General features: G+C 35.4%; 2 protein-coding genes and 1 long non-coding RNA gene across 6 annotated transcripts; 1 reads left to right on the forward strand and 2 right to left on the reverse strand.

Moving 5' to 3' along the window:
• The first annotated feature begins 31,368 nt into the window (after positions 1-31,368).
• Positions 31,369-35,905, forward strand: LOC121467559 (uncharacterized protein K02A2.6-like). The gene is made up of 5 exons (XM_041709176.1): positions 31,369-31,449; positions 33,916-34,389; positions 34,486-35,135; positions 35,412-35,818; positions 35,865-35,905. Exons 1-5 carry the CDS (start codon positions 31,369-31,371, stop codon positions 35,903-35,905), a joined length of 1,653 nt encoding a protein of 550 aa, XP_041565110.1.
• Positions 35,906-43,162: 7,257 nt separating this feature from the next.
• LOC121466744 lies at positions 43,163-44,532 on the reverse strand. 3 transcript variants are annotated; one of them, XR_001774047.2, is made up of 3 exons: positions 44,252-44,517; positions 43,978-44,200; positions 43,163-43,330 (listed from the first exon to the last, which is right to left on the reverse strand). It is a non-coding gene; the product is annotated as an uncharacterized LOC121466744 (long non-coding RNA). The 3 variants fall into 3 exon arrangements; XR_001774048.2 differs by having other exon boundaries at positions 43,978-44,177; positions 44,252-44,516; XR_005977639.1 differs by having other exon boundaries at positions 43,978-44,532.
• An 8,795-nt stretch (positions 44,533-53,327) lies between these two features.
• On the reverse strand, positions 53,328-117,245 carry LOC108137602. 2 transcript variants are annotated; one of them, XM_041709268.1, is made up of 11 exons: positions 116,589-117,245; positions 110,581-111,071; positions 80,168-80,296; positions 79,797-80,086; positions 66,045-66,261; positions 61,903-62,052; positions 58,518-58,661; positions 55,659-55,961; positions 55,100-55,368; positions 54,777-55,035; positions 53,328-54,719 (listed from the first exon to the last, which is right to left on the reverse strand). In XM_041709268.1, the coding sequence occupies exons 2-11, from the start codon at positions 110,708-110,710 to the stop codon at positions 54,361-54,363; spliced, it is 2,250 nt and encodes a 749-aa protein (XP_041565202.1). In that variant the 5' UTR covers positions 110,711-111,071; positions 116,589-117,245; the 3' UTR covers positions 53,328-54,360. The 2 variants fall into 2 exon arrangements, with proteins under 2 accessions (XP_041565202.1, XP_017114847.1); XM_017259358.2 differs by lacking the exons at positions 110,581-111,071; positions 116,589-117,245 and adding an exon at positions 89,223-89,850.
• Between the last annotated feature and the right edge of the window lie 26,934 nt (positions 117,246-144,179).

Here is a 144,179-nt window from a genome sequence, read left to right on the forward strand (position 1 = left end):
ATTTAACCATTACTAAATTTCGAAGAACGGAACAAAAAATTAAAAAAACAGCAAAGTTATAATTTTTTTCATTTATTTTTCCGATTGTTCCTATGGGAGCTATATGCTATAGTCGTCCGATTTTGATGAAATTTAAACCGTAAATCGGAAATATTAACCCATTACTAAATGTCGAAGAACTAAACAAAAAATTTAAAAACAGCAAAGTTATCATTTTTTTTAATTTATTTTTCCGATTTTTCCTATGGGAGCTATATGCTATAGGCGTCCGATCCGGCTCATTCCGACTTATGTACTACCTGCAATAAAAAGACAACTTTAAAATTTCATGCAGATAGCTTTAAAGCTGAGAGACTAGTTTGCGTAGAAACTGACGGACAGACGGACGGACAGACGGACAGACGGACATGGCTACATCGACTCGCCTAGTAATGCTGATCAAGAATATATATACTTTATAGGGTCGGAGATGTCTCCTTCACTGCGTTGCAAACTTCTGACTGAAATTATAATACCCTCTGCAAGGGTATAAATATTCAAAGCAGTAAATTTAATTATTCCTCGGACAGATCATCTTACTGGGACACAAAAATCAGATCAGACTTATTCAGAAATATCCAAATCTATTTGCCGAACCAAATGAAAAACTGACTTACACAACAAACGTGAAAGCTGAGATACGCACAAATACCGACACACCAGTCTACTCGAAATTTTATCAATATCCAATGGCACTCAAAGATGAAATTGACCGACAAATAAAAGAACTATTAGAAGCCAACATAATACGACCCTCTAGATCACCAGTGTGAATTGTACCAAAAAAATTAGATGCCTCCAATGTTAAGAAATATAGAATGGTAATAGATTACAGAAAATTAAACAGTGTGACAATAGCAGACAGATATCCAATACCAGACATAAATTCAGTTCTTGCACAACTGGGAAATAATAAAATGTTTTCTGTGTTAGATCTCAAAAGTGGGTTCCATCAAATTCTTTTAAAAAAAAGCGATATAGAAAAAACAGCATTCTCGGTGAATAACGGAAAATTTGAGTTCACAAGACTTCCATTTGGGTTGAAAAACGCACCATCTATTTTTCAGCGTGCCCTAGACGACATTCTTAGGGAACACATAGGGAAAATCTGTTATATCTATATCGATGACATAATTGTCTTTAGTCCAGACGCATTCCAAAAATTTAGATACAATATTTGAAACCCTAAATAATGCTAACATAAAATGCCAATTGGACAAATGCGAGTTTTTCAAAAGTAAAGTCGAATTTTTAGGATTTGTAATTTCAGACAAGGGAATAGAAACCAATCCAACAAAGGTACAGGCCATCGCTAACTACCCCATTCCCAAAAACGTTAAGGAATTAAGATCTTTCCTTGGATTATCAGGGTATTACAGACGATTTATTATGGGCTACGCTGCACTAGCAAAACAACTTACCACATTACTTAGGGGCGAGGATGGGAAAATTTCGAAGAAAGCTTCATCGAAGAAATCTATTCACTTCAATAGTGAAGCCATTCAGGCCTTCAATAAATTAAAAAGCACCTTAATCTCAGAAGACGTAATATTACAGTATCCAAATTTTAACGAGGAATTTGTGTTGACAACAGCTCTATGTCGCTCTTTGCGAATTCGCCCCGTCTTCGCCAACCTTCGTAATGCGGCTCTAAGTACTTATATATATATTAAAAAAGCCAGTAGTAAAAAATGATTTCGATCGTTCGCACGTAGTTCTCTTTTCGTTTCGTTTACACAATTAAGTTCACTCCATTAAGCTTTTTTTTGTTTTTTTTAAAAAAAATATTCTAAGTATTCATATTTCATTCATATTTTATTTATTTGATTTGGTTAAACTCAACGCAATTTATCAGAGAATATATAGTTGTATATAATAGGATAATACATATATTTTTTCAGTCAAAAGCGTTTAGACAGCGTACACCAATTTAATATAGTAATATATTATTTGTAGTTGTCGGGTAAATTGCTTTGAATTTAACTCAATAGAATAAGTAAAGCTTTACATTTATTTAAAGAAGAATATAGCAATTGATTTAAAAATTTAAAAAACAGTTACCTTTGAAATAATAAAATTTTTACTATCGTCTGTACAAAAGGCAGAGTAATCTGGTAAGCCTGCTTTAATTCACTTGCCCGTTTTTGGGTGGATACTTTGCACACTGTTTTAAGCTCCGACAGACTAATCCATGGATAAGGCATACGTGACAATATATAGGCTGAGACTTTAACTGCAGGTGCATAATGCAGAAAGGAAAATGTAAATACATTTTTACCGGGTTTATGGATTGTGAATCATATATCAGTTATACTTTTTTGAGTTAATTCTTTATTCTGATCGGTCAATTGATGTTCAAGATAACAGGTATACTCAAGTGTCGGTGTAATCCCATGAATGTAAAAGTTTAAATAGCCTGGGGCAGATAGCTAATTTATTACGCAATTTAAACAATTCATGAGCTAAGTGTTCCGCGGTATAACTAAGAATACGAATATCCGAGGTTTGATAACATTTTTATTTATATATTTATATTACGATTGCAACCCCCAAGCTTTGTCATTATTTTACAGAAGTTAACAAGCTTGCACAGATATCTCCCGATATCGGGAAACCACAAAATCCCAACCCTCACTTCTTCGCTATGAACATGGCGGAAAGATGGGACGTTTCTGGCACCAATCACTTGTTTCCCAACTGCGTCAACAAGCACCGACGACAGGACAAGCGATACAAACAACTGCCGCCAACGCAAGCATTCCCCAATGCGCGAACAACTATACCGGGTCGAAAATTCGCTCCAGCAAAGAAACTAATTTTCGTATCGTACAGTTAAAATACATTAAAAATCTCTTCAAATTAATAACTTTACCTTTCTAGAGGAAGGATCATCAGGAACGCTGATCGAGGAAAAATGCCGGGCGCCGAGGGCAAATCCTCGAACGGTAAAATCGTGGATTTTGGACCAGGACCAGGAGGCAAGGAGATGCCGATAACTAGTGGTAAACAGAGGCTTATATAAGCAGGCCGAGCGCAGGAAGCTGGAGCAGCCGTCTTTTATCAGTCAACAACTACCAATCATTAAGTGAACCAGTAATCAGTGAAGCACCGTGAAGAATCTAGTGGAGCCGAGCGGGGTCTGCAAGGAGCAAGATCGTAACGTCGAGACTTAGAGTTTGAAGTCTCCGAATTGAGACACAGGTAGCTGAAGTTCTTAATTAAGGCACGATAAGTCAAGACGCTTTGACACAACTTCTGTCACGATTTCAGCTTGGCGTAATGCCCGGTGTGACAGGCAGAGTTGTACAAAAAGAGTCCTTCGACAAGGAACCGTGGGCTCGGTAGTGAAGTTGTCTAGAACTAGCTGCCTGGATAGGCATAGCAAAGTCCGTCATGCGACTGATCGTCCTGCGAGAGTTGTACAGGTCCTGGTGCGACTATGCGTTGAGAGCACAGCAGATCACCGCTAGAGTCCCAGGATTGCAGCTGACCGAATATCGAGAGCCAAAGGCACTGCTGCGCCTGGCCTGCAGGAGAAAGCAAGGATCAGAGCCAGGATATGAGAACTGCAAGTCTACAAGTCCACGGCAAAAAGACTAGGGTGGAAGCATTCGTCTAGAACCTAGCGTTTGTCTTAGGGACTACGTTGGCGGCTTCCTGCGTACTCCTGACCCGTCAGGTAAGAACTAAGCAGGCGTTGGGTCCACCGGCCGGGACAGAGCAAGGGACAAGAGGCTTCGGCTGCGAAAGGCCACCATATACTGGGAACCGTGACGCATCCCAAAGTCCTGATAGCCACCGAGCCAACGGCAATAGAACGAACCACGAGCACCCCGAGTGGAACCAGTATCAGCGGAATCAACCCAGAGTAAGATGATCAACGCAGGAACCACCTGGTGTATCATCGTGGGAAGAGAAAGCCGGCGAAGAATTTACCCACTTGTCACTATCACCCCCAGGTCGCGGGTCCAATCTGCAAATACAAATCCCTATTGCAGACCCGAACTATCTGTGCGTTCTTTCTGATCAACTGGGCGGTCACGTTTGCATAAATTTGGTGGGACGAACACATACATCTTCTGAGCTAGACGCACGAAATTCGTAGCGAGCGGAAACTTACACAATCAGTTCGTTACAAGACCTAACGCAGATGAACACGTCAACATCCATCACTGAAGATGCTAGTAAGCCGACGCTGCCTTACAAAAGAACGTTGGGCAAACCTTTACCCAAGCCATAATGAACTCGACAGGCAAATTATAGGATGGCAGATTTGAAATTAGACTGATGTGGAAAAGCGAGAACGCAGCTCTACAAAAGCTGTCTGAGCGAGAAAAATCCCAGCTTTATGGAAAGTTCAGAGACTTGTTATTCTACCGAAGCCTGGGAAGCCTCAAGATGTTCCCTTGTCATATAGGCCAAAATGCCTTTTTGATGGCACCGGCAAGGTCCTCGAGTACATCGTCAGTTTGGTACTGGAGAAGGCCATAGGCGGTATATTTGAGTCCCAGTTCGGTTTAAAACTTTAAAAGCGAAACCAATTGGCTGATCGTAAGCAATTTCGCCGCGCTCATAACGGACATACTGATTAGCGTGAAACGGCTACGGAGAACATCAGAAGTGTAGGTTGAGCAATGTTCGCGGCCGTACCGCAGTTCAAGGACTTGTCCTGCTTTACCCCCCAAACCACCTTTGTACATTCCCCAAAACTCAAGTCGTGCAGAATTTCCACTATGTCAACGACCTCATGAAAAGCGAGAACGACGATAGGATAAGGTGGTAAAAATAGCCACGCCGTTGGAAAGTTCTATATTCGCAACTGGATATCGAACTCAAGGACTGTGTTTAGCGAACTCGTCGCTTATCTTCAAATTCTCCTTCTGAAAGTGACATATGGACAGAAAACGATGCATCCCCAAAGCGAGAACTCCTCCAAAACTTCATCGTCACATTCCATAAAGCTACCGCAAGTGGCTCAACTTCCCATTACTAATTTCGCCGCTTTTCAACGCCCATTTACCTTAGAATCACTTTCTATAAGCCAATTTCCTTGACCGTCGGCAGAAGAAGGGAGAATCAATAGTAATATTCACGTCCTCACAGTTAGAGCAGTGCATCTGGACCTCGTCCTGCGTTATTTGTATCCGCAAATTCTACAGCCGTCGCGGGACTTTTAGAGAAAAATATTCACGGACAACGGCACTAACTTCAAAGCGAATGAGAAGGTTAGCTTTAACGATGTGCACGGGTCGATCGACACAATTAAATGGAGCATGGGAGCGCCTCATAGGATCAATAAAAAGTATCTTGTCTGCCATTTTCCCAACGATGAATTCACTAGCGAGAGACTAAAAAGCGCGGTTTGAGAAATCGAATGTATTATAAACTCGCCAAAGACAACGAAGCTATCAAACCAAACCATTAACCAGCAAGCGGATATATGTCCATCTTCAACAAATATCGCTGCGATGTATGTGGCAATCGACCTAGCTATTCGGCCACCATTTCTGAAAACGCTGGGTCAGGAAGTATGTTCCCGACATAGCTTGCCGAGGAAAATTGTACGCCAAATAGCGTCGTCCTTATAGCGTACGAGAACTTAACACAGAACACATGTTCGAAAGGAATTTTACCGTTTAGCATAAGCTTTAAGCGCACCTTTTGGATACGCAAGCACTCGCTTCGCCATCGCTTAGTTTGTTACGATTATTTTAAAGCGGGCCACTTATTTCATATATCACGGCCGTATGTCACGCCATACAGCCAGCAGTAATAATTTAATAAATTAATTTATATGTTATCAAGAGACGGGACGTGCTACATAAAAGTCATGAACAGGCTGGAGATGGCCTCAAAAAAAATATTTCCGAGCTTGTAAGGTTTATATATTCATGTTTCCCTCCATCCGTTTCACGCAAACCAGTCTCTTAGTTTTAAAGATATCTGCGTGAAGCTTTCCCAAAAGTTGCCTTTATATTGCAAGTAATAAATAGCAAGTCGCAACGGCCAACTGTATCATGTAGCTCCCATAGGAACAATCGGAATAAATGAAAAAAATGATATATTTGCTGTTTTTTAATTTTTTTTTTAGTTCTTCGACATATAGCAATGGTTAAATATTTCAGAATTATAGTTTTAATTTTATCAAAATCGGACGACTATATCATATAGCTCCCATAGGAACAATCAGAAAAAAAATAGAAAAAAAATTATTACTTTGCTGTTTTTCAGTTTTTCTATTAGTTCTTCGACACATAGTAACTATTTCAGAATTACGTTTTAAATTTCATCAAAATCGGAGGACTATATCATATAGCTCACATAGAAATAATAAAAATATATATAAAACAACTATCTAATATTTGAGCTGCAAATCATCATAGCTTTAATGTTTTTAAACATATACGAAAGTAAATCATAATTTTAATGTTTAAAAAATGTTTAATTCTTGCAATAGCTGCAAGGGTATATGAACTTCGGCTTGCCAAAGTTTGCTTTCTTTCTTGTTTATTATTAAACGTTTTAAAATTGTATGGATTCTGTAATCAGAATTACGGATTAAATTTCATCAAAATCGGATGACTATAGCATATAGCTCCCATAGGAACAATCGGAAAAATAAATGAAAAAAAAAATTATAACTTTGCTGTTTTTTAATTTTTTGTTTAGTTCTTCGACATTTAGTAATGGTTAAATATTTCCGTATAACGGTTTAAATTTCATCAAAATCGGACGACTTAGTATATAGCTCCCATTGTAACAACCGGAAAAATAAATAAAAAAAAATATTATATTATTGCGGTTTTTTAATTTTTTTTTAGTTCTTCGACATATAGCAATGGTTAAATATTTCAGAATTATAGTTTTAATTTTATCAAAATCGGACGACTATAGCATATAGCTCCCATAGAAATAATAAAAATAAGTCGCAGTTCTCAGAAGTATTTGAAATTGATGAACGCTAAAGTTATTTGGCGCTCAGATTTTGTTGTCGCTTAGTAAAGGCAGTTGGTTTCTGGAAAGACATTGGTTCCTGGTAAATCATGGATTCTAGGAATTCCTGCTCTACTCGTATCGCGACGTTGATGAACATCTTTAATGGGCGTCCAAATCCAGGAGAGAATTTACCCGAATACGGAAGTCGCCTGGTGACGTCGCTCATGTCCAAATTCAAATCAATTGAATTGGAAGAGCTCATCGTATCCATCGTTTTGACGCATCTTTCAAACTTGGATGCTCGCCTTTAAAGTCAATGTTTACGGGCGCTGTTAAAACCCGCAACGATCTGCAGAAACAATTAAAGGCGTATGCGTATTTAAAACGCAACGAATCCTTTGGAAACGAAGTCGAAAGGAAGAAAATGAAGCTGCCATCTCTAGTGAAGTGTCATCACTGTGGGCGTCTTGGCCATAAGATGGCGGATTGTCAAAAAAGGCGAAGGGACGAGAGACTCCGGACCACCTCAACTCCAGGACAACAACAACGCGCAGTCAACAACAGGACCTGCTTCAAATGTGGGGAGTTTGGGCACTATGCTTAGGAATGCCCACGTAATCGACACAATCTCAAGGAAGTCGAGAGTTACAAAAGAGTGAACTTGGTGGCCATAGAACCAAAGGGAATTTTGAAACAATTTGTTGAGTCTATTCCATTTTGTTTTGGTTCAGGCGCTGAAAGTTCTCTTGGAAAGCGTCAGTCTAGCACAGTGGTTTTAAGGGGCATCGGAAACGAACCGGTGTGGAGCACAGTACAGATAATTTGTAATATTAATATAAAAGAACATTTTCTTAAAATATTGTTTTACGTTATTATGGATACTTTTATGAATTTTGATTTTCTTATTGGAAGAGATATTTTAAGTCAAGGCTTCAGAATCGTAATTGAAGCAAACAAATTTGTTATTTATAAGCCGAAAATGGTACAAGCGTTGTCGTATGAATCAAATCTGGAAAACCGTTTTAATTTTGATAGAGATTTAAGTGATGGGAGCTATGTGATATAGTCGTCCGATTTTGATGAAATTTAAATCGTAATTCTGAAATAATTACCCAATACTATATGTCGAAGAACTAAGATATAATTTTTGTTCATTTTTTTCCGATTGTTCCTATGGGAGCTATATGCTATAGTCGTCCGATCCGACTTATATACTATCGGCAATAGAAAGACAACTTTTGGGAAAGTTTCATGCAGATAGCCTTAAAACTGAGGGACTAGTTTGCGTAGAAACGGACGGACAGACGGACATGGCTAGATCGACTCGCCTAGTGATGCTGATCAAGAATATATATACTTTATAGGGTCGGAGATGTCTCACTCACTGCGTTGCAAACTTCTTACTGAAATTATAATACCCTCTGCAAGGGTATAAACATTCCAAATCATTTATAGTGGGCATTCCACACACACGAGTAACAACAGGGCTGCTCAGCATACGGTCCATTGATCCACATAAGACTGTTCAGCGTCGCCCATATAGACTTAGTGAAGAAGACAATGATAATGTTAGGGAAATGATTAACGAATTATTGTCCGCAAATGTTATACGCCCTAGTAGTTTCCCTTTTGCTAGTCCGATGATGCTGGTCAAGAAGAAGAACGGTTCAGATCGTCTATGCGTAGACTACAGGGAATTAAACACAAATACGGTGGCAGATAAATACCCGTTACCACTTATAGCAGACCAAATTGCCCGTATGAGGGGAGTTGGTTTCTTTTCTTGCTAATACATGGCTAGTGGCTTCTATCGAATTCCAGTTCACCCGGACTCGGCCGAACGTACCGCATTTGTAACGCCCAAGGGGTAGTATGAATTTCTCGCCATGCCATTTGGGTTAAAAAACGCTACATCGGTGTTTCAACGTGCAATAATTAATGCTTTGGGACCATAAGCCATTACTATGTTATTGGTTATATTGACGACGTTTTGATAGTTGCAGAAACGAAAGATCCGGCAATGGAAAGATTAGATGAAGTCCTTAAAATTCTAATAGAAGCCGGTTTCTCATTTAATATAAAAAAGTGTACTTTCCTCACACAGAAAATAAATTATCTAGGGTATGAAGTTAGTGCGGGAGAAATATGACCAAATGGTCGCAAAATAAAAGCCCTTGTGGAACTACCTCCTCCTCAGACGGTACCTCATTTAAGACAGTTCATAGGATTGGCTTCCTACTTCCGGCAGTTTGTGCCAAAATTTTCAGAGTTAATAAAACCATTATTTTTACCAACTTCTCAAAAATGCAAGGAACTTACATGGAAAAATGAACATGAACAACTAAGACAGTAAATAATAGAAATTTTGACAAGTTCTCCAGTATTGACCATCTTCGATCCCAAACACCCTGTCGAGTTGCATACAGATGCAAGTATGGTTGGTTATGGTGCCATTTTAATGCACCGAATAGATAAAAAGCCGTATGTAATCGATTATTTTAGTAAATGCACAACTCCAGTCGAGTCCAAATACCATTCATACGAGTTAGAAATTCTTGCAGTGGTGAACGCCGTTAAACATTTCAGGCATTATTTGCAGGGTCTCGAGTTTGTGATTTTAACGGATTGCGATTCATTAAGGGCAAGTCGTTCCAAGACCACATTGAGGGAACACCGGTGGTGGGGCTACTTGCAGGCTTTTCAGTTTCGCATTGAATATAGGAAAGGGGAGAGAATGGCTCATGCTGATTTTCTGTCTCGGAATCGTCTACCCGTCCAAAAAGAAAAGTTTGCAGCTGGTTCCTGGAAAGACATTGGTTCCTGGTAAATCATGGATTCTAGGAATTCCTGCTGTCTCTCAATTTAAATTGATGGATAAAGATAAATACACACATATACTTCTTCCGTATAGGACTGGCGCGGCCCGTAAAACTTTTTATTTCGAAGTCGTCACCCGTTTACGTGACCCATTTGGATATAGTGACTCGCTGGGTATAAACATTGCCCATTAATTGGGCCTCTAAAATAATTTTTCAATTTTGGGATGCAATATTTTGAGCAGATTATAACTAATACGTGTTAATTTCTTCCGTAAAGGGATATTTTGTGTCTCAACCGAACCAGCAAACGCCAAATAAGTGCTTGAACAATTCCAGACGCTCGCAGCACACCTCGCTTATCTATGAAAATAATGAGACTTACAATTGGTCTGACAACAGGCAAATGCTCCTTCTTTTCAAAAAAATCGACATAACTCAAGTCGTGGCAAGGAAATAGTTTTTACTGGGGAAACTAGTGTTTTTGCAGAAAGGGCATCTTAAGGCATCTGTACTCGGATATGTATAGCTGCGCGCTGTGACGGAGCGTAGAACCCGTGGATCATACTATCGCTTTAGGGCATGTTTGTAACCATCGCGAAATTCGGATTATATTGATTTCCGGAAAGCTTAGCAAGAAAGACTTACACTTCTTGGTTAGGTCGACTGGCACCTCGTCATTCCAGGCCAATTATCTTAGGCACAACTCCTGCATAAATAATTTTGCATGGACGACGAACTTAGCAAGCTAACCTGCTGGATTGAAAAGTTTCGCGATTAGGGAGAGTAAGTACTCACGCTTTGTGTAAGAGAAATTGATGCTGGGGTCGAAAGCAGTTGAATAAAAATAGTCGCACGTGGTCTTCCAACAAATGCCCAAAGCTTTGGCAGTGCTAGCCTCCTCGATTTCCAGAACGGGTGTTTTTGAACAACTACTGCAGGATTCGAAGTGTATAAAAAGGCGCACAGCTAATGCACAGTCTTTAGCTCATAATCGTTAAAATAACCGATCTGGATGCATGCCTCCTAACAGAATCGACGGAAAATGTCGACATCAACTGGTGCACTTTTTGAGAAATGGGAAAGAACATAGGCGGTTTTTTTTATTGAAATGCGAGGACGATGTAAATGTAAATGACTTGCACAAAAGCAGTTTCCAGGAAAACTCCTTGCACGTTGCTGATAAAGAACGAGTTTACGATGGGATCGGTAAGGTTACTGGTGTTAGCCGAACGCGAAATATAAACTGCTTGTGCTGATTCGTTGCGTTGTAGAAGCGTATGATTCACCCGGAAACTATTCTGATTTAGAGCGGGCGTGAACTCAGCAACAGCAGGGTTAATGGTAGTTATCCGTAGGCGGATTAGGAGCAGCTCGGGAAGCTCATCGCGGTGAAGAAACGTGTGATTTCGTCCCCTTCACTTGTAACAATTGTGTGTATGTAATTAGCTCTTTCTTTCACTGATAGGGTGACTCTTTTTGAAATAACACTTCGAGAGAAAGTACTCCCAAAGAGAGAGAGAGAAAGTCTAGGCAATTTGTTCGAGCACAGGAAAGCAAGCAAACAATCCCAGTTTTCGGTGGCTATATTTGGGTCTTTTAAAGCAATAAAAAAACAAGAAAGAAAGCAAACTTCGGCAAGCCGAAGTTCATATACCCTTGCAGCTATTGCATGAATTAAATACTTTTGAAAATATTTAAATTATGATTTACTTGAGTATATGCTGAAAAACATTGAAACTATGATGATTTGCAGCTCAATTATAAGATAGTTATTTTATATATTTTTATTATTTCTATGGGAGCTATATGATATAGACGTCCGATTTTGATAAAATTTAAACCATAATTCTGAAATAATTAAACATTGCTATATGTCGAAGAACTAAACAAAAAATTAAAAAACAGAAAAGTTATAATTTTTTTTCATTTATTTTTCCGATTGTTCCTATGGGAGCTATATGCTATAGTCGTCCGATTTTGCTGAAAATTAAAACATAATTCTGAAATACTTAACCATTACTATATCTCGAAGAACTAAACAAAAAATTAAAAAACAGCAAAATTATAATTTTTTTCATTTATTTTTCCGATTGTTCCTATGGGAGCTATATGCTATAGTCGTCCGATTTTGATGAAATTTAAACCGTAAATCGGAAATATTTAACCATTACTAAATGTCGAAGAACTAAACAAAAAATTAAAAAACAGCAAAGTTATAATTTTTTTTCATTTATTTTTCCGATTGTTCCTATGGGAGCTATATGCTATAGTCGTCCGATCCGGCTCGTTCCGACTTATATACTACCTGCAATAGAAAGACAACTTCTGGGAAAGTTTCATGCAGATAGCTTTAAAACTGAGAGACTAGTTTGCATATAAACGGACGGACAGACGGACAGACGGACAGACGGACAGACGGACATGGCTAGATCGACTCGCCTAGTGATGCTGATCAAGAATATATATACTTTATAGGGTCGGAGATGTCTCCTTCACTGCGTTGCAAACATCTGACTGAAATTATAATACCCTCTGCAAGGGTATAACAACCTTAGAGAGTGCATTGGAGCTCTTTCAGTGCGACGCCTGGTACTGAACCTACCACAGATAGATTAAACAGAAAGCTTGCTGTTTACTAGCAGTCTGTGTATTTGCCTGAAATCGCGATTACGTTTGAGCCTTCTTTATCTGTTCACACAGTTGTGCCGAAAATTTCTCATAGACCCCATACCAGTAATCATATGTTGACTATACCAAAGGGGCTAGCATATCTCTTATTCGCGTTGCACTCTTTTCCACAAAGCCCTGACTTGGTCATGACGAGCTTGGAATTTATACACGGATGGCTCAGCTATGCTAGGAATATTGTTTCTTGTTTTAAACTGACTCATCCGGTCAGTTACAGCAATAAATTTTGCCAATTCAGACCCGGCAGCGCTGTTTCCCATTCTAGCGGTCTACCAACTGGCTCTAGAACTTGTAAGTATGAGAGTGAGGTCCCCTCTTATACTCGGCAGTAGGTGGATTCAACGAAATACTCGGGTTGGTCTTAGTAGTGGGTGTGCTCTTTAAAACAGATGAATTTGGGAGTATAATATTGGAATAAAAAGTATTTTCCAAAGCTCTTCTGGAAGAAGAAAAGAGTACAGTAAAGGGATATGTAAATCACAGAGCACATAGCTAAGCTTTCAACGTCACTTCAAAATTTAAAAAAGTCTTGTCCCTATGAACTTACTCGGAAGTCTAGGTTTTTAGACGAGTTTAATCGTTTTACGGCGAAGAAACATCGACAATTTCTATTTTTAAATTTTAAAATAAAAGAAAATTTATTTATACAAGTCCGAACAAGAAACGTGAAAAGGCGACATGAATGCGAGGAATAACAGCAATATTAAACTGTATAGGAGCGCTTCCTGTGCAGCGCATACCTATGAGCATATGAGTAAGTGGTGGCGGCTTGTACTCAGTAATCAGTAATAATCAAAATTTGCAGTACCTGCAAGAAACATTGATTTAGTGTTAAGATGTTTCTGGGTATTATATACGTTTTGCAGGTTGAAAAATGTATATGCTGTTACCAGCAGCTTAAGCTAAACTGTGAAACTTAATATTGCTTTAAGTCGATACACAAAGTCGTGGAACGTCAAACGCGGAAAACTCGTTGTTTGCATAATTAGGCTGAAGATATAACTCCTGGTCGAGGTAAATACGTTCATTTTGCCCAGGCCGAAGGAAATTTATAAACTCATTTTGCTTACAATTTGAAGTAAATATTTAATTTATAATTTACGGAGGACATTAAAGGCGTTTGAGCAAGGCGCGTGTGCAACTTTCAGGTAAATAGAAGCAATGTTTTGTCGAGGGTTGCGCTTGTGGGCAAGTGTCAAACCGGATGTTGACGACTACATTTAAATTATTAACGTGCCTTCTCGTTTGTTATTCGCTTTACTTTTATGACCATGGTGCGTACCGCGAGCTTCCACCAACCTCTTATTCGTTTGGGTACTTTTCTTGCTTAATTTTGACGGGACCGCATTACTAAAATATTTATTTGTCTCAAAAAAAAACTTAGATTTTTATAAATTTTTGTTTGATGAACAAATGGTAATACAAAATATAATTTTTGAAGTCCCATAAGCCATTTGTACTTTTCCAGGATTATTGCGGATATCGATAGCTTATTCGGCTTAACCGGCAGATTGTTTGAAGTTAAAAGTAACAAAATTATTTTGGGTTTAAAGGCGTGTATTTATTAAGAGTTAATTTGTGTTGAACTTCAAGTTTAGCATTTAATTCAAACTTTGTCGAGCTCTAGCATCTTTCAGTCAGGATTTTGCAACGCAGTGAAGGAGACATTTTCGGCCCTATAAAGTATATATATTCTTGATCAGCATCACTAGGCGAGTCGATCTAGCCATGTCCGTCTGTCCGTCCGTCTGTTCGTCCGTCTGTACATCCGTCTGTCCGTCCGTTTCTACGCAAACTAGTCTCTCAGTTATAAAGCTATCTGCGTGAAACTTTCCCAAAAGTTGTCTTTTTATTGCAGGTAGTTATTCAACATATAGTAAAAAAAAATTTTTTTAAATGTAACTTTTCTGTTGTAATTTTTTTTAATAATTCGTTTTGACTTATTTATAATTTGACAGTTTATAATTACGCTTTTTATTTTATTAAAATCGGAAAATGATGTCATATAGCTGCCATAGGAACTATCGAATAATTGAGCTGCAAATCATCATAGCTCCAATGTTTTTAGACATACACGCAAGTAAATCATAATTTTAATGTTTTAAACAATATTAAATTTTTGCAATAGCTGCAGGGGTATATAAACTTCGGCTTTCCGAAGTTTGCTTCCTTTTTTGTTTTTCATGTATTTGTTGTTGGTTTTCGGTCTAAGTGCGTACACATTTTGCGATTTTTTATGCATTTTGTTCTTTTTTCTTGGCTAAGTGTGTACACACCAAATATATGTCAATCGTATAATTAACCATGAATAATTGTTACTTTACTGTGTACTATATTTAAAAGTATTTTTTTGTTGCCTTTCTGGCTTGTTTAATAGTAACGTTACTATTTAAATAGTAAAAACATATATTTTATTAATCTCTTCGTATTTTTTTGTTATTTCTCCATGCAAAATGTATAGAAATTATTCTACTTAAATTTTTTCAGAATATTTTTATTTTTCTTTTCTTTCTTTGTCTGTTATTGCAATACCTACTTTTTTTATTTGTGTGTAATAGTAACAGAATTAGTAATAATTACAAATTTATTTTTCTCTTATATTTTGTTGTTACCAGCTGTTAATTTTATCTTGTTAGCTCGTGGGTCAGAGGGCAAGTCCTTAGCTCGAATATCGCCCACGGCGACATTAAAAAAGTTAGTATTTTTTTAGATCTGAGTTAACAAAAGTTACTTATAATCAGCAATTTACCGCCTTTCGTTCCATTGACACCTCCATTTCAACAGAGTTATTAAATTTAGGGCGAGAACAGTGTTCGACTCACAAACTTTTGAAATGCTTTGTCGCTGCTAATCTGTGTACAATTTTTTTATCAATATATTATACAATTTTTGGCGGTCCCACTACTTAATAGTAATGCAACTATTTTTTTTTGTGAAAAAATTACCATTTCATGGGAAATTAACCATTTTCCCAGGTTGGAAAGGTTTTAACTATTAAGTTGAATTTTTTACATAGTTTTGTTTTGTGTGTAAGAGTGCCTGGTGAAACGTAATCCAGTTTGTTGCATGTTTTGATGATTGCAGTGTAAAGTGGCCTTCATTTGGGGCTCACAAGGCGAGATCCCAAGTGTGTATGCTTGGCATTATAATCTCCTGCTGCCATGAAGCGATTTCCAAGTGAATTGTAGAAATTAAAGCATTCAGAGACTAAAAAGCGAGGTGGGTAATAGACAATGGCAATGGCAAGATTGCATTGTTAATTTATCGATGTCGATTGCAAATAATTTTGTGTAAGCTCCAACGTGGGCTTCGCCATCTGGATGATAGGTTCCGTTGATTTTACATAAGGTTTTGCATATTGGTTTTCATGAATGACAAATAGTCCATCATACTTTGTTGCAATAATAGTTTCGATATTGCTCTTTGGCTGTTTCAAGGCCTGCTGGATGTATTCAATTCTCGGTCCTACGTGAGTGGTTCCTGTTCTTAGAACACATAGAAGATGCCGTTGGTGGTGATTGAAGGGACACCCGAGGATCTGGCTGCTCGGTCGAAGAAACCTTTCCACCACAGTTACCACACTTTTTCAAAAGAGAATTTTCGTTGTTGACAGAACAAGGTTTGGAGTGGTAGCAGCCTTCACAAGCTACACAGACTGACCTTAGAGTGTAGTAAGACCTGGTGTGGTCTGGTGTGAATGGGCATTGCATTGGCCCCTTCCGATCCCACGATTTACAAGGTACTTTAAAGTTCTGCTGTCTTTCTGCAGTTCGACTTAGAAAAGTGGTCGTGGCTTTTTATTTCTGTTTGTTAGGTTATCACCTTTTTGGCAACGCTAACCTTTGTGATGCCCAAATAAAATAAAGCCCCACAAATTTATTTTTAAGTTTTATCTTTAAGCTTGTTCTATATGGCACCAAGGTCTTATTTAGAAATTTTAAATGTTTATGTTTATAATTAGTTGGTTGGGCAGGCAGACCGATTTATCTGTGCACTTGGACGTTGTCGTCGATACTGTTTTTCGGCCACCTATCGGCCAAAATTGATGACGCATGTAAGCGAGCAGCGCTCGCTGACCAGAATGCAAAATTTTCCAATGCAAGTCCAGTATATCAGCACATGTAACTGGATGCTCGCGTAAGACAGGATGCTACTCATTGTAATCCAAGAACGAGCCTCAGGAAAGCTCTCATCCAAATCTAACCTCTCTCTTCAGACTTGTTGCATTAAGATCTTGGCCTTACACCCTCGTACCCCCGAGCTATTGTGGAAAGCACCAGTCGCTTACATGGCTTTGGACAGACCTGTATGAGAGAAAAGAAAAAAGAAAGACATCCGCTAAAGTCGCTACCATCGTCAAACTTCAAGAATGTTTCCTCTTCCGAGTCAGGAATTTGATCAAGGACATTAAGCTCGTTTCCTGAGCTTAACGCCACCTCACGCAAGCAAGTTTGTTGTTTGAGACATGATTTCCAGGACTTTCTGTGTTGAATGGCCTCCTGTGATCAGATCGTCAACGTAGAAGTCCCGCAAAGCGATTTTAGAACGGGTTGGAAATGTGCTCTCCACATGACTCGCCAATTGATGCATCGAACGAATAAAAATACTGCGGGCTAAGATAGCTATCGGGTTCAGCCACCCGAGCACAGCGATACATCTTGCAGATGTCCCCAGTCAATGCAACAGGAAGAGTACGAAACTATTACTCGCAATTTAGTCGTGGTGCTGTCTTCCTTGAAAACGCAGTGGTGGGGCAGAAAATATTTGCAAAGACTCAAGGAGTCTCTGGGCACGACGGACATGTGATCCAAATTCAAATATTCACGAATGAATGCCTAATATTGGACATTGACTTCTGACTTGCACTTTAGGTTGTTCTCCAAATTGAAAAACCGACCATAAGCTTGATTGTACGATGTACCTAGTAATTCTAGAGTGTTCTTTGCAGGCATTTGTTAGGAATATTCACCAGAGTCTAAACGACGAATGTGGGTCTTGAAATAAGCCTCACACTCCACACGACGGACTAGTTCATCCATATTTTCTGCAATAGGGGTAGCCCAGCAGTTAACTTAATCTGCCCTACAGATAATAACTCAAAAAACTTGCTTGCTCCAATAAGAAGATCTATTCGCTGAGATCTATAGAATTCAGGATCGGCTAACTGAATATTAGGGAGAATTTTCCAACCATCGGGCTTAACGGTTAAACTGGGTTGATTGTCAGTAATCAGTAATCACTTAATGCAAACGGAGACTCCTTCAGAAACAAATCGAGCATCTCCAAGATTTAATGCAATTGCAACTGGTGAGCTAGTCGGGAAGTCACAGTGTGGTCTTGAGATTCCAAGTATAGCAGCGCACGGCATGGGATCCAAGCACCTGCTCGACTTTTAACGCTTATGACTGCAGTTGCAGAATCGATATTCTGATCCAGCAAAGAGGAAGAAGGCTTGAAACAATTGCAATTGGCGTACTTTGATCTGCAGCGGGAGCTCGCAGAAGCTTGGATTTGCATTTTAAAGATATATCCACTTCGTTGGCAACGCCGACCAAAATGCGCCTTCTAAGGTCGGGAAGAGTCTTCACAGGCAAACAAGATTCAGGCCAACCGTGCTGATTCTTCAGAAAAAATTTTGGGCCTCTGAACTAAAGGGAAGAATCCAGAAGCTCGCTCGGGGAAGCACCTCTTGATAAAATTTTGGCTGGATTGCATAGCGCCAATTCAAGCCAATGGATAGCTCTTGAAATAAAGATATTCGATTATCAATAAAAGCTTGAAAACTTGAATGTTCATCGCTTATCTATGATAAAGCTACAGCAGAATTTGACCAATAAGCAGCGCACAACTTTTGGGGAACCTTGAGAGTCTTGTTTTGCAGCGGAAGCTCGCTGGAGCTTGGACCTGCAAGTTCGACAGCAGCTTGACTTACAATTGCGCATTTGATGCCCCATTCTTTAGTCAAATAAGACAGAGCGCTAATTCCTTTAGCTCTTTTACCTCGTGAAGAGGTGTTTTGTTTTAAATAATTTAAATAAATATATACAAGGTGAGTTCCAAAGTATACAGGACTTCTTTAATCTAGCGCCAACTAGTGGCGCCATCTATATGTCAATTGGTGCGTTAGAATCTGCTATCATTTATCGACTTACAGTAAAAACTTCATGACATTTCATCTATTATTGCGTTTTAAGTGAGCTTCGAACAAAGAGCCAACATTAAATTTTGTTCTAAATTTGGTAAAACTTTTACCGCACAAATTGACTGAACTCCAAAAATTGCTCAGAGTTCAACTTTTGAAGGACATCATTTAAGAGGCAAAACAAAATTCGAACTTCCTTTACAAGATTGTGAGTGGTGAAGAAACGTGGTGTTTTCAATATGATCCCCAAACGAAACGCCAGAGTGCTAAAGGCACCGGACGAGCCGAAACCCAAAAAAATCGCGCCTGGAGAAGTCAAAAGTGATTTTGATTTCAATGCTAATTTGTTTCTATGATTCCAAGGGTATTGTCCAATGCGGTATTCTACCTTATAGTTTTAAAGCGTTTGGTGCGCCGTATTCGACGTGTTCGGGCCGAATATCGCGAAGATGGAAGTTGGCGTTTGTTGCAAGATAATGCGCCGTCTCACGATCGTCCAAACATCACATTTTAACCATCAACCTTTCCCCGTATTCACCTGATATGGCACCGTGTGACTTTTACCTTTTCGAAAAAATGCGTTTGCCGATGAAAGGAAAGCGTTATGCAGACGTAGAGACCATTCAAAAGGCTTGAACCGGCATACTGGCGGCCATATCGGGCAACGAGCTAAAACACTCGTTCGACATGCTTTTGGACCGTGAAGAATGCTGTATTAAAAAAAACTGTTTGTTCTGTCTTTTTTCTAAAAGTCCTGTTTACTTTGAAACTCACCTTGTATATATATAATAAATAAAACTAAACGCAATGGCAAGGAAGGATATCGAAGACCTTAAACACCAACTAGATACTTGCATGAAAAGAATTAAACAAACGTAACGATATTCAAAAAATTTTTCCGCGAGAAGTTGGAAGAGAGTGCCGTTCTAACAAAGTCGTTGCTTATTTTAATTTTGAATAAGGCAGGCAAAATAATATCGAGAAATCCGCTCCCCCGGCAAATCGCCCCCCTCAATGCCGCTTCGCGCTTCCAAAGTTTAGCGGAAAACACTCCGAATTTAAAAAATTTTATAAGCCTTTTTCAAACTTTCGTTAATGAAGAGGACACTTTAAACGATATTGAAAAATTCAATCATTAAATTTTGTGTTTAACTGGAGGCGCTTTAGCTTCTCAAGCTAAATCTAAAAAACCCGGCTCATAATGCTTGATTTACCTCGCGACCTTCTGTATCCTCAGAGCTTGATATTTAAGAACGCCACCCTTCTGGGGTTGACGCATTTCGGTGACTAATTACGGACTAAAGATCGTAATTTGGATCCTTTGGATTTGGCATCCTCTCCAGGAACATAACATTGACATTCTACTTATTTTGATGACACATTTTACCAGGCGTTCTTTTTTTACGTATTTATGGATATGCTGTATACTCCACAAAACACCCTAATGATCGGCAACGTGGTGGTGCTGCCATTATCGTTAAGTCCTTCTTCGACTATTACCTGAGCGCCACATTATTAGAGCCTCATTTGAAAACAGTTGCCATAAATTTGGTCACTGGGTTTGGCAGAATTTCTTTCGGTGCTGTCTACTGTCCTCCTGGTCACCATCATTCTTGGTCAGCTCATGAATATCTGCGCCTATTTGGCTCTGTGGGTTATTGCTTCCTTATTGGAGGGGATTGGAATGCCCAAACAGTTTCTGGATATGCAGGCGTTCGTGCACTCGGGGAAACATTTTATTGTCGGTTGTTTCTAACTCAAGTATGCAGATTCTGGTTAACGGCCGACCTACGCATTTTCCATATTTCGCTTTTGATATATCTCTGCGTGGCTGCCTATACGGTCGTTACCAAAGCCAGGCTTCTACCTCGTGGTTCGAATATAAGAAGTTAAGGTGCCCGAATTTCTGCCCTGACTCAGGAGCATCCCTCTCTTACTACCGTGGACGTTGATTCCTTTGCTGAGTTCTTAGTTGACCAGATCCACCAAGCTGCTCCTCCTGCTAGAAGTGTTCCTATTCCTCCACCATCTTGGTATGCTTCGAAGCCAGAAATTGCTGCCTTGGCCAAAAAAGGTCATCCGCATCTGATAGCGCTGTAATGCCACTTATGGGAGACTCAGACTTAAATAGGACCCTTGGCGTGGTTTGGTTACCGGTTAAGGATTACTTTTAATTTCGATTGGCTGACTCTTTCCTGCATCTTCGCGCAACAAAGCGAAATATTTTTTCGGTGACTGCTCGACATTCGGATCCACTTGGCCTCTTGTGTACTTTGGACTTTAGCTCGCCTTGAGCTGTGTGCAGCTCACCTTTTAGCAGATCTTTACAAACGTGTCAGGCCATTGTCCTATTGAGAATGTTTTCCCGTGGACAAACTCCGAGATCACGCGACACTGGATCAAAACCTATCCTTCGTCGTTGTCGGTTTTTGCTTCGAACCGGAGATCGCAGAGATTCAGGAGTGGTCGGAAAGAGCAATTTATCCCGAGGATGTGACGTGGAGGAACTTACAACGTCCATTGGGTTCGTTTGGCCTTCGTTCTTGCTTGTTAATAAACATTTCGAACTGCCGGCTGATGTAATGTCGATGGAGCTACGTAAATCGGCAATAGCTCCCGTAGTTAGCCCAGAGCCGAATTATTTGCTTCAGAAAATAGAGCACCTGAAGCTTCTTAGAGTGTTCGTGTGGGTTTTTCGTTTTATTCAAAGGTGCAGAAAAATGTCGAAGCCCTTTGAAAAAAGTATTTTGCCAAGAGAACTGGATAATCTGGATCGCTTTTGAGAAAATTGTTGAAGCTATCCAATTTCACGAATTCAGGGACTACAAAGGTATAATTCGGAAAAATAAACCGGTAGCAACGAGTATTCAACAGTTAAACCCATTTCTTCAGAAAAATAAATTAGATTGGGGTTAATTATAGAGTGCTCCTATTCCATTCGAAGTCAAATTCCCGTTGATGCTGTCCAAAAACTTACAGTTCGTCAGATTCTATGTGTCATACCTGCACGTTACGAATTGTCACTCTGGCCCACGAGCTCTTGTTAGTCGTCGAAGCATTCTCATCAAGAAATGGTTTTGAGTTCGCGTTCATACCGCCCAGAAAACCGCACTTCGGCAGACTTTAGAAGGCAGGTGTGAAGTCCCCAAAGCACCTGTTCTTTTTTTTAATTTCGGTAATTTGTCAATATATATCGGATACTCTTCGGCAACCGTCTTCAGGACAACTATAAAATAATAACAACGATTTTTATATTCTTAACAAACAGAAAACAATTTACATTTGACATACATTTAATTTACAAGTCTGCGTCCGGTGACGTGGAGTTGTTAACTAATTTTTCTTTTCCTAGTAAGTGTCTATATAAATGAGCGCAATTCTCAGTGTCCGTTTTGTAGTTCATCCGTATGTGTTCTTATGATACGTAGCATTTCTATGGTGAATCGTTTGGCATAGTATTGTTCTTGTGATAAGATACTCGCCTCTTCGAAGTTCGGAGAGTGATTATTCTTGGTACAGAGGGACATGAGTGCTGTTTTTTGCGCATTCGTATGGTGTCTAGCTTTGAAGTCCGATATATGCTGTGCAAGTCTAGTTATACCCTTGCAGAGTGTATTATAATTTCAGTCAGAAGTTTGCAACGCAGTGAAGGAGACATCTCTGACCCTATAAAAAATATATATTCTTGATCAGGATCACTAGCAGAGTCGATCTAGCCATGTCCGTCTGTCCGTCCGCTTCTATGCAAACTAGTCTCTCAGCTTTAAAGCTATCTGCATGAATCTTTCCCAAAAGTTGTATTTCTATTGCAGGTAGTATATAAGTCGGAACGAGCCGGATCGGACGACTATAGCATATAGCTCCCATAGGAACAATCGAAAAAAAAATTAAAAAATTATAACTGCCGTTTTTTAATTTTTTTTTTATTTCTTCGACATATAGTAAATATTTGATTTAAATATTTCAGAATTACGGTTTGAATTTCATCAAAATCGGACGACTATATTATATAGCTCCCATAGAAATAATAAAAATATATAAAATAACTATTTAATAATTGAGCTGCAAATCATCATAGCTTCAATGATTTTAAACGTATACGCAAGTAAATCTTAATTTTAATGTTTTCAAAAATGTTTAATTCTTGCAATAGCTCGGCTTGCCGAAGTTTGCTTCCTTTCTTGTTTTTAATTTCGATTTCATTGTTCCTATATATATCACGTTGCATATTTCGTTGTTGTTGCCGTTAGACGGTATTTTATATATAAGTATCACGTCTTTTTTGTCAATTTCATTTATCTTAGATTTTGTTCTGTTGTATATAGATTTTAATGTGTGGTCCGATTTATGTGCGATACTTATGTTTTCTTTGTCGTAGCATTCCGATTTCGCTTCACGTTCGGATAATGCCGGGACATTGACATTGACATATATTTTTTGTTTTTATTGCTTTCAACGCTGTTTTGTTTTGTTGTTTTGTGTTCCGATAATAATGTTTTTATTATGTGATTTGGGAAATCATTATCTGTTAACATTGATTTTATCTCCTAAGTCGTCTCTTCGTGGTAATCCGTGTTTGAAATTTTGAGCATTCTCTTTATACAGCTTCTAACTGTATTTATTATCATTTGTTGTGGGTGTTTGGAGTTAAAATTGATGATTCGGCGGACGCAATTGGTTTCTTGTGCCATTTTAATTTTAATCTGTTTCCACGTCTAATTATTACTGAGTCCAAATAAGCTAATTGATCGTTTTCTTCTAGTTCCATTGTAAATGTTATATTATTGGCGAAAGAGTTGAGCATGTTCAGTGTAGTTTTAATGTCATCTTGAATGATTGCGAACAGGTCATCTGCGTATTTTGTCAGTAATCTTGGAGGTCGTCTTAGTTTTTCTAACGTGTTGTCCAGGAAAGTTTCCATTACAATATCCCATTGGCATTCCTTTTAATTGTATGTAAAAATTGTTTTCCAATTTGAAATATCTGTTTTCTTGAATACAAAATTTTATTATGTCCATAAATATTGTTTGCGGTATTTTACTGTGTTTCTGTATTATTGTCCATTTGCTTTTAATTATATCCAGGGCTAGATCTGTCGGTTTACTCGGAAATAATGAAATTACGTCAAATGAAATTAATCTTTAATCATCGCCAATATATATGTTGTTGTGCAGATTGGTCGTGGAGATTTTCCTTTTTTCGTGGTGGTAATGCTGTGGTGGTTGGCAACTTATTTCTTTCGATCCTTGAGATAAGTTCCATTTTTATCTTTGTTCATAGATAGCGTTTTGTTACCTTTGTCTGATTCACCATAGAAATGCTACATATCATAAAAACGGACACTGACAATTGCGCTCATTTATATAGACATTTACGAGGAAAAAAAATGTATGTCAAATGTAAATTGTTTTCTGTTTGTTAAGAATATAAAAATCGTTCTTAGTATATTACAGTTGTCCTGAAGACGGTTGCCGAAGAGCATCCGATATATATTGACAAATAACCAAACTTAAAAAGTTGTGTTTTTTTTCAACATCCTGACCTCGAGCCGGTTAACAATTAATACATTTTTGAAAACATTAAAATTATGATTTACTTTCGTATATGTCTAAAAACATTGAAGTTTATAACGGTTTAAATTTTATCAACATCGGACGCCTATAGCATATAGCTCCCATAGGAACAATCATAAAAATAAAAAAAAAAAATTATAACTTTGGTGTTTCTTAATTTTTTTTTTTAGTTCTTCGAGATATAGTAATGGTTAAATATTTCAGAATTTTAATTTAAATTTCATCAAAATCGGACGACTATAGCATATAGCTCCCATAGGAACAATCATAAAAATAAATAAAAAAAATTATAACTTTGGTGTTTCTTAATTTTTTTTAGTTCTTCGAGATATAGTAATGGTGTAATATTTCAGAATTACGGTTTAAATTTCATCAAAATCGGAGGACTATATTATATAGCTCCCATAGGAACAATCGGAAAAAAAAATAAAAAAAAATTATATCTTTGCTGTTTTAAATTTTTCTATTAGTTCTTCGACATATAGTAATGGTTAAATATTTCAGATTTACGGTTTAAATTTCATCAAAATCGGACGACTATATTATATATCAATAAAAATATTAAAAACTAAATTTTTGAAAACGTACCTGTTCTATTTTGTAATTTTTTTAAAAATTCTTTTTGACTGATCAATAATTTGACAGTTCAAAATTACGCTTTTAATTCTATTAAAGTCGGAAAACGTTGTCGTATAGCTGTCATAGGAACTATCGGATAATTGAGCTGCAAATCATCATAGCTTCAATGCTTTTAAACATATACTCAAGTAAATCATAATTTTAATGTTTTCAATGCACTGGAGTCTGTACACGTCGCAGCAGCCAAAGCCCCTACACCGCAAGGGAGGGATGGGCACACACACCAACACAAAACTAACCTTGAAATCGAACAGCTTGTTTTGGAGAAACGACGTTTGAGGCGTGCTTGGCAAACCAGCAGATCGCCATCCTCAAAACATAGTCTTAAGGAAGCTGGTCGCAGACTTACCAGGGCTCTAAGGCACGAAGAAGAATAGCACAACGCCAGTACATTGAGAAACTTTCACCCACCAGCACCAAGCATCCCCTGTGGAGGGCCCACCCAAATCTAAGTGCGCCGGCTGAAACAGTAATTCCCTTCTTCAGGCAGCTGGGCCAGAAGCGACAAAGACAGAGCCTGTACATTTGCTTTACACCTTCGAAATGTTTTTCAGCCAAACCCTGCAAATAATTCATCCACACTACCGTCGCCGTCAATTCGAGGTGGAACTGAGACGGCGCCAATTCTGTTCCAAAAAAACGAAGTTGCAAAAGTCATCAGCGAGCAATTAAAAACAAAAAAGGACCCAGGCGGTGATCTAATAACTCCTAAGATGCTAATTGAACTCCCAAACTGTGCAGTTGAGGTAATTTGTAAACTATTTAACGGGATTACACGACTTGGCTACTTCCCAAAAAAATGGAAAAAGTCGGTAATCAAAAAGCTTTCGAAAAAGCCATGGAACAATAGAGCAAGTTAACAGATTAACAACAGAAATACGAACTGCATTCGAGTCTCGGGAATACTGCAGTGCGGTATTCCTTGACGTTGCGCAGGCTTTCGACCGAGTCTGGCTCGATGGCCTTATGCATAAAATCAGAACGTTACTACCGGAAAACACTCACAGGATACTTGAATCGTACCTTTACGACAGAGCCTTCGCCGTGAGATGCAACACTACAATATCCGACGATTACACGATAGAGGCTGGAGTTCCTCAAGGTAGCGCCCTTGGTCCAACTCTATTTCTCCTTTACACCGCAGATATTCCCACGAACGAGCGACTAACTACTTCTACATTCGCAGACGATACCGCGATCTTAAGTCGGTCCAAATTCCCAATTCAGGCAACAGCACAACTAGCTGATCATCTCGTGGTAGTGGAGAGGTGGTTATCAGACTGGCGTATAAAAATAAATGCGCAAAAGTGTAAACACATAACGTTTACTCTTAACAGACAAACGTGTCCCCCGCTAACTCTGAATAACACGCCACTTCCACAAGCTGACGATGTAACGTACCTTGGCGTCCACCTTGACAGAAGACTTACATGGCGGAGACATATCGAAGCTAAGAAAATTCATCTAAAACTAAAATCCAATAACCTCCATTGGCTCATAAACGCTCGCTCCCCCTTCTGCCCTACAATTCAACGCTTAAGCCAGTCTGGATTTACGGCTCCCAATTGTGGGGAAACGCGAGCAGCAGTAACATCGACATTATCCAGCGAGCACAATCAAAAATCCTGAGAACTATCACTGGGGCACCTTGGTATGTTCGGAAGGACAACATCCACAGAGATCTTGGCATTCCACCCGTAAAAGATGAAATTTCAAAACAAAAGGCGTCCTACCACACCAAGCTAACTTCTCATCCAAACCAGCTCGCCAGGGGCCTAGCCAGGGTTTCCAACCGGACCCGATTGCAACGAAATGACCTTCCAGCTCAGCAATAGTTATTAGAGCCCTTACATCCCGCGTCAGTCCACTTAACTGTCAGATATAGCTTTTTAATTTAAGATTTTATATACTTATTGTTAGTCTCATTTCAGAGAAGATTCAATAAATAAAATGCATATGTAATAAAAAAAAAAAAAAATATATTTAATTCTTGCTCCCATAGAAATATATAAAATAACTATATAATAATTGAGCTGCAAATCATCATAGCTTCAATGTTTTTAGACATATACGCAAGTAAATCATAATTTTAATGTTTTTAAAAATATTTAACTTTTGAATTAGCTGCAAGGGTATATGAACTTCGGATTGCCGAAGTTTGCTTTCTTTCTTGTTTATGTAGACACTGATCATGTTAAAAGAAATCAGGAGACTTTCATTTGCCTAATGCAAACTTAAAGCAAGGAAGCAAGTAACAAATGCCATAATAATTTCATGCAAAGACTTCTTATGTTATTTGGGAACCTCCCAGCTGGTTTCAGCGTGTTCTCTCAGTCCAATGCTCGCTGCAAGGGAAATTTGCTATCGAGACCGATTTGTGTCTGCCCTGAGTTAAGAAAAAGTTCAGATTGTTCAAATAAGTTCTATGCTAATTTAAGTAACATATAAATAAGAAACCGTGTCTCTGACTTTTCCGTTTGCTTTTCCAAGAAAGCTGACACATATAGTAGTATAATATAGTAGCAATCGTTAATAAAGGATTAAACAAAATGTAGGGAAGTCCTGCTTAACTTCTAGAGTCTTTGTTCAAAAGCACAGAATCTCAGGCCTCTCAAATTTCAGCTGCAACTTCAACAGTATCTTTCCAGTAGATGCTGACCACCGATGGCGGATAACCCCGTGGTTAAGCCATTATTAGAATGGCTGACATTTTACCACCTTGAAAAAATGTTAGCTCAGATGAAATTGGCTTAAAATAAACAATTCCTGTTTCAGCACTAAATTGTTGAAACACAGAAAATAGTCTTAATTAACATACCAATATCGGTAACCCTAAAAGTGCTACATATTTCTTTTGATCAGTAAAAATATAAAACAAAAATAAAAATGTGCGAAAAATATTAAAGAGGAGTAAATGCTCCCATAGGAACAATCGGAAAAATAAATGAAAAAAATTATAACTTTGCTGTTTTTTAATTTTTTGTTTAGTTCTCCGACATTTAGTAATGTTTAATTATTTCAGAATTATGGTTTAAATTTTATCAAAATCGTACGTCTATATCATATAGCTCCCATAGAAATAATAAAAATATATAAAATAACTGTCAAATAATTGAGCTGCAAATCATCATAGCTTCAATGATTTTAAACGTATACGCAAGTAAATCTTAATTTTAATGTTTTCAAAAATGTTTAATTCTTGCAATAGCTCGGCTTGCCGAAGTTTGCTTCCTTTCTTGTTTTTAATTTCGATTTCATTGTTCCTATATATATCACGTTGCATATTTCGTTGTTGTTGCCGTTAGACGGTATTTTATATATAAGTATCACGTCTTTTTTGTCAATTTCATTTATCTTAGATTTTGTTCTGTTGTATATAGATTTTAATGTGTGGTCCGATTTATGTGCGATACTTATGTTTTCTTTGTCGTAGCATTCCGATTTCGCTTCACGTTCGGAAATTCCGGGACATTGACATTGACATATATTTTTTGTTTTTATTGCTTTCAACGCTGTTTTGTTTTGTTGTTTTGTGTTCCGATAATAATGTTTTTATTATGTGATTTGGGAAATCATTATCTGTTAACATTGATTTTATCTCCTAAGTCGTCTCTTCGTGGTAATCCGTGTTTGAAATTTTGAGCATTCTCTTTATACAGCTTCTAACTGTATTTATTATCATTTGTTGTGGGTGTTTGGAGTTAAAATTGATGATTCGGCGGACGCAATTGGTTTCTTGTGCCATTTTAATTTTAATCTGTTTCCACGTCTAATTATTACTGAGTCCAAATAAGCTAATTGATCGTTTTCTTCTAGTTCCATTGTAAATGTTATATTATTGGCGAAAGAGTTGAGCATGTTCAGTGTAGTTTTAATGTCATCTTGAATGATTGCGAACAGGTCATCTGCGTATTTTGTCAGTAATCTTGGAGGTCGTCTTAGTTTTTCTAACGTGTTGTCCAGGAAAGTTTCCATTACAATATCCCATTGGCATTCCTTTTAATTGTATGTAAAAATTGTTTTCCAATTTGAAATATCTGTTTTCTTGAATACAAAATTTTATTATGTCCATAAATATTGTTTGCGGTATTTTACTGTGTTTCTGTATTATTGTCCATTTGCTTTTAATTATATCCAGGGCTAGATCTGTCGGTTTACTCGGAAATAATGAAATTACGTCAAATGAAATTAATCTTTAATCATCGCCAATATATATGTTGTTGTGCAGATTGGTCGTGGAGATTTTCCTTTTTTCGTGGTGGTAATGCTGTGGTGGTTGGCAACTTATTTCTTTCGATCCTTGAGATAAGTTCCATTTTTATCTTTGTTCATAGATACCGTTTTGTTACCTTTGTCTGATTCACCATAGAAATGCTACATATCATAAAAACGGACACTGACAATTGCGCTCATTTATATAGACATTTACGAGGAAAAAAAATGTATGTCAAATGTAAATTGTTTTTTTTGTTTGTTAAGAATATAAAAATCGTTCTTAGTATATTACAGTTGTCCTGAAGACGGTTGCCGAAGAGCATCCGATGTATATTGACAAATAACCAAAATTAAAAAGTTGTTTTTTTTCAACATCCTGACCTCGAGCCGGTTAACAATTAATACATTTTTGAAAACATTAAAATTATGATTTACTTTCGTATATGTCTAAAAACATTGAAGTTTATAACGGTTTAAATTTTATCAACATCGGACGTCTATATCATATAGCTCCCATAGAAATAATAAAAATATATAAAATAACTGTCAAATAATTGAGCTGCAAATCATCATAGTTTCAATGTTTTTAAACATATTCGCAAGTAAATCATAATTTTAATGTTTTCAAAAATGTTTACATCTTGCAATAGCTGCAAGGGTATATGAACTTCGGTTTGCCGAAGTTTGCTTTCTTTCTTGTTTTTAAATAAAAAATAATTTATATATCCTTGCAGCTATTAAAAATATTAAACATCTAAATTTGTATCTTTTAAATTTATTTTTTGATCGTTCCTATGGTAGCTATAAAATATCGTTTTCCGATTTTAATAAAACTAAAAGCGTAATTCTGAACTAACAAATTATAAATTAGTCAAAAAAAAATTCTACAAAAAAATTACAAAATAAAAAAATTAAATTGTTATTTAAGTTTTTTTAAAATATTTTTATTGATATAGTCGTCCGATTTTGATGAAATTGAAATATTTAACCAATACTATATGTCGAAAAACAAAAAAAAATTAAAAAACAGCAAAGTTATAATTTTTATCATTTATTCTCCCATTGTTCCTATGGGAGCTATATGCTATAGTCGCCCGATTTTGATGAAATTTAAACCGTAATTCTGAAATATTTAACCATAACTATATATTGAAGAACGAAACAAAAAATTAAAAACAGCAAACAGCTATAGTCGACCGATCCGGCTCGTTCCGACTTATTACTACCTGCAATAGAAAGACAACTTTTGGGAAAGTTTCATGCAGATAGCTTTAAAACTGAGAGACTAGTTTGCGTAGAAACGGACGGACAGGCGGATTTGGCTAGATCGAATCTCCTAGTGATGCTGATCAAGAATATATATACTTTATAGGGTCGGAGATGTCTCCTTCACTGCGTTGCAAACTTCTGACTGAAATTATAATATCCTCTGCAAGGGTATAAAAATCGGCACCTATGTCATATAGCTCTCATAAAAACAATCGAAATATAAAAAAAATATATATAATAAAAAAATTAAATTTACAATTTTTTAAATTTTTTAAAAAAGTGTTTTTGACTAAGTAATAAATTAATATTTCAGAATTACGCTTTTATTTTATTCAAATCGGAAAACGGTATCATATAGCTGCCAAAGGAACTATCGAAAAATTAATCTGAAAATCATTATTGCTTCAATGTTTTAAAACATATAAGCATATAGATCGAAATTCAAATGTTTTAAAGAGTATTTAATTTTTGCAATAGCTGCAAGGGTATAGGAACTTGCTTCCTTTGCTTCCTTGTTTTAATTAAAAAACTAACTTTTAAGTACAGCGAGAAAGTGAGTCCAGCAGAGTCCATTTTAAAAACTTTTTGATATTTGTAAAGTATTTAATTCTTGTTCAAATGTATATTGTTAGAATCGCCCCTTTTAGCCACTTTTTCTGGAATTTAGTTTTTAAGACATAACCTCAAGTTTTGCAACTTGGATAGCTGTAAAAATTACATACTGCAAACTTTTTAAATTGGAGCATATGGGCCTGGCTTGGTAAAATTCTGTACTCTATAAGCCTATTTTCAATTTTAGTGAAAAAACGCGTCGAAAGAAACCCAACTTTCTTGCTTCGTTCAAAAGATATTTCAAAAATACTTTTAAACCATCTCCAGAAGACTGGATAGAAAAATAAAATTGATGTTTGGTGCCGCATGATTTGACGCAAAAAAACCTTCTGGACCGAATCAACGCCTTCGATATGCTGCTGAAACGGAACGAACTCGACACATTCTTGACTGGCGACGAAAAATGGATCACGTACGATAATTTCAAACAATATCAATGTCGGTGAATCGGTCCCAATCGGTGGACAAACCGCGATTGAAGGCCATGAAGGTTTTTGCTGTGTTTGTGGTGGGACTGGTAGAGAATCACCCACTATGAGCTGCTCCCATATGGCCAGACCCTTCAATAACCGCTTGAAGCAGGCGATCGACCAGAAGCGTCCAGAATTGGCCAACAGGAAGGCTGTAGTTTTCCACCAGGTCAACGCCAGACAACACACTTCGTTAATGACTGTCAGAAGCTACGGGAGCATCCACCATATAGCTTGCACATATCGCCAAGTGATAACCTCCTATTACTACCATTGCGAACGCCCTTGGTGGTGTAAAATTGAACTCAAAGAAGGCTTGTGAAAAGTGTCTTTCCGAGTTCTTCGCAAACAAGGAGTTGGGCTTTTGCATGGGGGGTATTGGAAGGAAAAAAACATTTTCACTTACTATTTTTAAAATATTAGTTACATTTTAAAAATGAAGTGTAAAACTTAAATCTGAATTAATATTATATGCAGCCAGATACTACGCAAAAAAGTGAGCAAGATATATCCAAATATCTCAAAATCTAGAAAGCTATGTGTTATGTATAAGCAAAATGTATTCTCGTTACATCGCACATTCAAAACTAATATGTATTCCTTCGTTCTATAAGCACACACATGTATACACACACACGTTACTTTTGTTCATTCTCTCGCTGATCTCTGAATAAAGTCAGTCTGTACCAAGCACTCACCGAGAACGCTCCTAACCAAACACAACATTATTGGCGACGAGGATAAAAAGCACAATCTCAGCCACAAAAATTATCGTTTTTGTGTAAAATCGTAAAGGAATTCAACATTCTTGTGTAAACCGTGTTATCAGCCGCAAAAACACATCGTTTTTGTGTAATACAGTGTCGCGTAGTCGTTGATTTTCATCAAGATGCCGGCAGATCAGAACATAATCCAGACAATGCTTGCTCAACAGCAAGAATTTACAGCAGCTCTTATTGAACAACAACGAACATGGATGCAAGCAATCCTAGAAAAAAACGCTTCTCCAGTTGCTAGTGATTCAAGCCACGCGGGTGAATTACAATCAAAATTGGGAGTCATATCTGGAACAATTATCGCAGCACTTCAACGCATATTCGGTTAGTGCAGAACAAAAACAAAAGGCATATTTCCTTTCATGGTGTGGTGTTAACATATTCGAACTATTAAAAAATCTTTTCGGGAGTAACAATTTGAACACGTATACATACAAGCAGCTCACAGACAAGCTAACGGAGCATTTCACTACAAAACGCCATATTGTAGCAGCTCGCTACGAGTTTTTCAAACGAGAGATGAAGCATTCACAAACACATAGAGAGTGGGTAGCCGACTTGCGCGGGATCGCTCGTGAATGCCAATTTGTGTGCAACGCAAACGGTTGTTTATCAAATTATGTAGATGAGATGATACGAGATCAGATCATAGTACATACTCCGTATGATGCAGTCCGGGCATCTGCTCTTCAAAAGACACAGCCAACTCTTGAAGATGTTCTCATAGTTGCAGAAACCTATGAGACAACAACAAAAACCGTTGCAACGCTAAAAGAGAACGTATACAAACAGGATCCAATCAATGCGATCCACACATACACAAAAAAGCCAGCAATCAGTGGAAACGATGCAAGATCGTTTAAAGGTGATCTTAAATCTTGCTCTGGTTGTGGTCAAACTCACCAGAGAGAACAATGTAAGTTCAGAACCGCCGTATGTCACAAGTGCGGTAGGAAAGGTCATATAGCAGTCGTTTGTATGTCAAAGTATGTCAAGTCAAATGTCAAATGGCCGAGTCAAGTAAATAACCGGGAAGTAAAGTCCAATAAGAACGAAGCAAACGAAGTCGAAGTGATCGAAGCAGTTTACAGTGTCACAGGTCAAGTAAAATGTCAACAAAACAGAAAAGTTATTGACCTCGAAATATTAAAACAAGTTATCTCATTTCAAATGGATTCCGGAGCAACAGCATCCGTGATAAACTCCAATACATACGCCTTGCTGCAGAAGCCGAAATTGCATAAGTGTTCCCGAGTTTTACATGCGTTTGGACATACTCCAATACCAATACTAGGGGAGCTGCACACTTTCGCAAAGTGCGGAGAGAAAGAGAAACAAGTGGTCATAATCGTGGCAAATATAGAAAGTTCTACTAATCTCTTCGGCATGGATTTATTTAACGTTTTCGGATTTGATATTATGCAAGTATCAAACATTTTTGAGGTACATAATGACAAAGTAAGTGACCTCTGCAACAAGTACAGCGAAGTGTTTGAACCAGCCATGGGTGTCATTAAAGACTTCAAAGCCAGCGTATTTTTAAAATCTTCAGCGACACCAAAGTTTTATAAATGCCGCCAAATTCCGTTCGCGCAAATGGACAAATTTAAAGCCGAAGCAGACAGACTCACTCAAGCCGGAATTTGGAAACCAATAAAATTCAGCAATTGGGCATCCCCAATCGTGCTCGCTCCTAAGCCAGGTGGCGATATTCGTATTTGTGGCGATTTTAAACAGGCAGTCAACGCACAAATCGACGTCGAACAGTATCCGTTACCAACAAAAGAAGCTCTATTTCACATCATTCGTCATGGTAAGCAGTTCAGCAAGATAGACCTCAAGGATGCCTATCTCCAGATGGAATTAGATGAGGCTTCGAAGGAAATCATGGTGGTAAACACTCCACTGGGCCTTTTTCAATATCAGCGTCTTCCTTACGGGATTGCAAGCGCACCAGCTATCTTCCAAAGATACCTCGAGCAACTTCTAAAAGGAATAGAAGGTTGTGGCAACTATTTAGATGACATCATCATCTCAGCACCTACAAGCGAGGAACATCTGAACCGAATCGACCGAGTTCTCCGCACTCTTCAAGAGAACGGCATCAGATGCAAACGGCAAAAATGCTTCTTTTTCAAGGACGAAATAGAATACTTAGGGCGAAGAATCAGCGCAAACGGCATTCTCCCAGACAGCTCAGGCTTGGAGGCTGTAAAACTGTTGTGTCCGCCTTCTAACTTACAACAATTGGAAGCATTCATGGGTAAAGTGAATTATTATTGTAATTTTATTCCGAACTATTCGCAGTTGGCTGCTCCATTGAATCAACTTCGCAGAAAAGACGTAGCGTTCTTTTTTGGTCCACAACAGCAGCAGGCTTTTACAGCGCTTAAGTCCCACATCATTAACGCAACGCAGCTAGCTCACTTCGATGAAAAATTACCGCTAGTGCTCGCTACAGATGCCTCATCCTTTGGCATCGGGGTAGTCCTTTCGCATCTTCAGCCAGATGGCGGAGAGAGACCCATTGTTTTCGCATCTAAAACGCTCGACAAGCACCAGGTTAAATACAGCCAAATCGAAAAGGAAGGACTTTCCATAATATTTGGAGTAAAGCGTTTTCATCAATACCTTTATGGCAGAAAGTTTATCTTAATCACAGACCACAAGCCGCTTGTTACCATTTTTAATCCAGGCAAGCATCTCCCGTTGATGACGTCAAACAGGCTACAACGTTGGGCTATTATTCTCATGGCCTACAACTTCGATATCCAGTATCGATCCACATCTGCTCATGGTAATGCAGATGCTCTTTCACGCCTCCCAGTGGGTACAGATCCAGACTTCGACAAAGAAGAGGAAGCTTGCCACAATGTAGTCGAAGTATCACCACCGATAAATTCCGAGCAAATTCGCAACCACATGGACAAAGACAAAGTTCTCAAACAGGTCCTGCAGTACGTATCTATAGGATGGCCAGAAAAACTCCAGCCAGGCAACGAAGCCCTATTGCCTTACTTTAACCGGAAGTTTGCTCTTACAATTAACAAACAATTGCTTTGCCTACACACAGACGCAAATCGTATTATAATTCCAGCCAGTCTACGTGCCCATATCCTTAAACTCTTACATGAAGGCCATTGGGGCATTATTCGAATGAAGCAGTTGGCAAGACAACATGTTTGGTGGCCTACCATAGACGATGACATCAAAAGCCTTGCTCAGTCTTGTAGCATCTGCAAGTGCAACAATCCTGCACCACCAAGAGAGTACCAAAGTTGGCCAGCAGCAACAACAGCATGGGAGCGAATTCATATCGACTTCGCCGGTCCAATCTTTGACGCTATGTGGCTCATATGCGTGGACGCGTACTCGCAGTTCCCATTTGTCATCCAAATGTCGTCTACAACAACCGCCAACACGATCGCTGCACTTTCTTCGATTTTCGCCATCGAAGGATACCCGAAAACCATGGTTAGCGACAACGGTCCTCAGCTTACAGCTGACGCCTTCGAAGAATTCTGCAAACTGCACGGTATAAAGCATATTACCACAGCACCGTTTCATCCAGCATCCAACGGATTAGCAGAGCGATTTGTACAGACATTTAAATTCGCAGTCAAGAAGAACCTCAAAGACGGTATACCACTTAGGGAAGCTGTAACAAAATATCTTTCTTCTTACAGGTTCACTCCAAACGCCCAAGGTAAAACTCCTGCCGAGTTAATCCACGGTCGACCAGTCCGTACCGTGCTTAGTCAACTTTTCGAGCAGCCTGTCGAGAATAAACGGACAACCACCAAGTACATCTCTAATCAAATGGTATACGCTCGAAACTATTCAAGGGGAGAAAAGTGGATTGAAGGCATTATCGACCGTCCAGTTGGAAAAATGCTGTTCATTGTTCGCACGTCAAATGGTTACATCAAGCGCCATTTCAACCAGCTAAAACCGAAGTTGTCAGCAAACCACTCAATCAAGAGACCTCCAGAGTTTTGGTGGATTCCTGAACTGCCAAAGCCATCCTGCAATCAAGAAATACAGCAACAAGATCGACCGCTAACTCCGCCAGTTGTTCAGCAATCTGATCCTGTTCCTGTTTCTCGTCCTCCTGAACGCGCAGCAGAGCCTACCCAGCAGCCGAGGCAGAACCAATCTACACGACGTCTTTCAGGCATACCAGTACGCCAAAGCAGCCGTGTTCGCCAGGAAGTCGATCGTTTTAAGCCAAAGGACTTCAGAAAAACTAAGCATATAAATAGTTCTTAATTAAAGGAGGAGATGTGTTATGTATAAGCAAAATGTATTCTCGTTACATCGCACATCCAAAACTAATATGTATTCCTTCGTTCTATAAGCACACACATGTATACACACACACGTTACTTTTGTTCATTCTCTCGCTGATCTCTGAATAAAGTCAGTCTGTACCAAGCACTCACCGAGAACGCTCCTAACCAAACACAACACTATGAACATAGGATATATTCGTCGAGATCCCCGACTGTTAGCTTACAAATATTAAACAAAATATTTCCCAAAAACAATCAGAGCATCCCGACCTCCCGCTAACAGTTCGTTCGTTCTGGCTCTTTACTTCATCTAACTAATGAGCATAGGATAGTAGTTTACCTGCAGAGCAACGGCTGAGCGTCGATAAAGTAATTTGACTTTTTTTCTATTCCCAATATCGTCTTTCCAATGTCCTGGGCGACATTGGAGAAAACAACTTGTTATCAGTGCTTCGAAACCAGGAATACCATAAAATCTAGAGCTAAAACACACGTTTAGTCTACATATAAACCAAAAAAATTATTGGAAAATAAGGATTACTATTAGTTTTAAAGCTTAATAAGCCACATCGTTTGCTTTCAAACAAAAAAGCTGTTGTTTTTAATTTTCATAAGATAAGTACTTACTTAGTTTTATTTTAATTAAATAAATATGAGCGACGATGAAAACAATAAAAGTTATTCCAAACTGTGGAAAAACAAATCAAAGAAAGATTAAATTAACTCATCGTTCAATAAGTATTCCACATTTTCTCGGCAAAATTCCGTTTTAGTCTCAACATAGTCTTCTTTTAGGACGATACAATCAAACCAACGCTTTTTCAGTTTTGCCGATTACTTCCTTATTTGATTCAAATTTCTTACCACGGAGCAAATTTTTGAGTTCTGCGAAGAGCCAGTAATTGCTGGCGGCACCCATTTCCGTCTGCTGATATCTTCAGAATGTCAGCGATCTCATTCACTTTTACTTTACTGTTGTTCATAATGATTTTTCTAAGTTATCTGCTGTTTTTACGGTTTGCTTTTATTGGTGTCCGAGTAATATTTTTCAATCAACTCCTGGCATTGAACAGTATTTTTTTCATCAAAATGCAATGATAAATCAATACACGAAATTTTTTCGGATTAATTTTTTTGAAAACCGCAAAAATAGCATCACTTGCAGCACTGTCACTTGTAAACTACTGGTTGGATTGTCATGATATTTGGACATTATGCCTGAAAATGTAGTCTCTTTCGAATGGATATATGGATTTACAGAAAGTGCCATGCTAATGGGAGACTTATTGAACGAAAACTGTAGCAATTTTAAAAGATATCGGAATGCTAGACTAAAAAACTGGTTTAGGATATGTTTAACAATTATAGAAAGAAAGCGCTATGACCGAAAAAAGATGGAAAAAGAAGAACTCGAAGAATTCCAAAAACTTCAGAAAACTGAAATTGTGCCTTAACGCGATAGATGGCCTGATAATTTCACCTTCCATTGCTAAGGGAATCACTATGAGCTCTTTTACTGGACATTTATGAAAAACAACATGCTTTAAATAGAAATTGGTAAGGTGGTCTACTTCAAAATCTTTGAATAGCCTTGATCCACTCATTCTGACGTTATGCCTGCTGAGTTCGGTGTCTGATCGAGTCCTGGTTCGATAAACTGTAATTTTGGTTTAATGCATCGACGTGTTTCATGCTAGTGCCTGGGCGATGTTCGATTGTATACTCAAAATGTTTCAAGAACATTGCCCAACGCATTAGAATTAAAGATATTGATTTCTTTCCCTAGCAAGTAAATTTTGCACTCCTTAAGAGCCTGAACTATAGCGAGTACTTAATAAGAATAAATCCGGGTTCAGTGTCAGTTACCTTGCAGCTCATTTACTCCATTGGGTGAAACTCTTGATCGAGTGAGACTTTTTGGAGGAGAACAGCTTCATATTCAAAACATGCTTGCGTCGCAGCACTCTTTTGGCCAAATAGTTTCACTACAAGAGAACTGGGTAAGAATACTTTTATCAGGTTGAACTATGCTAATTCTTTTTCGCCGATCTTAATGGGAGTGTTCTTTTTGAGAAGGTTGGACAATGGTCTGGCAATGATATCAAAATCCTTCACAGACCTTCGAAAGTAAAATATAAGCCCGACATTTCGTAGTACTTCTTTTTTGTCCTTGGAAACTGGGAAACGCTAGACTGCGCACAATCAAAATATACACTTCGACAGTTAAATATTTTGTTTCATTTTAGTTAAGTTAAGTTAAGTTTTTCCAAACAACTTTAACAATTATAGAACTGATCGCGTTTCTCGTAGGGGAGGTGGGGTGCTAATTGCTGTTAACTCCTGTCTTACATCGGAGAAAATTCAGATTGATTATCCCAATGAAATAGAATATGTTTGTGTAAAAGTTTCCTTATCTATTTTTGTAACCTGTTCTTATATCCCCCTGGGTCAGGCATTTTAATTTATGAACGTCATTTGTCTGCTGTTAAATCTGTTCTGTCTCTACTTTCTGACAGGGACTATTTGATTGTTTTGAAAGATTTTGATCTCCCAGATATATCTTAGTCATCTCCTACTGAATCACTTGTTTGCACGCCTTTGTCGGATCATGACTTTGTTGGTGGACTTTTAGACCTATCACTACAACAAATTAGCTTCATCCGTAACTCTTTAAATAGGCAACTATCTCGGGTATTTGTTTTCGATCCGTCTGAGGTCGTTGTATCTAGAATTGACTCTCTAGTTTTCCCACAATGGAATCGACAATTTCCCTGCTTTTCCCTGATACCTATTACCATTTAGTTTTTCAAAACAAAACGAATGGAAAGTGAATGCCTCCAAGACATAACACACCTCTGTGGCTTACACAAGGGCTTAAAATACTTAAAAACACTTGCAAAAAGTACATTATTTTTCGAAATATGTGTTTGCCCAATCGGATTTTAATGTTCTTAACAGTCAATGCTATTCCATGTATTTAAACCAGTGTAAAACCGAAGCAATTTTATAACTTTGCGAAAAAACTGCGTCTTGCCTTCATTTGTACGATTAAACTCAGGTGAGGTGTGTACTGACCCTGAAATTGATGAATTATTTGCAAAGATCTTCCAAACTATCTAAAAGGGTGTCCCTTATATGACAAAAAAAATTTTATTTTTTCGAATTTTGTAATGCATACCCCCTGTATCTTTTATAAATGTAAAGCCTTACTCAAATATGGAATTTGATCTTTCTAGCATGATTGCAACCCGTGCCGACCGAGCTTCAAATTTGATCAAAAAATGTTTTTTGTCCTATTATTCTAGTCTTCTATAAAATTATTCAAAATGAAATTAATGAAGTGAATAAAATGCAAAATGAATTTATTGTAATAGTTATATTTATTTAAACACATAAAATAATAACAATCAGGCAGGGTAACTTCTATTTAGTGTGGTTTTTTTACAGTCCGGATATAAATGTCTATGTTCGTTGACACAGCGCAACAGGTATTGAGGTATTGATTTTGTTCTTCTTCCGCCGTGATAAGTCCTTTAAAATCTTGCATTAATTTGACAGCCCTCTCAGCAGAGTCATTTAGAACTTTTAACCGACTTATCCTACTTTTAGCTTTCAGAAAAGCAGCGTTATCATCCCAAGAAGATATATCTTCTTGAAGAAAACTGTCGTCAATCTGCAGTCAAGTTAAAAATTGTTTGCTCTTCCCCGATACAAAATCATCCAGCGTTTTATCAGAAACAAAAAACGGGTTAATTAATTGTTATTGTTATTGTTATATTCATATATAAAAAACAGACACAAAAAATAATTTTAGCTTACCAAAAAACGTTTGGGACATTTCTTCCTTTGATGGAAAATAGCGTTTGCCAACATCTGACCTCTTGTCCCTGTTTATTTTCTTGTTTGTATCTTCTCCCAGAAGCACTACGCAAAGTTCAACTTATTCACGATAATCGTCCCTTATAAAAGATTTTTCCAGTTCTGCTTTATATAACATTATCAAAGATGTAATATTTGTCTCAGCAACATATTCTGAATATTTGAATCGATGTTTTTCCAATTGCCTCTGAACTTCTTAAAGAGCGGATCATCTGCGCTGTTAGTACTGTGCTTTATCTTGGTTTCGAAGACTGTTTTTAAGACCAACTCATAAACATGATGACGACAAGCGAACAATAACAATTCTCTTTTTAAAGTGTGTTCTAAAAGAGCGCAAGCTCCATTGCAACGGCCAGTATTCGAAGATGTGGTGTCGCAGCACATATTATTAAGATCCCAGTCACAAAGGGCGGTTGAGATGGCTTTTGCTTGATGTTTACCAGAAGAACTCTCCAGTCTTGGTACTGCAAGAATCTGTTCTTTGTCGTCAAATGAAACTATAATTGGCAAGCGTTCTTCTTTTGAAACTCGCACATTCAGCCCTGGTAATAGTTTTCCATCCCAATGGAGTGTGACTACATCAGGAACATTGTTCTGAAAATCAGTTTTTATTGCTTCTGCCCTAGATTTTCTCATCTGAGTATAAATTCGCTGAATCGAGGATTTATAAATTGGGAAATCATCACTGCTCAGACCAAGCGCTTCTTCTAATGCTTAACTGACAACGGTCTAAAGCTGCGACAAGTTTAGGTGTTATCAGTTTCTTTCTACCTCTTTTCGAACTTGTTTTAAAACCGAGAACCACTGGCAAGTTGATTTCAGAATACGGAATCTTTTCCCCGTCCGAATCTTCGGAATGTTCCAAGTTTTGTGTAGTAGAAGTAGATGCAAAAGCCAATAATTCTATTTGTCTTAATTTTCTTTCCTCATCGTCTAATCGTCTATGTCTAACTCTTTTTTCTTTCTCAGTCAATTTTTTGTCTACACCAGCTAAATATCCTGGTCGACCTGGTTCTCTTTGTTTATTCAAAAATAGTTTGTCTTCCTCTATTTTTATTACTTTCAAGGCATCAGCATGCACAATATCAAATAAGTTATCAAGGCTTATTTTAAAATTCTTTTCTCGGTCCTTGAAAGTGGTTAGAGTTTTTTTTACAATTTTTTGCAGCTCTCTCCAAGCATGGTATAAATCAATAAGTTTCTTCTCGCAGTTAGGCAATGCCCCTGTGGGAATTCTCGCTTTTTCCCAAAATATTAAACCCTCCCTAGTCACAAGATTTGCACTTCCACTGAGAGTTAGCTTGACTTGCCGAATATTATAAAATAAAACGGAGAGAACCTGGCGATTTGATGGTAACTTTGCACCCTTGATTTGATGACTACGTAGCCCGATAAGAAAAATATTTTCTTTATCACTACGTAATGACACTGAAATCTTTACTCAACAAACAATAGTGCACCAATAACACAAAAACTTACGAATGAAATAACGAATGAAGCGTAGTCGATAGTCGCAACGCTGTAGCCGCACCAACTTGTGCGGATAATCTTAAATTGCAAGTCTGCACGGGTTCTCTTGCATGCAACGGGCTAATATTTATTCCTAGAACATATTGAGTTATTAAGAAAGCTTTAAGAAGGTATGCGTAAAAATATATCAAACATGAACAAGAAAGAAAGCAAACTTCGGCAAACCGAAGTTCATATACCCTTGCAGCTATTGCAAGATGTAAACATTTTTGAAAACATTAAAATTATGATTTACTTGCGTATATGTTTAAAAATATTGAAACTATGATGATTTGCAGCTCAATTATTTGATAGTTATTTTATATATTTTTATTATTTCTATGGGAGCTATATGATATAGACGTCCGATTTTGATAAAATTTAAACCATAATTCTGAAATAATTAAGCATTGCCATATGTCGAAGAACTAAACAAAAAATTAAAAAACAGAAAAGTTATATTTTTTTTTCATTTATTTTTCCGATTGTTCCCATGGGAGCTATATGCTATAGTCGTCCGATTCGGAAATATTTTACCATTACTAAATGTCGAAGAACTTAACAAAAAATTAAAAAACAGCAAAGTGATAATTTTTTTCATTTATTTTTCGGATTGTTCCTATGGGAGCTATATGCTATAGTCGTCCGATTTTGATTAAATTTAAACCGTAAATAAATATTTTACCATTACTAAATGTCGAACAAAAAATTAAATAACAGCAAAGTTATAATTTTTTTTCATTTATTTTTCCGATTGTTCCTATGGGAGCTATATGCTATAGTCGTCCGATCCGGCTCGTTCCGACTTATATACTACCTGCAATAGAAATAGAATTTAAACAGGTCATAGTATTTTTTCCGCGGTAATAACAGAAAGTTCTCTTCTAAAGGATTTGGAGACCACAAATTCCACAGCTTCCTGGGTGCGTGCTTAAGTTTTATGCCTCAACTATTTGTCATCCGATTCTTAAACTTAAACTTAAAGTTGGATGTTGAAAATTATAGAGATATTTCTAAATTGTCTGCAATACGTAAAGCATTTGAACGCATTATTACTTCTCATTTGCAACATTAGTGTTTCTCGCTTATATCACCTTATCAACATGATTATGTTAAGCGATCCTACTTGAACTGACATCTATTATAGTTAAAGGATTTATTTACAGTGTTGAGACAGGTACCATTTTTTTTTACCTAGGTAAGGTAAAAGGTAGTTGCAAATATTTGTACCTAGGTAAGGTAAAAGGTATGCAATTTCTTCTGTACCTAGGTAAAGGTAAAAGGTAAAAAATACAACTTAAAAATTTTTTAAATTTGAAATTTTTATTATCAGTTTCTTTTTCTGAGATACAAAGATATAAACATAAGTCACATTGGTTTCTTTTTTTGAGATCACCGGAAATTTTCACTTCTATTTTTGAATTTTTCGCTTTCAAAGCTTCATACGAAGAATAACTGTTCGGGTGAACCCTCTGAAAAAAAGTTTCATAATGTTTTAATGTCTTCATTATACTTCTTTAATTTAAACATTATTATGTGCTTAGTCATACATATATTTATAAAAATGTGGTTTAATAAAAAAAATAGTTTTACATTTTTTGGTGGAAAATAAAAAATAAAAATAAAGAATGACCACCCCATCAATGTCCATAAAATTATGACCATATGTATGTATTTATGTATCCGTCAATTTCTTATTAAAATGCACTTTTAGATTATTTAAACTTATGGAAAATAATTTTCGCGCGAAAAAATGCATGTGCATAGATATGCACATTTACATTTAAACATACACTCCAATAAGCACATATTCATACATATATGATGCATACATAAATATGTGCTTGTTCACATACTCAAATAATTCGAAGGTGCATTAAAAAAAATTGCGGGAATCGTGCTGCTTCATGCTATGATTGTTTAAATGTTTTAATGAAATAGGCACAATCTATACATAAATACATACATATGGTCATATTCACATTGATGACTGCACCACATAAATGTATGAATAAGCACATATGTATATACATATGTTTAAAAGCACATGTGCATGTCTACGCACATGCATTTTTTCGCGCGAAAATTAATTTATCAATTCACTTCACAGTTCACTTACCTTCAGATGTTTATGCAAGTTGCCGGTTGACTTTTCATCAAATTTGATAGTTTTGTTCACACACAGTTTGCACTTCCCGTCCGGTAAAAAGTAAGTAGCATTTAAAATTAATGGTAGCTCCTTTTTTTCTGCGTCTTCTTTGCTCATTTTAAGATTTGTTGTGACGTTTTCTAGGAACCAATGTCATCGACAAAAGTGCACTGTTTAGGTAGCAACGGCATTGCTAATTTAGTATTATACCAAATTCCAACGAAAAATATTTTTGCATTCTTACCATAAAGACCTCTGTGAGTAAGTGGTGGAACTATCATATTTCTAAGTTTTCGATTGCATTGCTGTGAAGCAGGGCTATTTCTAATATGCACAATATTTACATACACGTATGGAAGTACCTAAATACCTTACATAGCTAAAACTTAAGGTAAACGAAAATTCGTACCTAGGTAAGGTAAAAGGTAGCCAAATATTTTTTTACCTAGGTAAGGTAAAAGATACCGAAAAAAATTACCTAGGTACATACCTAGGTACAAGTACCTAGATACACCCCAACACTGTTTATTTATTAATTTAAAATATATGATTTCAGGTTTTCGAATAATCAATCAGCTCGGGTTTCAAGTTATTTGAATGGAAGAACTCAGAGGGTTATTTTTAATAACGCAGTTTCAAATATGATTAACGTAACGTCTGGGGTGCCTCAGGTTAGTCATTTGGGTCCATTGCTATTTACTTTCTTCATCAATGATCCTCCTTCTGTCATAACACATTCTCGAGTATTAATGTATGCTGATGATGTTAAACTTTGTTTGTCCTATAATGATTTGGAATCGGGTTTCGGTTTACAGTCGGATATTGATTTTTTTCAGAGATAGTGTCAATCTAACCTCTTAAATCTGAATTGGCTTCATTTATAAGCTACTCTTTATAATATGCCACAGGACCGTATATATTCGGTCAACGATTTAGGAGTGCTTCTTGACCCAAAATTTAGATATCAAGTACACATTGATCGTATTGAGTCGGTAGAAAAAAAAAATTTTTTTTCGCCCTTCGTGGTTTGAACTGGGATCAAAAAGCAAGGTTGGCTTCTTACTCTAGTAGATAAAAATTGCTTAATTTACCTACTGTTGTAATTCGTAGAACCATGCTTGGAACTATTTTTATGCACAATCGTGTCAAAGGTGATATTGACTTCATAGAATTAGTGATCTTGCCAGATCCAAAGTCAATTTGGTACTGAATTGAATTTCACAACGAGACGCTATAGCTGCGGCGTTGCCAATTCAAGAAAAGGGAATACATGGTGTATAAGCCACTTTTTCCAGAAGCCTTGCTACATATGATAGTTTCAACGATTTGACAGTATCCCAATCGGCCAATCGCTGTTTATTTTGCTGCACCTACCACGTAATGAAAAGAAGAAAGTTTCTGTGGTCAGATCCGGAACGAACTCCAAATGTATGGCCGAGGTGACCAAGCAAACAACAAGGCATAAGTATCTTGCTTATCCGCGGCTTGCATACCTTGGCATCTTTTAGGAGAATTGGTCCTGCATAATCCCAGCCAGTGTTAACAAATGAAAGTGTTTAAGTTATACGCACGCTTGGTAAATCCGCCATTTGATGATGTGAGGTGTGATGACGTTGTCGAAAGCAAGCCAAACAATTATGTATAATTTTCCTTTTTAGATTACGTGCTCCAAATATCCAGAATTTTTTCCGAGCAATAACGAAGGGTCAGGAAACGCCAGGGTTTATGTTTACTTGATGCTCGTGCTCAAGTATTAGCTTTGAAATGTGATGAGCTTTTGGTAGCAAAACTGAACCCGAGTCAGTAGAAGGGGCCGTTCGATAATGTGATGGGGGGTTTTCGGTAAAGAACGGCCAAGGCAGGGAGGGCAAATGTGGTTGCGTTAGAACACCCGAGGAACATTAGGAATTCCACGAGTAAAAATAACTATCCCTCTTCGTGCTGGCGCGGATTCACATGATTTTTCCTACCCCATACCACTTGTCGCTGCACGTGAAATTCGAAAAAATTTTAGAATTTACTGGCTCGTGACGAAGGAAAAGATCACCACCCCAAGTAGCCGACAAGGAGCAGCTGGACCTTCGCGCGTGTGTCCTTATCGTCATGCAACAACATCCTAGCCACGTACTCGTTACAACTAATGCAACTGAAACCATTCTGGGCTTTTCGCCATGCATTGCTGACTTGGCTACAGGCGCAAGCTCCCGTTTACTCAGCTCTAGTTCTTTGCAGCGGGGATCTTGAAACTTGAAGAATTCCTTAAGAGTAGGTGAGTCCGTGTCCTTACTGCGCTCTATCCACCTGCGCCGAATAGATGATCCAGCAGTCCGGTCACGTTTGATTCACTGCATCCAGCCTGCGAACAATTTGCTCCGTCAGACACCATCAATTTTAGTGGTAGGTGGCAAGCTCATAATTTGCTACAAAAATGAATTAACAATGTGCCGACGACGATCGTACCTTTCCTTGAGATGATCTTAGGCAGTGCTATAAGCCGTATCAGTAATTGCCAGGTGTCGCACTAAGTTGGCAACCTCTTCTACAATAAGAGTTTTCAAGTGATGAAACTTCTGAGTGTTGGACAGATGCGGCTTGTTATGAAGTGTGCTCTCATATATATCTTAAAAGGATGGCCTCTCTGTGTAGTTGCAAGAGAACCGCTTGATTTGAATTTTGGGCAAGTCGCTCTGTGCTGCCAGACCTGATACCGAATGTGATTTCGCCGGGATTACGTCAGCACCGTCTTGCAACTGCATGTTTGATACTTCTTGAATTGTTGCTAGCCTCTTGAGTAGTTGGTTTTGTTGCAGCAAGTTTACGATGACGTCACTGATTGAATGAAGCACGTTGCTTCCACTTACTTTTCTCCATGAGTAGTGCGTTTGCACTAAGAAATTTGGTTTCGTAGGTCGCGTTGTCGATCTCTGGATCAACATTACCTTCCACATTCTCTCGCCTGCAGCAGTTCCATACGTGTAGTGTACTCTGATTGCGCAGTTTGCGCAGATTTCGTTTGTTTAACCCATGCCAGTGTGCGTGTGATGTTGGCCTTGAGCCTGACACGGCTTTTCAACAGTGCTTTTAATTGATCCATTGCAACCAATTATCCGGAACGATGGACCAACAATATGATCAGGAATAATACAAGCGGGGTTGAGTGGACTGTACGTTTTCTATTATTGCCAGTTGCGAAGCCTATTTGGTACTGAATTGATTAGCTGGAAGCGTTCAGAAAAGAATTGTAAGCCGCTTAGCTTTTAATGTGCCTTTTAAACCAACCCGCAGCCACCATATATATTAAAATTTGCATTTCAATCCCTGTCTTAAAAACTACATTCCTAACATATTTGCACCGTACTTAGTTTTAGTTTTTTTTATAAATGGGTCCATATTATGTTATTTGTGTTTTCCTGGAACTCGAACTCGAAAGCTGAAGCGTGTCTTAGAATATAACCGAGCATTAGAATATTACTTGAGCAACTGTCAGTTTCTTAAGAGTAAGGTTATGTTTTTGGGCTACATTGTCCAGAGAGGGACTATAAAACCATCCGAAGCTAATATACAAACAGTAAAAAACTTCTCGAATGCACAAGACTGGAAATGTGTTCAGTGGTTCCTTGGAGTAACCTCCTATTTCAGACGGCTTTTTGCAGATAACGCCTTAAAGACTTAACCTCCTTCTGACTTGCTACGTAGGGATTCCTCTTTTCGATTCGTCGACGAACAAATGGCAACTAAAAGGTAGCTTTAATATCTTCACTGGTGTTACGCTTATGCAATCCAAAAGCGCAAACGGAGATACACACAGATGCTTCTATGCACGATCCTAGCGATCAAAAATTGTATCCTACTCAGTACTTAAGCCGGACGACGAAGCCAGCTGAAGAGATGTATCATTCTAGGAGCTTGAGGTGTTGGCTATAGTCGAAGCGCTTAAAAAAATGACGTGTTTATTTACTTGGAATAAAGTTAACAAGGAAGAAAGCAAACTTCAGCAAGCAGAAGTTCATATACCCTTGCAGCGATTGCAAGAATTTAACATTTTTGAAAATATTAAAATTATGATTTACTTGCGTATATGTTTAAAAACATTGAAGCTATGATGATTAGCAGCTCAATTATTTGATAGTTATTTTATATATTTTTATTATTTCTATGGGAGCTATATGATATAGACGTCCGATTTTGATAAAATCTAAGCCATAATTCTGAAAAATTAAAAAACAGAAAGGTTAGAATTTTTTTTCATTTATTTTTCCGATTGTTCCTATGGGAGCTATATGCTATAGTCGTCCGATTTTGATGAAATTTAAAACGTAAATCGGAAATATTTAACGATTACTAAATGTCGAAGGCCTAGACAAAAAATTAAAAAACAGCAAAGTTATAATTTTTTTCATTTATTTTTCCGATTATTCCTATGGGAGCTATATGCTATAGTCGTCCGATTTTGATGAAATTTAAACCGTAAATCGGAAATATTTAACTATTACTAAACGTCGAAAAACTAACAAAAAAAATTAAAAAACAGCAAAGTTATAATTTTTTTTCATTTATTTTTCCGATTGTTCCTATGGGAGCTATATGCTATAATCGTCCTATCCGGCTTGTTCCGACTTATATACTACCTGCAATAGAAATACAACTTTTGGGAAAGTTTCATGCAGATAGCTTTAAAACTGAGAGACTAGTTTGCATATAAACGGACGGACAGACTGACAGACGGACGGACAGACGGACATGGCTAGATCGACTCTACTAGTGATGCTGATCAAGAATATATATACTTTATAGGGTCGGAGATGTCTCTTTCACTGCGTTGCAAACTTCTGACTAAAATTATAATACCCTCTGCAAGGATATAAAAATCATTACTGATTACAATGCTTTTGCTTTAACGATGAAAAAGGTCGGCTAAATCATTGTTTCTCCAAGACTATGACTGTCATCAAACAAGATGAGGCATGTACATAGATGGCTTAAGTCGAGTTTCATGTCTTATGCTGAAAGACACACAGCACCATAAATTGCTGGGAGCACAGTCTCAAAAATCATGGTTTTGAGCAGTGATGGCAGCGCTGAAAAACAGCAAACACGATGATTTTTATGTCAAACACGGCATGTTGTACAAGGATCCCGTCAAGGAATTGATCGTGGTGCCAACTCTGATGGAGGATGGAATTTTTAGAATGGCCCATTAGCAGGGGCATTTCTAGGTAGGAAGGACTCGAGAGGCAGTTGAGAGGACGTTTTACAAACCCAACTTATCGAAAAAAGTAATAGGAGTGGTAAATAGTTGTCTTAAATGTATTATATCTAAAGGCAAGACAGGCAAATATAAAGGTTTTTATACACCCATAAACAAAGATGCTAAATCTTTGGAAACATATCATATTGACCACGTTGGACCAATAGAGCAGACCAGCAAGAACTACAATTACATTCTCGAGGTAGTCGATGGGTTTAATAAATTCTAAGCTGTTGACAGGCGTTGAAATGAAACTTAACAAAATTTCCAATTTGAACATGTCTTAGAAGATGCCGCTATCGAGGAATTGGACCAAGAAAGAGATACCGTGCGTACAAAAGCACAGTAGAACATTGCTTAAGTTCAGCAAGAGAATCGTAAGACCTTCTGCAAAAGACGTTAGAAGGAATTAAACTATAAAGTGAACGAGTTAGTAACTATAATAGTCAGGACGCCAGCTCATGACGTTGCGATATGACGTTGCGAAAGTTGGCTACCAAAAAGGACTAAAAACATGAAAAAATTGAATCCTTAATCTTAACCACCAACAATTCTAAACCTTAAAATTTCTTGATTTTCGTTAGAACTATTTCATTACGCTAACGTTACTTATAACTTTCAGCAATCAATCTAAATATCGATACTACTAAACCGAATCGAGCCAGCTCTAGTACTCGCTTTTGCTCCCTGATCGTCAAGGCAGAGAGTTAATGTTTTATTTTTGCACTCACAATTAATGTCATTAAACTTAATTGTCGAGTTTTAATTGGACCAATCACCGAAAATATGTTTTGAAAGGAAGTAGACAATAAAATGGATATTTTATAACAAAAAAGTCTAAACCAATTTTTGTGTGATTTAGAGCTCAAGAAGCAGATTTTGTGTGCGCATGAACTCCTGCAGCGTTTATTGCATTGCTACCATTGTGGTTGTTATAGCTACCACCATTGATTCTCATCCACTAGACGAGCGGGCAGTAATTTCTGGTTTGGTCTGTAGCTGCATTATTCCTGCATCGGCTTGGTGAGTTGTCGACTTAGAGGCTGGGGCAGGTGACCCGTTGGTTTAACTTAACGCCTGAGCAATATAAACTCTAGTGGTCGTGGATGATGGTATATAATGAATGTTTTGTAGGGTGACTGGGTTTCGAGCTGCCGTTATTTGTTGTCTAAGGCGAGTTTTTAACTCTTTATAGACAGGGCAGCCTCTATAGCTGGCAGAATGGTCTTCCTTATTTACAGGGCAGGCCTCAGTTGTGTGTGCATAGCCACAGGCAAAGCAGACTACGCGCAAAGTGCAATAGGTTTTCGTGTGTCCTTATAACTGGCAATTCGTGCATTAGACGTGTCCATTCTGTCAAGGGTGATTCTGCGGTTCAGTAATATTATAAGCTTGAAGATTGGGTGAACTTAATTTTTTAAAGCAAACTTTCAGGCGTCAATTCTACCTTGAACATCGGATGGCGAATTTTATTTATGTTTATTAAGCTTACTCTTTTTATTTAGTCCATCTATTATCTCGCCGATAGGGACTGTTGACTCGACTCTTTTGATAACTACTGGTACTTTTAAGTATGTAGGTTTAATAATTGATTATTTCGGTGTCGAGATTCTTGGTCAATAATTGATAACCTTGTTCGTCACTTACTTTTATTAGAATTTACTTTGCATAGTATTTATTTACCAAAATTTTATTTGTTTTTTTTTACAAATTCAATTCATTACCATAAAAGTTATTGATAAAAAACCTGAAACTTTAACAAACTGTTTTAAAATCTGAAACAAGTTCCAATTCAACTCAATTAATTTTTTTAACAAATTATTTTTCGAATAAATAATTTATTGATTTAAAACGAACCGTAAAAATTGTACAATACTTACATTTAAATTAAGTCATATGACAACTTAAGTCGTTTATAATTTACTCAAAATGTAAACTTATTATACACATTTCTTTTCCAACTCAAATAGTTTATAAACGATTGCTCAATGTCTTGCCATACCCATAAAAAACTCAATTGGTTTAATTTTGTGCCAGCATGATTTTTTTATGATTTAATTGGTTAATTTTTTATTTACTCGAACGTTTTATTACATGAATATCAGTTATAAATTATGAATTAGCCTAACTCTTAAGAATGACCTAAAATAATATTTATATACATAGGATTAATTGTGTTTTATTGGTATCCAAAGATCCGGTCAACTAAAATTTCATTTACATATCTGAAACACCGCCATTGACATTACAACAGGTTGCAGATAACTGTTAATGTATTTATGGGTTTGGTATTACTCGAATATTTTGAATACTACATTACATATGTACAATTTGTATAACCGAATGTTACTATCCAAAGGTTGGAGGTTTTAAGTTCACATAAAATACACATTTAAGGGCTAATAAGGAAGGCACTTGACAGTTAAAATGAATATATATCAAGCCGAATCACGACTAGATCAACAAAGAAAAAATTTATAAAATAAAAAATTTCAAATTGAATACTCTTTTTGGGAAAACGCTATTACCTTTTACAACTTGTTTTTATTAGAATCTTAGTACTCCTAACACGACTTTTAAAGAAAACTAACATGGCATAGATACTGCATCAAACCAGAAAGAACGCAATAGTCGAGTTCCCCGACCATTAAATACCGGTGCCCATGAAAGAAATTTCAAAATGAATATTTCCCCACAAAACAAAATCGAACTGCATAGCCAACATTAGAAGCTAAGAGGGTGCCGCATCCCCACCCCCTCCCACAGTTATTTCGTTCTGTATCTATACATAAGCGATCACCACGACCCTACCTTATTGGCATAAGGTTATGTGTTTTCCTGGCAAAGCAGTGGTCGAGCAGAGGACTTAAGACGTCGACTTTGAACATTTTTCTGTTTACCAATTGATTTGACAGAAACACACAGACAGCCCAATACCCAAGGTCTAACATGTCTCAGAGTGGGAAGACAGACTTTTGAAGTCCCGTTTTGAAATAAACTTGCGCTGCGTAAGAATTACTTGAATCTGCATGTCAAATCTTAAAATCTCTAGGTCTTATAGTTTCTAAGATCTGGAAGTTTATACGGACAGACAGACGTACAGACATCAGACGGGCAGACAGACGGAAATGGCTAGATCGACTCGGCTGTTAATCTTGATCAAGATGTTATATATACTTTATTGGGTCGGAAACGCTTCCGAATACACTCCTCCCTTTTACTCAACGAATAACGCTAGTCTACACATGTGGTGTTACACCTTACGTATAGTAAAGTACCCACTTAAACATTCCCACCACGGGTTCGTAACAGTTTGGACATGCGGTTGAGTTTAAAGTAAAACAAAAAAAAAGCAAACTTCGGCAAGCCGAAGTGCATATACCCTTGCAGCTATTGCAAAAATTAAACATTTTTGAAAACATTAAAATTATGGTTTACGTGCGTATACGTTTAAAAACATTGAAGCTATAATGTTCCTATGGCAAATTATATAGTTTTCGATTAAAAAAAAATTAAATGCGTAATTCTAAACTGTTAAATTATTAATAAGTCAAAAAAAATGTTTGAAAAAATATACAAAATAGAGAAGTTAAATTTTTTTTAAATTTATTTTTTTTTTTAATTCTTAAATGGTATAGTCGTCCGATGTTAAAAAAATGTATATTGTAATTAAAAAATATTTAACCATTACTCTCGAAGAACTAAAAAAAAATTAAAAAACAGCAAAGTTATAATTTTTTTTTTATTTTTTTGCGATTGTTCCTATGGGAGCTATATGATATAGTCGTCCGATTTTGATGAAATTAAAAACCGTAATTCTGAAATATTTAACCATTACTATATGTCGAAGAACTAAAAAAAAATTAAAAAACAGCAAAGTTAACATTTTTTTTTTTTTTTTTCTGATTGTTCCTATGGGAACTAGATGCTATAGTCGTCCGATCCGGCTCGTTCCGACTTATATACTACCTGCAATAGACAGACGGACATGGCTAGATCGACTCTCCTAGTGATGCTGATCATGAATATATATACTTTATAGGTTTGGAAATGTCTCCTTCATTGCGTTGCAAACATCTGACTGAAATTATAATAACCTCTGCAAGGGTATAAAAATTATAATGTATGAGCACCAAAATTTTTAATACTTAAGCAAGAACACAAGCATTAAGTTTTCTAATTATTTTTCTAAGAACAATGCATATTTTACTTCAAAGAAAGTACTACAAAAGTCAAAAGACGACAATTTTAATTCTTACGAAGTATCGATATCGCATTAGTATTTTTATACTTAATTTACACTCTTATAAACATTAAATTATTTTAATAGACTTATTCCTTGCCGAATTTTGGAAAACAAAAACAATTACTTATCCTTTTTTCTAATACTGATGTGTATTGGGCGGAAAATGTGAAATGTGAAATGTGTGTCAGTGAAATTGGGCTACAAAATAATGATGATTGGGCAGAATGTAAACATATTTTGGCCAAGGTTGTTTCTAAGTTCACCATTTATGAAAACTCCCATACTGTCCTTACTTCGCGGTCAGAAGCAATTTTATTGCGATTTAAGATTATTTCTGACCACATATACTGAGTTTACTTTTATGTTTGTTACAACAACCTTCAGTTCAAAATATTTTCAACACCGCAAATATAAATCTAAATTTTAATAGTGGCCACCCTGGTGGAAAGCCATATAAACTATATAGCAAATCTGAAAATTATCTAGAAAAAGGATTTATTCATTACATTTGCCGGTTACTCGTACATTTTTAGAACAGCTTCTATATTTCGATAACCAATTTCAAGGCAGTGCATCGGGTGGAAGCCACCTACTCAATTTTTGGGTTAAGCTGAGAGCGAGAATAGCCACACGTCTTTTCAATCGAACTGCCAATATCAGTTAGCCCATAGTTGTTCGGGAACGTGGAGCAGCTTGGATCTGCTTGCGTCGTTGGCTAAGATGACGAAATCTCTTCTACTGTGCTAACGCGATCTGCCGCTTCTGTCGGATTCTGGGCGCTGAAAATTGACGGAGCCACGCCTATTCCCGCACTTAAAACTGTTGTGAGCATATGGGGATCGCAGCCCAGTGTGCTTTGTCACCCATAGTAAATCTGTGAGCCAATGGCCACGCCGGTGGGAAGAGTGCGTGGGGCAGTACCGTCGTATGAGAGCTGTGACTGCAACAAGGGGGGCTTGACGCGTCGCAATGTCGATGCTCCCCCAACTGTCATAGGCACATGACTTTGTGGGATCACAGTCATAGCCAATGGGGAAGGTAACGGAACTGAAGGTTGAGGGGGATGCTCTGGCGAGCCCCCGGGCAGCGAGGTTGGTGGGGTAGGCGTGTTATTCGGTCGATGAAGCACGCCTATGCTTTCGGCGTTAACGATATACCCGCCTCTGATTGTCGGCGCCGTCGTATAATGAGCCAATGAACTTATGGGTACCATGGTGCCTTCCGAGGGAGAACAATTTTGGAATCAATGACAAATTGGTCGGCGGGAATACTTACTTAGAGCACTGCTACTGGAGGTTTTAGTTCCAACCACAATAGCCGAGGTCAGAATGCCCGCCACCTGAGCCTGACTGGCGATACTTGTGGTCCCGAAGGCTCCCGGGGTAATGCCAAGAAGGTCGGGTGACTGTCGAGTCCCCAACAAAAGCGGATTTGCCATTATCCCGGCGTCGGGTCCCGGGCTAGCCGCTGAAGTGAGCTGGTTGGGGGATAAGCTGGCGTATAGGCTGCTCGTCGGCGCGTACGTTAAATAGTTCTGCGTGGGGGCAGATAACAAGGTGGGAAGATAACCTAGATAGACCTTATTAAAAAATACTTACCTCATTCTTGGACACGAAGGGTACAGGCTGCGAAGCTTTTAAATCAATGTCAGCGTCTATTTCGGAAATCGTGTCGTTAAATCCGCTCGGAGTGATGGTGTCCTCAACTATGCCACCTCTTGCTCTCACTTTAGTTGAGCTTGAGTGCGTGTTAGTATTTAGATCGCGTCGCTTTTGAAGCACTAGCCTAGTGGCGATAATTACTATGGAGAAGAGCACTCCTAGTGAGCCCAAGGCAAGCAGATACAAATAGAGACGCTCCTGGTCCTCTGTCAAAATACAAAAGTTAATAGAAACTGCATTACATAACAATTAAAATGATTAATGTCAATAAAGAGCATCCAAAAAATAAAAGCCAAATTTTGTCATTAGTTCAAGGCGTGAACCCCTTAAGCAAATTTAATTTAACAAATCCAAAATATACAAAAACTGAACTAAAAGAGGTCAGGGTTCAAGAACATTTCCAATCGAATCAGAAAGCTTAAATTGTTTATTTTAAATTAAGTCTTATCCGCAAGAAAAAGCTGAGAAATCTTTCGTTTTTTTAAATGTGACTTACCTTCCAGGCTCAAGTCAGCACTGTGTGTCATTACTGGATTCACAACACTGCTGTCAACATATGTGACCAGAGAGTTGTTCGTCATGGTCTGATTGGTTGTTGGATTCTCGGATCCCGTCCCCAGCCCAATGGTGCCGTTGCGGCGTCCTAACGTTGTTGAGTTGCTGTGCAACTTAGGAATCGCCTCCGACTCCTTATAAATCAATTCATCTTCGTAGAGGTCGATCATATCGCCCTCAAAGCCTTCAGATTCATCCGGCTCCTTTTCCGAATCCTTGTTTTCCTTAAGAACTTGCTTTGGGACTAGACAAACCCAATAATAAGATTATAGCCCAATTACATAGATAACATCCAAGCGGAACAGTTGGGAGTTTTGACAAACGTCAGACTGGTATTCCCACAGAGCCATCATCGTCCATCCAATACAGCCATAACCACTCACAGAAGCGCAAGTAGAATTTTTTAAGGGGGTCTTACTTTATCAATCTGATTGAATGCTATGAAACAGAGTCCTGCAAGAGTATACTAAAAGAGTATACTAGACTCCTCTTCAGGAAAACAGCTTGAGTAAATCAGCTTCCAAAAATGTTACATTCAAAATGTTCAGTTTTTAATCAGGGTCATTGGATTCAGGGACCAAAAAAAATAACATTTTTTGTTTTTATACCCTTGCAGAGGGTATTATAATTTCAGTCAGAAGTTTGCAACGCAGTGAAGGAGACATCTCCGACCCTATAAAGTATATATATTCTTGATCAGCATCACTAGGCGAGTCGATCTAGCCATGTCCGTCTGTCCGTCCGTCTGTCCTAGTCTTTAAGTTTTAAAGCTATCTGCATGAAACTTTCCCAAAAGTTGTCTTTCTATTGCAGGTAGTATATAAGTCGGAACGAGCCGGATCGGACGACTATAGCATATAGCTCCCATAGGAACAATCGGAAAAATAAATGAAAAAAAATTATTACTTTTCTGTTTTTTAATTTTTTGTTTAGTTCTTCGACATTTAGTAATGGTTAAATATTTTCGATTTACGGTTTAAATTTCATCAAAGTCGGACGACAATATCATATAGGTCCCATAGGAACAATCGGAGAAATAAATGAGAAAAAATTATAACTTTTCTGTTTTTTAATTTTTTGTTTAGTTCTTCGACATATGGCAATGTTTAATTATTTCAGAATTATGGTTTAAATTTTATCAAAATCGGACGTCTATATCATATAGCTCCCATAGAAATAATAAAAATATATAAAATAACTATCTAATAATTGAGCTGCAAATCATCATAGCTTCACTGTTTTTCAGTATATACTCAAGTAAATCATAATTTAAATGTTTTCAAAAGTATTTAATTCATGCAATAGCTGCAAGGGTATATGAACTTCGGCTTGCCGAAGTTTGCTTTCTTTCTTGTTTCCCATTGTTTGAAAACTAAAATAAATAATTGAATTCCAAATTTTTAAGTTTTTTTAAAATCTAAAATAATTGTTATTTAAGATTTATATTTATTTTTTTATTTGACAAATCATAACTTGTTGTTATTTGAGAATTTTATTTTGACAAATCAAATCTCAAATAATTATTATCGGGATTTTTATACCCTTGCAGAGGGTATTATAATTTCAGTCAGAAGATTGCAAAGCACTGAAGGAGACATCTCCGACCCTATAAAGTATATATATTCTTGATCGGCATCACTAGTAGAGTCGATCTAGCCATGTCGGTCTGTCGGTCTGTCAGTCTGTCCGTCCGTTTCTACGCAAACTAGTCTCTCAGTTTTAAAGCTATCTGCATGAAACTTTCCCAAAAGTTGTATTTCTATTGCAGGTAGTATATAAGTCGGAACGCGCCGGATCGGACGACTATAGCATATAGCTCTCATTGGAACAATCGGGAAAAAAAAAAATTATAACTTAGCTGTTTTTTAATTTTTTTCTTAGCTCTTCAACATATAGTATTGGTTAATTATTTCAGAATTACGGTTTATATTTCATCAAAATCGGACGACTATAACGCATAGCTTCCAAAGAAATAATAAAAATATATAAAATAACTATCTAATAATTGAGCTGCAAGTCTTCATAGCTTCAATGTTTTTCAACATATACGCAATTTTAATGTTTTCAAAAGTATTTAATTCTTGCAATAACTGCAAGGGTATATGAACTTCGGCTTGCCGAAGTTTGCTTTCTTTCTTGTTATATATAAAGATCTCAGATAATACTCTATTTGGTCTTGTCACCTTTTTGCAGAGGCCACCAAAATCAGGCATAATAGACAACTACATTTTTTATTCATAAAAGTTATAATCGTCACATTTACATTTATGGATTGGAATCATAAGGTCATTGAGTCATGCACTCGAGTAGCTTATAAAGTTGAACGAAAATTTTCCCGTAATTTTTGCCTCACCAGAAATATTTGCCGTGAGCTGCTTAAACTGATTTTTTTCGAGTAATGTATGCTTGATTGAATTGTTCGTTTTCTTGCTGTGAGCTACTTGAGCTGAACTGATTTTTTTTTTCAACGAGTTAATATAATCCTAGCTCATGACAGGAGCTGTTACTCGATGATTCGATGATTCCATGACCTACGATTCCAAAGTCTCAACTCGTGGAGGTCCCTACTATACAAATTGCAGTATAAGCCTTTTCTTTCGACCACACCACTGGCTCACATAAGCAAAGATGGACGACATACAAAAAATTAAAATGCACGGATCGTTAATCCACCATCTTGGACTAACTGAAATATTTCTGGAACTGCAAAAACTTTCGAACATTGCCGCTAAAGGATGGTGCTCTGTGGGATCCGGCTTCCACCTCACTATTCCGCCACAAACCTCATCTTCCCACTTACCGCAAGTATAAACAACCTTCAAGTACATACGAGAATTGGGTTGACAAGGCGTACCAAAAGTTTTGGGGTCTGCAGCCAAGTTGCATCTTCGTCGTCCATGGCAAATTTTCATCACGGTCTCCGTGGCGAACGAGGCGAGACATGCTGTAGAAGGCAAGATGCAAAAATCAGTATATATAAAATCACAGAGAAAAGATTGATAAAAAGAAAACGAATTGCATGATGTGGCGAATGAACGTGTGTTGGTCAAAACACTTTTTAAAGTTGTTAAGAAACTTAAGTATTTTTTACATGTTGTTACCAGGAATTTGCCGATTAGTATCCGTATCTTATTCGCGAGAGAATAAATAGGCCAGCAGAGAATGCTACAACTTAAGCAAATTGTTCTTTCACCAATAATTTACGGATAAATTGTTGAGAACAAAAAAGTTTCAATTTCAAATGAGGATTAGCTAATTTGATTTAAATCGGACCGTCCCATTCCTTACCGTTTGCGTGCTCACTTAAAAAGCTAGAATCATTCGCCATCTTTTTATATTCGTAGTTGTATTGATTGTTTTCAAAAATAATAATTACGTATAAATCAATGTTTTTTGAAGGTCTTTCTCAGTTTAAGCAAAATCGGATTGCTATATCCTATAGCTGCCCACTGTTATTTTCAAGCGTACTGTACGTTGTGTTCGGATCATGTTAAAAAATCTTGCTAATCGGGAATGATCTAGCCAAACTTACTCAATAATTTTCGGTACGAACACAAAATAATAAAAACTTCTGCTTTCCGAAAAAAAAAATTTGTTTCGCTTGGGAAAAAATTTAAGAAGTGTCTCGAAATAAACTTTTAAGCACTACGAATATTTATAATGAACAAATTGAGATTGAAAATGGCTAAAATCAATCAACATGTCGTTACAATTGTATGTGACTTTGGACAGTTGTCTAAAAAAAAAAATTAACTTAATTATAATAAATATAGAAAAAAGTATGCTAAATAAGTCCTTCTGAGTCAAATCCAAAGACATATTAAGAATTGTAAAATATTTTGTTCTCCTTTAAGTATAAAGTCCAAACATTTTTAGTTTAAGCTCAATACACTAAGTTTAATTAAAAATTAAAAAAAAAATCAATCTAAGTACAACAGTAGTTTTATTAAACTTTTTGTTTACAAAATAAGAAACGACTTAAAACGTAATTTTGTTTCAATTTTATTGTTTGTTATAAATATATATAAGGTCAAGTAAATAGTTATCCATTATTTGTACATGAACTTCAAAAATTTTGTTTATGGTTTAATTAACCGATTTATTAAAAATAAATAAATTTTTTTCAACAATCGATTGCCAATTTCATGGTAATTTCATGAGACTCCTCTCATAAAATCCTTCGTCCTTTGCAAAATCTGAGAAAGTCGGCTTTCACAATCCTCTCTTGTAACTAATTTTACACTATCCAAATCGTTCGACATTGATAGGAAAAGGTGGTAGTCACTTGGTGCGATGTCCGGGCTATAAGGTGAATGCAAAATATCCACCCATCCAAGCTGTCGGGGCTTCTGGCAAGTCGCTATTGACGTGTGTGGTCTAGCGTTGTTCTGATGGAAAATAATTCCTTTCCTATTGGCGAAAGTGGGGCGCATCTGGGCAATTTCTTCCTTCAGCCGTCCAATTTTTGACAGTACAAAACCGAACTAACCATAGGGGAACAGCTCATAGTAGATAATTCCTTGCCAATCCCACCAAATACATAGCAAAACCATTCTGGCCGTCAATCCTGGCTTAGACAATGCCTGGGCCGGCTCATCCTTCTTCAACCATGACCGTTTTCTCCTCACGTTGTCGTAAGTGACCCACTTGTCATGACCAGTCACCATCCGCTTCAAAAACGGGTCGGTTTTTTTGCGGTTCAGCAGGGATTCGCAGATCGAAATTCGGTCTAACATGTTTTTTTTGATAACTCATGTGGCACCCATATGATACATCGAGCTTTTTTGAGTTTCCAGCATTTGTTAAGCTCTTGGGCAATTGATTTAGTGCTTGAATGAGGGTCAGTATCAACGATTTCCATTATTTTGTCGGCATTTTTGACGATTGGCCTTCCGCAGCGTGCATCATCTTTAACAACAAAATTCCCAGAACAAAATAGACGAAACCAGAATTGTGCATGGCTGGCAGTTACAGTATTATGGCCATACATTTACATTTTAAGCTGCCGGCTTGAGATTTACAGATACATATAACTAAAGTCATCTATTGTTCATATATAGACTTCATTTTACCTGACCTTATATATATATTTAATTTGAAAACGAGTGTTACCCCCTCCCTTCGTTATTACCTTATTGTTTTACGTTAAAATAAAAGCATTTTACTAACGAAACCCTTTTATAAAAAAGCACATGACTTGAATGAGAATTTTACCTGGAACCTTACGCGATCTTTATGTAAGCCTTAACCACTCTTCCGCCTTCTAACTTGTTAGTGAACAAAAAAGACACAACTATTTTCTATTTTTTTTTAAATAAGTACATATGTATGTCCTCATGTGAGTTCTTAACAAAACTTGCACTAAAAATAGGTATATTCTCAATTTCATAACTCAAATTATCAAATTCTGAACGTCAGAATTTTCTCTGTGTATGTTATTAAAAATACCACTTTTCCTAAAACTTTTCCAGAAACTTTGAGCAATTTTATTTAACTTTAGTAACTTTAAGAGACAAATTTTCCATCTAACAGATATAGATGCTTAACTAGATCAATTTTTAAACACAAGGTATTACAAAATTTTTTAAGGGATAATATACAGTTAGAAGGCCGAATAAAGCGAATTTTCTGAAAATTTTTTCTGACAAAACTTTTAAATATTATGGTATATTTTAACTGTATTTTAAGAGTTAGTATTAGTAAAAATATTGATTTGGAAGTGACCTACAATTGACCTCCTGAAGCTTCTCTAAAAACAATAGTCTGTGAACTGGATCGTCGTCAAAGTAATGTTAAATCTAGTAATTAACAAAAGGAAAAAGTTAAATAACATTTTTTGTCAAAATAGAGGTTTATAAAAATAAATGATTTATACCAAAATTTCGGGCTTAAGGTGTTAATAAAAAAAAGTTTGTCGGGTAAGAAAACTCTTGGACTAGTTATTTAAAACTATATTTAAGAAGCTCGTGTTAAAATTGGAGATTAATCAGTCTAGCCGTTTTCGAGAGAAATGCGTTTAAAGTTTGTACTTGAACTTTGAAGCACTCTGAAACGCCTTTTAAAATTTGTGTGTATGAAAATAAAAAAAAAATAAATATATTTTTTTAATTCTAAATTTAACGAGCTATTAGTTTTTCAAACAAATTTGATAATTGGCACAGAGTGCACATCTGAACCAAACTTACTTTCTTCACGAACCCCTTGCGGCTGGGGGCATTGAATGCTCTCGTACTCGGTTCTTCCAAAGCTGGCACTATATACAGCTATCCGGGAGTAAGGATTGCACTCAAGTTGGGCAACATCACTATGGCAAGCAACCTTACTGCGAAACTCATCTAAAATATAAATTAATTCGCATTAAATTTTTAATGTAATTAAAAAAAAAGGGGTTCAACTGTTTCAAGTAGTTAATATCAGGGGAGAAGCCTAGTCGAAAGAGCAGTAACACGTTCCTGAGACTCCTGTGTTTACATCTTTAATCTTGCCTTGTTTTTTATACACATTTTTTTGTAGGTATCTTAATTTTCTTCTGTCTATAAAAGTGGTAGATTGGGCCCCCTCGTATCGAACGGGTTAACTCCACCGCCAAAGTTGAAATTTTAATACGTTTACGTTAAAAAGGTCTTACAGATTTATTTGGGAATGGAACAGACTTTGGTAAGTCGAAGTTTTTAACTTAATGTTTCCATCTATGTCGGCAAATGTTCAGAACATTGGTTGTTACAAATGTTGTATTGTTGTTTTTATTCTAGTTTTTATTATTAAGGGAAATGTTAGCTTTAGAAGCTACGCAAATGTCGGATCAATATTGAATCTTAAGCCAAGGCTTAGCCACCCAAATGAAAACCAAAACATAAGTGCGCATGGATGATGTGCATATAGGTTTACAAATCTGTGACCGTGAAGCACTGAAAAAACAGGGGCTACCCAGCGCCAAAAAACTTATTTTCAGCAAACATTTGTTTGCCCCTAGTCATTTTATAGGAAAATCTTCCACAATTAAAAATATGTTACCCTTTATTTTGTTAAATAAACACAAAATGTGTAGGTAATTTAGTCCGTTTTAAGGTAAAATATCTTGGAAGCTATGCAACCAATCCTTATTTCTGGTGCTCCGACTGATGTAATATTTGATATTTGGAAAATTCCAGACGCGTCTGCTTGCGAATTTGGCCGTTTGAGGCAAAACTGTTAGAAATTATATAACTGTATTTATGGATGTATTACTTGTAGAACGGTTCTACGGCTTACTCGCTTCTGTTTTCGATATTTATGTGCCTTCATTTCTCTCACAGAAAGTTTCTCACAAGCCTCCTTGGTTCTCTCGTAGATTCTCCTATCTGATAAACTGCAAGTCCAGATTTTTTAAGACATTTAAAACCATTCGAGATACCTAACTGCGCGCTCCGAATACTTAATTCACAATTCCCAATTTTACAAGAATTACCTAGGTAGTGGCAGAACTAGTTTCCACGATAATTCTTAATTTCTTAATTTAAAACGAAAATCTTAACAATGTCCATTTTGACTTAATCTTGACACCGTTTCGGCTATTATTGGTTCAAATATTGTAAACATATTTATCAAACTTTTCCACTTGTCCTTATTAACTTCCGCACATTTACTGTACATTTATGCCCAAAATCAGCGCATATGCCGGTTTTCATAATCTTCAATCAATCAATTCTTCCTTCTCTCTGGTCCTGATCTTCTACCAAGCTATGTTCTAAAATATTGTGCTAGAACGTTGTTTAAGCCTCTGCCTAAACCATTTCAGTTATCTTTGCTGTATTCATACGTCCCGGACGTTTGGAATGAATTTTTATACCCTTGCAGAGGGTATTATAATTTCAGTCAGAAGTTTGCAACGCAGTGAAGGAGACATCTCCGACCCTATAAAGTATATATATTCTTGATTAGCATCACTAGGCGAGTCGATCTAGCCATGTCCGTCTGTCCGTCCGTCTGTCCGTCTGTCCGTCCGTTTATATGCAAACTAGTCTCTCAGTTTTAAAGCTATCTGCATGAAACTTTCCCAAAAGTTGTCTTGCTATTGCAGGTAGTATATAAGTCGGAACGAGCCGGATCGGACGACTATAGCATATAGCTCCCATAGGAACAATCGGAAAAATAAATGAAAAAAAATTATAACTTTGCTGTTTTTTAATTTTTTGTTTAGTTCTTTGAGATATAGTAATGGTTAAATATTTCAGAATTAAGTTTTAAATTTCATCAAAATCGGACGACTATAGCATATAGCTCCCATAGGAACAATCGGAAAAATAAATGAAAAAAAATTATAACTTTTCTGTTTTTTAATTTTTTGTTTAGTTCTTCGACATATAGCAATGTTTAATTATTTCAGAATTATGGTTTAAATTTTATCAAAATCGGACGTCTATAGCATATAGCTCCCATAGAAATAATAAAAATATATAAAATAACTATCTAATAATTGAGCTGCAAATCATCATAGTTTCAATGTTTTTCAGCATATACTCAAGTAAATCATAATTTAAATGTTTTCAAAAGTATTTAATTCATGCAATAGCTGCAAGGGTATATGAACTTCGGCTTGCCGAAGTTTGCTTTCTTTCTTGTTTATAATCAAACATTCAAAACTATCTTGCGACTGCCAAACTTAAGGCTGTTCCCAAATTCTTTGAACAGTAAATTACTTCTCAGCTACAGCACCAATGCAGATCAACAATGTCCTTCACACAGCAATGTCCTTCACAACGTAGATCAACGTCTACCAACCTGCTAGAGTTTTCTGCAGTAATCAGGACTGCTTTCAAAAAAGCAATCAATCAGTAAGGCTTTCGACCATCAATTACTTTTAAAAAACTTGATCTTTTGGGATTCCCGATCACGCTGACCAAGTGGATTTGAACGTATTTATCGAACCAAACCAAGAGAGTATCATTTAAAAATTTGATCTCAATTTATTTCAATTCAATTCATGTGACTTTGGTGTTCCTCAAAAGAGTCATCTGGGTCATCTTCTGTTTGGGATTTTTATTAATGATTTGCCTGAAGTTATTCTCTCTTCCCATGTACGCCAATGACGTAAAACTCTGTTTGCCATTAACAAATCCTGATTCCCACAACCTCCTGCAAACGGACTTAAACAATCTGCAACAATAAGAAAAAAGCTTTCCTCGCTAAATATTCAATTGGGACGAGCGATCTTGAACGCATAAATTCCGTAACAGATCATGGAGTTGTATTTAACCACATCTTAAACTTTACCGCTTACATTGGTATGAGAGGGGCGATGGTCGAAGGAATTTGAGGATCCCTACACCACAAAACACCTTTACATTTCTCTTGTTCGACCAATTCTTGAATACTGTTCGTGGACATGGGCACCTCAATACTCTAAATATCAGGACCTTATCGAATCGGTAAAAAAACAGTTTCTTTTGTTTCACCTACCTTTTTACGTCGATAGATTGCGTCTATTTAGCCTGCCCTCGCTAAGGGATCGTCGGACCTGCCACGAACTAATGTTCCTTCACAAATTAATCAATGGACACAATAATTCCACACGATTTTCTATTCCTGTAAGATCATCTTGTCACTTTCGTCCTATTGCTCTTGAAATTTTCAAAACTAATTTTGAGAAACGCGATCCGTTTCGCGTTTTATGTTCACCATATAACGAACTGTATTTTTTGTTGTTTTGTGAAATTTTGGTTAACCTAAATTTTACACATATTTTAACGCACCTATCCTTGGCTCCGCCCACTCTAACGCCCACAAGCCCTGAAAGTATGAACTGTCACTCTGAGACATGTTGGACTGTAAGCGTTGGACTTAGTATGTGTGTTTCGGTCATATATATCGGTAGACACATTAAAAATCGAGATAATATATTAGGAGTTATAGGCTTTTAATTGATATATTCTTGACATTTATATATAGTCTCGGATCCATCCCTAGACTGCAAGGGTAATAAAACTTCGACTTGCCGAAACTAGTTTCCGTTTTCGTTTTTATAACCCTGCAGAGCATTATAATTTCAGTCAGAAGTTTGCAACAGAATGAAGGAGACACTTCCGACCCTGTAAAGTATATATATTTTCGAACAGAATCAGCATCAGAGTCAATCTAGCCAGTTTAGATATTTAGTGATAGTTTAACATTTTAGAATTAGACGACGTTATCATATAGCTCCCATGGAAACAAACTGCTTTATTGACTACATTATCACCTAGCAAGCTTACATTTCCTGACTATTTATTTGTCTCGCAAAAAAAACTGAGTTTAAGTTACTGTTGATGTTGATGGTTGTTTTAAAGTTTAAGTTTTGGGTGTCTCTTACATGGGCGGCATTTATATGCGACTTCAACAATTTTCCTGCGCTTGGGACACGGGTCGCTGCTTATTGCATTGGAACTGGCCGTGCTGCTGTGATAGCTGCTCGTTCCAGACGAGTCGCCTACACCGCTGGCTCCCTGTCCGTAGAATTGTGGGGATCCGTGGAACTTGCAGTGCTTCTTCTTCTGGCAGGCTTCTACCACTGTTTGCAGTAAGGAGTACTGGGAATAAAGAGAAGAAAAACAAGATTTGGTTGAACTTTAGCCCTTACTTCAAATTTCTTTCCGTCCATATGAACATTCTGACTTATAAAAAAAGACCTGAAAAAACTTAAAAACCAACGCGATCGTCCACAGATCTGAGGACAGGATAAGTAACTTATAGAATTTAATTAAGATAAACCAGATGGTAATGGAAATGTAGCATTGACTGAAAAAAAGTTTACATGAATACGCTAAACAAAAATTAGAGTGTCAAGTTTTGGTCCTCAAAAATATTTTTATACCCTTGCAGAGGGTATTATAATTTCAGTCAGAAGTTTGCAACGCAGTGAAGGAGACGTTTCCGACCCTATAAAGTCTATATATTCTTGATCAGCATCACTAGTAGAGTCGATCTAGGCATGTCCGTCTGTCCGTCCATCTGTCCTTTCGTCTGTCCGTCCGTTTATATGCAAACTAGTCTCTCAGTTTTAAAGGTATCTGCATGAAACTTTCTCAAAACTTGTCTTTCTATTGCAGGTAGTATATAAGTCAGAACGAGCCGGATCGGACTTAACTTTGCTGTTTTTTTTTTAATTTTTTGTTAAGTTCTTCGACATATAGCAATGTTTAATTATTTCAGAATTATGGTTTAAATTTTATCAAAATCGGACGTCTATAGCATATAGCTCCCATAGAAATAATAAAAATATATAAAATAACTATCTAATAATTGAGCTGCAAATCATCATAGTTTCAATGTTTTTCAGCATATACTCAAGTAAATCATAATTTAAATGTTTTCAAAAGTATTTAATTCATGCAATAGCTGCAAGGATATATGAACTTCGGCTTGCCGAAGTTTGCTTTCTTTCTTGTTTTTAATTTTTTGTTTAGTTCTTCGATTTTTAGTAATGGTTATATATTTCAGAATTACCGTTTAAATTTCAGCATATAGCTGCCATAAGAACAATAGGAAAAATAAATTTCGTCAAAATCGGACGACTATAGCATATAGCTCCCATAGGAACAATCGGAAAAATAAATGAAAAAAAATTATTACTTTTCTGTTTTTTAATTTTTTGTTTAGTTCTTCGACATTTAGTAATGGTTAAATATTTTCGATTTACGGTTTAAATTTCATCAAAGTCGAACGACTATATCATATAGGTCCCATAGGAACAATCGGAGAAATAAATGAAAAAAAATTATAACTTTTCTGTTTTTTAATTTTTTGTTTAGTTCTTCGACATATGGCAATGTTTAATTATTTCAGAATTATGGTTTAAATTTTATCAAAATCGGATGACTATATCATATAGCTCCGATAGAAATAATAAAAATAACTATCAAATAACTATCTAATAATTGAGCTGCAAATCATCAAAGCTTCAATGTTTTTAAACATGTACGCAAGTGAATCATAATTTTAATGTTTTCAAAAATATTCAATTCTTGCAATAGCTGCAAGGGTATATGAACTTGTTTTCAATTGATTTGAATATACTTCGACACAAAGTAATGGTTTATTAATATTTTATTTAAATCAAACCACAGGATCAAAAAGCTACTTGTAAAACACAAAAGCATAAAAATCAAATCATATTGTTATTTAAAACAATTTGTAATTTTTGGATTAGTTCCAAGGGTGTATAAACTTGAACTTGCCGAACATTGCTTCCTTTCTTGTTAGTTAAGCTTTAAAGTCTTGCCAAAACAAAATTTGTACTGAAGTATAGCTAACAGTTTTTTTTGTAAAAACCATGGTCAAAATATTGGGGTACTTCGAATATATTTCAAACAAAAACTTTTAATATCAAACAAAAACACCTCTTAACGAGGTAAAATATTCGGGGTGATATCAAATTTGTGACGAAATTTTAATAAACATTCGTCTTAATAAATACAATTTTGAAATGTTCCCATTCGTCACGATGAAATAAAAAATGCATATGTAGGCAAAATACCTGGATGAATCGGTCGCAGCTTGCGCAATAGATTACATCAGAAGATTTTTTATGTCATATCGAAATTGGAATTGGACAATGGAAAAATCTATTATAATTATGATTCGCAAGCCTGGAAAACTCTTCCTTCGTCATACAGATCAATTAGCCTCCTGTCATGCCTATCCAAACTCTTAGAAAAACAAATTCTTCAACGAATTATGCCCCATGTGATCATCAATTTGGATTTAGAGAAAAGCATTTTACTATAGAACAAGTCACAAGAATCACTTCTGAAATTCGAGCTGCCTTCGAGCACAGAGGATTAAGCTCCTACTTCCGCAAACGTTCACAAGGGGCTTGAATCGTATCTTCATGGTAGGGCACAAAAGTTACCTACCCAAAGAGGTTAACATTGCGGCAGGCGTACCGGAGGCAAGCGTCCTCGGACCCGGTCTTTACCATTTATATACGGCAGATATATCCACGAGCTAGCAACACCGATGACAGAGCTATCTTAAGTCGCTCAAAATTCACTCAAGGCATCATCATTACTAGCTTACCATGTACCCCAATTGGAAAAATGGTAAAAATGCAAAAATATACCTCCACCATTAACAAAAAAAATTGTCCACAATTATCACTTAATAACGTATTGACACCATCCACCAATGAAGCCAAAATCCTCGGGTTACACCTTGATAGAAGTCTTACTTGAGGAAGCACATAGAAGCAAAGCGCAAACAACTTAAACCTAAGTCTCGACCACTGCATTGGCTAATAAATTACCGCTCTCCACTTCGGTTAGAGTACAAGGTTATGCTCAACAATACTTTTATAAAGCCTGTTTTAAAATATATCTGTGAACTTTGGGGCAATACCATAAACAGCAATATAGAGCGGATTCAAAGAGGATACTCAAAAGTGCAAGGAATTATAACAGCAGCGCACATGTGGTACATCCGCCACACAGACATCCACAGAGATCTAAACACCCATATACATATCCGAATTATCAACTCACTCAAACACTAGCTAGCACGCGCTCTGCGACTCCAGAACACAAAAACGCCTAAGAATAAATGACTTACCAGCTCGGTAGCTGACGAGACCACACATCAACCAAATGGCACTATTAATGGGCATCTAGTAAATGTATAAATTTAAGCTATTATAACTTGTTGTTAGTCCCCTAAAGGAGTAGATCCCACCCAGTATAGCAAAAAAAAAGTAGCAACGGACCAACCTTCATTTTCGAATGAAGTACAAGTGTCTGTACCAACAGTGCCCACATCGGGCGTTGTTTCTCGAAATACCAGTGCAAAATATGGTGTTGCTCGGATTCAAACTTAATCATTTCACTCTTGAACCCGGGTGCTACTGCAAATGATGTTAAATCCCACTTGAGTAACAGTTTAATTGCTTATACTCCTGATTTTTTTCACCAAGATCATATTTAAGCAAGTGATATCTCAGTTTTTAAGGTTTCTCTTTCTGAAACACTTTTAAAAAAAAGCTCTAGATCCTTACATTTGGCCTTCCCATATAATAGCTCATGATTTTATTAACTAACCTTAAACACTAGGTCCAGTTGTTGAAACTGCTAACGCCTCCACACACTCAAAAAGCTAAATTCGGCCTTTACAATACACTATAAAAATGTATGCAGCTTATTAGGTAAGCTTAATAAGTTTTACGCAGTGTTCCCTTTGATGCGAGCGTAATCGCTTTTACCGAAATTTGGTTAAATTTGTCTGTGTATGATTGCGAAATCGTTACAAACAATTATTTTATATATCTATGCGACCGGCCTAGACGCTTTGGTGGTGGTGTTCTCATCGCGGTCTATTCTACCCTTCCTTCAGATCACATCGATCTTGACGACGGCAATAACATTTTGTCTCCGTCCGCATTTCTTTTATTTTGGGCGTTGATGGCACTATGGTCAGTACAAGCAAGTGCCTCTTACGACACCAAGCTGTGCTTGTTAATCATGGACCCCAGGGGACGTGTAAAACGAGATTGCGAGAGGTGAATTAAAAAGGACAATTAAGGATCGGACGGACTAATACAAAATACTACACACTACTTTATTTACCATGGAAGTAATTTAGGTCCAAAAGGACGCTAAGGTCATAAATATGTCGAATTCTAGAATCTAACGTATACGTGGCTTACAGTGGATTGACCCGATAAAATGTCATTACTTTGGAATGAGCGCTATTTAAGCTCAATAAATTTACATAACCCATGTTTAAAAGGCATCCAGATCCGTTTGTAATTCTGAGCAAAGGGAAATATCGCTATGTTGCGGGCATAACTTAACGTCATCTGCGTACATGAGGACAATCGACTTTGCCCGACGACTTTTTTCAGGGTATTGTTGACATAGGTCAAGTGCAAGCTCCTCCATGTGGATTTCTCTTCTGAATTTTAAACTTTTTTGTGTCAAGAATGAACCATCTAAAAATTGTTTTGAAAGTCACCAGTTACTTTTTAGAGTATGAGTTAAGATCGAACTGCTAATATATAAAAAAGCTAACAATTAAATCTATGCCACACGGAATCAGATTATTCGTTTCTTGATCTGTATCATGAACATTTTCTCTTAATATATAACTTTTATAGCTTGCTCTACTCGTCTCTTGATCTTTTTGTCTCTACTGCGTCATCCTTTGCAAATTCTTGGAAACCCCCTGGCTTACTTGTCGGCTCTCCTACCGAAAAAAAATCAAGAATACGCGTTCTAAGTTGCCAAGTCGGATTTGGTTCAACATAATTCTGAATTTTATCACGTTGTACGAATTCATTTAACTCTAAACGTAAAAAAAACGTAAACGTATCGTTTCCACCATCTTAATACTTTTTTTGCTAGTAAAGACGCTGATATCGCCAATTTTTTTTCTGAGTTTTTTCAAACTACCTATTCCTCTAACCCTCATATTAATTTACACGCTTATCCTTACTCTCTGCCGCACTCTGAAAGTATTTTTATGCCAATCCTTAATGAAAAAAAATAATATTTGAAAACTTTAAGTTGATAAATAAAAATCTCTGTCAAAACCACAGACAAAAAATTTAATCAATATGGAAGGAATCCTTTTTTTGCTATTCCATCATGCATTCTAAATTACCGTAGAAAAGCCAAACTCTGCGCCTTTCCGAATTTCTTCGAGTTGATACTAATTTGTCAGTTATATCTTATTAATGTCCCCATCTCAGCATGGTTTTATGAAGCGTCGGTCTATAACAACAAAACTTCTTGAATATACGTCTATTATAAGAAATGGATTTGAGCAAAAATAACAAGTTGATGTTGTCTTTGCGGATTTTATTAACGCTTTTGACTCCACTTAACCACCTTCTGCTATTAAAAAAACTATCTCTATTCGGTTTCCCTACTCGCGTAGTCAAGTGTATTGAGACTTACTTGTCCAATCGCACAAAAAAAGGTTTGTTCAACAGTTTTCTCGGCAAAAATGTCTTCTTCACCTCCGAAGTTCCGCAAGATAGTCACCTGAGTCCACTTCTCTTCGTCTTATTCATAAACGATTTACCTGCATTACTTGATTCTACATCTCTGATGTATACTGATGATGTCAAAATCTGTAGCCGCATTAAAAGAACGTATTCGCAATTTCTTTTGCAAAATGCAAAATATACTACAATCCTCGTGAGCTAGTAATCTTAAATTAAACCAATAGAAATGCAATGTAATGTGCTTTTACCGCTCTGAACCAATGGCATCTAATTAGGCGTTCTATTTAACCTTAATCGAATTTTGGTCTAAAGAGTTTAACGACCGTAACCCCACTAGGCTTCTTTATATTTCGTTTGTTTGACCCTTTTTGGTATTGTGTAAGGTCACCTCAATATGGGGGGTATTAGGGCCGTGCCTTGAGGGTTCTAAACTGGAATCCACATCTTAACAGGCTCCGTCTTATGAACTTGCCAACCTTACAGAACCGGAGAACAGGCAATGGTGTTATGTTATATTTAAACTTATTCATAACTACGTTGACTCTTGTTACTTACTAAGTAATATTTATTTTAGTGTTCCGTTTAAAATTACAAGACAATTCCGCCCTTTTTTCCTGCCAATACACAAGTCTAATTTCGAATCTCACGACCTGTTTCGTATTCTTTGTTCGGATTGTGTCGACTGGTTCCACATTCTATTTTCTGAGTCATCTGTTTCTCTGAACTTATGACCTTCCTACATCTAAAACATTTTTAAATCTCTGCCTCCACCCATTCGAAGTGAAACGGACCATATCGTAAAAAAGATCTCCTACCCGGTCGGGGACGAGATAAGAAAAAAGGGTTTTAATGTTGCGTAGAAACGCACGGATGGACAGACGTTCAGGCGAACGGACAGACGGACAGACGGCTAGATCGACTCTCCCAATAATGCTTATAGGAAATTTCAGACTAAATTTATAATAGCCTCTGGAAGGGTAAAAGAATTGTTTTGAATGATTTTAATCTCCCAGATATATCTTTGTTCTCTCCTACTGACTCACTTGTGTTCGCCTTTCTCGGGTCGGTTTTTTTTTTGATGGCCTTTTAAATCGATTAAATCAACAAATTAGCTTTATCCGTAACTCCATTAATAGGCAAATAGATCTGGTATTTGTTTTGGACCCTCACTGACCCTCAAGTCATCCCAGTGGATCGACATCATACCACACTGGAATTGACAATTTCCCTGCTCTGCCTGATTAAAAAACTAAACTACTTGATTTCCAAATTTAACTGGAGAAACTTATAAAATTGCATGGATATGGAAAGTTCCACTAAATTATTTTATAGACCTCCATGGTTAACACAAGAGCTTAAAAGACTTAAAAACCTAAAAACAAACACTTACAAAAAGGACAAAAGGACTGGTAAGTCGTCTAATTTTTCGAAATATGTGGTTTCTCGATCGGATTTTAATGTTCTTAACAGTCAATGCTAATCTACGTCTTAGAACCGGTGTAAAGCCGAATTTTTAAATGATCCGAAGCAAGTTAAAAACTTTGTTAATATTAAGCGAAAAATAAACTCCGCTTTCATTTTTCATTACATTTTCATTTATTAATATCGCTCTAAGTGCAGTCTGATTTGATTGCGCTGATAACAATGTATTTGAAAACAGGTTTAATGTTATAATTTTGAAGGGAATACATAAATATTAACAAACATAAAAATAAAGAAAAATTACTTAAGCGTAAGTGGCAACTATCCTTAAGTTTTGAGAAATTCTTTTACTTTAGAAATTAAATGTTCAGTGCGATTGCCATGGAAGAAGTTTATGAAATAAATAGGAAGGTTCACGATTGCCCACAGTTTTTTTTTGAAAATAAATAAGGGCGTTAAAGTCGATCCACTGATTAAAGCTAAGGTCAAGAATGTTGTTAATCAGATGAGAATGTTGTTAGTCAGTACGACAGAGATAAAATACGTAGCGAACGATGAAATGGCAAGCAACAGTTATTTGTAACTACACACTTTCTATTTTTTGGGTTCAGAAATAGTCCATTTTCATTAGCACATTTATTTATTTTAAGGAACAACATTTTACACTCACTGATGCGTATAAATGGACATCACAATACGACAGAACATTACCATAAATAGAGAACAACAAAGGACCTAGCACAGAACCTTGGGGCATGCCTCTAGTTAGTGAAATAAAAGGAGAATAGCACAACCTAGACACGACGGATTGTTGTTTGTCTGTAATATCAGACTTTAAAAGCCTAACTGCAGAGTCAGAGAAATTATAATTATTTTTTAGCCTATTTTACCTATTTTTTAGCTTGTGTGAATTAAGATTCGAAAAATTCGTTTTTAAAGCGCTTCCATTTGTTGTAAAATGTGTCACCGATGGGTATGTTCTATAAAATGGAATCTGTAAACCAAGAATAGTGCTGGCCGTGAATAGTTTTCTTTTTAATCAACAGTAAATATTGTAGTTAAAAGTATTTAGTTGGTATTCGATCTTAGGAGATATGGGCGTCCAATCGCAGCAATTATATTCTGCCTCCAGTTCGGTATAATTGATATTTTAAAAATTCCGAAATTCAAAGGTCAATAAAATGAGGTCACGCTTGGAGAAGACTGATGCAGAAACCTGGTTATTATATATCTTACTATCGTCATTTACAAAAAAGGTCAAAAAGAGTGGATTCGAAGCTATCAAGCATATTTACTTCTCTTAAAATATAACTATTCAGATCTCATATGTCATAATAACTGATAATAATTGACCGATAAATATGTAAGTTTTTTATGGGAGCATAGTCAACAGTACAATTCGGCCTGTAGATGCATCCAATCAGAGCTTTTTCAGAAGGGAATTAATAAAAAGTTGTAAAAATAAATATTCCATTTCGCTGTCTGCTGGGTGCTTATATTTAACAGTACAATTTCATTTTTTATTTACGTAAATAGTGATATACAACGTAATTATCACAAGCAATTGACTAAAATCAGGCAAGAACCAGTTTACCGAGACGCAAATGAATCTACATTAGACGGACCAAACAAAATTCTAATTAAACTTGCATCTATGGAACTACCTAAACCTACTTGGAATCGCGTTTCAGGAAAATGAGAACGTGAAGAGACATAAGGTTAGTTGCAAAATTGACAAAAAAATTGACAAAAAAAATAAATAAATAAAAGATACAAGTAAAGATAAAAATAAATATAAAATATAATATAAAAATAAATACAGTGTTGCAAGTTTAATGGCGAAAGCTCTGATGGCTAAAAGCCGTCTCATGCGATCCAGACGAAGCGCCAGTAAATGTAGTCGATGAGGAGAGGTGAAGAGAGGCTTGGTAATCGACGGCCAGATCGTGAGAGAGCGCCGAAAGCTCATCCATGCGCTCAGTGCACGAGGCCTGTGCGAGTAAACACTGCCGAAAAAATGTAAGCTTCTTAAGCTTCATTGGCTCCTTAAAAATCAAGTAGTTCTCTCTTAAATGTTGGCTATTAATGTAAAGAGCGGCTTGCGAAACCCCTTAGCTGCAGGCTAAGTTGTTGCTTGGTCGAACTTAGTGATTTTCACTGTTTGCTTAAGTCATCGCTAGTTGAGCATCTCTAGGAGCTGAGGTAACGGCGCATCAGACAAGCGCTCGTTGGCGCCACCAACATTGTTGTTGGTGCAGCTACGCGAACGCTTGTTTCAATGACTTGCACTTGACGTGATGAGTGGCAAGTGGATATGTGAGGGTGAGTACGATGCTTAAAAATGGCGGCAGACGCAGGTTCGATACACACACGCAAAAGCGAGTACCGAGTTAATTGCAGATATACAAAAACGCGTGACGGTCTCCAAATTTATAGCTTACGCATTTTAAATCATTTAAAGTTTAAAGAAATCAGTGACAATGTTTGTTTTCAACGGTGATGATAAGATACCAGTTTAGCTTTAAGCCGGAAATATCGACCTAAAATACTAGGTTTAAACTAAATTATCTTTTGAACTATTATAAACGCGTCTGTTCTGTTTCGCTGTTAGGCACCTCTCTTCATCAGTACGATAAAACTCAATTGAGGCGTTGACTGACTCTGAAATTGCTGATATATTTGACAAGTTCTTCCAAATTACCAATAAACTCTTGTCTAAATGCAAATTACTCTTACAATTTTAACAGGTCAAATTGTATTTTTCCCCGGCAAAAGAGAAAGTTCTCTTCTAAGGGATTTTGAGACCACAACACTAACATACTCTCCAGGGTCGGACGGGCTTCTTGTGTGCATGCTTAAGCGAAGGTCAACTACCACGAACCTACTTGAATTGACATCTATTGTAGTTAAAGGATTTAATAGTAAAATGCAGACGGATGTTAAATATACAGATTTTAGTACGGCTTTTGATTCTGTTAACCATTCTCTTCTTATATTTAAGTATGGGTAAAGGGTTGTTTCTAAAAATGCTGTTTCCAATATGATTAACGTAACATCTGGAGTGCCTCAGGGTAGTCATTTGAGCCCATTGCTATTTACTTTATTCATCAATGATCTTTCCTCTGGCATAACACATTGGCATAACACACACATCGAGTAACAATGTAACAATGCTGATGACGTAAAACGTTGTTTATCCTATAATAACTTGCAATCGGGGTTCGGATTACAGTGTGGTATTGATTATTTCCAGAGATGTTGTCAATCTAAGCTCTTAAATCTGAATTTCCTTAAATGTTACGTAATGACTTTTTATAGGGTTAAGCCTTCATTTATAAACTATTTTCTTCATGTTATGAAGACCGTATATACTCGGTCAACGATTTAGAAGTTCCTCTTGACCCAAAATTAAAATTCGGCTGTCACATCAATTTTACTGTTAACTAGACTATGAGTGTTCTTGTGTTTATAAATCGATGGTCGAAAGAATTTGAAGATCTTATACAACTAAATTATTATTTACTTGTCTACCTTGTCCGTCCTTATGTAGAACATTGCGCTCCCATTTGAAGTTCCCAATATCAAGTACACAGTGATTGTTTTGAGTCGTTACAAACAATTGTCTTGTTCTCGCCCTTCGTGGTTTGAACTGGGATCAGAAAACTACTATTGCTTAATTTACCTACTCTTGTAAATTGTTGAATCATTCTTGGAACTATTTTTATGCACAATCTTGTCAAAGATGATATTGAGTCCATAGAATTGGTATGCCGCTTAACTTTTTATGTGCTTTTAGTCCAACCCGCAACTACCATTCTCATAACTTGCCAATATGTACATCAAATGAACCCTTTTGTGTTCTTTGTTATAATTATAGCTATCTATATAATCAAATTCACCTTTAGACCAGTCTTAAAAACTACAATTTTTACACTGTGTGTCGCGACCTAAGGAGTACTATTTTTAAAAAAAATTCAATATCTTACGGATCCTTGAACTTTTCGCTTACAAATTTCAGTTCCCGTTCCCTGGTACAGTGGTCGTCCCATTCAGTATAAACATGAATAAACATTTTCCGTGATTCTCAAGAAATGCGGTCTGATAGTTAGGCCTGACTAGTCAAATATAACTATCACTCTAAGTGAGCCGGATTTACAGGCCGAACATGTATTAACCTTTTTAAGGGGCCCAATGTGCGATTTTGTTGTGATGCCTGTGTCGAGGTTTCGAACGAGATGAAATCGTTCATGCGCCAAACTAAGGGCGGCCTTTCAGAGTTTATCAGCTGTTTCGGTGAGGCTAGAGATAGTTTACGCTGAGCAAATGAGCTGCTCTTTGCGCTGGACTCGCAGTTCAACCGCCGCAAGCTATTAACACAAGCTATTTTCCCCCAAAGGCGAACACCCCGCAGCCCACAGCAGGCGAACAGCAGGCGAACAGCAGGCGAACGCTACCATGGATAACCAGCCGATCCCAGCAGCCCCTCCAAGGCAGCTTAGGTTGGCAGCTAAAACGGATTTGGAACCCGAACAATCCGGAGTGGAGTGAACCCACTAACTTTGATTCGTCCGATCTCTACACATGCAATACAATAGGTGATGACCCTAACATTACATCTATTAAAATTTTTTTTTTAATTTATGTGTTCCGACGGATAGTAGTCTATCTCCAACAAACCAACTTGGTTTAGCAAAGAGCTGACACATTTAAGAAATTTAAATTTCAGATTTTATAATAAATATTGCTTATAGATTTTTAAGTACCTACACCACTACAAGAGATTTTGTCCGGACTACCAGCTGCGTGCTTAGGTAAGCCCCTCCTTAAATTGTTCATCTTATCACTGGAAACTTCCCAATTTCCACATGTTTGGAAAGAGTCATTTGTACTTCCTCTTCACAAGAAAGATAGTAAAATAAATGACAAGAATTTTAGAGGTATATCTAAGTTATCGGCTATTCCAAAACTTTTGGAAATAATATAACTCTACATTTGCAGCACCTTTGTAAGTCAGATATTTCACGTGTCAACACGGATTTATGAAACGGAGATCAACCACCACTAGCTTTATGGAGTTATTATTTGTAATAAAGGGCTTCAAAAGAAACTTTAGTAAAGCATTTCACTCTGAAATCAATACTTTTGGTTTTGAAGCTCGACTTGTTAGAGAAAGAGAGCTCGATAAATATGGAGACCGGCAAAGAAAAAATTCGCTATATTTTAAAATTTTGCTTTGACAAAAAGGGAAAACGCAAGCCAGGCAGCTGAAAATGTAAATAAAGTTTATGGCCCTAATACTGAAACTACCAACCATGCACAATTTTGGTTTGGTCGATTTCGTTTTGTGAATTTTGAATTTCAGGCACGCTGCGAAAGGCCAATCGTCAAAAATGCCGACAAAATAATGGAAATCGTTGAGTCTGACCGTCATTTAAGCAGTAATTCACTTGACCAGGAGCTAAACTTTGCTCAGAAAACAGTTTGGAACCATTTAACAAATGCTGGAAACTCAAAAAAGTTCGATGTATGGTTGCCACATGAGTTATCAAAACAAACCTTTTGGACCGCATTTCGATCTACGAATATCCGATGAATCGCCACAAAGCCGACCCATTTTTGAAGCGGATGGTGACTGGTCATGAAAAGTTCGTCACTTACGACCACTTGAGGAGAAAACGGTCATGTTCGAAGAAGGATGAGCCGGCCCAGGCGTTGGCTAAGCCAGGATTGAGGGCCATTTGGTGGGATTGGTAAGGAATTATCTACTATGAGCTGTTCCCCTATGGATAGTTCGGTTTTGTACTGTCAAAAAAAGGAACGCTGAAGGAAGCAATTGCCCAGATGCGCCCCACTTTCGCCAATAGGAAAGGAATTATTTTCCATCAGGACAACGCTAGACCACACACATCAATAGCGACTCGCCAAAAACTCCGAGAGCTTGGATGGGAGGATCTTTCGCACCACCTTTTCCTATCAATGTCGAACGATTTGGATAGTGTAAAAGAGAGAGGATTGTGAAAACAAATAAGAAGGAAAGATTTTATCACAAAATGACAATCGACTGTAGAAGAAAGTGAAATTTATGAAATTAAAACCGTAATTCTGAAAAATTTATCCATGTCGAAGAACTAAAAAAATAATTATAGAACAGCAAAGTTATAATTTTTGTTCATTTATTTTTCCGATTGTTCCTATATGCTATAGTCGCCGATCCGGCTCGTTCCGACATATATACTAACTGCAATAGAAAGACAACTTTTGGGAAAGTTTCATGCTGATAGCTTTAAAACTGAGAAACTAGTTCGCGTAGAAACGGACGGACAGACGGACGGTCAGACGGACATGGCTAGATCGACTCTCCTAGTGATGTTGATCAAGAATATACTTTATAGGGTCGGAGATGTCTCCTTCAATGCGACTTCAATGCAAACTTTTGACTGAAATTATAATACCCTCTGCAAGGGTACACAAAAACAAAAAAAGCTTCATATATGTTATTATAACAAATTTAGTACAAAAACTAAGCATTAAATCTAAGCTGAACAGTATAAAAACAGACGGACAACGGCAATACTATTTGTAAGGTTATGCTGATTTCCTTCACAAACTTTTGAACAATTTTATAACACCCTCAGCAAGTATCATAACAGCTGATGATTAATCTTTTATCTAGTTGACTTGGACTCAACATGAATTCTAGTTTGTTACCTGTAATGCATTCGGCCACATGCAGTTTTCACTGTTGTAATCGGTACTTTGTACGTCGTCAACAGAGCCAGTAGTTCCGGAGAACGATACGGGGCCACTTGCAATGGTGCTGATAGCTTCACCAGCAGATTGCACTTGAACTGCAAGACCGTCATTAATATATTTGTTCGGCGGTACTTTCAGTAAGGGAGAGCCAAAGATGGATCCTCGGAGCAAATGCTTCGTTCTGCCCCGGATTTCAGGTCCTGCTTCCCCAGACACAGGACATAGCTCCTCGATACTGTATCCATCTATAACGTAGATAGCCAAGAGCACAATGTAGACACAAAGTCGCATTAAGAGCATCCAGTGGGATTGGTTTGTTTACTTACCTTTCGCAACGAACTTGTTGTACTGGGCAAACTCGATAGAAATACTGGTACCTCGAGGGCAGGCTATAACCACCTGATCCGAGTCACAAGCCGCTTTCTGGTATGTGCGCAAAGTGGCAGATAACAAAGCTGAGTTGAAATAGTAAGAAAACAGTGGGGTACAAATTATACTTTATAGAACCATTACATGTTTTGGGAAGTTTAGCTAAGTCAAAAATTTTGTCAAACCAAAAAAAAATACATTTCCAATTTTTTTCGTACAAATTTAAAAATAAATTTCAAGAAATTTTTCGATACGATAAAATTGTCAGAATCAGCTTATAAACTACCTGCAGTTAAGAAAAGACTTTTGGAAATAGTTCATCCAGATAGCTTTTTAAGCAGACAAACTAGTTTTCGCGGAAACGAGCAGACAGGCAGTCAAAAGGACAGACGGTCAGCTGGACCGATGGGCGGACGAACAGATAGACGGGCGGACGGACGGACGGACGGACGGACGGACGGACGGACGGACGGACGGACGGACGGACGGACGGACGGAAGGACTGAAGGACATGGCTAGACTATCCTAGTACTTCGTTCAATATATTTAAAAAATAAGACTCCCTACTAAGTAGATGGCGCTACTCGTACCAAATCCATATGGTCATTCGAAAGCGATAACCTATTTAGGTATACTGTCAAAATATCATGACAATCCAACCAGTAGTTTACAAGTTACAGTGCTGTAAGTGACGCTACTTTTGCGGTTTTCAAAAAAAAAAGAATCCAAAAAAAATGACAGAAATTGATTGAAAAATGTTATTCGAACTCTGCACCAATAAAATAAATCATTTCTTATTGGTATGCTAAGATTAAAAGAAATCGTAGAAGGCCTCGACAAATCGTTCTATAAAAGTTGTATAGAAAGATTGAAAAAGCGTTGAAATGATTGTTTTGTCCTAAAAGAGGACTATGTTGATGTTACATGGAAAAGTTATTGAATGAAGTGTTAGTGACGGTGATTAAGGTAATATGGACGTTTTGACTGAAATTATAACAACCACTGCTAGGGTAAAATGAGAGCAAAAGTACTTAAATAAAGTTACTAATGTTTTTAAAATTAAGTCAGGCTTAAATTTTATTACTCAAAAAATTCGACCTGAAATTTTTTTGCACTTCCTATTGATTTTATGGACAAATCCCAAAATCAGTCCACCAGTAAATAATTTTTTAAATTTGACTTTTGCTAGTTCTTTGTGTAAAACATTTATGAACGTATTTAATATAATACTTTGTAAAAAAAAATTATTTCTATTTAAAATAAAAAAAATTTTACTAATCCTAAATCAACGCCAGTGTTCTTATAAGCAATGCAGCCATTGCAAACTAAAAACATCTCACTTTCAAATTTTTATTTATTTATTTATACAATGCTAACTTATAGTTAAAACTAGGAGCTAACAAAAGTAGTGGTTAGAGCTATAGCTGCAAGAGGCCTTCAGCTCTGAGGATGGCTTAGTATTTTATAGAATCATTTTTTTATTTATTTATTTATTTTATTTATTTATTTAATTTTTATTTTACTTATAGTTTTATAAATATATACATTTTCTGGTGAACTAATATACTTAACGAATAGTTTACATTTTGTAGATTATATTTGATTTTTCTAGGAACGTGAGGATCATTTGCGAATTAATTTTAGTAGGATTTGCTAAAGCCTGGGTGGGGCTTAGATTGGGAAATGATGAGGATCGTTGTGCGGAGAGAGAAGGGCATAGGGAAAGGACATGGTGAACGTCTAGAGGAGCGTTGTTGCACAGTGGGCATGTGTTCGGTATTGAACGGTCAAGATAGTGTGCGTTTGTCATCAACAACAATTTGTTGTCTCCTGTTAAGTTCGGGGACGTTATGGGGGAAGTTAGGTGGTGATAATTTGGATATGTATTGGTACGATGTCTAGGTTTTGTTAATTAATTCTGTGTGTTTGTATTTTAATGATTGTTTAAAGTGCTGCGTGATATGTCTGGAGTTGTGATTGTCTATATATATAAGGGGATGTTTCGTTTCCTTTGATGCCAACATGGCTTGGTGTTCACATTATTATTATTTTGGGAAAGTGCTTGGAATGTAGATTTCGGTTAGAGGTGGGATAGTAGGAATTATTGTTAGGATTTGCGATGGAGGTGATGGAGGAAAGGGAGTCTGAACATATGGCGTGCTCGCCTCTTTTCTTTATACAGATTTGATAGATGGCTATTATTTCGCTGGCTAGAACACTTTCACTTTCAAATTATTTTTGCGTATATGTTAAAAAACAATTATTCGATCGTGCCTATGGCAGCTATACATGAACTAAGAATATATATATTTTATAGGGTCGGAAACTGCGTCTGGCTCATGATGCTATGAAGAAACTTAATAACCTTAGTTTGAGTACACAGAAACTCTCATAAAAGCGAGACGCATGGATCCGTTAACGATTAAGTTAAGGACATTAAATGTTCATTCATTTATTAACTGAGTACAACTTAAGTATTTTCAGTTTAGAAAATTATTAATAGGAAAAAGCGAAACAATTTTACAGAATGATTCATATGAAAGCTATCGTCTGTTAAACCAAAATTAAGTTCAATCGGCTCATTTATCTTACTGACAATGTACCATTTTCACTTGTGTTTCTTGGATGCACAATGGAACACAATCATTTGTAGTTACGAGCAACCAACTATCTTACAACAAATTGCTTCACTCAGCCAATAATAAAAATATTAAAAAGAAAATATTCATGTTCTCACATTGTTGTACCAGTCAATTTAAAAACAAGTTTATAATAAAAAATCTTTGAAACAAGTTTAACGTTATTCACTTTCAGTAGAATATTTTTGCCACTTTCCACAGTTGATGGAATTAAAGCCATTGTAGCGAATGTAAAGCGTATTAACTGGTGTAGCAGATTGAAACATTTATTATCTCGTTTTAACATTATCTTAACAGCTAGGAACTTTAAGAGAGTGTAAAAATCTAAATATCAGACAGTGTATATATGGAGATGTTTAGAGATACTATGTGTATAAGTATTAACAAATATGATTAGCGCTCCCATAACTCGGTCATCCTGGCCGACAAAGATCTCCTGATCCTGGCTTAGTTAGAAAGAACCAACCATTCAAAGAGTCATTATTCAATTCTTTTGGCCTTGCTTCTAGTATTATACACTTTAAATGACTTATTTTAAAGACTCTCCTTGTCCATTTTTATGTCCTTATATTCTTTTTTATTGTCCTTTCATTTATGTTTGTTTTGTTTATATTCTTATTCAATTTATTTGCTGTGCTGTCCTCAATTACTTTATTCGCCTTATTATCTATGTTATTTCCAATAACATCTTCCTTCGTTTCATTTTCATTTGTTTCATCATTATCCTCACTTTCATTTGCTTTATCATTATTTTCACTTTCATTTGTTTTATCATTATCCTCACTTTTATTTGTTTTATCATTATCGTCAGTGCTCTGCGAATAGGCCCATTAGAACCATAATTAGAAGTACATTGCTCTTAGAGATCTTCCTGGGACAGGTATATTATTTGAACTAAGCAACGCTGAACAGTCTTATCTGCCCCCGAGCAGATCAAGGATAAAGATAAACGTGTATACTTTTCTGCGGTCCTTAAGTAAAGAAAGATGTAGAAGGCGACATTTAGCAGAAAAGGAAGAAGCAAAATCGTGAAAATTAAGAGAATGAAGGGCAAAACGTAAAAAAAGCTTTTGAACACGCTCAATACGGCGAATATGTATGGCACCAGTCAGATTCCAGACGAACGAAGCATATTCAAGTTTAGACCTAACAAATGACGAAAACAAACTGGGCTTATGAATCGGAACACTGCACAATGTTGCGCTTAACAAAGCCTTACATAGCGTATGCTTTCGGAATTATGTAGTTAATATGCTCGAGAAAGAGAAATTTGGAATCAAATTTAACTCTTAAGTCAAGGGACTGATTTCTTGAGGGCAGAGAATAAGTATTAATAAAATACGAGCAAAGCACATGATTGAAAAAGCATTTTCAAAAGTTTAGCGGCAGTAATTTTCGAGAGCACAAAAAACCTAATCTGTTGAAGTCATTTGGAGAAGCTGACTATTAAAAACTGAGTTAATATACTTAAATATGTTAATATCATCAATACAATGGCTTATATACGAGTTAGAGAAAAAGCCATTGTCTTCCCCTCTCCTTCAAATAGGATCTTATCCAGCTTAAGATTGATAAGTTTAGCCAATAGAGCTTTGTGACAGATTTTTTCAAACGCTTTGGCAAAATCTGTGTAAACAATATCAACAAAACAATAATACAAAAGCTATTAAACATGACTAGATTTGTCGAAGTCATTAATATATGCTGGTTAGGACTAATAATGTGCCCAGGAAGAAACACCAGCTGCCTAGCCAAAATTCATTCACACATTTCGGAAACTTTGCTGAGCTTTTTTTTTCACCGGAATTGAAAATCTGAGAAACTGTGGCAAGTTTCAATCTTTGAATGAACACCCCACTAAAAGAGATTTATTAAAAATGATTTTAAGTGGGCCGCAGTGAACTTAAAAACAGTTTTTCGAAATGAAAGGAGAAAGACCGTTATTTTTTTTTTTTAATGACAAAGTGAATTAGTGTAGGTAACCATTTTTTTCCACGTCTGTAATGTATTGACTGTATCAAGAAATCGAGTTCGGGCTTGTACCGATCAAAGCCTACAGTAGGTTTTTGTATTTCTTAGGTCTGCGCGTGTACCAGTAAAGTCTAAAAGAACTTGGAGCTCTATTTTAGCATACTTATTGATAACAATAGAGAGAGAAGATTAAAAATGTTCATAGCAAATATCCACACTAGCATGCGAGAAGATCTCACTCCAGTTAAAATTATAAAGATCATTCCGATTTGAATTCAAACTACAAACTACTACTACTAATGAAAGATATTGGCGCCGTCAAGTTACATGGTGAAAAAATATTACAGGTCCGATTGAGGGTTACTACAAAACTCAAATTAAGGCTTTAATCGCGGTTAACAAAAAATGATCTAAAAGTTTGTTTAAATACATGATTAATCTGGACTAATTTCATGCTAAAAAGATTCCTGGGAACCATCGCCGAGGCATCTGCATCATGAGCCCACAGAAGCGAAGAAAGGTTAAAGTCGTCCAGAACTCAGATGTACTGATTATCTTAAAGATCCTGATAGATATAGGCAATATTGTCCACATAAGCCTTGTATAGCTTGATGCAACTGCTTGGGGGTCTATATGATACCACTAGGAATATCGTATGAGAATGTCCAGAGAGAGACACGCAAATTTGATCAAGGAGAGAGTTGTCATTTAAGAGACGAATAGAAGCGCAACGCAGATTACACTGCACAGCTGTAAGAACGCCATCACCACTAGAACATTGTGCATCCCGGTCCTGAAATACTTGATTCGTATCAAAAAATTCGTTGTCAAAGTAATCCAAGTTGAGCCAGGTTCAACTAATGTAAAGACATCTTATTCTGCTCATTCCTCGCTTTGCTTGGTCGTTGTTGTTGCTGTTCTGCTAAAAGTACCGCTTCTTTTGGTACACTTGGGCATCTTCCACGAAAGGGAACTTCGTTCACTCGTCCAGCTAAGGTGCGCTTGTTTTCGTGAGTAAGCCAGCTTAAAACTCTACACAAATTGCGTAGTTGGTTGCTCGAATAGTCATTTGCGTTGATCGACTCCTTTTTAAATGTTTGTTTTTCCGCACTTCTCACTTTTACTTTTTCAGGAATTCAAATGTTTTAAAGGCACGAGGGCTTGCGCCCACTTCTGATATTGAAGCAGAGTAAGTACGCAACAGTTCAGGTCGAAATCCCTCGCTCTGAGAAACTTAATTTTGTTTAAAAAATGTTGCCTACACCACTTTCTTTACCTTCCTACATTCGCCTCCTCCCTTCCTACACCATTCACCATATCTGCAAACAAAAAAACAACCGCAACAGAAAATAATACCAACAAGAAAGGAAGCAAACTTCGGCAATCCGAAGTTCATATACCCTTGCAGCTAATTCAAAAGTTAAATATTCTTGAAAACTTAAAAATTATGATTTAATATATGTTTAAAAGCATTGAACTATGATGATTTGCAGCTCAATTATTCGATAGTTCCTATGACAGCTATACGACAACGTTTTCCGACTTTAATAGAATTAAAAGCGTAATTTTGAAATGTCAAATTATTGATCAGTCAAAAATAATTTTTAAAAAAATTACAAAATAGAACAGGTACGTTTTCAAAAAATGTAGTTTTTAATATTTTTATTGATATATGATATAGTCGTCCGATTTTGATGAAATTTAAACAGTAATTCTGAAATATTTAACCTATACTATATGTCGAAGATCTTAAAAAAAAATAAGAAACAGTTAAGTTATAATTTTTTTAAACTTATTTTTTCGATTGTTCCTATGGGAGCTATATGCTATAGTCGTCCGATCCGACTCATTCCGACTTATATATTACCTGCAATAGAAAGACAACTTTTGGGAAAGTTTCATGCAGTAGCTTTAAAACTGAGGGACTAGTTTGCGTAGAAACGGACGGACAGACGGACATGGCTAGATCGACTCTTCTAGTGATGGTGCTCAAGAATATAGTTACTTTATGGAAATGTCTTGTTCACTGCGTTGCAAACTTTTGACTGAAATTATAATACCCTCAGCAAGGGTATAAAAACTAAATATTTTTTAACAAAAATATTCTAAAAACGTATGCTACTGAATATAAATAATATACTTATTGTATATTAAAGCAATAATAAATATCATAAGAAATTTAAACCAAAATTAAAATGTAATTTAAATTAAAAAAAATGATGTTCGAGTGTAAACTGATTTTATGTCAGAGAAACTAAGCGATAGTTTTGGTCTGCCGGTTCAAGTTTTTGAGCGCTCATTTTAAAACACAAAACATCAAATATATGTTTCAAATAGATCTCAAACTTTCATTTAATTGTTTTTTTTTTTGGATAAAGCTCATAATAAGATCATTTTAAACCCCAAAACATGAAATGTATGTTTCAAATAGATCTAAAACTTTTATTTAATTGTTTTTTTTTGATAAAGTTAATATTATAGGATTTATTGACAGAAAATAAAAAAAATAACGGTTCTAATCGTTATTTTCCAAGAAATCTCTCTTGTCGGAAACTTTGACCCTTTTATTCGTAAGCAGGATTCCAAAATACATGGATCCTAAAAATTTGAAAATAATAAGGCGTTGGGGTTTTCGGAAGTTTATCCAGGCCTTTTAATTTTTTGGATGTGCTTGAATTATGTTTCGAATATACAATTTAGAGGATTCTTAGTTGCACTACAGTTCAGGAAGCAATATTCAGTTCGGCCGTTATTTAAAAACAACGTACCCATAAAATCGTCCTTTTTGGGACCATATTTCTCGAAAACTGAGTGTGATGGAGAAATTCCAATGATGAGGTCGTGCTCACCAATCTATTTTTTCATCGACTCCGATTTGTTTCACAGTGTAATTTTTATTATACCCTTGCAGAGGGTATTGTCTTACTATTGCAGGTAGTATTTAAGTCGGATATCTATAGCATATAGCTCCCACAGGAACAATCGGAAAAATAAATAAAAAGATTTATATCTGTGTTTTTTAATTTTTTTTTTTTTTAGGTCTTCGAGTTATAGTAATGATTGAATATTTCATAATTACGGCTTAAATTTCATCAAAATTTGACGACTATATCATATAGCTCCCATAGAAATAATAAAAATGTACAATTTGTATACTCTTGCAGAGGGTATTATAATTTCAGTCAGACGTTTGCAACGCAGTGAAAGAGACGTTTCCGACCCTATAAAGTATATATATTCTTGATCAGCATCACTAGGAGATTCGATCTAGCCAAGTTCGTCTATCCGTCCGTCTGTCCGTCCGTCCGTTTCTACGCAAACTAGTCCCTCAGTTTTAAAGCTATCTGCATTCCCAAAAGTTGTCTTTCTTTTGCAGGTAGTATATAAGTCGGAACGAGCCGGATCGGACGACTATAGCTGTTTGCTGTTTTTTAATTTTTTGTTTCGTTCTTCCATATATAGTTATGGTTAAATATTTCATAATTATGGCTTAAATTTCATTAAAATCGGACGACTATAGCATATAGCTTCCATAGGAACAATGGGAGAATACATTTTTTTTTAGTTATTCGACATATAGTATTGGTCAAATATTTTAATTTAATCAAAATCGGACGACTATATCAATAAAAATATTTAAAAAAAAACTTAAATAACAATTTAACTTTTTTATTTTGTAATTTTTTTTTAGAATTTTTTTTTGACTAATTTATAATTTGTTAGTTCAGAATTATGCTTTCAATTTTATTAAAATCGGAAAACGATATTTTATAGCTACCATAGGAACGATCGAAAAAATGAATTTAAAAGATAAAAATTTAGATGTTTAATATTTTTAATAGCTGCAAGGATATATAAATTATTTTTTATTTAAAAAAATTTTTTTTTACGGTCCCTGCTATATTATATACGAAAAGTCTGAATTTCGTTTACACAAATGTGCTCCGAGTGTTGGTTTACTATCTAAGATTGGAACGATCGATAAGTAATCGGAAAACCGACATGGATTTATTGTATCTAAGCTGCACACATTAAAATGGAAATATATGCGTTTTAAATTTTTATTTTTTTTAAATTTTTTTGTATTATCTGAAATAAGCCTCACCTTGCTGATGTCAGCATTTTTTCATGCTTTAACATAAGTCTTAGAAAAATAATGTTTTTAACTCGTTTAGTTCTAAACCTGTTTTACCATTAAAAAAATGTTGGTTGAGATCCTTAGTTAAACCGTGTTGTTTATTTTAACATTGACCCCTGACATCCTTTACTAACACACCCGATTCGAAAATGATTAAAAAATTTAAAAGGTAATTTTGCCGGTACATATGCACGTAATACACTGCGTGTTCAATGTTATTACCCACATAATATCACCTTCAATTTATAGTTTATCTTTTCTTACCCAGCGGATCGATTCGAAAAATAATTTCACTATCCGCCGTGGCCGCGCTGGCAATGCACAGGAACGACAGCACAAGGCTCCTGGCCTTCGAGTAATCCATTCTCTGGCGGAGGCGAGCAAGTTATAGTCAATAAATCCACTGGCGGCGCAGCACAGAAAGTAATTGTCGGATTCGTTGGTCACTCGCATTACAGCAAGCACTTCTTACAGTCTTTTTAAGGATATCGGTAACTCTTACCGCTTATGGTCTAGAAAATGTACCCGTGCCCGTGGCAATTACTTGTTTATTATATATCACTCCTCTTTAATATTTTTCGCACATTTTTATTTTTGTTTTATATTTTTACTGATCAAAAGAAATATGTAGCACTTTTAGGGTTACCGATATTGGTATGTTAATTAAGACTATTTTCTGTGTTTCAACAATTTAGTGCTGAAACAGGAATTGTTTATTTTAAGCCAATTTCATCTGAGCTAACATTTTTTCAAGGTGGTAAAATGTCAGCCATTCTAATAATGGCTTAACCACGGGGTTATCCGCCATCGGTGGTCAGCATCTACTGGAAAGATACTGTTGAAGTTGCAATTGAAATTTGAGAGGCCTGAGATTCTGTGCTTTTGAACAAAGACTCTAGAAGTTAAGCAGGACTTCCCTACATTTTGTTTAATCCTTTATTAACGATTGCTACTATATTATACTACTATATGTGTCAGCTTTCTTGGGGAAGCAAACGGAAAAGTTAGAGACACGGTTTCTTATTTATATGTTACTTAAATAAGCATTGAATTTATTTGAACAATCTGAACTTTTTCTTAACTCAGGGCAGACACAAATCGGTCTCGATAGCAAATTTCCCTTGCAGCGAGCATTGGACTGAGAGAACACGCTGAAACCAGCTGGGAGGTTCCCAAATAACATAAGAAGTCTTTGCTTGAAATTATTATGGCATTCATTACTTGCTCCCTTGCTTTTAGTTTGCATTAGGCAAATGAAAGTCTCCTCCGGGGATGTTGGTAGCCGCAATAGCTTAAATTGTAGCCACAGTGGGATTGGGACATACACTCGTTTCAATTAAAGTCGGCACTGAATCACACTTAAAAACATAAGGAATAAAACCCTTTTTTTTATCATAGGAGAACACCATTTTTGCTGTTCCGTGTTACTCAACTATCATATCTGGGCTGCGCTGCGACTGAGCTTAACTACCAACCGCACACTCAAGGTTTGATTAATGAATCGATTCATGTCAACTTCTATCCTGTCGCTAAAGGTTCTAGGGATGCTCGTCCGACTAAGACGTATGTAGTAGTTTTTCCATCGACGGCGACCGAAATCTGCAGGAGGTACTGGGTGGTATTCCATTGGAAATCGGTCATGGAAGGCCGGTGCAGTGCTTTATGCAAGACCGGCTCTAGATAATGCCATTTCAGCGACTGCTTCGTTTTGCTGACGGCAACATTGAAAATAAGCGGCTCAAAGTACATCGGCGAGGTATGGACACAGGAGCCAACCACCAGGGAGTAAGTTGCGAACTTTTCGAAAGCTCATGGTCGTGTGTGTTGAGTGTGGGGGTCTCTAAAGAAATGTCTGCCGGGCTAATCGTTGCACAGTTTTTTTCATTTTAAAACGACGGGAAGCTTACTTAAATGTTTTACTTTTTGCCGAAAAGGGGAACACGAAGGCACTTTAAGAAACACCCTGAGCTCGGCGTATAAAAGCACGTGCTGAGCGACCGTTCGCGTCTGATTCGGCTGGGTAGAGCGCCTCCGAGGTGGTAGGCATTCGCCAGCTAAAGCTAGTCTCTGTGACTCGAGCTCTTTATGACCGCGTCGGTTGGATATCGGCGAAGAACTGATTCAGCCTCAGCAAAAACTCGGACGAGGCGGGGATTTCTCTCAACGAGCGAGATGCGATTCGGGAAATTTACTCTTTGCGAGGTCGACAAGCGCATGTCTCCTAGACAAAAGGGAGCCAAAGCTGCTCCCCAGGTATAAGGAAACCCACCACCGACCGGCATTGCTAAGGGCTGACGAACTGTGAAAGTAGGTCAGCGTGGACGTTGCGGCTCCGCCAAAGTCGGCTGCGGTTAAATGAGTGACGAGTTAAATTGAATGTAACGCTCACAGTCAACTTAGCAAATCGCTACAGCCTGACCGATTGCTTATTGCGGCTGATATTGACATAACTATTTTTATCTACACTATTAAATATTTAATAAAATCGGATATGTACATTATTTAACGCCCATATCACAACGGTAGGTCCGGTTGGACTCCATAAAAAAATTTAAAAACTCGGAATCCTTTAAAGACATAGATATTGTGTACTTAAACTTATGAACAATAAGTTAAAAAAAAAAAACGTTAAAAAAAAGAATTGAAAACTTTGAGCTTTAAAAAATGGATCCCGAAGAAAAGGGAGAGAGAATGTTGGAAAAGGGATAGGATAAACTGTTGTTTGTCATTTTTAGTACTTTAAATGCTTAAACTACAATAGCTTACAAATTTAAATCAACAAAATCCTCCAGAGGTAAAACCTTGATTTTCCGGTACAGTTGGATTCCCTGATTCAGAAAATGACACTCCACATTTTTTGTATGGCACAAATTTTTTTAAATGAGTGTAACGTTTTTTATCTGTTTTCTTGCTTATTTTTTTTTTATCTACAGTTTTGCTAAACCGATTTCGGGCTTGTTTTGCGACGGTAATATCCTTTATCTTTCATAGGAACTATCAGTTCAAAATTGTTCGATTTTGCTGTTACTCTTATACCCTTGTAGAAAGTATTACAAATTTGGTCAGAAGTTTGTAAGGCAGAAAATAAGATATTTTCGACCCTATATATATTTTTTTGATCAGCATGACTACACAAGTTGTCTGTTTCTATGACGTTTCTATGACGTGACCTAATTGTCAAAATGTTAGTTTTTTCTGTTTTTTTTTTTTTTTATTTAAGTACGAAAAGATGGTTTTGTTCTTTCTTTGAACCTGTTTCTTCAGATTTGATGAAAATTGTTTGACTTAATCCTATAGCGGACATATATCTGTCATACTAATCATTCAGTTATATGCTGATTATGGGTAAATATAGATTCTTGTTACTTTTAAATTCGTATTTATACGCTGAAAAATAAGTATAAATTTGCTTGTTTGTTTTTGAAAAAATGTGGCTTGCTGATAATAGCTTCGGTTGTCGTAGTTTTTTAAATTTTTTAAAGAAAATATTTTAGTGATTTGTGTACATATTATTTTTAATGTACCCGTACTTACAGTGCACAAAAGACCATTTATATTTTTTTTTTTTGAAAAAAATGTAATGGCCCTTTTTAATATACATTAAGCCAATTTATGCCAATATTTCAAGGGATATCATTGAATTGATTTTTTTTGCATATTTTCAATGATTAAATTTGAAGCAAAATTGAATAAAAAATAAAACTAGTGAAAGGAGATGATTACTTAGCTGATTGAATTTCTTGTGAAGAATTGGTTAAAATGTCAAGTAAAATATGTAATTGAGCTGGATTTCTTACTTAGTTTTAAAATATCGACAAAAAAATCATGCTATTTTCGCAATGGGATACTTTGCTTTAGAATTACTTTCGGCTACCCTCTGGAAATAAATAAAAAGCTTTTAAAATAAGTTATTTGATCAATTAACTACCAAAATCACCCGTCGATTTCGAGCGGTTTTGATTTAATTTTCGAGAATCGCGGTTTTAAGTAAGAACTTAATTTGAAGGAGAGACAGTTTTGAATGTTTTATGCAGCCCACTGAAGCCCAAAAGTATGCTGCTTCTTCACATACTCATAAAATACATACGCATAACATATAATAATGCATACTCTGAAGAGCCGTTTGATGCCATCATAAGGCATTTTAAATATTTTAAAAAAATATATTGTTTTTAAAAACCTTTGATGATGCAGACGCACGTAAATAGATGTTTATTATGTGTACACTTGTGTCAACTTTTATAAAATCACATCTTTATAATAACTTTGATTATGTTTAAAATAAATGGCTTAAATCAAATTTGAAACAACATTCGTTAAACTATGTTAACTAGATACTATTTTTATACCCTTGCAGAGGGTATTATAACTTCAGTCAGAAGTTTGCAACGCAGTGAAGGAGACGTTTCCGACCCTATAAAGTATATATATTCTTGATCAGCATCACTAGTAGACGATCTAGCCATGTCCGTCTGTCCGTCCGTCTGGCCGTCTGTCCGTCCGTCTGTCCGTCCGTTTATATGCAAACTAGTCTCTCAGTTTTAAAGCTATCTGCATGAAACTTTCCCAAAAGTTGTCTTTCTATTGCAGGTAGTATATAAGTCGGAACGAGCCGGATCGGACGACTATAGCATATAGCTCCAATAGGAACAATCGGAAAAATAATGAAAAAAAATTATAACTTTGCTGTTTTTTAATTTTTTGTTTAGTTCTTCGACATATAGTAATGGTTAAATATTTCCGATTTATGGTTTAAATTTCATCAAAATCGGTCGACTATAGCATATAGCTCCCATAGGAACAATCGGAAAAATAAATGAAAAAAAATTATAACTTTTCTGTTTTTTAATTTTTTGTTTAGTTCTTCGACATATAGCAATGTTTAATTATTTCAGAATTATGGTTTAAATTTTATCAAAATCGGACGTCTATAGCATATAGCTCCCATAGAAATAATAAAAATATATAAAATAACTATCTAATAATTGAGCTGCAAATCATCATAGTTTCAATGTTTTTCAGCATATACTCAAGTAAATCATAATTTAAATGTTTTCAAAAGTATTTAATTCATGCAATAGCTGCAAGGGTATATGAACTTCGGCTTGCCGAAGTTTGCTTTCTTTCTTGTTCATAGTAAAAACGATGCCAAACTTCATCTTAGTCCTTCTTTGCACATTTTGATTTTCTTTTACAGATTTTAATATTTTTCACAAATGGCTTCCTGTTTGGGATAAATTTCTAAAATGTTAAAATCAAATTTGATACAACATTTATCATACTATACAAAATTGCAGAACTTTAAAATAGTAAAAATAACGGTGGAAAACTTTGATTTTAATATGAGCAATATGTCCATAATTGACTGAAGGTTTAAATAAGGTTTAATATAAAAATCAATGATTTTTATAATTGATTCAAATACATAAACATAAAAATGTTTGATTTCACTATTCGTTTTTTTTCACCAGTGTACTTATGGCATAAATTATGATAATATTCTTAATATCAATTTCGAAATCTCTCTTTTTCATACACGTTATTATAATGGGAGATTTTAATAGTAATAGAATTTGAGACTAACACCTACGGAAAACATAAATACGTTGGGAATGAGCGTGGTTAATTCTCTTTACCCTACAATACGATGCAATACGATGACAATACATTAGTTTTTAGGGATTATAGACACATAAACTATGACATTTTATATATTACGTTTAATCAATGCAATTGAGAGAACATACATTTCTTTTCAGCAGTTAATGAACAAGGGCATCCGAGAAAACATGGTTTCATATAATATAAGGCATATTAAAACGGATAACGGTGCAGAACACCGCAAGCTTTGTTTTTTAGTCATTAAGACAATCAGTTACCAAACATATTTACAAAGCTAATTTTTATTCCCGTAAGTTTAATAACTCTTCCACATTAACATCACAGAGTAAGGCAAGAAATTTATAAATTGCCCAGTACCTGAGTTCTCTGAAAAATCATCTATGATAATGGATTTATGTTTATGTGTGTGTTAGTCAATGTGATGTACTTCAGAGTTTACTTAGAATTAAGAGTGAGTATTAGAGTGAAAATTTAAAGGCAGATCAAATTAGACAAATTAGATAATGCATTCCTTATCAATAATCAATCTGGATTTAGGAAAAATCGAAACTGTAGCTCAGCCGTTTTAAAAATTACTGAAGATATAAGAGATCACTTGGGCGATAACTGTGTTACAAGTTTAATTGTATTTGACTATAGTATAGCATTGGATAAAGTAAACCATGATTTACTTTGTGCTAAGCTACGTTATGTGTTAACTTCTCAAAAATTTCTGCTAATCTAGTCCTCCTCACTTTCCATATCCATGCAATTTCCAATTCTGTTCGGAAATCAAGTAGTTTAGCTTATTAAAGTCACATTTACGGAAGCGTTTCGATTTAGTTGGAAAATCTAAATGGGAATAGGTATCAGGGAAGGGCAGGGTAATTGTCAATTCCATTGTGGAATGGTATCGGTTCTCTGGGACAACTAGAGGGTCAATTCTAGATACAACGACCTCAGACGGATCCAAAACAAATACAGATCTTATTGCCTATTCAAAGAGTTAAAAGTCCACCAACAAAGTCATGATCCGACAAAGGCGTGCAAACAAGTGAGTCAGTAGAAGATGACCAAGATATATCTGGGAGATTAAAATCTCCCAAAACAATCAAGTGATGCCTGTCAGAAAGTAGAGATAGAACAGATTTTACAGCAGACAAATGATGTTCATAAATCAAAATTTTAATGTTTTCAAAAATGTTTAATTCTTGCAATAGCTGCAAGGGTATATGAACTTCGGCTTGCCGAAGTTTGCTTTCTTTCTTGTTTTTGCTTAAAAGTTTGCACGAAGTTGTATATGAATTGTTATATAGTGTATACGCTCTGGCAATTAAGTCTGATTGTAGAAACTTCTTATACTTTGCATATGCGGTTGAATTAACTTTTCTTCAAGTTGAAGTCAAAATATGTTATTATTAGCATATGGGGAAAGATCCAAAATTAAATTAAAAAATAAAACAAATAAAAAATATATTTCTGTACCTAAATAATACAAATAAAAATCTTTACCTAGGTAAGGTAACATTAATTCTTACCTAGATTAACACGGACTTAAGTTTCCCAGACCTGTTCCATTTTTCAGTCCCTAAAGGTTCCTACGATGTCTGAATTCCCTCTGCTAACTTTAAAAAAAAACTAAAAATTTCCCTTGCTTTTTGTTAAATATCATAACGGAGAGGAATTTGGTGAGAAATAAAAAAGCTGACTTTTGCTCCTGCTCTTCACAAATGCCATTAGGCCTGTTCCCGTTTCCACTCGGTTGTTAAATAAAAACATTTCCCTTTAACATAATCGAATTTCCCTATTTCATTTAAGGACAAAAAAACAAAATCAGTCAATTGCTTGGCGGAAAGCTCACTACACCATAAATAAGAACACAAAAATTAGGACTTTATTACAAAAAACTCAAAGCTCAGAGATATTTCAGACTTCAGCTTGATTATAGAACAGAAAAAACGAACAAATTTCGTTACATCCAACATAGACAACAACCAACAACTGCATGGACTTTTATTTGTGCTGCAGCAAGGACAACCACCAAGTAGGTTTAGGACAGAACATGGTCAAACGAAACGGGCAAGCCAAATGCGACTTTGTTGAACACAGTTCGTGTCAAATGGCAGTTAGTCTAAAGCACAAACAACCACCAACAACTGTGAGGACTTTTACCAAAAGCATAGAAAACAATTTTAGTTTAGTACTCTGCTGAAACGGACGCACTCCTGCCAACTATAGGACTTAATATAGCGCATGGCGTCACGGAAAAATTCAACAAGTTTCATAAAAGAAAAATGTCTAAGGCAAGGACAACAGAAATCGACTGTTAATACCTAAAGCTGTGCTGCAGCTTGGCAATAACCCAATAATTAATGACCTTTAATTAGTTTAACTAAAAGGACAAAAGAACAGATCATTTGAACTTCGAAATGATACAAATTTCGTAAGCAATATTCAACCTTTTAAAGTGAAAAAGCGATTTTAGCTACAAAAATCGCTTTTTGCTTTTAATAAAAAAAAACAAAAAAACTCTTCGTCATTACCTCGAAAAACACATCAGCTTTTAAGTGCATAAGTGCATATCACGTGATATGCTGTTATTATCTGCTGATTTCTGAGAGGAAGTTATGTTCAAATTTTCAAAAGAATCGGTTCTGTAGATTTTCAGTAATCATGTTTACGGACTTTAAAAATACGTTTTCGGGAAATTCGATTTAAAGTTTCTCATACGTAAAAATTCGAAATAAACCGTCAATACAGGGACATTAAGTTGTATATTTACATAGAGTCGTCAATGCAAGATTCGTACAGTGAAACACTGTCATTCATAATTTTCATTCCATCTTTTTGATCTTGTCTACGTTGAACCCTCAGCTTCTTCGTTCGCTCGGGTTATTCGTAGTTCATCAGTTAGGCGCGAGCCCAGTGGTGGTGGAAATGCTTATTTCCTCCAAAAAGGACAACTGAGCAAAACTTCCATCATTGGAAATGCATGCTGCTACATTTGCAGCAATTTCAACAACGGTTGCAGTACCGCTTAGTAATTTTGGAAATATTTTCCAAATACGTTGACTAAATCTCGTTGTAATTTTGCGTGAAGCCTCAAATCTTCATAGATTGGCTTTATGGGCTTTGTAACATCAGTAGGAAGAGCATTGTAGCAGGGTATTTGCAGCTGCCGCCTTTTGGCATTCACACCAAGAGTCCTCACCGCTCGGGCACTTGTCGTGCTATGGTTTTTTGTCTGTCGAGCAATAATGATTGTATGTGGCCCAAATCTCATTTATCGTTTTCATTACACAATTGTGGTTTCGTCGAATAGCAAGTCCATAATATACGGTAAATTTGTTTATAATTTTTGCAGAGAGCTTACCTTTTCCAGAGACTTTTGCTCTTACATTTTTTTCCTTTTTCAGTTTCAGTTGTTTTTACTAAATTCCGTACCCATTCTTTTCTGCACGTGTCCTACGCAATCTTTCTTTTTTATTGTGAAATCTTCACCATACGGTTTTGAATTTACCACAGCACTGGAGGTTTTTTAGTCGCGAGCTCCTATTCAATTTCTAATCATCACTTCAGGATATGCTGTGGACCGTTTGGCGTGTACTTCCATTTTACCTGATGGGCCTTCATGTTTTGCTTTGCAATCTCCGCTGTTGATGTGTTCTTCGTACCAGTCTTCAAATTCGTCAAGGTCTAACTTATTCTCCCAAGATTTACATTGGTGGCAATAAGAACTTTTGACAAATACATCAACAACTTTTTACGTTGAAAATTCAAACAGGAAATCTAAAATCCCTTAATGTTTATCCAAATCTTGCTTTACATGTTCAGAAGAACAAAGTTTAACTTTTTATGTGACGCGCTGGACACATCGACATAGGATAGGTTTTTTTTCGGTCGACCCAAAATAAGTCCACTTTTCTGTCGATCCTGCCGGTTTACTTTTTTTTTTGTCATTTTGCAATTGAATAAAAAATTACAAAATTCTCGAGTGAAAATACAACTCTAAGCGAACGAAGAGAAACGAAAATTTGTGAATATGTAAGCTCCCTTACAGTACACAACCATTCAGCAAAAAGCGTGCCTCTACACTAATTATATTAGATACAAGGTGGTCATATCGGCTCTGCCGAGGTCAATCAATTTTGCAGAGATAAGCGCCAGAAAGGATAACAATCGTTTAACTTTCGCACGTTTGACAAACAACAAAATTAACGACCTAAAAAAAGAGATCAGCTAGTGCATTGAAACCACCTTGCGCTGTAACTCCGTTAGTTTTAGTCGGATTGACTGAAATCTGTATAGAATATATTTAACATATTGCTGATTTTCAAAAAAAATGAAAAGAAAAAAGTTTATAACCCTACGATGGCTTCGCGAACAAAGTTATAGAAAACATTAAGCTCCAAAAATGGCTGCAGAGGTAGAGAAGGAAGTGAGCAAAAAATGTTGCCCAGACACAATTCGCAACGTACTGCACAATTATAAGTGGATTTTCTCGAAAGAAATGTGATTGATCATTTCGAGTTCTCCAAGGAGATGGAGATTCACCCGATTTCCCACTAAAACGACGACGAATCCAAATTTAACCTTTTCGGGTCCGAGGGGAAGCATTATGTTTGGCGGCGTCCGAATCCAGAGCTAGAAACTAAAAACCATAAAGGTGGCAATATTATGGTTTGGGCCTGTATAGCTGCGTCTGGCGTTGCAAACTTGGTTTACATTGATCGCATTGTGGATGCTAAGTTGTACTTCACTATTTTCAAAGACAACTTACTACAAAGCGCAGAAAGATTGGGAATACTGGACCGTTTAGGGTTCTGCCAATTTTTATTGTGATCAACCCCAATAAACCAAGCAAAGTCAGGCTTATTTGGAAGCGAGATCAAATGGGTTATTCCTTAGCGATGCTCTTCTCCCTGATCCGGAACCACTTACACTACTTCTAGACATTGTGTTAGCATTCAGATTTGGACGAATAGCAGTCGGTGGCGACATCGAGGAGATGTTTCACAGAATTTTTGTGGTACGAAAAAGACAGCGATAACGTAAACATGCACGCCATGCCAACTTGTTGAAGCACAATGAGGAACACTATTATCGGTTAAATTTAAGAATACGGAAAAATATTGGGTATGCATTGGGAACCCAGCACTGATAACTTTAAGTATATTCTCAGATTCTCACGCCTTAAGCAAGATGTACATATAATATTATCTCAACATTGTTGCCCACAAAAAGATATCTGTATACGCTTGAGTAATATCCTGCTACACCATTGATTAAAGATTCTCCTGCAACGCGGGTGACGGATCAATATTGGATGGGTTGAAGAACTTCCCCAAGTTCTTCACGAGATGACAGAAGTTCCTAAATGTTATTCGCAAATCTTCGCAGCAGCCACTTGAATAACCCTTCAAATATTTGTTGACGCAAGCGAAAATACTTATGCAGCTGTGGGTTACATTCGCGTACAGATAAACGAGACTGTACACGTGGCTTTGGTAGCAAAACAAAAGTGGCTCCTCTAAGTTTTCTCTCGATTCCGCGTATGGAACTACAGACCGCAGTTGACTTTTTTGCGTTTGGCAAAGAAGATTAAATCTTTTCATGACTTAAGAATTGACGAAGATAACTATTGGACTGGCGATGGATCCGCGAAACTTTTAGCACTTAAAGCAATGGCGATGGGTTCCAAACAAAGTAAAATTCCGCAGACAAAGCTACAACGGTTTCTAGCACCATTTATATAAACACATGGTTCCAAGGGCCAAAGTTCTTGTTAAAGCCACAACATGAATGGCCAAAATCTAATTGCGCTTACTTTGAACACGACGAAAAATAACTTTGCAAACAAGTACACATAACAGTTAATAAATCTGTTGTGAATATTAATGAAAGATACTATTCGAATAAATTAAATTGTATGGAATAGTAGCTACATTCGCTCTACACATTGAAATTTTAAAAGCTCGTGTCTTAAAACAATCTAAGACGATAAATAAAGCTAAATTTTCTATTAGCAGACTTACATCTGGATCACCTATTGCTTAGAAAAGTTGTCTAAAAGGGATGAACGTATATATCGACTGAAAAGGAATTATGCGTAGCCAAGGTCTATATACATAAGTAGGTACGCAGAACATGTCAAAAAAGCAAAAACGGTGCTGCAGCACAAAGTGCACCGATTCCGGCAGCAAGGCGGCCAGCTATCAAAAACCCTTCACATACACAGGCGTATACTATTTCGGACGAATTTTGGTAACTGTTGGCTGATACAAGGAAAAAATGTGGGAAGTAACTTTTACATCATGCATCATGTGCCTTCAAAACTTCATGGCTCGGCATAATACTGCGTCTGAAATTTCCACCGACATCGGAACAAATTTTAGAGCAACAGAAAAGGCACTGAGAAAGGCAATTCTGAAAATTGATTTTGATTCTATAACTATAAAGTGGCGCATTAACCGACCTTTCCCCACACATTGGAGGAGCTTGGGAGCGCTGTAGTCCTGATACTACAAAGTATGTTTTGAAGGCCATATGAACTTATTATCAATTCTAGACCGCTAACATTCGTAAGCTCAGAATCGTTTGATGATATTGAACTGACACCGAACCACTTGCTGATGGGCGCACCGGATGGATATAAACTAATTTTTAGAGACAACGTAGATCTTCGCAAACGCTGGAACCATGCTCAACTTTTTGCGGACTCTTTCTGGAAGCGGTGGAAAAGAGAATACAAGCGACTAAAATGGTTTGAAAAGTCAACTCAAGTAAGCAGTGGGAGCTTGGTTATTGTTGTCGATAAAAACTTACAACTTCTAAATGAGTTAGAAGAGTTTTTATGCAAACAAACCGAGGAATCATGGGAATAGAGTTTGGCAAATGATGCTGAGAAGTGGATCATTTACAGAAGGGGAAAATGTTACCGCCAAAATAAAATTTATGTTCTTTAATTAAGCTTTGTACTACATGTTTTCTGTCACAGTATGAATACCTTATTACCCATTTTTAAAATTTATTATATTAATATATTAAGTTGAAAATGTATCGAGGAATAAGACATCGTTTCAGAGACGATTCCATAAAAAAATCGGAATCTAAAAGTCAAGGAAAAAAAACAATTATGTATGACATTACATTGTTCGCCTCATTCATTGACGGATTCATTGTCAGAGACAGAGAAAACAATATGGATACTGCTTGTTTAAAATTTTTTTGGTAATAAATTCACGGTCACACTGCCTTTTTAACGTTATATTCAAACTTTATTGTTTTGTTTATTATATTGTGTTTAACCCACTTATTTAAACGTTTTAAAGTTTTCAGTTGTTACCTTCAAATGGTTAAAAATATTTCGTATACATTTAAGCCTCGCTTTTTTTTTCGTTTTGTCGTCAACTCCAATGAATGAGTAAAATTGTACTTCTGATACAATTTGGCTGATTGATGTATCGGCCCGGTGGTATTTTATCGAATCTTATTTTTGTTACCCAATTCCATCTAGTATTTTACTATTGGATATCTGGTTCTGCCATTTGCTCAATTGGAATCGTCATACGTTTGTATTGCTCGCACTTACGTAAAATCATATAGTTAAAAAAAGAAATGACCATGAATAAAGTCAACAATGTAGTGTCATAGCCCATAAGCTATAATAAATAGTTTAACAATAAACTTAATTTATAAATTAGAAATCGTCAGCACCTTGCTTAATATTGTGAATAACAGACGAACTTTCTAGAGCTGAACAACATTTATCAGATTTTTTTACGTGGGCTTGAAAAAACTGAGAACTTCTGTTCTTAAGTTAAATAAACTTTCTTAGCATTTTCCCCGGCTTAGAAATCTTATTTACATATACATAAGTAAATCGTTGTCATCAAGCATTATCTTATACATGTAAGTTAATCACAGAAATATTTCTTCATTTTTTCCGAGAAATATTGCAACATTGTCGATGACAACATTGCAACATTTCAATACAACGGTCAAGAACCCGCAAGTTCAATAACATAAACACACGCATCCGGTTAGTAGCCACAGCGCAATATCAAAATTCTGATTCTGCAAACCTTGCAGTTTTAGCCACTTCATCAGAGCTAGGCCACCGCCGCGGTCTCTTCCGCGACGTCGACGACGCTGCCCCAACCCACAGCTTAGATCAGGGTATTTTGAAATGAATAAAGTCAGTCTCAAATTGAACTTCAAAGAAATAAAACGTTCGAAACTTATTTTTTGGGGTTTAATTATCCTGGAAATTAACTGGCGCCCGAACAGGGACCAACGCGAGTAAAATCGATTAAGTTCCTTTAGTGCAAATAATTAAAATATTCTTGTGCGACTCCGTTGGCCCAAACATAAAACCTGAAATCAGAGAGACTCCTTGGCAATTAATTTTGCAAGCTGAAGACGGTAATCGGTCGGTGAAAAACCAGTTTACTGATCCATCGGTGGACTACAAGTACTGTCAGGTACGCCCGCAGGACAACCTCTACTTGAGTGTGAATCGCAGGATCCTAAGTAGGAAACAAAAAGGAAGACATCCGGATCACCAGGAGGTGTAGCCACATCATGTTAAGTTAAGTGAAATAGTGAATAAGTAAAGGCAACAAATCCAGAAGTGAAACCAAAACAAAAACGTAAAATTTCTACACTAAAAAGAACATTTTAACATAATCAAAAGAAATATAAAATTTGAAATTTAAAATAAAACTTTTACATTAAAATTCTAAAATATCATTAAACTTAAATTGAATCTAAAAATTTAAAATTAAATTTAATTGTTTTGAGTTATTAAAATACTATTCATATACATTTTTAAAATTAATATTCATTTAAAAAAAAAATTTGTTTTTCCAATTGAAAGTTATAAAAGTATTTAAGTGATTTAAATTTTATTAAACATCTTTACTATATTATAATTAAAATTCGAATTAAATTAGGTGAATGAAACATTCATTTCTTATCTAAAAAAAAAAAATAATAATTAATTTTTAAACTTAATATTCATAAGAATTACTCTTAACAATCATTTTATTGTAAGACAGACCCATGGAAAAAATTTCCTATGGCCAATCGGCATAACCTTATACGACCACCCGTCATTGACATACAACCTCAAGAATTACAGCCAGAACAGATTCAAAATTATTAATTAAATCAGGTAGAACAACACCAAGCTATCTTAGTTCAACAACAAAGGTAAATTCATAGACAGGTATTACATCAAGAACACAGAGAAAATATGGCAGCGCAAGAGTTACAAGAAGCAGTCAGAAACATAATTGCTCAGCAATTACCGATCCTTTTACAACAAACTCAAAACACAGGATTCGATTTTGCACAGGTTCCAAACCAGGAAATTTCCTATGAAAATCGGGCTAACTTCGAAGGTTTGGATAGGGTACCAGACGTCGTAAAAAGCACAGCTAAGAATTTTGGGATTCTACATACCATACGTAATAGAATCACGGGAAACGCAGACACTGCGTTAGAATCTTATAATACTCCACTTAACTGGAATGCCATTTCTAAATGTTTAACTTTGCACTACGCAGATAAGCGGGATTTGGGCACTCTTGAATACCAAATGACAACTCTATGCCAGGGTGGTCACCAGTCGGTAGAGGAATTTCATCAGTCAGTCTAAAAACACCTTTCGCTTATCCTTAATAAGGTTGGATGTATGGAATTAGGAATAGAAGCAGAACAATTCATGACGAAAATGTATAGGGACAAGGCCTTAGACACTTTTGTGCGCGGACTTCGCGGAGATTTATCTCGTCTTCTCGGTATGAAGGAACCAACCGATCTTTACCGGTTTACATCTTTGTCTAAAGTTAGAGAATCAAGCGTTCCGTGCAAACCATGCAGTTAATAGAGGGCAACAATCCGGATTTAGAAACGTGCCTTCCCAAAACATACCACATTTACAACCAACCAGATCACAGCCAAACAGGCCACAGTGGTCATTCCCCATTAATAACCAGTATCAAAATCCTTTAGTTCCACCCAGACAAAATAATATGTTTAATCAACCACGACCCCAGTTCTACAATAACAATCAAACTCCACAAATCCCACAATATACTGCAGCACGACCTTCAGGAAACTTTCCTCCAGCTCGACCTTTAGCTGCAAAGCCACAACCACGACCAGAACCCATGGACATTGACAGGACCATGCAATCGAAAAATATTAATTACATTAACAAACCCATACGTTTTGAAACTGGTAAAAGACCACCAATGCCTCTAAACGAAGTAGCAAAAAAAACTAGAAATTTTAATATTCAAGCAGCCCCTGACACTTCTTCAAAAGTGGAAGATGAAACGCAATCCCTTGACGAATATAACGAAACCGTAAAATCACAATCTGAATATCCTGAATCTCTAACAGAATATTCTGAATCCATAGACCAAGCCGATCAGGAATACCCATACGATTATACCTACCTTCATTTTTTAGAATAACAAACTCCTCTTTGCCATATTTTGAATGCAAACTGAGGAGTGGAGAAATTTTGAAAATATTAATTGATACCGGTTCAAACAATAAATACATCTTGCCAAAATTTGTAAAAAATCCTATAGAAAATAAATTTTCGTTTGACGCTATCTCGGTTTGCGGAAATATTAAAATTACACATCACAAAACAGCCAATTTATTTAACGACCCTAACACAATAATTAAATTTTTTTATTACCAACTTTGAAAACATTTGATGCCATTTTGGGAAACGATAGCTTAAAAATTTTAGGAGCAATAAATAACACAAATACTAAAACTATGCACTTAAAAAATGGGAAAATAATCAATATTAAAGAAAAAATATTCAAAGCAGTAAATTTAATTATTCCTCGGACAGATCATCTTACTGAGACACAAAAATCATATCTTAAACAACTTATTCAGAAATATCCAAATCTATTTGCCGAACCAAATGATAAACTGACTTACACAACAAACGTGAAAGCTGAGATACGCACAAATACCGACACACCAGTCTACTCGAAATTTTATCAATATCCAATGGCACTCAAAGATGAAATTGACCGACAAATAAAAGAACTATTAGAAGCCAACATAATACGACCCTCTAGATCGCCTTACAATTCACCAGTGTGGATTGTACCAAAAAAATTAGATGCCTCCAATGTTAAGAAATATAGAATTGTAATAGATTACAGAAAATTAAACAGTGTGACAATAGCAGACAGATATCCAATACCAGACATAAATTCAGTTCTTGCACAACTGGGAAATAATAAAATGTTTTCTGTGTTAGATCTCAAAAGTGGGTTCCATCAAATTCTTTTAAAAGAAAGCGATATAGAAAAAACAGCATTCTCGGTGAATAACGGAAAATTTGAGTTCACAAGACTTCCATTTGGGTTAAAAAACGCACCATCTTTTTTCAGCGTGCCCTAGACGACATTCTTAGGGAACACATAGGGAAAATCTGTTATATCTATATCGATGACATAATTGTCTTCAGTCCAGACGCACAATCACATTCCAAAAATTTAGATACAATATTTGAAACCCTAAATAATGCTAACATAAAATGCCAATTGGACAAATGCGAGTTTTTCAAAAGTAAAGTCGAATTTTTAGGATTTGTAATTTCAGACAAGGGAATAGAAACCAATCCAACAAAGGTACAGGCCATCGCTAACTATCCCATTCCCAAAAACGTTAAGGAATTAAGATCTTTCCTTGGATTATCAGGGTATTACAGACGATTTATTATGGGTTACGCTGCACTAGCAAAACCACTTACCACATTACTTAGGGGCGAGGATGGGAGAATTTCGAAGAAAGCTTCATCGAAGAAATCTATTCACTTCAATAGTGAAGCCATTCAGGCCTTCAATAAATTAAAAAGCACCTTAATCTCAGAAGACGTAATATTACAGTATCCAAACGAGGAATTTTGTGTTGTGTTCTACGGTGGAACCAAGGTTAAAATCTATACTGACAACGAACCACTTACACACGATTGTAATTGGAAGGGAGGGATAGCGATCAAGAGATGGAAATCATATCTTGACGAATATAATAAAGAACTACTTTATAAGCCCGGAAAGGAAAACATAGTGGCCGATGCTTTGTCTAGAATCCCTAAAAGCAACCAAATTAACTCATTAACAGCAACACAACACAGCGCACAGAGCTTTGGTCATAACCTCATCCCCAGCGTGGAAGTACCAATAAATGCCTTTAAAAACCAGATATTTATTTATAAAGAAAACCCCCCTATTCCTTCCCCACCTTTCATAGACACGTTATAACTCGACCAAACTTTCAGAATATTGATCTTATTGAAATATTAAAAAAACATTTAAATCCGTCAATCCTTAATGGAATTTTCATATCACAAGAGATAATGGGATAAATACAGCGAATTTATCCAGAACATTTCGGATCCATTAAAATCAGGTTTACACAAAATAAAGTAGAAGATTTGACAGAACACATAACAGAGCACATAGAAATGCAGAAGAAAACAAAAACCAACTTGCAGAAAAATATTATTTCCCCAAAATGAAACAAAAAATAACGACATTAGTTAAACAATGTAGGATATGTAAAGAAGGAAAATATGATAGGCATCCACCCAACCCAGAAATTAAAGAAACTCCAATTCCTGAATACCCTGGACACATAATCCATATTGACATCTTCTCAACCGAAAAAAAATTAGTATTGACCGCAATAGATAAACTTTCCAAACTAGCTCAGGCAAAAATTATAAAATCGAAATCTACCGAAGACATTAAGAAACAGTTACATGAAATAATATTCTACAATAGGGTACCCAAATTTGTAGTAATGGATAATGAAAAGGCTTTCAATTCAGCATCTATTACTTTTATGATGAGAGATCAGTTAATTATAACCATTTTTAAAGCTCCTCCCTACAAAAGCTCAGTTAACGGACAGATTGAACGATTTCATTCGACCCTTTCGGAAATAAACAAATATACAATACCTTTGAAAACAATTCTTCAAGACAGAGCCATTTACGAATACAATTACACAATACATTCAGTAACAAAGAAAAGACCATTAAAAATTTTTTTTGGCAGAAATATTAATACCGACCCAGAACAATATGAAAATAGCAGGCAGGATAACATAGAAAAACTAAAACAAAAACAATTGATAGATTTAGAAAACCACAAAAAAGAAAGGAAACCTATAAGATCATATCTACCAGGACAAGAAATATTTGTAAAACAGAATACCAGACTAGGCTCTAAATTATCCCCACGTTTTAAAAAGGAAATTGTTAAAGAAAATAGAAATACAACTATTTTAACAGAAGCAGGAAAAGTAGTTCATAAAAGTAATATTAAAGGTATCTAAGTCCGAAACTCCTTAGGAAATCTATTCCACGTCAGTCCGAAACAAAAAATTTAAAATAAAAAATTATAATAAATAAGATTACCCATTACAGTTGTTGTCCGCTTGGGGTTATCAGTCCGTTCGTGAGGGATCGGCCCATAACCCAACAATACCGTTGTTTAATGAGACATTTTTTTAATTACAGGATGTTGTTTTTAATAACGCTGATACCAATGGCAATCGCGACCACCGAAATAACAAACTATACCGATGCACATACCATAACAATACATAAGGGTATAGGAAAATTACAGATATCAACAATAAAACTAATTCACGTCATAAATTTAAAACAGATTGAAACGGAACTACTACAAATAAGAGAACACACAATAAACAGATTAAAAAATAGTTTACATTATCATACTCTGACACACGAAATAATTCAATCATTGTCTGCTCTAAGCACACTTACCTTAACAACAAAAAGCCGTCAAGCTAGGTCAATTAATATAATTGGCTCAGCTTGGAAATATATCGCAGGTAACCCAGATCATGAAGATTTAGTTATGATAGAAAGTAACCTCAATAATTTTATTAAAAATAACAACGACCAAATTATTATCAATAATCAGCTTCAAGACAGAATAAATAATTTAACAACCACTTCTAACATGCTAGCAAATTCAATTCAAAATGACAGATTTTTTAATAATAACATTGCGTCAAGTTTGCAAACACAAGTTAGACTTATAAAAGAAGAAATAGGAAACATTAAATTTGCTATACAATGGGCCAAAATTAACGTAATTAATACTCTTTTATTAAACGAACCTGAGCTTAACGAAATAAATAAAATATCTCAGAAAAATAACATTACCTCGTTTTCTATTGAAGAGACGCTGGAATTTGTTGATGTGTCTGTCTTACATAATAAAACAACTATAATTTACTTAATAAAAATACCTGAACTCGAACCAACTAATTATGAAAATCTTCTTTTAAAGCCTGTTATCAGAAACCAACTAATAATACGTTTAGAAACTAATGAACTTTTTGTATCCAACAATGTAATGCTAGGTCTACCCCAAACTATGTCAAAATTTGTAAAAAAAGAAAAATTATTAATTTAAGTAATTCAAAATGTATTTCAAAATTAGCTCAGGGAAAGGAATCGCTGTGTGATTATAGTAACTCGGACCATATTGAACCAATAGAGGAAATAGACGATGGCATACTACTCTTAAATGACTTCAACGGCAGCCTAAATTCAAACAATATTTCACATCAACTCAGAGGAACTTTTATGATTACATTTTTAAACGAAACTATAAATATAAATGGGAAAAATTTTACAAACAAAGAAAAAATAATTATGAAACCCGAAATCCCACGAATTCAAATTACCCCATTGCAAGCACAACGCATACAAATTCTGTCATTAGAAGCATTGGAAGCTCTACATATAAAAAATAGAAAGCACTTACAAACCTTACAGAATGATTCTACAATAAACCGAATAACCACAGTTACACTAATTTGCGCCATTGTTCTTACTTTGATCGTTTTAATAAACTGTCCACAGATAAGAAAAAGTAATCCTACATGTCCAAGAACCAACACCACAAGTTTTAAACAACAAAACTAATACTATATCAATTCCTAAAAGAATAATTCCAGAATTTAATAATATTCCTCTTGAGGACAAGAAGGTTTTTAAGGAGGGAGAGTTAATCACAGAAATATTTCTTCATTTTTTCCGAGAAATATTGCAACATTGTCGATGGCAACATTGCAACATTTCAATACAACGGTCAAGAACCCGCAAGTTCAATAACATAAACACACGCATCCGGTTAGTAGCCACAGCGCAATATCAAAATTCTGATTCTGCAAACCTTGCAGTTTCAGCCACTTCATCAGAGCTAGGCCACCGCCGCGGTCTCTTCCGCGACGTCGACGTCGCTGCCCCAACCCACAGCTTAGATCAGGGTATTTTGAAATGAATAAAGTCAGTCTCAAATTGAACTTCAAACAAATAAAACGTTCAAAACTTATTTTTTGGGTTTTAATTATCCTGGAAATTAACTTGTATACATGTATTTATTACATTCACCATTTTCAACTCCCTCGCGAAAAAAACGTTTTGGTGAATAACGCAATGCAATTTTTCAAAGTCAAACATATTCTTAAAATGAGTACAAATTTATTAGATTAGATGTAAATTTTTTCATATAAATCCTTTTATAACAAAAATTATTAAAAATTAATATTAAAAAATATTGAAATGAACATTACAAAAAAATTGTCTTAATAAAAATTTTTTCATAAAAAGTTATTTAAACTTTGCGTGGCAGTAAAAAGAAAGCTTTAAAAATGGGCTGTGGTATTTGGCTTCACTTTCGAAATGTTTTTTTTTTTTTTTGAAGAGATGATCTCAAATTTGATGTCCGCCGTAAGTTATAAAAATTGTTGGCTTCAAATAAATTTAATGCACATAAAAACCTACTACTAAAGACGATGAGAGTAAGGTCTTCTGATTTTAACTTAAAGACGCTGACCGATATGCACATGTATGCGCAGCTTTTATTACAAAACGGTCAAGAACTTAATAAAGTAAGCCATGAGGTAAATTTAAAATTGTTTTTTAGCACCTTACCCAATTTTTCTCCGCAGAAAACACAGTTTAGGGATTGTGTCCATATTAAAGCCCATCCCAGAAACACCACTCTAAGATGAAGGGATCTGCAGTTAAAGCGGTGTCGGCTCCATACTAGGCAGGATTCCATCGCAAAGTCGCAGCCTTGGAGCGCGGTTGTGGACAAAGGCGTTCGGAAATTTCTATTACTCCAACTCTGATTCTGCTATGTGTATGTCTATTAACTATTATCAATAGTTTACACAGTAGTAGGTTTTCTTTGCATATCGTTTTTTAACTTGACCTCGATTTCTTTTTTTGCTGGCAGAATACGATGATTTTTTCCCACAAGACTAAAAGTTAGCATTAATCCAAGTTAAGCACACGGATATACTCATCGAGGTGCATATAACGCCAAAGCCAAGATAATTGCATGATTGGTAATAGAGTTGATACGTGGCCGTTTATTTAGGCAGATTTATGTCCTTTTTTATACATTCCAAGGCTGAGATCTGTAAGGAAGACGATAAAACACTATTTTAAGCTCATTTTGGGGGAGTGGTGCTAAATGTAACATGAGGAAAATTTAATTTTGTGGAAAACGGCATCAAAAGGTTAAATAATTTACATTTATATATCAGTAATTAACTCTTTAAGTTTTTGGTTACTGTAAGAGCCAGAGAACTGGGAACTACTTTAAGAATTTAGAACTACAATTTTTAGATGTTGCTATTATATGCATATATAATATATTAGTAGCCCAAGAAATAATAGCAAGTTGATGCATAGGTTAGGAATCTGTTTGGCCGATGGTTTTTCGGTGCAGCCAATATATCTTGGTGAGAAAAAATTTGAATTAACATGTCAGCCACCCTAGATTCATAGTCAAAAGAGAAATGATGGATAGCCTCCCAATCCTTCATCAAGCAATTCTTATTACCATTATTTAAACATTCAGAACAAACCATATACATTATAAACTACTATTTAACAATTATTTGCTTGAAAAATATCGCAGAAAGGAGAAGAAGCTGATTTTTGAACAAAGAAAAATAGGCACTATAAACACCTAGGCCTTAAGCCAGCAAAAACACACCATAAATTGTAAACTTCTAATTCGTGTTATTTAATGAAACAAAAGCAATGTTTAAAGACAATTTATCAAAGATGAAAGACCCCCCAACAAAAAATTCCCGAGATAAAACCTTGATTTTTCGAAGCAGATGGACTCCCCAAATGAAAAAACTACACTCAACGTTGTTCTTAGGTACCATTTTTTTTTAAGTGTAAAAAACGTTTTGTTCTGAAAGCTTATAAAAATGTTTACATTTTCTATATAACGGCAGAAAAGTTCAAAAGTTTAGTTTGCAGACGTCATGCCATAGAAACACCCTTTTAAACGACCAAAGTTGAGCAGCTCTCTAGAGGAGTTCCACAGGGATCAGTTTTAGAACCTAAGCTATTCTCTATGTATGTTAATGAGTTTCCATATATGATGTCTTCTTTTAAAGTCCATATGTATGCTAAGGACATACAAATGTGTATATCACGCTTTTTGTGAAGCTTAAATGGAATATGTAGTTATTTATAAAAAAGTGAATAATCCTGAATAAGCCCTGAAGTCTCTCGTAATAAATAATGAGGTAATACAATACTTTTCAAAAAGGCAAACAATCTGGGTATCGTATTCAACCAACACATACTTGGGGCGACCATATAAACCAAGCTGTTGAAAACGCATATAATCTTCGAAGGTCCTCTTACCACACGCAATTATATTTATCTCAAAAAATCCGTTTTTTACTGGCAAAGACCTATTTGACACTTGCATTATTTTACGGGATCGAGATATTTGGAAACAGTGATTTAATAAGTAAACCATAATTTAATGCAGTATTTAATAGTGTGGCCTGATATGTATTCAATGTTGTGAAGAGTCACATTTTTATTTCATAATCGTTAATAGTTAATTATTTTATCATTAGTTTAAGTGCCCACTGAAAGAAGTAATTTCATTATAAGTTTTTCCGTTAAAGACCTTGCCGTCAAAATCAAGTCTGCCGCTGACGCCTCATCTGCTTACAGATTTCATCCTATTCCACAGATATATGCTGAAGAAGTTAAAGTCGAAATAAAGCGGCTAAAGTCGAATAGAGGCCCTGGGCATGACAGTATTGACGGAAAAGTGGCTAAAGCGCTTCCGGCGCCTGCTATTTTCTTCCTAACGCGCATCTTTATGAATATTATTGTTCTTTCATATTATACAATGCAATGAAAACTCGCTAAGATCTTCGAGCGCATTCTCCTTAAGCGACTTCTAAGATTTCGTCCTTTTAGGTTTTAGGAGTCTGCATGGTGCTGCTGAACAGGTGCATCGGGTGGGTAATCATGTTCTGAAAGCCTTTGAGACGAAAAGGTATTGCTGCTGACTATTTTTAGACGTGAAATCAACCGTTGATCTTCTTTGGCACTGCGGCTTACTCTTTAAGCTTAATTTTTCAATTTTTCCTTTGACATACTTCGAGGATCAAAATCTGCAACACGGCCTATACTGGCCGGAGTTCCTCAAGGAAGTGTGCTTGGACCTTTTCTTTATACCATTTTCACGACGGATTTTCCTTCGCCTAGACACTGCGTTTCTGGCGAAGAGAGGCGACAGTCTTGGTGCAGGACATGCTAAATGAGTTTGAAGCATGGGCTTCTCGGTGAAATATCGCTGTCCATCCTGTCAAGTCTCTACATGCAATCTTCTCACTCAACAGGCATAACACTTATCGACTCGATCTGGACGGCGTACCCATCTACAGTTAAATATTTTGGTCTTACTTCGAACAGGCGGCTCACCTGGAAACCACATATAATGGCGGTTTGTGCTGCTACCCGCCAGAAAACCAAGAAGTTGAGGTGGCTCCTCCGCCCTGGCATGCGGCTTAAGCTGCTGAACCAACTGAATCTTATATGGCCTTAGACAGAGGTCTTCGGTTAAAATCCGTTGCAGGGAAGTGCGCGAAATGTCCAACTCTTGAGCACGGTGCCGCGTTGCCGTCGACGAATAGTGTCAATCACTTTCATTTCATCTTCACAAACCTTCTACTAAATATCGGACACATTGACAATGACATTCAAAATGTCAGAGTCAAAATTATCGATAGTTTAAAAAGCGACCGCTAGATGGACCATCCTGTAGCTCCTTGTTAGATGTATTCTTTGTTTGTGATTTGTCCTATTATATGACCAACTATGTGTTCCTGCTTTTTCCAAACATGATGATATATGGACTATATGGACTATCAGTCAATTAATTATGACAATTTGCAGGCTGATTGTGACAATTTTGACTGGACCCTCATTTACAACTTGACATCTGCTGAAGATCAACTATTACTCTTAAAATCTAATATTGGACAACTATTTGAGAAAATAAAGCCAGCATCTCAGACTTGACTTAAATCAGAAATAAGCGTTGGAAACGATATCGAACTAAAGACTTGTACAATATTAAAAAAAACAAGAAAGGAAGCAAAATTCGGCAAGCCGAAGTTCATATACCCTTGCAGCTATTGCAAGAATTAAATATTTTTTAAAACATTAAAATTATGAATTACTTGCGTATATGTTTAAAATAAAAACATTGAAGCTTTGATGATTTGCAACTCTATTATTAGATGGTTATTTTATATATTTATATTATTTCTATGGGAGCTATATGATATAGTCGTCCGATTTTGATGAAATTTAAACCGTAATTCTGAAATATTTAACCATTACTTTATGTCGAAGAACTAATAAAAAAAATAAAAAACAGCAAAGTTATAATTTTTTTTGTTTATTTTTTCGATTGTTCCTTTGGGAGCTATATGCTATAGTCGTCCGATGCGGCTCGTTCCGACTTATATACTACCTGCAATAGAAAGACAACTTTTGGGAAAGTTTCATGCAGATAGCTTTAAAACTGAGAGACTAGTTTGCGTAGAAACGAACGAACAGACGGACAGACGGACGGACAGACGGACATGGCTAGATCGACTCGCCTAGTGATGCTGATCAAGAATCGGAGATGTCTCCTTCACTGCGTTGCAAACTTCTGACTGAAAGGGTATAAAAATAGAACTGACGTCACGAGAAAGATAGCAGTCTCCAAACGTGGGTTTTCTTATATTTAATTTGGAAATTCACATAAGTACGTCTGGTCAGGTTTGGAAAGAGCTAAGAAGTATGGGAATAGTCAAACCAACTTAGGCTGCTAAGTCACACCCAGATGTGGATGCTCTCAATGAAAAGCTTGCTTGATACTCCCGATTCCTAAAACTAAAAATGATTTTTTGTCCCATCTCTATCCTTCCATTTCTGTCGAAGTCATTTGAAAGCCTATTTGTCCACCAAATTCAATAATTTCTGGAAAACAACCTTATACTCAGCAACATGCAAACTGGGTTCAAAAAGAATGGAAGCTGTACTTCTGCTATCTTGAAAATTTCTGAAGATATACGCCAACAGATTGATGAAAATAAAGTGACACTATTAACCCTTCTTGACGCTATTGGCCATGTGATTCTCTATACCAAACTGCGAACGCTTTTAAATATTTCTCCATATGCATCAAAGCTTCTCAAAACTTATCTTACAAAGACTCTGCAGGCAGTTGTTTCGGGCAATCTGAAATCTGATATCTTTCCCCTCGCTCAGGGGGTCCCACAAGGGTCAGTCTTAAGCCCATTGCTTTTTTCGTTTGGACTGTGATGTATACCTTTATGTAGATGAAGAGCAGCTTTATGTTAGTCGTCCCTTAGGCCAAATTAAAGAATGTACTATTCAATCCAAAAAATAAGTAAGTGGGCGGAGGTGAACGGGCTGCACTTAAATCCTAGTAAAACAAAATGCCTATTTATTTACAAAAGATCTATAAACTCAAGTTTGCTCCATAAAGTCAAAGGGCCACACATCTCGGCACGGACTTAAACTCCACGTTGATATGGGAAAGGGAAAGCTTACACTAGTCGGCATAATTATTTTGACGAAAAACTAATGGTTCAAATTTGTATGTAACTTTTTAATGGTTTAATATAACTCAATGATTTTTTTTCTGTTTTACTTAGTGCTAATACAAACTTAAAAATAATGAATTCAACATTTTGTCATATGAACTTAAAAAAATGTAAGCTAAAGTAATTTTCATGTGGTGGCATAAGTATTTTGACAAGTACCTTTTAATATGAATAATAAAGCTTAAACTTAAAAAAACCAAAGGAAAAAAATAATTTAGTAAAATATATAATTTCCTTTGGTTTCAACAACTTTTTGCAAGCGTCGCGGTACTGAATCGACCAAATTTTGGATAATCTCTAGAGATATCTCTTCCCAAAGGGAAGTGACCTCAGAAATTGTCTCCTCTCTGGTTTTATTCAACGATACTGTTCTTTTACGTTTTATAAGAGACCAGACGTTTTCAATTATATTTAAATCTGGACTTTGAGGTGGCCAGTCCAAAGTGGTAACACCAACATCCTTCAAAAATGTTGTAATCATTTTGACTTTGTGACATGGGGCGTTATCCTGTTGCAAAATGAAGGTGTGTCCAATAAGCCTGTCTCCGGAACTAAACGCATTATCATTTAGAACCCGCAAATACTGGCCTTGGTTCATCGAGCCAGTGACAGCAGCTCGAAAAATGTCGCCATCTAAGCCCCGATTGCTCTGTGAAGAATATTTTGTTCGATATAAAAGAGGTGGCACTGCTGGTACTAACTTGAAAAACCCACTGATTGATACTTTCAAGTGAATGATCAATTGAGTTTTAAAAAAATAACTCAATTATTGTTATTTTGGTTGACGGTTATGTCATTTTCCGTATATAGAGATTTTATAGGATTTCAATACTATACTATACTCTACTAGTAAATTCGGTATTTACGAGTAATCTGTTCTGTTATAAAAATTGAATTTTAATGGCTATATAGATGACGGTAGAATAATAGCCACAACGCCGGGCTTACTCCACTCTATTCTGCTTTATTAAAAAATAAACATACCTTTCAAAATTAGTTTATAATCCGAGTGGTCTCTGCAAGTCTTGTTTATCCGTTGAAAATTATTGAACAATTTTTTTTTTCAGAATAAAGAATATATTACTCTCATAATAATTTGTTTTGATATTCATCATTGCATTGTATTTTTTATACTGAACGAGGATTTTAAATCATTTTTTTTTTGCGCACTACCTTGAACGGAGCAATGCCGATTAGTGTTATTAATTTATATTCCTTTCTTGCCTAAGAATAATTCAAGTAACTCTTACATTTTTCTTAAACAGACATAATTTTATGTCAGGTAATATGGATTTGTTTAAGCAGTATCCATTTGGATTTGTAGTAATCTTTTTAACCGATACTTAGTTAAAGGTTTTTATATTTGTGGTCTCATTTTATGAAGTCTTTAATTTGTTAATACCTTTTTTGGTAGTTTTTTTGTTCTTTTTTATACTTTATGATTTGCACTGGTCAGTTTTTTTTGCTTACTTAACGAAGTAGTATTAAATGATTAAACTATCCGCGACTTGCACCGCTCAATAAATACGTTGACTTGAGATTTGCTTCACTCGCGTACCGACTTATAAATCGGCTAATATCCACTTACTGGAAATGCCTTACAAAGAAATGCTCTGCGAACGCTCCAAGCTGCCGAACGGTGAAAATACGTATGTCGGATTTTTTCTTGCCGAGATACTTTGCTTGGCGGACTCATAATGAAAATGAAGCTTTTAAGAGAAACGCACGGTTTTCAATGCAGCTTAATGAAGTACTAGTGTGTTACTGTTCTAACGGATTCGCATGTGGCCGACAGAGCAGTTCAGCTCTATCTATACATGAAAATAAACTTTACTGCAAAAGCTTTCTGCACAAAAGCTTAATCAAAACTGTTTCCATTGGGTACGGTTTTGAAAAATAAAGTTAACCCCTATCTTCAAACATAGACTACTTTAATTCAGTTCTATTGTCGAAAATTGGTTAACTTTATAATACATTTGCTATAATTATTATGGTCATACAATTAATCATTTCAATCAATCATTTTTAAATATAAATTATATAGAAACATTTTTTGATCATTACAATAAAATACTCATGATAAATAACAAAGAACACAAAAGAATTCATGCAGTTAAGAGAATGGTAGTTGCGGGTTGGTCTAAAGGCACATTAAAAGTTATGCGGCTTACCAATTCAATGTCACCTTAGACAAAATTGTGCATAAATATATTTCCAAGAATGATTTTACGATTTACAAGAGTTGGTAAATTAAGCAAAAGTAATCTACAAGAGTAAGAAGGCAACCTTACGTTTTGATCCCAGAACGGCGAAAAGAAAAAATTTTTTTTATACCGACTCTATACGAACACTGTGTACTTGATATTGGGAACTAAAAACGGGAGCGCAATGTTCTAAATTAGGACGGACAAGGGAAGTAAATATGTTGTATAAGAATCGTCAAATTCTTTTGAACATAGCTTAATAAATCCAAGAACACTCATAGTTTTGTTAACAGTAGACGTTATGTGACAGTCGAATTTTAGTTTTGGGTCAAGAAGAAGTCCTAAATTGTTGACCGAATATAATGAAGAAAATAGATTATAAATGAAGGCGTACCCCTATAAAATATCATTACGTTACATTTGAGGCAATTCCGAGTAAAGAGGTTAGATTGACACTATCTCTGAAAAAAATCAATATCCGACTGTAAACCGAAACCCGATTCCAAATCATTATAGGACAAACAAAGTTTAACATCATCAGCATACATTAATACTCGAGAATGTGTTATGACAGAAGGAAGATCATTGATGAAGAAAGTAAATAGCAATGGACCCAAATGACTACCCTGAGGCACCCCAGACGTTACGTTAATCATATTTGAAACTGCGTTATTAAAAATACCCTCTGAGTTCTTCCATTCAAATAACTTGAAACCCGAGCTGATTGATTATTCGAAAACCTGAAATCATCTATTTTGAATAAATAAATAAATACTTTAACTATAATAGATGTCAGTAGGTTCGCTTAACATAACCATGTTGATAAGGTGATATTAGTGAGGAACACAAATGTTGAAAATGAGAAATATAAATGCGATCAAATGCTTTAAATATTGTGGACAATTTAGAAATACCTCTATAATTTTGAACCTCCGACTTTCCTCCCGTTTTATGGAGTGGAATATTAAAATAATCTTTCCCGATAGTTGGAAAAGCTGATGTTGAGGTAGACAATTGAAACAGTTCAAGAATCGGTTTGCAAATAGTTGAGGCACAAAACATAAAATACCATTTGAACTGTTTAAATTGTAAGAGTAAACTTAATTTAGACAAGACTCCGCACTACAGGTAGTTTGGATGAACTTGGCAAATAAATCAGCAATTTCGTTGTCAGTAGACGCTTCAGTTGAGTTTAATCGTACTTATGAAGGCAAGGCGGATTTTTTTCGCTTGACATTTACAAAGTTATAAAATTGCTTCAGATTATTTGAATATTCGGTTTTACACCGGTTCCAATACATACAATTGCAATGACTGTTCAGAGCATTCAAATTCGATCGGGCAACCACATATTTCGAAAAATCAGATGGCTAGCCCGTCTTTTTGTACTTTTTGTAAGTGTTTGTTTTTAGGTTAAGTCTCTTGTGTAAACCACGCAGGTTTGTTATGTCTTGGAGGAAGACTGTCAGGAACGCATTCACTAAAAACGTGTTACAAACGCTATAGAATAATTCAGTGCAATGTTTTTAGAGTTTTCCCGCTATATTCATTTTTAGATATACCGAAAAAATGTATTTTTAAATAGCTTTTGAACGGAGCATCGGATCCAAGAAAACTGGTTGTCAATCGACGGGTATTGTCAACAAAATATTTAAACAACCCGCGCTGCAGAACTCCACCTAAAAAGATTATTTTCCTGAAGTCTTGGTACGAATCCATATAAATATATATTTTTTTTAAAACAAAGATTTTTCTCACCAAAATATATTTTGTTTTTTAAAAACAATTTAAAACCAAAATGTTGGTCATAAATCAATTTTTTTTTGTAAAAACCGCCAGAAAAAATGTTATTCGCTGTTCCACGATAAATTACTAGATTTAACATTACTTAACGGAATCTGTTTGGTTTTTTTAATTTCGGAGGTTACAGTTCAGAAAAGCTCCCGGAGGTCAGCTGTAGATTCCCTCCAAATAGATAATTTTACTAATACTAAGTCTTAAAATACAGTTAAAAGATAACAATATATGAGAACTAATTTTAAGATCATTAATTCAAAAGTTTTCTTAAAAACAATTTTGGAAATTCGTTTTTTTAGGTTTTTTATTCTCATAGAAAAATATATATAAATCTTTGCTGTTAGGAGGCCAAGAAGATTAATTATTATTGCGTCATCGACATTAAAAAAGATTCCCTCTTTTCGTAAAATGGATATATAATGTCCTTCAATAAATTCTTGACCTTGACATTGCACAGTATCTTTTGTGGCAACTCGAAATTTACTTTGAAAGTTGGTTAATTTCATATAGCAATGATTCTCTTAATTAACTTATTAATTTTGTAATTTTTTTTAGAAATTCTTTTTGATTAATTAATAATTTGACAGTTCAGAATAACGCTTTTAATTTTATTAAACAATTAAAGAATTTCTAAAAAAAATATAAAATAAAAAAGTTTAATTTTAAAAAATTTTTTTTTTTATATTTGTTGTTTCTATAGGAGCTTTATATTATAGTCGTCCGATTTTGATAAAGTTTAAACCGTTTTTCTGAAATATTTAACCATTAATATAAAATATTTAAAAAAACACAAAACTTATTATTTTTTTATATTTTTTTTTTCCGAGCCGGCTCGTTTTGACTTATATACTACCTGCAGTGGAAAGACAACTTTTGGGAAAGTTTCATGCAGATAGCTTTAAAACTAAGAGACTAGTTTGCATAGAAACGGACGGACGGACATATGCTGATCAAGAATATATATACTTTATAGTCGTCCGATTTTGATGAAATTTAAACCGTAATTCTGAAATAATTAACCATTATTATATGTCGAAGAACTAAAAAAAAAATCTTAAAAAACAGAAATGTTCTAATTTTTTTAATTTTTTTTTCGATTGTTCCTATGGGAGCTATATGCTATAGTCGTCCGATCTGGCTGGTTCCGACTTAAAACTGAGACACCATTCGTAGAAACGGACGGACGGACAGACGGACAGACCGACATGGCTAGATCGACTCGCCTAGGGATGCTGATCAAGAATATATATACTTTATAGGGTCGGAAATGTCTCCTTCACTGCGTTGCAAACTTCTGACTGAAATTCTAATACCCTCTGCATGAATATAACGAGAAAGGAAGCTAAAATTGCAAGGAATATCAAAAGTGCAACAATTATTTCTTTGGAAGCTATAAGATATAGGCGTCTGATCGTCAAGCGCTTTTACCAGGAAGGTATGCGTAATTAAATAAGACTTGGAAAAATACGTGTCAATAGCTTATACACTGCGCGAAATATCCTGAAAAACATAAAATTTTGACCGATTTCACCCTAACATTGCAATGATAGCTTTAGGATATAGATGTCCGATTGGCACGCGCTGTTACCCTGATCAAGGTATGCATAAAAAATACGACTTGGAAAGATGCATGTGAAGAGCTTTTACACTGCGCGAAATATTTTAAATTTTTGTAAGTTATATACGATTGTTCCTATGGCAGCTTTAGGATATAGACGTGCGATCGGCATAAAGGTGGAAGGTGGTGTACAAAAATTTTCAGTGAAAAGATTTTTTTGCTTTTGTGAATAACAGAAGAAAGGAAGTAAACATTGGCAAGTCGAAGTTTATATGCAAGTTAAAATGGTTACCCAGCAAAACGGAAGTTCCCAAGCTGATCATGCATAACCGAGTAAAATAATGCAAGGCCAGCGACTCCTGCGGACGTTGCACAACGACGTTGCCAAAATCCCAAGCTTCGGTCAGCGCAATTAGCGGGCAATGCACTCCGATGCAACGGTGGCTACCCAGTAGGAATTAATGAACTTAGCAGTTAGTGAAATTTTGGAAATAAACCGTGACGGTCAAACCTCGCAATTACAAAGTCTTCTCATTCGTACAGTACAGTGCGTCTTAAAATAAATCCTTAAACAGGACATATAATTAATTTATATATACCTTATAGGGCCGAAAACGTCTTCTTCACTGCGTGGCAAAATTCTGACTATTAAAATACCCTCTGCTGGGTTTTAAAAATAAAATAAAACACCCTGTTAAATAATTCTGAAAAGACGTAATTGAAGACAATAAACTAAAATACATGAATAACTGGCCGTAAAATTAATTCTCTAAGTTTTTTTTTAATTTTTGGTATATGTCAATGATAAAAGACGGTGATTGAGTCATACTGCAGACAAGCATTTATTTATTTAAATTATTCTTTTCTAATTTTTACTTTTTAATATTTGAAATTTTTGTTTGCGCATATAACAACATATGTTAATCACATCGGCCCTATTCCAGTTTATTATTATTATTATTCACTTCCGAAAGAAACACATGGAATTTCAATCCCTCTGTTAATTTTTTGTTAGCTCACGGAAACTTTACGCCAAGCATTTGGCTGTCGAATTCAGATCCACAAGCACAGAAATAAGCTAAAGTGCAAATGATATTTTTACCTAATTCTTTAATGTCTTAAGAATATTAAGATATGTTAAGCTAAAGCAGTTCCTATTTACAAGTTGAAATAAATACTCGCACGTCGCGTAATACCCCTTAAATCTCGACTTTCTTTTATTTTCGCATTCCTACATGGGAATCAGTGTGGTCCTACTGATCCAACCTAAACAAGCCAGTAACACTTCAACATTTGGTCCAATCGAACCAGATTTTCGATTCCATTTGCGGAGATTGGCACTCTTTGTTGTTGTCTGAACTTTCGCAAAGTGGGTGATAAAATCATACATACATACACAAAGTACACTCAAATAATTTTTCCAAAATAAATTCCTGCCGGCAAAGCAATTGTTATTTAATTGTGCATTTCAATTACAAACGCCCAGCTATAAGAATTTTTTTTGGTATTCTCAGTATAGACGGTCTGCATACTGTGCTGTGTACTGTCCTCCTCCGCCATTTCTGGTATTCGTGATCCCACTTACGTGGGTCAAAGGCTCACAATTAATTTTTTTTTTTTCAAATTTTTTCCTCAATTTTTACCTATTAACTCAAACTTAATAGTATAGTTCGAAAACGGTCGCGTTTCATGTAATGTTCAATTCGTTCTACAACATTTATGTAAGAAATTATTCCGAAATATTTAATTACGCCCCCTTAAAAATTCATCCACACCTTTGAGTTTGGCCTTATGTCCTTACGAAATAAATTTGGTTCCTAAATTCTAAATTTATCCAAAAATTCAAGTGTATCCGTATGTCCATACGAATTCCAGTTGGTTCTTAAACTTCTAACATAAAAATATTCTGCGATTAAAACAATTATAAAAAAACAAAACCGCATTTTCTTAATTTTCGGGTCCAACAAATTTTAATAAATTTATATCCGCCATGGCAACCGCCGCTTTAAATAAGTTTAAGTTGCTTTTACTCCAAACTTATCACCTGCAAGGTAAGCCGCGAACACCTCAAATCAATATGGGCTAAGGCGGAGGAAGCATATTATAAATGCTCCAAATGTAATGTGGCTGCGGACAAGAATGCGGCATCCATCCATCTAAATTTGAAATACGAAAAAAAAAACTATGTACGGAAAGCTTGAAGCTCTGCTCAGAGAACAAATCGAACACGGCTCCTTCCAATTATCTAACGCAGTACCTTTGTAAATTTCTATTTCGTCTGGCTGTCGGCTCCGTCCTATCGATACGGCCGACTTTCCGAGAAATTATTACGTCAATATACATATACAATCCGAGTCTTACGCCCGTTGGAAAGCTGTTTCATTTAAACGCCAAAACTAGAGGCGAAGCTCACGCCATAGTTTGAAATTCGAAAACGCCATAGTTTCAAATATGAACGGGTTTGAGATTAATGAAAGGGGTGTCATCGTACGAAAAAAAAGTACTCGCTTTTAAATTATTTCAGGCAACTCCTTATTTTAAATAATTTAAATAATTTAAATTGTAAAAGAGTCTGATTTCTTAATTAATTAATTAAATAATTTATTAAGTATGTACTTAATTCCAGCACCTGTTCTGTAAACTGTAAATATTTTTACACTTTTTTTGTTGCCTTTTATGCTAGTTTCTTTGACTTATGCGTAAAATTAGTATACCATTAATGGCATTAGCTGAAGGACACCAGCGGTCACCATTTAATCAGCCCTAAGGCAGCAAATCAGACTAATCCAACACCTTGTCAACAAAAGAGACCAAAAGAAAGGAAATTCGATTATGGTAAAAGGAAATTCGAAAATGTTATTAAATTCACTTCCGAGTAAAAACTGGAAAAGACCGTTATCAGCCCTGTTCCAGTTTTCACTTCCGAGAGATTTGCACGAAATCTAAGTTCCCTCTGCTAACTTCCGCAAAAAACTCCCGGAAAGTTTTCGCCAAGCATTCAGATCAGCAAGAACAAAAATAAATTCTTTTAAAATACTTTGCAATAACTTAAAATGAAAATCAAATTTTTACATTATTCTTTGATGTTTTAAGAACATTGTTGCATAATAGATTTAGTTAATAGTAACATATTCGACTTTTTAAAAATTATATTGTGATGCCACCTCAGAATCGCTTCGATTCTTACCTACTAAAGTTTTGCAAGTCCGCTGCCCCTGTTCTAATTTCCGAACGAATTTGTTAGAAACAAAGCAAGGGTTGTCACGGTATAAAATAATAATTTTCTTGGGACTTATTTTCGGTTTGTTTTTATATAATTAGAAGTGTTAATTATTTAAGTTTATTTTAAAAGTGTTTTTATGTTCTAATTACCCCTTAATTTAATATACTTATTGTGCAAAGCGTGTTGTCAATAAGAAAACGAAATTAATATTTGCCAATCCGGTAAGATTGCAAAAATCTGCAAAACTTTCAGTTATTTAAGTAATTTCGAAAGAATAGTTACTTACTAGCGATCTGGAATTGCAACTTAAATTTCGGTTATTGCGTTAATGTCCAACAGTTGCTGCCTCCTCAACTCGTTAACATTGTAAAAATCAAACCAAACAATCTTTGAATTATTTCGGGCAACACAACTGATTTCCACACGAATTGTTCAACACTTTTGTTTGTCAGTCTCCATCACTGCCTTTAAAATAAGTAGAATTGGGTTTTTTTGGCAACCAATAATTTGACTGATTTTAGACATTAAATGTGAGCACCAATAATGCGCAAATATTAGGAACAGCATCGGGCCAAAAGCTGATCAGAGATTTGCTTATAGAACTTAGGCACATCATTTTTAGGTGCGGTAACGGCAGTCAGCTGTTTTATTTCTGTTCTATTTCCCCCCAAAATAGTAATTCCCATAGGAAATTTGCTAGAAAGGAAGGGAACTTTGATTATGTTAACGAGAAATCCGCCAACGTTAACGCATTACCTTGCGAGTGAAAACTGGAACAGGCCTGTATAACTACTTCGGTTCCGGCTTTAAACACAGATTAAAAACATTTTGTTTTTCGAAGAATGTCCAGCGAATCACCGGTCGCAAAGCGCAAGCAGCGAGCAGAAAACAATATCGAACGCCCCCACCCATTTGTCCGTCGCCAAATATTCTCCCTTTTGCAGATTTCACTTCAGTAAGATTAACACGGACTCGAATTTCCCAGATCTTTTCCAGTTTTCACTGCCGACAAATTCACAAGGAATCCCAATTCTCCCTGTTAATTCTTTTTTTGTTGACTTCCAAAAAAAATTAAAATTTCCCTTGCTTGTTGTAAAATAACATAACGGAACTTGGTGAGAAATAAAAAAGCTGACTGGCGCTACTACTCTAAACGAATGCCCTCAGGCCTGTTTAAATTTTCAGTCGGCAGTGAATTTAGAAAATTTTTATATTTCCCTTCAGCTTGATGTCAATTGCCAATTTCTTGGCGGAAAGTTTATTACACCATAAATAAACACACAACAATTCAGTATCTAAACGTCACAAGGAATCCCAATTCCCCCTGTTAATTCTTTGTTAATTGTTAACTTCCAAAAAAAACTTAAAATTTCCCTTGCTTGTTGTAAAATTTCATAACGGAGAGGAACTTGGTGAGAAATAAAAAAGCTGACTGGCGCTACTTTTATAACGAATGCCCTCAGACCTGTTCAAGTTTTCACTCGGTAGTGAAATTAATACAATTTCCCTTCAGCTTGTTGTCAATTGCCAATTCTAGGCGGACAGTTTTCTCCACTATAAATAAAAACATAATAATTTGGGCTCTAAACGTTCATACAAAAAACAGAAAGCCCAGAGATCTTTCAGACTTCAACATGATTATGTACAGAAAAAAAAACAAACAAATTTCGTACGTCCAACATAGACAACAACCATCAACTGCATGGACTTTTAGCTGTGATGCAGCACGGACAACCACCCCATAGGTTTAGGACAGTTCATGGTCAAACGAAACAAACAAGCCGGATACGAAATCAGTTCGTACCATTTAACTGTGTAAAGCACGAACAACCACCAACAACTGTGATGACTTTTATCAAAAGCACGGAAAACAATTTTGTTTTAGTAGTATACTTATACAGATAAATTCTTGCTTTCTTTAAGACTCAATAGCATAGGGTATATAGCATGAATCACGGAAAAATTCAACAGCTTCATAAAAAAACTGTCTAAAGCACGGACAACAAAAAATCGACTATAAATAGATAAAGCTTGTGCTGCAGCTTGGACAATAGCCCAACATTTAAATGACCTTTAATTAGATCATTCAAAATTCGAAATGCTACCTATTTCGCAATAAATATTTAACCGTTTACGCAAGTGTAGTAACTGTGTTGAAGCAACAGTGATATAAAAATTAAAATGTTAAATTAAGGGAACATTATCTAAAGAATGAAAAATTAATAGTCATATTTTCTTAAGTTATTTTTCTTAAAAATATTATTGTAATAAAAAGAAGTTTTAATCTCGGAGCCCAAAATAGTTCATAAAATATTGCTTATTAATAGGCATATTTATTTAGTAAAAACCAAGCGCCACCAAATCGAACCTTTTGAAATTTGCACGGCATTTTTTTCATGACATTGTGGTGCTCCTGAGTAAAAGTCCCATACAAACTTATGCGCCATGTGGAACATGCCAATGCGCATCAAAAGAGAGTGCATAGGCGAATCCTATATTTTGCTGCAGAATTAAAATTAATCTTACCGAAGGGGATTACTAAATTAAAACAGTGTGCATACCTAGACTTCTCGAAGATGAGTCGGAAAAAAGGGCAGAAAAAGTGAAAAACAAAAGAAAATTGGAGCTGTTGGGGCCAATACTCAGATTTGTTCTTGTTTAAACGCTCCAATGCTCCGTCTCAAAAGTTTTCAAAAAAAACCTTTTTTGTGTAATTCAAAATTTAAGTTTTTAAGACTTTGTGGGTTTCAAAAAAATGCAAGTGCTTGTTTGAGGATCCTCAATTAATTTTTGATGTGTTGGTAAAACATTTGTTCTACGAATTTTTAATAAACTAGGCAGTTTGGCGGAATATCAGGTACAAAATGCTAAACGATTTACACCCATAGTTTTAAAAGTAGTAAATCTACAGACAAGATATATATGTCGTAAAAAAGGTATTTTTAATCAGCCTTAATATATTTGACCACAATGACTTATTTTCAAGTTCGTGAACTCAAAATTAACTAAACCGGTTCTTTTTGAAAATTGAACATTACTTCTTCACATAAATCAACAGGTAATCACGAAGAATAGCTAAAATCGCGTTGTTCACTTCAAAGTTCTCAAAAAAAAAAGGAAAAAAAATAAATCTCTTTGTGATTTTATATATATATATATAAGTCGGAACGAGCCAGACAACTATAGTATATAGCTCCCATAAGAACAATCTGTAAAATTAATAAAAAAATTATAACTGTGCTGTTTTTCAATTATTTTTTAGTTCTTCGACATAAAGTAATGATTGAATATTTCAGAATTACGGTTTAAATTTTAGCAAAATCGGACGACTATATCATATAACTCCCATGGAAACAATACAAATATATAAACAATTTTTTTTGTAAATGTTACTCTTCTTTTTTGAAATTGAAATCGGAAAACAATATAATATAGGAACTAATATATATTTAAGCTGCAAATCATCATAGCTTCAATGTTTTTAAACATATACGCAAGTAAATCATGTTTAAATCATTTTAATGTTTTCAAGGATATTTAGTTTTTGCAATAGCTGCAAGGGTATATAAACTTCGTATTTTTTCTGTTAATCCGGTGACGAGTTATCATGTTCACCGCAAACCAACTATTTTTCAAGGCGCCTTCGAAGATTCAAGGTCCCCTGCTTATTTTACATTATTTTTCTTTGAACATTTTTTCTTACATTCTTTGTTTTCGAAAGTTATTTTGCAACAGAAACGGCAGTTGAGAGCAGCTTACACTGCCTTGGCATTATATTTCTCCAAGGTATATGCATCACCAATTTGGCAAAGAAAATAAAATAATTATGTGTTTGTAAGTTAATAAAAGAATACTGATCAGCAAAAATTTAAACCGTAATTGCCTAAAAAAATGTTTAAACTAGTAGGCTAAAAAGTCAGAAAGAAAGCATAGATCTTAAAAACCACGAAGTTTTGAAAATTGTAATTTTGAAATTTTTAATAATGCTTGAAAGTCTTCCATAACAATTTATGCTAAAATACTTAAACTTTTTTCTTTTAACTTATTTTTGCGATTTTAAAACGACAATCACAGACAAAAAAATTTATAATAAAATTCCTTTACACTATTACTTTGTAATGCACGAAAATTCTATTTTATTTTGGGTAAAAAAGTATCCTTATGAAGGTGACCTAAAAAAGGAATCGAATCAAAAGTCCCTACCGACGAGAAAATATTTGATGTCAAAATGGCAATGAACATAATAACTAGAAAGAAAATCCCCCTAACCAGTGTTCAAGGTAAAATTGACACCTGAAATCTACAAGCTGCAATATCTACTGCACCGTAGAATTACCGTTGAGGAACCTTGCAATCTTTTCCAGTTTTCACTGCCGACAAATTCACAAGGAATCCCAATTCCCCCTGTTAATTCTTTTTTTTGATAACTTCCAAAAAAATTAAAATTTCCCTTGCTTGTTGTAAAATAACATAACGGAGAGGAACTTGGTGAGAAATAAAATAGCTGACTGACTCAGGACTGTTTAAATTTTCAGTCGGCAGTGAATTTAGAAAATTTTTATATTTCCCTTCAGCTTGATGTCAATTGCCAATTTCTTGGCGGAAAGTTTATTACACCATAAATAAAAACACAACAATTCAGTATCTAAACGTCACAAGGAATCCCAATTCCCCCTGTTAATTCTTTGTTAATTGTTAACTTCCAAAAAAAACTTAAAATTTCCCTTGCTTGTTGTAAAATTTCATAACGGAGAGGAACTTGGTGAGAAATAAAAAAGCTGACTGGCGCTACTGCTATAACGAATGCCCTCAGACCTGTTCAAGTTTTCACTCGGTAGTGAAATTAATACAATTTCCCTTCAGCTTGTTGTCAATTGCCAATTCTAGGCGGACAGTTTTCTCCACTATAAATAAAAACATAATAATTTGGGCTCTAAACGTTCATACAAAAAACAGAAAGCCCAGAGATCTTTCAGACTTCAACATGATTATGTACAGAAAAAAAACAAACAAATTTCGTACGTCCAACATAGACAACAACCATCAACTGCATGGACTTTTAGCTGTGATGCAGCACGGACAACCACCCCATAGGTTTAGGACAGTTCATGGTCAAACGAAACAAACAAGCCGGATACGAAATCAGTTCGTACCATTTAACTGTGTAAAGCACGAACAACCACCAACAACTGTGATGACTTTTATCAAAAGCACGGAAAACAATTTTGTTTTAGTAGTATACTTATACAGATAAATTCTTGCTTTCTTTAAGACTCAATAGCATAGGGTATATAGCATGAATCACGGAAAAATTCAACAGCTTCATAAAAAAACTGTCTAAAGCACGGACAACAAAAAATCGACTATAAATAGATAAAGCTTGTGCTGCAGCTTGGACAATAGCCCAACATTTAAATGACCTTTAATTAGATCATTCAAAATTCGAAATGCTACCTATTTCGCAATAAATATTTAACCGTTTACGCAAGTGTAGTAACTGTGTTGAAGCAACAGTGATATAAAAATTAAAATGTTAAATTAAGGGAACATTATCTAAAGAATGAAAAATTAATAGTCATATTTTCTTAAGTTATTTTTCTTAAAAATATTATTGTAATAAAAAGAAGTTTTAATCTCGGAGCCCAAAATAGTTCATAAAATATTGCTTATTAATAGGCATATTTATTTAGTAAAAACCAAGCGCCACCAAATCGAACCTTTTGAAATTTGCACGGCATTTTTTTCATGACATTGTGGTGCTCCTGAGTAAAAGTCCCATACAAACTTACGCGCCATGTGGAACATGTCAATGCGCATCAAGAGAGAGTGCATAGGCGAATCCTATATTTTGCTGCAGAATTAAAATTAATCTTACCGAAGGGGATTACTAAATTAAAACAGTGTGCATACCTAGACTTCTCGAAGATGAGTCGGAAAAAAGGGCAGAAAAAGTGAAAAACAAAAGAAAATTGGAGCTGTTGGGGTCAATACTCAGATTTTTTCTTGTTTAAACGCTCCAATGCTCCGTCTCAAAAGTTTTCAAAAAAAACCTTTTTTGTGTAATTCAAAATTAAAGTTTTTAAGACTTTGTGGGTTTCAAAAAAATGCAAGTGCTTGTTTGAGGATCCTCAATTAATTTTTGATGTGTTGGTAAAACATTTGTTCTACGAATTTTTAATAAACTAGGCAGTTTGACGGAATATCAGGTACAAAATGCTAAACGATTTACACCCATAGTTTTAAAAGTAGTAAATCTACAGACAAGATATATATGTCGTAAAAAAGGTATTTTTAATCAGCCTTAATATATTTGACCACAATGACTTATTTTCAAGTTCGTGAACTCAAAATTAACTAAACCGGTTCTTGTTGAAAATTGAACATTACTTCTTCACATAAATCAACAGGTAGTCACGAAGAATAGCTAAAAATCTCTTTGTGATTTTTTTTTATACCCATGCAGAGGGTATTATAATTTAAGTCAAAAGTTTCCGACCCTATAAAGCATATATATTCTTGATCAGCATCACTAGGAGAGTCGATCAAGCCATGTCCGCCTGTCCGTCCGTCTGTCCGTCCGTTTCTACACAAGCTAGTCTCTCGGTTTTAAAGCTATCTGCATGAAACTTTCCCAAAAGTTGTATTTTTATTGCAGGTAATATATAAGTCGGAACGAGCCAGACAACTATAGCATATAGCTCCCATAAGAACAATCTGTAAAATTAATAAAAAAATTATAACTGTGCTGTTTTTCAATTATTTTTTAGTTCTTCGACATAAAGTAATGATTGAATATTTCAGAATTACGGTTTAAATTTTAACAAAATCGGACGACTATATCATATAACTCCCATGGAAACAATACAAATATATAAACAATTTTTTTGTAAATGTTACTCTTCTTTTTTGAAATTGAAATCGGAAAACAATATAATATAGTAACTAATATATATTTAAGCTGCAAATCATCATAGCTTCAATGTTTTTAAACATATACGCAAGTAAATCATGTTTAAATCATTTTAATGTTTTCAAGAATATTTAGTTTTTGCAATAGCTGCAAGGATATATAAACTTCGTATTTTTTCTGTTAATCCGGTCACGAGTTATCATGTTCACCGCAAACCAACTATTTTTCAAGGCGCCTTCGAAGATTCAAGGTCACCTGCTTATTTTACATTATTTTTCTTTGAACATTTTTTCTTACATTCTTTGTTTTCGAAAGTTATTTTGCAACAGAAACGGCAGTTGAGAGCAGCTTACACTGCCTTGGCATTATATTTCTCCAAAGTATATGCATCACCAATTTGGCAAAGAAAATAAAATAATTATGTGTTTGTAAGTTAATAAAAGAATACTGATCAGCAAAAATTTAAACCGTAATTGCCTAAAAAAATGTTTAAACTAGTAGGCTAAAAAGTCAGAAAGAAAGCATAGATCTTAAAAACCACGAAGTTTTGAAAATTGTAATTTTGAAATTTTTAATAATGCTTGAAAGTCTTCCATAACAATTTATGCTAAAATACTTAAACTTTTTTCTTTTAACTTATTTTTGCGATTTTAAAACGACAATCACAGACAAAAAAAATTTATAATAAAATTCCTTTACACTATTACTTTGTAATGCACGAAAATTCTATTTTATTTTGGGTAAAAAAGTATCCTTATGACGCCGACCAAAAAAATATTATCAAAGGAATCGAATCAAAAGTCCCTACCGACGAGAAAATATTTGATGTCAAAATGGCAATGAACATAATAACTAGAAAGAAAATCCCCCTAACCAGTGTTCAAGGTAAAATTGACACCTGAAATCTACAAGCTGCAATATCTACTGCACCGTAGAATTACCGTTGAGGAACCTTGCAAACGGAATGAACCCGTCCAATGTACGAGGTGCCGGGAATATAGACACAAATAAACCTATTGCACTCTGCGCGCAGTCCGCGTTGCTTGTGGGGATGCACATCCAACTGAAGCCTGCCCTGCAAATAAGGAAGACCATTCTGCCAAGAAGTGCAGCAACTGTCGGGAAACCATACTGCCAACTATAGAGGCTGTCCAGTATGTAAAGAGTTAAAAACTAGCGAAAGCCAACAAATAACTGCAGACCTAAACCCAGTTGCTGCAAGATGTATATTCTTCCGCATAAACTATCAACCACGACCCCGGAAGTTTCAGCCCCTAAGCCGACACTTTATTAAACCACTGCAGGAATAATAATAATAAGCAAGCACAAGCATGAGCTTTTGAAGTTCCTAAATCAACGCGACATTGATGCTCATATCAGAGACTCGCCTAACGAACCAAGTTATTTTCACCTAAATGGCTTTAAATGTTATGCGACAAACCCTCCTGATGAGACTACTGGTATTCTGATCAGGAAATAGCAATTGCCATCGTTTGCTACAGCCTATATACGCAACATCAATACATATCGACACTCAAAGCGGTTAAACAAACCTACCCGCTGAAGCAGAATTTATAAAATTCGTTGACCTATAAGGTGATCGCTTTAAAGCAGCTGGTGACTTTAATGCAAAACACACTCACTGGGGATCTCGACTCATCAACCCCAAAGGAAGAAAATATTACAACACGATAGTTGCACCACGAATCAGGCTTGACTTTATCTCACCGGGCAAGTCTACATACTGGCCAACAGATATTAAAATGAAGCCTGACTTAATTGATTTTGCTGTTACAAGATTAGTCCCGCAGACTCGTATTAGCGCGGAACACCTTTTAAATCTATCACCTCTATGACCATCCACAGCTGTCAGAGCGCCCACACTTTTTAGCATCTAGTGAAACAGATTGGCTTAAATACAAAAAGTATGTTAGTACCCATATTGTTTGCTGCCCATTCGTTTCCCCTAAAGATGACATTGACAGCTCAGTAGACGCGTTAGAGTCTGTTACGTCACTGCAAATAAACATTCCGTCGAAGGAGCAATTAAAGATACCCAACAACCTATTACGCAAAGCCCTAAAATATGAGAGAACTCGAGCTCTAGTGTCCTATATGGAGCAACTCTCTCCAAACAGCAAACGATGTCCACCGTGGAAAACTAACTCAGGTATATGTCCACCAATCGAAAGTGATTCATTTTAGCATACACAGACGAAGAGACGGCAATACATTTGCTGTCCATTTATAAAACGTCTTTCCACTTCCAGCAACAAATGGCTTTGTGCGTCCAATAACCAACAATGAGTATGGACACACAAGGACATGCTGCAGTCTGTGTAGTTTGTGGAGACTTTCACAATTCCGAAAACTGTTCTGCCAACAAGGAAGACCCCCAAACAAATAGAAATGTGGAAACTGCGGAGGAAATCACTAACGACAGGGGCTGTGTGGTCTACAAGGAGTTGAAAAACCGCGTGCGACGAGTGACAACCACGCTCCATCAAAATACATCCATACACTTACTCAAAAACGACGTCGGAAGTTCTTTCGGCACGGCATAGTTATGTGTTTTAGTTTTATTGTATATATGTATAAATAAAAGAGAATAAGTTATCGTTATAATTTTCATGTTATGGTTAGTATTAAAGACCACGTAATCTTAGGTAAATCAATTAGTACACAACTGTAAGTACTCGAGCACATCGAATCAAATCTAGAGCTGTTTAAAAATGGTATGCAAATTAAATTTATCACTAGTAATATTGTTAAAAAAATATATTTTTATTTTTTGTAACTTGGTGTTAAACATTTTTATTTAATTTCACAATTACAATACACTTAATTTTTCACAATCGAATTTCTTACTTCCGAACTGTTTCTTGATCAAAGATGGACTGCCGGCTTAATTCTAAAATCTTATCCAATGAACCTCGGCCAGAAGCTTTTCTTTGAGCTTCTCGAACTTTTCCTTTTGTTTAGAATATAAGCTTAGGATGAAATCATGGCATCCTGTTGTGAAATTCAAATATGCTGACCGATGCAATTTGTTTGGGCTTGGATCGCAATAGTTTAAACTTATAACGCAATGGATTGGGCTTCGAGTGGAAACTTATGTTTACTTTAGGATTTGTTTGTTTATTTGGTAGGGAAATCAAGAGCGGACCCCAAAGCCAAAGGCATGGGCAAAGACAAAGGCAAATGCAAAGGCATAGGCGAAGATTGTTTAAATTGAATTTTGAAAAAAATTGTTTATTAATTCCATAAGCGGCCCGGTTTCACGGGTTGGTTAACTCTCCCCCTTCTAAAATAGATCGCCCCGATTTTTTTAGTTTTGAAAAAAAAAACATTGGTCTTAGTTTGTATCTTTTTCTTTAAAAGTTTCTTCGTGGCTTGTATTTTCTTCTATTAAAATTTCTTCCTGGTTTGTATTTTCTTTTTTAAAACTTTTTCTTGGTTTGTACTGATTTCTAGTTCTGGCCGTTGTTTTTTGGTTACAAAATTTCTATATATTATGTAAAGTAATAATATTTAAAATATAATGATAAAAATTAGTAATATAAAGGAAACTGATATTTTGGTATTATTAATTTTTACAAATGGATTGATAATGTTTATATTGTCAAGAGTTAGCTCCGAATTATTTGAAGCAATATATTCGGAAATGTCATAATTTATGAATTTATGCTGAGCTATATAGTTTAATATTTTGTTTTCGCTGTTAATGTAGGTGCTGTTATTAATGATAATTGAGTCATTGAACAAAATTAAATATGAACCTTTTAATTGAGTGTTGTCTACTATATTTGTTCCTGTTATTATAATGGCACCATCCTGTAAGATATCTATTTTATTATTAATTTCTCTTATTTTAGAGCAATTGGCTTTTTCGCCGTTTAATAATTTAATAAAACAATTAGTTTCAAAACTTAATTTACAATAGTTGTTAAACATTTCTTTCTTAAAATTAGTCATTAGGTAATATTTGTTTTTGCAATTGGCAACTTCATTATTTATTAATAATTTTCCATCGGATTTTGCAATAGATCTTGTTTTGTAAAGGTCACATTTACCGTTAATCATGGGATATTTTATATAAACTACAAGTAAATAATTATTTAATAAAATTTTAAAAGTTGATATGTCCATTAGGTCAGATAATACTACAGATTGTTTTTCATGATTGTAAATTTCTTTACTTTCATTCTCGTTTAAAATTTTTGTATTAAAAATTTTTGCTTTTGCTAAGATAACAGTATCTAATAAATTTTGTAAGTCAAATGTGAGTAACCGCAAACGATGTTTTCGTAAAATTGTTTCCTCGTTGAAAACTACATTTTTTAAACTTTCAGTAAGATATTTTACTTCATTAAATAATTTTGAATTTATTGTGAATTGCTTGTTGTTGTTTTCAATTAGGCTGTCTATTTTGTTCTGAACCGTTATGAAATCATCATGATCAGGAGTACCTGCTATCCATTTCCATAAAGTTCCTATTTCATTAATTCCTCTTTTTTGTTTTTTTGGCATTATTTCTGATAAAGTTAATTTAATGAGTTCCAAGTCCATTGAAATTTCCCATTCTATGTCTGTTTTTGATGTTTTGGTCAAAGATCTGGTTTCCGTAAAACTTAAACCATAAAAACTTAAATTAGTTATGTGAAATAAATCTGCGTATGAATCGTACGTCAATACGTCTTTATTGTCCTTAAATAATAAATATTCGTGACTTGTATTGTCAATTATTTCAGAACTTGTTAAAAGTAATAGGTTGAGTATAAGTACTGAAAAAAACATTTTTCTGAAAATAAAATATTTTTGTTTATATTAGAATTAAATATTATCTTTATGAATAATCCTATTTCTATTGTTGATTATTATTTTGTTAGGCAAATTTTCCTTTACAACTTGTTTTTTATATCTGGATTTAAGTTTGTTTCGTTCCCCATGTTTCTTTTCATAAACAACTTGTCCTACATGATAATCTTTTTCTTTTCTGTTCTCATTATGTGTTTCTAACATTCTAGATTGTGTATTCTTCAAGATAATGGGAATATTATCATGATCAATTTTATTATATAGGATATCAAATGGTTTTTCGTTTGTAGTGGAATGAATGCTCTGATTATATTTTTGAGCGGCTCTAATAACTATTTCGGAAAAATTAGTTAAATTAAACTCCTCTTTTATGCAGCGAGCGATTTCTGTTAATGTCGAGTGTGCTCTTTTTACTTGTCCGTTTGAAGTACTGTGTCTTGGGTCTGCGTAATGCAAAGTAATTCCACACCTTTGTGCAAATGATTTAAATTGGGCCGAGGTAAAACTAGGTTCGTTATCGGTCATAATTACTTTTGCTTGGGGAAATTGTTGAAGTAGTTCCATTACCTTAATTTCAATGTTTAACTTATTTTGAATTTATTTTACAACAAGGTATTTTGAATACGCGTCTATACAAGTAATAAATGTTAAGTTTTGCGCGTAGAATATATCTATATGTAAATTTGCTCCTTCTTTAGTTGGAATAGGGGCTTCCCCGATTGGAATTTTTATTGGGTGCCTGTTATATTTATTTTCATTACAAATCACACAATTTTTTATATATTCTTTCAATTTTTTAAATAAGTTTGGCCAATAATATAACCTACTGATTTGTTTATAATTTTCATCTAAACCCCTATGAGCTCGACTGTGTGTTTCTTCTATAATTATGGCTTTATCTTCATCGTTTTCTATGTCTTGAAGAAAGATTCTCGTAAAAAGAAATGGGTTAGTGAAATTATTTTTTAAGGGTAATTGAATGTGATATAAGTCCTCTAATGTACAATGAATTCCTACCGTAATGTTTGGTGGAATATACTCTTTTAATATAGTTATTAAATTTTCTGGTGTATCGTATTCAATTATGTGTCGTGTCCTGCCAAAAACTCCCAGTGACTCATGTATTGTAAGCCTCCCCGTTGTTAATAACAGTTGTTGCTTAAACTGATTTAACGGTTTACGGGTCTCTTGTATTACATTTTCCAGCAGAATGCTGTGTGTTTTGATCTGAGTCTGACTGTTCTGTTTGTTCTACATCACTGTTTGTAATGTTATTTATTTGTATTCGAGATAATGCATCGGCTACAACATTTGTTGTACCGGGTTTATATATTATTTTTGGGGTAAAGCTTTCTATGAAAGAATACCATCTTTTCATTTCTACGTTGGGATTTTTGTCCGAAATCGTGAAAGACAAAGATTGATGGTTTTGTTTTCCACTTTGTTTTTGTTACGGATAATTCTACTCGTTTCAGGATTTCTATACCAACTATTTGATTTTTTGTTGACGGATAATTCTACGTCGGCTTGCTCAGGATTCTGTGATCCCAAGCTAAACAAACTTTTTTCCACCATTTGTGAATCTGTTTTATTTCCACTTTGTTCTTCAAAGTATTTTTTTATAATATATTCTTTTAATGGAAGGATAATTTTTCCATTTGTTAGCGATAATTGGTTTAAAGCATTATCCTCATCGTAAAGTAATTTTTCTTTTTTCCCGTTATAATTGATGGTTCCTTTTTGAATATCAATTACCGCTCCTATTTTTTTTAAAAGATTAAAACCTATATGTAAGTCGGACTTTAACCCTTCTATTTCATAAAATACTTGTCTTGTGTTAAATATCGTTATTAAATGATAATATTTTATTATTGTAAACCCATTAATGGTTGAAACTCTTTTGTAAATTGGGAGCTCTTTTTTATTTTGATAAATTCCCCTTTTTATGTAACAAGATGTTGCTCCTTTATCAATTAAAACTTTTAATTCCTTTTCGATTTTTTTGTCAGTTCTCATTAAGTAGGGTAATCCTACTCCGGATTCTGATCTAAAAAATGATCCTCTTCTATGTTATTTACTTTCATAATTTTTTGAGCAGGCTGATTAATTGAACCAGTTGGTTCACGCTTTAACTGTGGATGTGATTCAATTGGTTTGTTTTGAGTGGCGCTTATATTTGTTTTTTGCGCTTGGTTTTGATTAAAATTATTTCTTGGATAATAATTATTATAATTTTGTTTGTTATTACCCCTGTTAAAATTATTATAAGGACGAATTTGATACTGGATTGATTCATCTATCTCCATGGGTTCAAGAGTAGGCTGTACCTGATTGTTATTAAACTTCCAATTATTATTTTGTCCCCACTGATTATTATTATTCTGACTCTGATTCCATTGATTATTTTTAACTTGTTGTGGAGATCTTTGATTGTATCTCAAATAGTTTGAATTATTGTAATTAGTGGTCTTTTGATTAAAATAATTATTATTTTGTTCTGGGCTAGTAGTATAATTATACCCTTGCAGAGGGTATTATAATTTCAGTCAGAAGTTTGCAACGCAGTGAAGGAGACATCTCCGACCCTATAAAGTATATATATTCTTGATCAGCATCACTAGGCGAGTCGATCTAGCCATGTCCGTCTGTCCGTCTGTCCGTCTGTCCGTCCGTTTATATGCAAACAAGTCTCTCAGTTTTAAAGCTGTCTGCATGAAACTTTCCCAAAAGTTGTCTTTCTATTGCAGGAAGTATATAAGTCGGAACGAGCCGGATCGGACGACTATAGCATATAGCTCCCATAGGAACAATCGGAAAAATAAATGAAAAAAAATTATAACTTTTCTTTGTTTTAATTTTTTGTTTAGTTCTTCGACATTTAGTAATGGTTAAATATCTCCGATTTACGGTTTAAATTTCATCAAAATCGGACGACTATAGCATATAGCTCCCATAGGAACAATCGAAAAAATAAATGAAAAAAAATTATAACTTTGCTGTTTTTTAATTTTTTGTTTAGTTATTCGACATTTAGTAATGGTTAAATATCTCCGATTTACGTTTTAAATTTTATCAAAATCGGACGACTATAGCATATAGCTCCCATAGGAACAATCGGAAAAATAAATGAAAAAAAATTATAACTTTTCTGTTTTTTAATGTTTTGTTTAGTTCTTCGACATTTAGTAATGGTTAAATATTTTCGATTTACGGTTTAAATTTCATCAAAGTCGGACGACTATATCATATAGCTCCCATAGGAACAATCGGAGAAATAAATGAACAAAAATTATAACTTTTCTGTTTTTTAATTTTTATACCCTTGCAGAGGGTATTATAATTTCAGTCAGAAGTTTGCAACGCAGTGAAGGAGACATCTCGGACCCTATAAAGTATATATATTCTTGATCAGCATCACTAGGCGAGTCGATCTAGCCATGTTCGTCTGTCCGTCCGTCTGTCCGTCTGTCCGTCCGTCTGTCCGTCTGTCCGTCCGTTTATATGCAAACTAGTCTCTCAGTTTTAAAACTATCTGCATGAAACTTTCCCAAAAGTTGTCTTTCTATTGCAGGTAGTATATAAGTCGGAACGAGCCGGATCGGACGACTATAGCATATAGCTCCCATAGGAACAATCGGAAAAATAATTGAAAAAAATTATAACTTTGCTGTTTTTTAATTTTTTGTTTAGTTCTTCGACATACAGCAATGGTTAAATATTTCAGAATTATGGTTAAAATTTCATCAAAATCGGACGACTATGCATATAGCTCCCATAGGAACAATCGGAAAAATAATTGAAAAAAAATTGTAACTTTGCTGTTTTTTAATTTTTTGTTTAGTTCTTCGACATACAGCAATGGTTAAATATTTCAGAATTATGGTTAAAATTTCATCAAAATCGGACGACTATAGCATATAGCTCCCATAGGAACAATCGGAAAAATAATTGAAAAAAAATTATAACTTTGCTGTTTTTTAATTTTTTTTTTTAGTTCTTCGACTTATAGCAATGGTTAAATATTTCAGAATTATGGTTTAAATTTCATCAAAATCGGACGACTATATCATATAGCTCCCATACAAATAATAAAAATATATAAAAGAACAATCAAATAATAGCGCTGCAAATCGTCATAGCTTCAATGTTTTTAAACATATACGCAAGTAAATCATAATTTTAATGTTTTCAAAAATATTTAATTCTTGCGATAGCTGCAAGGGTATATGAACTTCGGCTTGCCGAAGTTTGCTTTCTTTCTTGTTTGTTTAGTTCTTCGACATATGGCAATGTTTAATTATTTCAGAATTATGGTTTAAATTTTATCAAAATCGGACGTCTATATCATATAGCTCCCATAGAACTAATAAAAATATATAAAACAACTATCTAATAATTGAGCTGCAAATCATCATAGCTTCACTGTTTTTCAGTATATACTGAACTAAATCATAATTTAAATGTTTTCAAAAGTATTTAATTCATGCAATAGCTGCAAGGGTAAATGAACTTCGGCTTGCCGAAGTTTGCTTTCTTTCTTGTTTGAGTTATATTTTCTATAACTCATTCCAATGAAATTGTGAGCGAATTTTGCTCTCATGTTGTTACTTTCGATCTCTTGTACAAACGCCATTGCATTCGGCAAGTCAGTTGGATTCATGGAATAAAGAGTCGATGATATTGGGCCGTTAAGGCCAGTTATGAAAACTCTTAATGCACTCTGTCTATGTCTATCATTAATTTCTGAAGTGATTGGCTTATTACGACCATATGTCATTATAGTTTTGTTAGTCAGTAATGTTAGTTTCCTGTAAACTTGGTTATAATATTCCATTACACTTAGTTTTCCTTGTGTAAGAATACTTAGTTCTTGTTCGATAATGTGTAGCGGTCTTCTATCGCTAAAAACGAAATCTAATCTGGCTAAAATAGCGTCAAAATTTAGGACTGTTCCGTGGATGCTCTTGCTTTTCCTGTTATCTTGTTCCTTAATATTGATAGTGCTGCGAAATATCGCTTACTTTTTCGAATATACTGACTCATAGCGTTTTCTGCTGCTTCCCTCCAACTCCCATAATTTTCAAGTTCCCCCTTAAATTCTGGAACTGATTTAATGATTTCATAGGATTCTTCACATTTTATTAAATTGTCAACTTCTTCAATTTTATAATCTTTCTTTCAATAAAGTATTGACATTCGTTTGAAGTTCTGCTTTCTGTGTTTCAATTTCGTTTTTTAAAGAATTTACCTCTGTTGAAACAATCTGTTTTATTAATTCTTTGGTCAAAAAGGCTTGCTTTTCTAATTATTGATTCGCCATTTTACTTGTGCTTTGCTTATCGGTCATTTCTAATTTATTAAATAGATTCAACAAATCTTCTATATCTTCCAGGATGTATTATATAATATATCTTTCAAATTGAATTTTTACTTAAATATAATTGTTCATATTTCTTACGATCTTTTAATTATTAAGCTTATCTTCTTTGATGATGGCGAGGGAATGCCCTTCAGCTTCCTTCCTTCTTTGTTATTTTCGTTGTAGTCGTGTTGCATTTTGGCGAGGGAATGCCCTTCAGCCCTTCCTTCCTTCCTTCTTTCGTTGTTTAAATGAAATATTTCTGTTTTTATTCTTCCAGTTGATATATTTGTATTTTTGATTAACTTTCTTTATTAATTGTGTTTTTGTTTAGTATTTGTTATTTTTGATTTATTGTTCTTTATTTATTTGTTTTTTGTTGTGTGTCCTTGTACTGTGAATTAATTTTTTCGGTCCACCTTTATTACCAGCTATTTAAATGGATTATTGCATTAATTGATTTCCATTTAAATTTTTTAATCACGATCACTTTCACAACGCTGGATTGTTTAACTTGGTGTTAAACCTTTTTATTTAATTTCACAAGTACAATACACTTAATTTTTCACAATCGAATTTCTTACTTCCGAACTGTTTCTTGATCAAAGATGGACTGCCGGCTTAATTCTAAAATCTTATCCAATGAACCTCGGCCAGAAGCTTTTCTTTGAGCTTCTCGAACTTTTCCTTTTGTTTAGAATATAAGCTTAGGATGAAATCATGGCATCCTGTTGTGAAATTCAAATATGCTGACCGATGCCATTTGTTTGGGCTTGGATCGCAATAGTTTGAACTTATAACGCAATGGATTGGGCTTCGAGTGAAAACTTATGTTTACTTTAGGATTTGTTTGTTTATTTGGTAGGGAAATCAAGAGCGGACCCCAAAGCCAAAGGCATGGGCAAAGACAAAGGCAAATGCAAAGGCATAGGCGAAGATTGTTTAAATTGAATTTTGAAAAAAATTGTTTATTAATTCCATAAGCGGCTCGGTTTCACGGGTTGGTTAACTTGCACACATATAAACGATAATTAAATCATTAAGTCATTTTTGTTGATTTATTAGGACTTCTTAGGACTCTGAACGAATTGAAGACTGTCACTGGTTAAAATTGAAAATCTATATGTTAAAATCGAATAGGAGATCACTAGAAGCAAGTTAAAAAAGACACCTTATGAAACCAAAATAGCTCTTTATTTAACAGACAAGGACAACAAAGATGTTTGGATATTTTTACCTAAAAGTTATGTAAACTAATTTTGTACTAAGACACCTTATAGGAAATCAAATCAGAACGGAATTACTAATAAGATATATAAAGGAAAATATGAAATTAGATTTAGTTGTGTGCAAATAGAATTTTTATCTGTAAATAAGAAATAAATGAATTTTGTCAATATAAAACGTAAAAAACAAACACTTCCTGATGCAATTTAAAGACATGCTTTTCGAACAACACTTGGCGAAGCTAAAATACCTAAAGGCTACTCTGAAAGATTTTAAAGAGAAGGAGCTAATTCATTCTAAATTTGGATTCCATTACAAACTTTGTCCCTGGAGCGATGATGATGCCACGTCTATGCTGCCTGTACTAAAAAATAAGCCCTTAGTCTTTTGCTTAAATATTATAAATTAAGCCTAAGATTGTATCGTACTGAAAAAGTGTAATTAACTAAATTAATTATCTTTTCAAAAATCGCATTTTATTTTTAAAATTAGACTATCATTTCTAGTATTATTTTGTCATTGTATCAGAAGTCATTTTCTTGAAATATTTTAAGAAATTTGTAAGTGATTTTTTTACTTTTAAAAAGACTATACAGCATGCAATAATGACCGCAGGTATTAGAAAAAGATCCCTGTAGTTGTTGCTTATTACAACAATATTTAAAAGCGTTTGATTTAAAAAATGTTTTTCTGAGGATATTGTTGATATGAATCGAAAAATTCTGCTGAATTTGTAAGTATTCATTTTGAAAAAGCGTCCGAAAATTTTTTGTTTATCAATATCAATCATGGAATCATATTCACAGAATACCAGACAAGTACAAGCTGTTTCACCTAGGGGCTCTGAAAATCTTCCTTCGTATAGTGCCTTGTGTCAACAAATTTGAGCATACAGCGGAATTTAAATAATCAGTAAGGCTAATATGACACTGTTAGTATCAAACATTTCCTTGGTTATTTGTAGACCACGATCATAATGCTCGATCTGAATAGCATATTATAACTTCTAGAGCTTTAAACATTTTCAGCGTTCGGGTAATCAATTTAAAATATTCGAGGTAAAATGGATTTAATCCTCGGTTTCCTGAGTATGAGCGGTTTTTAACAATACTAAAAGCCAAGAAATTTGGTATACCAAATATACACCTATAGCTGTCCAATTACTGCGTTGTCTATCAATAGTGTATTGTTACCTGGATATATTGTAAAAGATTTGACTTCTAGAGACTTCTGGTATCTTTAAATTTGAGTCAGTGCCATTTTCCATTAAATAAAATACTTTTTTTTCAATAGTAAAATTAATTCTTAGATCCACATTATTAAGATGCAGTTTGCTTTTGATAAACATTTCACCATGAACTTCTCCGAATTATTCGGCCTTATTACTATTTTAAAATATATTTTTCACAGTTTCATTAGTGGCTGTATAAAGGTATTTTCCTGCTGTTTAATCTTCCAAATTTCGGGAAATAATTTTGC

Source organism: Drosophila elegans, unplaced genomic scaffold, assembly GCF_018152505.1.
Source record: "Drosophila elegans isolate 14027-0461.03 unplaced genomic scaffold, ASM1815250v1 contig_476, whole genome shotgun sequence".
Lineage (NCBI taxonomy): Eukaryota > Metazoa > Arthropoda > Insecta > Diptera > Drosophilidae > Drosophila > Drosophila elegans.

Excerpts from the sequence above, each read along its gene's own strand:
- LOC108137602 (XM_041709268.1), bottom strand. The coding sequence starts at position 110,710 with ATGGAATCCTGCCTAGTATGGAGCCGACACCGCTTTAACTGCAGATCC. Across the intron at positions 66,262-79,796 it reads TGTGGCCGAATGCATTACAG|TACTCCTTACTGCAAACAGT; the intron begins GTAACAAACTAG and ends CTTTATTCCCAG. Across the intron at positions 55,369-55,658 it reads TGCTGACTTGAGCCTGGAAG|AGGACCAGGAGCGTCTCTAT; the intron begins GTAAGTCACATT and ends GTATTTTGACAG.
- LOC121467559 (XM_041709176.1), top strand. The coding sequence starts at position 31,369 with ATGTCGGTGAATCGGTCCCAATCGGTGGACAAACCGCGATTGAAGGCC. Across the intron at positions 34,390-34,485 it reads ACAGCTCAGGCTTGGAGGCT|TTGGCTGCTCCATTGAATCA; the intron begins GTAAAACTGTTG and ends AACTATTCGCAG. Across the intron at positions 35,136-35,411 it reads GTTCTCAAACAGGTCCTGCA|CATCTGCAAGTGCAACAATC; the intron begins GTACGTATCTAT and ends TCAGTCTTGTAG.